The 144,179-nt window shown below is 38.6% G+C and overlaps 3 protein-coding genes across 3 annotated transcripts; 2 read left to right on the forward strand and 1 right to left on the reverse strand.

Moving 5' to 3' along the window:
• Window positions 1–1,172: 1,172 nt before the first annotated feature.
• On the forward strand, window positions 1,173–14,483 carry LOC127659885 (nuclear pore glycoprotein p62-like). Its single transcript, XM_052149843.1, has 13 exons — window positions 1,173–1,265; window positions 5,400–5,715; window positions 5,877–6,109; window positions 7,471–7,545; window positions 7,923–8,033; window positions 8,483–8,584; window positions 10,944–11,046; window positions 11,129–11,273; window positions 11,605–11,654; window positions 12,626–12,760; window positions 12,854–12,965; window positions 13,201–13,267; window positions 14,298–14,483. The coding sequence occupies exons 2-13, from the start codon at window positions 5,417–5,419 to the stop codon at window positions 14,387–14,389; spliced, it is 1,524 nt and encodes a 507-aa protein (XP_052005803.1). The 5' UTR covers window positions 1,173–1,265; window positions 5,400–5,416; the 3' UTR covers window positions 14,390–14,483.
• A 1,665-nt stretch (window positions 14,484–16,148) lies between these two features.
• atrx (ATRX chromatin remodeler) lies at window positions 16,149–80,066 on the forward strand. The gene is given in 36 exon segments (XM_052149922.1): window positions 16,149–16,189; window positions 19,776–19,876; window positions 21,705–21,754; window positions 21,892–21,941; window positions 22,185–22,312; window positions 24,608–24,727; window positions 25,040–25,149; window positions 25,228–25,295; window positions 27,577–29,098; window positions 29,101–29,449; window positions 32,556–32,625; window positions 38,034–38,173; window positions 38,255–38,428; window positions 41,747–41,873; window positions 41,974–42,073; window positions 42,163–42,357; window positions 42,497–42,638; window positions 44,612–44,721; window positions 44,837–44,983; window positions 45,469–45,646; window positions 45,790–45,927; window positions 49,137–49,312; window positions 49,413–49,530; window positions 52,200–52,330; window positions 52,867–52,961; window positions 53,048–53,187; window positions 53,509–53,662; window positions 54,129–54,229; window positions 55,892–56,000; window positions 56,257–56,434; window positions 57,281–57,472; window positions 70,201–70,350; window positions 72,815–72,934; window positions 74,372–74,467; window positions 76,248–76,376; window positions 76,506–80,066. Coding segments are annotated over 36 exon segments (6,153 nt in total). The 5' UTR covers window positions 16,149–16,169; the 3' UTR covers window positions 76,731–80,066.
• A 5,551-nt stretch (window positions 80,067–85,617) lies between these two features.
• Window positions 85,618–99,198, reverse strand: LOC127660079 (fibroblast growth factor 16-like). Its single transcript, XM_052150143.1, has 3 exons — window positions 98,895–99,198; window positions 94,226–94,329; window positions 85,618–87,038 (listed from the first exon to the last, which is right to left on the reverse strand). The coding sequence occupies exons 1-3, from the start codon at window positions 99,154–99,156 to the stop codon at window positions 86,793–86,795; spliced, it is 612 nt and encodes a 203-aa protein (XP_052006103.1). The 5' UTR covers window positions 99,157–99,198; the 3' UTR covers window positions 85,618–86,792.
• Between the last annotated feature and the right edge of the window lie 44,981 nt (window positions 99,199–144,179).

Here is a 144,179-nt window from a genome sequence, read left to right on the forward strand (position 1 = left end):
CCAGCCCTGTTTATCAGCGTTTACAAGAGAAATGATGGCAGTAAAGTGGCTACGTGAAGTTAGAGCTCAACGTGTAAACATATGCTCAGACTCTTTCTTAAATCTGAATGTTTAGCAATCAGATACTAGGATATGGAAACAGAGATTCTTCAGGATTTATATATAGGAAATTAAGAGGCGGATACATTGGCTAAGAAGGCATTAGAGACGGAAACAGTGGATATCCAAGTGCCTTTTATTAGATCAGCGATAAATATCAATAATCAAAAAGAATATTAATAACACAAGGCAACAGCAATGGGATAATGAAATAAAAGGCAGACATTTGTATGCAATTCAAACAGCAGTGGGAAAGGGTAGGTGATCAGGAGGGAGAAGGAGATAAGAGAATATAATAACAAGACTACTGTTGGGTCATACAGGGCTGAAAGTACATTATACTTAATAGGCAAATATCCAACAGGATTTTTTGAAGTGTGTGGAGTCAGTGAGTCGGTGGAGCATGTAATTATTCAGTGTAGGCAAAATAGAGTGGAAAGAAAGAGCGTAATAGAAGAGTTAAGCAGAAAGGGAGTACAGCTTACATGAAAGAATTAGATAAATCCACAAATAGTAATAAATGATCTATAGTGATGAATTATCTGGAATGTTCTAGCCTAGTTAATCGAATATGAGTTATTCATATTTTATTTTATTATTATTTATATATATATATATATATATATATATATATATATATATATATATATATATATATATATATATATATATATGCCCTGCGATGGACTGGCGACCTGTCCAGGGTGTCCCCCGCCTTTCGCCCAATGTTAGCTGGGATAGGCTCCAGCCCCCGCGACCCTGTACACAGGATAAGCGGTTGACGATGGATGGATGGATGGATATATATATATATATATATATATATATATATATATATATATATATATATATATATATATATATATATATATATCCATCCATCCATCCATCCATGGATATATATATATATTTTTTTTTTTTTTTTTTCTGGAGGAGCTGAAGCTATAGCCCCGACGGAGTTAGGAAATTAAGTGTGAAGGTAGATAGGGTGGTGTGGGTATTTTATTTGTAAATGGAGTGTCGATGACCCAAATGGCAGATAGGTGGCGGTAATGCACCAATGGGTTTGCGAACCGCCGTAAAACAGCAAGAAGAAGAAGAAGGTCTTCACCAGGATACTGGACAGCACATGTGACGCACTGTGTTTGAGCGGGATCTGCTAGTCTGTAAGTTATTTTTTCAGTGTTTCTTTTGTTGCCAGATGTTTTGTTACTATATTTATAGTAATGTATAGTAATTATCTCTGCGAATATGATGTGATTGTGCGGAAATGGGGATTTGGTATACGTACATGTGAAGAGCTGTCAGTTAGCTTTATAAATATTGACATTAAAACATTACATTTGCTGTGTAATAACAGTCATTCACTTTAAATAGTTTGGAATAATACTCGGTGTTCATATCTTTTATTTCTCTTCAACGTATAATGTATAAATTGCTCTTTGTCGTTATCAAATGATTTTGTGATTGTGTTTAAATCGCTGAGAATTAACGAATTACCGGTAGTTTGATACCAAAACATTGGATGTGTCTCAAACTATAGTGAGCTCCCTGTCTAGACAGGATATTTCGACATTATAATCTCAAAACATAGTAAGCTTTATATCTAAACGGCATTTGTTTAGGCATCATAATCCGTAAATCCAGTAAAGATGTATATTTAGACAGCATTTGTGAGCATCATAATCACAAAACCTAGTGAGCTGCCTACCTAGACAGCATTTTTAGCCATCATAGTCTAAAGACTATGACTATTTCTGTCCAAGTTGATGGAGAATCATTTGACACCGTGGATCATGCCATTCTTATCTCCCGTCTTCAACATGTTGTCGGTCTACAGGGCGCGGTGCTCAATTGGTTCTCTTCTTATCTCACTAACAGAACCTTTAAAGTAATGCTTAATGACTTTTCCTCCTCAGCTGGTAAAAGTACATATTTTTATGTACACTTATGTTTTTTATATACTGTTGTCTATTGATGTTTTTACTGGAAAGCGCCTTGTGCACCTTTTGGCTGTTGTAAGGCGCTCTACAAATAAAATTTGATTGATTGAAGACAAATTAAGATATCTTTGTATCCAGGTATTTTGGGCATCATAATCACGTAACCTAGTGAGCTGCCTATCTAGACAGCATTTTTTATTTAAGTTATGTTTATATTCTCCCCAAATTGGAATTCCCAATGTGCTCTTTAAGTCCTTGTGGTGGCATAGTAACTCGCATCACTATGGGTGGTGGAAGACGAATCTTAGTTGCCTCCGTGTCTGAGACCAGCAATCCACGCATCTTATCACGTGGCTCGTTGTGCTTGATACCGCGGAGACTTACAGCACGGGAGGCTCATGCTACTCTCCGCGATCCACGCACAACTTACCACGTGCCCCATTGAGAGCGAGAACCACTAATCGTGAGCACGAGGAGGTTACCCCATGTGACTCTACCCTCCCTAGCAACTGAGCCAATATGGTTGCTTGGGAGACTTGGAGTCACTCAGCATGCCCCTTGGATTCAAACTTGCAAACTCCAGGGATGGTAGTCAGCATCTTCGCTCACTGAGCTACCTAGACCCCCTAGACAGCATTTTTAAGGATCATGGTCTAAAAACTGAAGTGAAATTTCTATTTTGACAGCATTTTTTTTGGCATCGAGGTCTTAAAACAAAACATAAGATGCCGATCTGAACAGCTTTTTTAGGAATCAGAGTCATGTTGAAGCACCTTAGCTGCTTACCTATCAAGTCGACTAGTGAGAACACACTCCGCTGAACATCGACGGCTCCTCTGTGGAGATCGTCAAGAGCACCAAATTTCTTGGTGTTCACCTGGCGGAGAACCTCACCTGGTCCCTCAACACCAGCTCTATCACCAAGAAAGCCCAGCAGCGTCTCTACTTTCTTCGAAGGCTGAGGAAAGCACATCTCCCACCCCCCATCCTCACTACATTCTATAGAGGGACTATTGAGAGCATCCTGAGCAGCTGCATCACTGCCTGGTTTGGGACTTGCACCGTTTCGGACCGCAAAGCCCTGCAGAGGATAGTGAGGACAGCTGAGAAGATCATTGGGGTCTCTCTTCCCTCCATCAAAGACATTTACAAAAAACACTGTATCCACTAAAGCAACCAGCATTGTGGACTGACCCCACACACCCCTCACACAAACTCTTTACCCTCCTCCCGTCTGGCAAGAGGTACCGAAGCATTCGGGCCCTCACGGCCAGACTGTGTAACAGCTTCTTCCCCAAGCCATCAGACTCCTCAATACTCAGAGACTGGTTTGACACACACGTGTCCTGAGTTGCACTTTAATAACTGTCACTTTATAACTGTCTGCTACCTCAATAACTGCTATGTGCATAGAACACTATCTCATAGTATGTTATGTTTACATTTTAGAAACTGTCATCTTTTTGCACTACTGAGTACTGGTCGGCGCTGCACTGTCTATTGTCCTGTTCATTGTCAGTAATTTGTTGTACTGTCCCGTACTTTTTGCACATGTTTGCACGTGCACTTTATATAGGTAGTTTATATAGGTATTTTATTTCGTTGTGTAGTCTCATGTGGTCCTATGTTGGTCCTTTGTTGTTTTTATGTAGCACCATGGTCCTGGAGGAACGTTGTCTCGTTTTGCTGTGTACTGTACTAACTGTATATGGTTGAAACGACAATAAAAACCACTTGACTTGACTGATGTCAACTAAATTGGGCACAAAAAGGCTAACCATTACAGATTTACATAAAAGTAACAAATTAAAATATATTGTCAAGAAAAAGATAATCACGCTGGTATTTCCTTTGCATTTGACAGACAATTTATCCATATAACAACTTCAAGGTGTACAGCCGTGGCCAAAAGTATTGGCAGTGACTTAAATTTTGTGTTTGCAAAGTTTGCTGCTTCAGTATTTGTAGATGATTTTTTCACATGTTTTTGCCAGTATACCATAGAAACATTCAATATATGCAAAGAGTCAATATTTACATTGTTGACCCTTGTTCTTCATAACCTCTGCAATTCACTCTTGCATGCTGGATATCAGTTTCTGGGCCAAATCCTGACTGATGGCGATCCATTCTTGCCTTATTAGTGCTCGGAGTTGATCACAATTTGTGGGCTTCTGCTTGTCCACTCGCCTTTTGAGGATTGACCACAGGTTCTCTATTGGATTAAGATCCGGGGAGTTGCCTGGCCACGTATCCAAAATTTCAATGTAATAATCTCCGAGCCACTTCATTATGACTCTTGCCTTATGACATGGTGCTCCATCATGCTGGAAAATGCACGGATCATCACCAAATTGCTCCTGGATCGTTGGGAGAAGTTGCTTTTGCTGGAAGTTTTGATACCATGCTTTATTCATGGCAGTGCTTTTGTGCAGAATTGTGAGAGAGCCCAATCCCTTGGATGAAAAGCAACCCCACACATGGATGGTCTCGGGATGCTTCACTGTTGTCACGACACAGGACTCATGGCTCAGGGGCTTCATCAGAGAAAACAACTTTGCACCAGTTTTCTGCTGTCCAATCCTTGTACTTCCTGCAGAATTTCAGTCTGTCCTTGATGTTTTTCTTGAAGAGAAGTGGCTTCTTTGCTGCCCTTCTTGACACCAGGCCATTGTCAAAAGTCTTAGCCTCACTGTGCGTGCAGATGCACCCGATCTGCAGCCAATATTGAGCTCTGCAGTGGTGGTGACACGATTCTGGAGCTGACTCCTCAGGAGGAGACGGTCCTGGCGCTAGCTGGACACTCTGGGACATCCTGAAGCCTTCTTCACTGCAGTTGAACCTCTCTCCGTGAAGTTCTTGATGATCCAGTAAATGCTTCTTTCAGGTGCAATATTCTTTGCAGCAATTTCCTTGCATGTGAGGCCATTTTGATGCAAATCGGTAATGGCTGCACGTCTTTCTTTAGAGGTAACCATTGCTAACAAGAACACAATGATTGGAAGCACTTCTTCCCTCCTTTTATAGCAATCAGTCTGCTCTTATCCAATCAGAATGATAGTGATTTCACCTGACTAGAACTCGTTCACACTTTCCCAGGTGCTGCTGATATGATTAGTGAAATGATGCCAAAAAACTGTGAAATTTGGGTTTTTGTGATAGTTAATTTTTTTGGCCAATGAAGCTTTCTGCAATTATTTAAAATGCATCTGATCACTCTGCACAATAATCTAGAAACAATGTGAATCAACACCACAACAACTGAAGCAGAAAACTTTGCAAAACACAATTTATGTCACTGTATACATAATAACATAATAGTTATTTCACTCTGTCTTCTCTTGGCATCATTCGCAGTGTCTTGTAGCAGCACTATGGCATTTAACTTTGGACAAACGGGCACAGGAAGCTTCTCCTTTGGTACCCCCAAAACTACAGCTGCAGCCACCACAGGCTTCGGCATGCAGACCAGCACTCCTGCAGTAGGGGGCTTCTCCTTTGGATCGAGCCAGACTCAGCCTCAGCCTCCGACCCAGACTTTTGGAAACCACACATCCCAGATCGCTGGACTTCTCGCACAGCCAACACAGAACAATGGCAGCATGCAAGGTGGCTTCAGCTTTGGTGCTCAGACCCAGAACAACGCATCTGGAGGAGGAGGCTTCTCTTTTGGGTGAGAGGGCTCATTTTATGTGTGGATGTAGTACAAAGGCTTTGCATGTGGCACATCCAATCAGATTTCAGTTTAAGCTATATATTTTATAAATAAAATTAATATTAGAACAGCAGGATGTGAAACGATTGCAATGATGGTGTTTTTCTCTTTGCATGCAGTGCCTCCATACCAAAGCTTAGCACACCTGTTGCATCTCAACCTGCGGCCACAGGCGTGATGCTGGGGGCTCCATCTGCTGGGATGGGCTTCGCTCTCGGAGGTCTCGCCACTCAGACTACAGCAGCTCAGCAGCCTATGGGCGGATTCAGCTTTGGGACGCCCAAAATTCAGGCAACCTCAGCTGCCCCTGCACAGCCCACCCCTGCCCTCTCACTGGGGGCTCAATCCATGGGTAATAAAGTTCTGCAAGCCTCTTTACACTCCAAATTGAGTTTTTTTGCTTTTGGTCCATGTCTGTTAGCTTTGATGTAAACTACTGCATATACTAGCATATTCCTAAAGGTTTACAAAATGAATGGAAGCTCTTTACAATAAGGTTCCATTAGTTAACATAAGTTAAGTCATTAGTTATCATGAACAATTAATGCGCAATACATACTTTTACAGCATATATTAATCTTTGTAAATGAAAGGGACTAAGTCCTGTCCCTGTGCAATATATTGATATATTGATCATGTTTATTACACACTACAGCTACTATTTATTTTACTACCTTTTGCACTCGTTCACTTCATGGGTCAGCACATATTCCAGTGTTTACAGTTAGGATCTGCACTTAGATACCAACTAGGCATACATATCATATATACTAATATATTCTGCATATTGTTTTTTTGTAAATGTTTTTATTGCACCGCTGTAGTGTACCTGAGCCTCACTAAAAAGCATTTCAATGTACAATTGACATTTTGTGCACATGACAAATAAACTTCAAACTGAAATTAATGTTAGTTAATAAAAATACAAGTGTTCATTGTTAGTTCATGGTGTATTAACTGATATTACCTAAAAATATTGATGGACATCTTGTTCGCAGGGGCATAGACAAATTTGTCGTAATAAAAAGAGTAAGAATTTTCCTCCCAATATACCGGTTTAATTCTACAAAATTAGAAATTAGCTCACCATTACAAAAACATATGCAAACAATTTAACACCCTATCATTCGAGAACACAAATTTTTTTGTGGTGCAAACTACAGGTTATTGACTAATGTAAAGAAGAAGGAAAAAAGGCAAGCCTTCAATATTTCCCACCTCAACTTCCTGTTTAAATAGGGAATGTGTTAACAAGGGATGTGCAAAACTACCAGTTTTCATAATCGACTAGTCGCTTGTTTGAACGACTAGTCGTGTTAAGGATAATGTAGGGCTGGGAAATAATATTATCTCCATTTATCGTGATTTAAAAATCCATGATATCGATGATAACCTTTTGAATATTTTTCGATATTTTGCATGTGTTCTACAGCTAGACGATCAGTTGCCTGTCGCTAAAAACGTAAGCAGTTTGGTTTTCTCAGTCTGTGTGATGTTGCTAATGTTAACTGCCTTGCTAACGATTAGGCTACGGCAGTCACCACGGGCTGGATTGATTCCATCCGGACCCCAAGACATCATAATGATGGTTGCACCCTCTCATCGTCACTAATGAGCAGCCCAAACGGCTTTATTTGTGCAGATGTTTGTTACAATGCAACACCGGTCTAAATAAAGGAAATAAATTGTGTTTGTTTTCATTCTGGTTCAAAGGTTTGACTCTAGGAGCCTCTGCTCCTGCCTCCACGGCCCCAACAACTGTTATTAACTTTGGAATTAAAGCCTCAGGTATGTAAACTTTAATATCAGATTAGACACAATACTGGCAAAAAAATATTATGGAAATGGATGAATCATGAAAATTGTCAAGAAATGTCAGAGTCATATTTCTACCCAAAATCAAATGGGGGGAAAATTATATATTTTGAATAAAGTCGATTTAAAAAACAAAATTTATTTATTTTTTACATTGAGTATTTTTATTACAATTAAGCATATTTTCCCCCAATTACCATTACTGCAACACGCAATACTTTTAAATTACTTTTTCATTAAGCAAAATAGAAGTTCTAATTTTCTTTTGATTTGAGGTCGAACATGACCTGGACATTTCTTTGTGAGATACAGCTACAAATAAGTTCTGTTGTATTTGTTTTGTCGTTTAGCTACTCCAGCACCTGCCAGCTCTGCACCCTCCAGTCAGGCCATGTCATCAGCTCCAGTTTCATCGCTGTTTGCTCTTCCGATAGCATCAACAACAGCCACCGGATTCACATGTGTGTTCATCTGACACATCATCTTGTCATGAATCCAAGGATATATATATATATATATATATATATATACTGTCTGTCGGGGAGGGGGGACAGTTATCAGCTTACCTGGTAGACAAAAAAGTCACTAAGGTCATACAGCAAAGCATTAAAACAAAGACAAAAAAAAGCTAAATCTCTTGCAACACGCTAATAACCACCTAGAACATCCTAGCATCCCCCAAGAACACGTTAGGAACCGCATAGCAATGTAACACTTTAGTTCTTTTGTTTATGTGCCAAAAAATGTGGACTTGATGTGAATAGGTCTTTAGTCCTCCATATCATGTCTTTTCGTACATTGAATATGTACAGCTTGAAGTTTAATTTAGCAAATGCTTGCCATAAATTAGGGTTGTTCTGGATTAAAAACAACAATCAAGATCACATGGGATTTTTATTTTCTCTGACAGTGGGCTCCTCAATAGCCTCAGTGACCCCTGCAATGACCTCAGCCTCCATCGCTCCCACAAGTCTGACGCTCAAACCTCTAGGAACTGCTCCTGCAACCACAGGTTACATCAATGTTTATTCACTTTTATTCTACATTTATTCATTAATGCATTTTGAAGAAATTCTTTAGGCCAATGGAATAGTGAACATGAACATTTCCATCATTTACTCACCCTCGTGTCATTCCAAACCCAGAACACTTTTTTTTTTTTAATGTTGAACACTAAAGTAAAATGTTAAAGGACAATATTAGTTTGAAGCCATACAATACAAGGTTTTTTCAGGTTCAAAAATGGTCTTCGGTGGTGACTGACGTATACGGTCATCCACATGCTCGAAGTTGGATTATTTCATAATTGCATTTAATATCTAACATAATTTATTGCATTTCATGTTTGTATTGGATTTTAGCTATTTTTCACTAATACTATTGAAGTATATGGAACTTTTTTCTTCTCCTATTTGTAATGGCCAATTCCCAATGCGCTCCAAGTCCTCGAGGTGGTATAGTGACTCGCCTCAATCCGGGTGGCGGGGGGAGAAATCTCAGTTTTCTCCGCGTCTGAGACCATCAATTAGCGCATCTTATCACGTGACTTGTTGAGCGTGTTACCGTGGAGACCTAGTGCGTGTGGAGGCTTCACGCTATTCACTGCGGCATCCGCGCACCACTCACCACGTGCCACACCGAGAGCGAGAACCCCATTATAGTGACCACAAGGAGGTTACCCCAGGTGACTCTACCCTCCCTAGCAACCGGGCCAATTTGGCCTGGGGCCTGGCTGGAGTCACTCAGCACGCCCTGGAGTCTAACTTGCGACTACGTGGGTGATAGTCAGTGTCAATACTCGTTGAGCTACCCAGGCCCCTAGTATATGGCACCTTGATTACTTAAAGGTGCAATGTGAAATCTAACTAAACTTATTTTTTAGAAAGACTAGCTACATTGACCTAACCACAGAAATGAAGAGTGAGCCATCCGTGGTCTTACCTATGGGTTTGGCATTGAAATGTAAATATAAAAGCAAGTACATAAAATGGTTTAATGTCTGACCCTCCAAGACTTTTTGACAAATTATGGACAAAGTTTTCCTCCTGTCTTATATATGTTCTGTATTATTGATGTTTGATATTAGGAAATAAACTGGCCTTGTTTGCCTTCAGATATTCATAAAGATTACTTAAATGATCAGGAGCCTGAATCTGATGAAAGTAAAACGAACATTTTCACTACCACAGTCCTAAATGAGTAAAGTGTTCTACTCATGGGAAGATGCGTATGATCGAAGATGATCGTATAGCTGTATTTATTTATTAAAGATATTTATGAAAATGGTAGCCTAAACACATTTAGAAACTTTAACTAAAACACTGAAAGAGCTTGATTAGAGGGATAATTGGGCACAAATGTTGCTGTGGTGCAGTTTTTTTTTCCCAAGTGAATTGGGGTGCGAGAGGCCGTCAATAGCAGTCTAACTATACAGCTGCGATGCTACATTTCTGACAGTGCCAGGACTACATCGGAGGCTAGCGATCATCGCAAAGGCTATTGATCGGCCGTATGTGAACATGTCACACTTTGAGACATTTGAATGTTGTAAGATTGGCAATTTTGCCAAAATCATTTATTCCCGAAATTTGTCTCAGACTGCAGAATCGTGGCCAAAATCCTACAGTGTGCCTAACTGCTGTAAAATCATGATCAATTTAGTAAGGTTGATGATGTGTATTTGAAAAAAAAAAATATATATATATATATATATATATATATATATATATATATATATATATATATATATATATATATATTTATATATATATATTTTGGAGCATATCCAATTAATCCAGCAGAACGGATCCCATGCTCGTTTGGTTCTGTGGTGGCTCGCGCGACTCGCACCAAATCCGGGCTTCAGTCATGCTGCACAAATGCCCGTCTCAGATGTGAAGCGGATATTTAAGATGTGTAACGCCAAACACGAGAGAGAGATCGTTTGAAAAACACTGCATTAGCTTTGTGTGGACAACAGACTGAAATTTCAACTGTAAATCACCGATAATCTTCCCATCTGCTCCAGCTTTCAAATCTAATATGGCTTTGACATGTTGCGTCAAGGTTGATGTTAGCAACATTTGGTTATGAGACTCACTGGATTGGCGTTTGTTGTCATTGATGTCCAACCTGCGGTGTATTTGATTTGATAATATAGCTAACGAGTCAAATGCACTACTTTACATTTATGGTGTGTTTTGTTCCTTTTTGGAGCCTGAAAAACTACTTTTTTTAAATATACGTTTACTTCTCCGTGTACATGGACTGACTTTTTATTTTTTGGTGAACTATTCCTATCAATGCGGCCTTGATACAGCTGTTTACCAGTCAGTTATTTGTCTTATTTGAGTGTGTGTGTGTCTCTTTAGCTGCTGCTAGTACAGGAGCCACCACAGGCTTTTCTCTGGGACTGAAGACCGCTGCATCTATTGCACCATCCACAAATATTGGCACTACTACTGTCACAACGAGGTATACAACTTTTTACATGCAAATTGTTTGGGTTTTGTATTCTCTTTAGTGCCGTACAAAGATTCTTGTTGTCTTTTGTCAGCACTGCTCCAGTGATGTCATATGCCCAACTTGAGGCTTTGATCAACAAGTGGAGCTCTGAATTGGAAGACCATGAACGACACTTTCTGCAGCAGGCCACTCAGGTCAACGCCTGGGACCGTATGTTGGTGGATAATGGAGAGAAGGTAGAGAAATACACTCATTTGAGCACACTGTTCTCTCCCTACTATTACGTACACCACTAAGTCTTGCAATGGCACAATTACAACACTGTTAAGAGACCAAAACATTGCAGGTGCCACATCTGAACATGTGTAATGTCTCATTGTTAAAAGAACCACTGATGTGATTTTTATAAGGATTCTCTTAGTTAGATTATCTTAATGTAAACTTGGGGCTAATGTTGCTAAGATTGTGGTTCAGCATCTGGTTGGCCGTATGTTTAATTGCATTAATGTTAATTGTATTGTGCACTTGAGGAGCTTTGGTTAAATTCTAAAATGCTTTCTTTGTTAGATTACGACTTTACATAAAGATATGGAAAAGGTCAAACTGGATCAACGAAGGTAATTGTTTTTTTTTTTGTGTATATGCAAAAATGCATTTTAACCCTTTTTTTCCCAGCTGAGTGGGCACATGTGTTTTACTCTTGGATAGCCCAGTGGAAGAAACTGCCTTAAAAAAATACATTAAAGTTAGTGAACGTATGAGATTTATGCTTGGTAAAAATTGTAACATGTGGGAAAATACAGGGCAAGTGTGATAGTCACTTTGCTCAGTTGCTCAATAGGACCCAATTGAAAATTGCCAAAAATAAAGTATCATAATTTAATATTTTTACTATCAAGTAATTATGGTGGAAAAGGGAATGACAAACCAATCATTCGCCTATTTGCTTCCTTTTATATGTAGTTTGGACACGTAACCTTTAGATGATCACAGTGGAATTAAATGGCTCTGGTGACTATTTGCACCACTCATGTAAATATTTTCACTTGAAATCAAGTCTGGACTTTCATTTACAATTGGCAACTCTTAGACACCTCCCATTTCAAACTATATTTCGGTCACAATTGTAACTAGTGGGATTAAATGGGTTGAGTTATTCACAAAATGTTTAATTTGTTGTTTGTATTGCATTAATAACCCCCGTACAAGTTATGGGAATAGTTGACCCAAAAATGAAAGTTTTGTCATTTATTCAACCTCATTTTGTTCCAAACCTGCATGACTTTCTTTTGTGGAATATCATCCTCAGTCACCATTCACTTTCTCTGCATTTGTTTTCTCTCCAAACAATGAAAGCTGTTCACATACAATGGAAAATACCTTAAAAACCAGTCCATATGCGCTTTTCTTCTGAAGTCTTCTGAATCCAAATGATAGATTAGTTTAGACAGGCACATGGGTTTTGAACAACATGAGTGAGTATAGGATGATGAAAGAATACATTTATTGATTAACTATTTTTAAGCTTAAAGCGGTCACCTTTTATTGTCAAATAGTAACATTTACTATTTGGGTGTTTGTACCTCAGGCTGGATCAAGAGCTGGACTTCATCCTCTCTCAACAGAAAGAGCTGGAAGATCTGCTCGGTCCATTAGAGGAGTCTGTCAAAGAGCAGAGCGGAACCATTTACATGCAGAACGCAGATGAAGAACGAGAGAGAACGTAGGAACAAAAACCATCTATGTGGTCCATATTTTCCACATGCACTGTGCTTCCAGGTCTTCATTTAGTTTTTGCTTTATCTCTTTTATCCAGGTACAAACTGGCAGAAAATGTAGATGCCCAACTCAAGAGAATGTCCCAAGATCTGAAAGAGATTATTGAACACCTGAACACATCCAGTGGACCTGCTGACACAGCTGACCCGGTGTGTTAAATGCAGTCAATCAATAATTGTGACAAAGAAATAATGCATGTACAGTTTTAGAGTCAGTTTTGTGAATGACTTTATAAAGAATTTGTCAGAATGGGTCATAAACAATCGATTAGCCAAACCGTCCCAATTTAAAATAGTTTTAAAATTACATTAACGACTGGAAAAGTTAGGCCCTGATTGAAAATTAGTTTGTCAAAAATCACTTCTGTTTTTTTCCCCATTAAAGCTTCAGCAAATCTGCAAAATCCTCAATGCACACATGGACTCCCTCCAGTGGGTGGAACAAAACTCAGGTATATTTTTGGCTTTAAATGCTCTGAAATCAAATGAAATTTTAACTTGTGGCTTTTACTAAATGTCTGTTAGCTTTAAGGCTGTCTATATACTAGTATTCTCCTAGGGTGCATCTCAATCAGCTCCCTAGTTCAGTAGTCGGGGCACTGGTCAGTGAGTCAGCCATTTCTAGGGCTGTCCCAATCGCAAAATCGTTCCAGTGCACTGAAACGTTCCCTCCTAAGAATTCCCAGAATGCCCTGTTAATACCAGGGAGCACCATTGCTCATTATGTTCCCTTACCAGGCATGTCTTCTCAAGTTGTTAGAGGACGAATGCTAGCATAAATTATGTCAAAGACTTATTTTCTTATTCAAATGTTCTTTCTCTTTCAACCATCATGTTCATGAAAGGGAAACTGTCTTTTAAATATTAGATTTGTTAGAAGATCTTAAAAATACACTCCTTTTGTATATTGATTTCGTAATTTTATTTTTCATAATAACACATTACAGTTCAATATCTCCTCCGAAATTGCAGGATAGTGTCATTTATACAGCGACATTGGTGATTAGATAATCGCATGAATAATTAGCTGTACAGGTGTACCTAATAAAGTGGCTGGTGAGTGTATGTTAATTTAACCTAAAATGTTTTTGCTGATATTATGTTCATTGACATGAATGTACTGTGTTCGTAGGTATGCATGTGTAACATGACATTAATTTGTACATTTTTATGATTAAGACATAAGCAATATTGTCGGATTTCTGGTCGGGCACTGAATGTATTTCCCTGAACAACTTCTGTCATTGTGTTGTGGTCCTAGTGGAACAAAAAACAGTGATGACTCATGTTGCTCTTGGGAGCGTATCCAATTAAATGCTTTCTAGAATGACAGATCTCTCCCTATAACTTCCTCTGACTAGCAATGCTGAAAATGATTGTTCATGACTATGATGATGTAACCAAAGATGCATTAAATTATCAGCCAAGGAGCTTTATGAAATATTATGTGGGGTTGCTTAAAAATGTACTTTTATATTGCAGTTTTACTCCAGAGGCGAGTGGAAGAGGTTTCAAAATTGTGTGAAAACCGCAGCAAGGAACAAGAGAAGAGCTTCCGTTTAAATTTCCAATGATAATGCATAATAAATGCTTCATCAGTTGTAAAATTAATGTCATTTATTTCTGCTATTTGCTTCAAATAAAATACATGCTTTTACCTGTTTCCACTCAGAATTGTTTTCCATGCATGTTTATTGCAATTTGCAAAAAAATAACCCAGTCTCACAGCTTTGTGAATAATTAAATGTAAAAAGTCTTTCTTATAAATACAGTTCAAGTCAGAAGTTTACATACACTTAGTTTGTTAAGTCATTAAAACTAATTTTGTAACCACTCCATAGATTTAATATTAGCAAACAATTGGTTTGGCAAGTGGTTTAGGACATCTACTTTGTGCATGACATGAGTGATTTTTCCAACAATTGTTTAAAGACTGATTATTTCACTTTTAATTGATTATTTCACAATTCCAGTTTACATACACTAAGTTAACTGTGCTTTTAAGCAGCTTGGAAAATGACATCAAATGATGTCAAGCCTTTAGACAATTGGCTTCTGATTGGAGATGTACCTGTGGATGTATTTTAAGGCCTACTTTCAAACTCCGTTCTCTGCTTGACATCCTGGGAAAATCAAAGAAATCAGCCAAGACCTCAAAGTCTACTCAAGTCTTGTTCATCCTTGGGAGCGACTTCAGGCATTTGGAAAGTATCACGTTCATTTGTACAAAACGATAGTACACAAATATAAACATCTTGGGACCACGCAGCCATCATACCGTTTAGGAAGGTAATACATTCTGTCTCCTAGAGATGAACGTTGTTTGGTGCGAAAAGTGCAAATCAATCTCAGAACAACAACAAAGGATCTTGTGAAGATGCTGGTGGAAACAGTTAGACAAGTATCTATATCCACAGCAAAACAAGTCCTATATTGACATAACATGAAAGGCTGCTCCAAAACCACCATAAAAAAGAAGGTCGCTGGTTCGATCCCCACAGCCACCACCATTGTGTCCTTGAGCAAGGCACTTAACTCCAGGTTGTTCCAGGGGAATTGTCCCTGTAATAAGTGCACTGTAAGTCGCTTTGGATAAAAGCGTCTGCCAAATGCATAAATGTAAATAAAAAAGCCAGACCTGACTTCAGTTTGCAAGTGCACATGGGGACAACGATCTTAATTTTTCGAGAAATGTCCTTTGGCCTGATGAATAAATATTGAACTGTTTGGCCATTATGACCATTATTATGTTTGGAGGAAAAAGGGTGAGGCTTGCTAGAAGAAGAATATCCCAACCGTGAAGCATGGGGCCGGCAGCATCATTTTGTGGGGTTGCTTTGCTGCAGGAGGGATTGATGCACTTCACAAAATTTTGATATATTGAAGCAACATCTCATGACTTCATCCTGGTAGTTAAAGCTAGGTCGCAAAAGGGCCTTCTAAATGGACAATGACCCCAAGCATACCTCCAAAAATGGCTTAAGGACAACAAAGTCAAGGTTTTACAAAGGCTATTTCACATTCTTAAAATAAAGTGACTAAGACAGGGATTTTTTTTCTACGATGCAATATCTGAAATTGTGAAAAAAATTAGTTTAAATAAATTTGGCTAAGGCGTATGTAAATTCTGACTTCAGCTGTATAAAGTGTGCAATGAATATCTGCAAGTCAGTCGAGTTTCTCTTCTGGTTTACGCCTTTGGGAAAGAATGAGCCAATCCGCTGCAAGGAGCGTTACAGCAACATGGATCCTGGCATGTTTAATGTCATCAGGCTCGTTTAGTCTGCATCTGGAAAACAATCTATTGAAACCTTTATATTTGAAAAGAGATTGCAGGTATCTATTGGATAAGCAATGACTGCCGAAATCTGCAGGTATGTGTACTGTTGAGAATGCAAGTGTTTCTGCACAGTGTTATGCATGTTCTTCAGAACAGAATAATCTCATCCACATGCATGTAGTCTGACATGCGTGAAATATGAATATGTCTAAAGTGCAGAATCTGCAGAGATATTGATAGTGCGCAAAATGCAATGTCATGTTTGCCGGTTAAAGTGAGATTTCAGTCATAAGATTCTTTGTACACCGAAGCGAAGTAAAGGCGTGATTTTATGCACATTTATTATAGCATGCGCCGGTATGGCTCTCATGTCATAATTTCACCTCCTTTGCTTTAAATGCATGCATTCTCTTGTGCATTTTATAGGATCTTCATATGTCATCTAAAATATGCATTTTGGAAAATGCGGGAAATCGTGTGTTTGTATATACGCGTGCAGTGCATTCAGAGCGCGCGCGCGCACGAGATGAGAATCGCGTGCGCCATTTTAGCGCGTCTCGAGCCATCCGGCAAGATGGCGCTTTCGCTTTGTCTGTCCTGATCGTCTTAAAAACAGTACTTTGCTTTATTACACATAAAACGAACCGGTTCGGATGAGTAAAACATCTTTACACGCGGCGTCAAGCTGGCACAAAATTTCACGCATCTGCGCGTGAAATGAGAAGAGATCTTAAGGTAGGTGTGTGGTTAGGGATGTAGCCGGGTTATGCATACATTTGTGCACTTCACATCTGTGGCTTGTTAGAAAACTTGCTAGTTTAGAGCGTCTGCTCTTTTGATTGCTGTTGTTATACTGGTGAGGTGTTTACGTTTCTTTTACAAGCAGTTTCATTATTTACTCAAAGCATACATGAACCATTGGTCATATGCTTCAACTAGGCCTTTTCTTCAAATCTTCAGTACTTCATAAAAATGGGCGAACAAGTATGCATGGAGATTTATGAATATTCATTTGGTGTTTTCCTCTGAAAATGGAGGCATGCACTGAAAAGGAAACAAGCTGTGTCAAAGTTTGACAAAACATTTGTCTAACACAGCCTTGAACAGTAATCAATCAATGGGCTGCTATGTTTGTTTATTTATGTACGTACTTGGTATTATAATAATAATAGTTGCCCTATTTTCAGTTTGTTTGCTCCGAAACAGGCATGAACTGATTAGTTTGTTTATAAAGCATCTCTTGTCAGTGTGCACCTTCCTGATACCGATATTTCAGTCGCGCGAACTGCGCGCTAATAGTAGCCTGATGACGCCACCTGCCAATCAACGGCCGCGCAACAGTCTAGTTCCGGAAGTAATTTTCCATATTTTATTTTTTCTGCAGACGAATTAATTTTCAAAGTTAACTCCTAAACCTTTAAAGACCGACCTACCGTGAGCTCCGATATTGTTCATCAATGGTATGTCTTTGTTGAAGCCATACGTCTGCGTTATTTCTAATTAATTGTTTAATAACGGAATTCCTGGTTAAGGACTACACTACACATGGTTCAGCAGAGATAGATCCACTAATCACAGAACCGCAAACAACAAAGCCCACCAAACAAGTCTTGCAGCAACCCACTTCTATGAGAACACTGGCTGTGTCTCAAGGCTGCATGCTAGGTAGGACATGTCCTTTGTAGTCTGCAGTATACCGAGTGTCCTCCTTTAAACAAGCCTTGTTTAAACGAGACGGCCTTCATAGGACACATTTAAACAGAATGTAACACGGTTGCTATGACAGCACGTGACTCTTTCTAGTGCTTTGAGTGAGAAGGGAACAAAGTCCCTTTAGAAGAGAATGTATGGGGTACGTTTTAGGTGAGTTATGGTGTAGAGAAAATAAAATAGATTTTACAGGTCTAATAATTTATTGTAATTATATATTAGTATTATATATTCTGCACCCATCTGCTGAGGTACTTCAACTTGGGAATTAACATTCCTTGTGTTTAAACATCATATTTAGGGGCAAGTTGTTGTTATTTTTTTTGACATTCCCATTGAAGCAAACAATTGTGGGTTGTGAGTGCCCACAAAAGATACACTAAATGCATCCTCCAAATTCCCATTAAAGAAGGTCCCATTCGAAGACTGCATTCGAAGCATTTATGAAACAAGACAGCCTCTGATGTATGCGGCCAACAAATGCGACTGCCAGAGGACGCATCCTTCCAATCGAGAGACAGCCACTGTGAATGACAATCAGAATTACAGAGTTGGTCTACCTAAACCCTCAAACTACATATTTGTAAATCAGAATATTTTCAGTAAACCTAAAATATATTGTCGTTATACTTAATAACAACTTTAAATCAATAGTTTTATATAATACTATTGTTTTTTTTCAATTGCGTGATTTGCAATGCTTCATGGGATTGAAGTTCATTCCCTTGTAGAAGACGTTAACTACACAGTCTTGGGCGTTTGTCTTTTTGTCTAATTTTTAAATATGTTTTTGCTTCAAATCAGAGTTTGTAATATTGTGATTCACCTCTGGTCAGGCTTTTAAGGGTTCTAGGGTAAGCCAATGGATAAAATGAATGGCAAAAGTAACTCCATCGGACACTGTTGTACACTTGCTTAAAATGTTTTATATATATTTAATCTTTTTTTTAATGTATTTATTTTAGGCTTGTTTATGTGCTTTATATGTACATGTTTGATTGTGATTTTCAGGACTTTCATTTAAATGACTTAAAAAACGATTCTCTAATCGTTTTTATGTTGCTGTTATCAGGTTTCCCTCTGTGATTTTAAAATTGTGATGTCCAATCCTGGTAAAATCTTAAATTCTGTTGCAAATATAAATTTTTCTAGTTATGCTAGTTTAAACTTTGTAATATTTTATTGGCTAAAATTGCTTTTGCTGAGTGCAATATTTATCAAAAGATTAAAAAAAAAGAAAATCATCGTCTGGTAATCACAAATGACTGGAAAGGTCAAAATGTTCAGCCATCTTGGTTCTGGAAGCATTTTTCACCATATGTATTTCATAAAATCCTTAATAATAGTTGTAAGCCATGAGCCAAACTAGCCAGCTCTATGATTTTAAGCTAAAAAGTATTTGAAAATTGGACAATGTTTACTTAATGAGGGAATGAACTACAATCCCATGAAGCTTTTCAAATGATGTAATCAAGCTAGAAACGATGGGAAAATATAAATCAATTTATTTAATGTATATTGCAAAATATTCATAAATAAATATATACATATAGTTTGAGAGTGTGGTTAGAACGACTGAATTGCATCATTCACAGTGCATTATGGGAGTGGCCGCTCGCTGCAGAGCTCTTTTGGCGTGTTTTGTTGGCCACGATTCTTTGATTGGTGAATTTTTGGGTCATGTATTTCTTCACCAGGAATTCTGCTATTAAACATGATGCGTTGAAATAAAAAATTAATGATGGCTTCAACAGAAGCATATACCATCTTTTAACAACCTCTGAGGACAGGTTAGGTCTGCCTTTAAAGGTTTATAAGTTATTGTTAAAAATAAATTTCCCCAAAGAGAAACAGAATGTGATTTTTACTTTCAGAACCCAACTTTTGTGTCCTATATTATTCTTATGACCCATCATTAGTCTAAGCAATTAAGAGTCAGTCTGTTGCCTTATTTAAACCGTTTCTTTCAGGTCCAGTAAGCTGAACACACTGGTGACTAAACTTCATGAGTTCTTGGGACATTCTCCAGAAGACGAAAGCTTTGAATCACACGTTGATGAGACTTCCAATGGTAAAAAATAATACTTGCCTATAAGGTTTGATCATTTGAATTTTTTTTTTTGTTCATTTATCATCTACAGCGGAAACTGTGTTTAGAAGATCCACTTTAGATTAAATTAAGTCAATTTATTCTCTGTTAATGTTTGCATTAGGGCTGCATTGCGATTATTTTGATAATCGATTAATCTAACAATTGTTCGAACGATTATTCGACTATTCAGCGATTATAGCATTGATTAATCATTAGCTCTTAACCGACTAATCATCTTTTAGAAATACCTCTAAATGACATTCACTGAATCAAAGGAAAAATACTTTTAAGTTTAATTCAGTACTAAAAATCGCTTAATGTGTTTTTGTCTTGTTTTCCATTTAAAATTGTCTAAAAATCCTTAAAACAAGATGTATATTTACTTGAGAAGCAACATATAAAATATTTAGACTTGCTTTAAGAGGATGTATCTTGAATATACAGTAAGTATATTTTGTATATAAATGTATATTTCTCACTTGGTTATACATCTGCGAGTGCAGTAAAGACAAAATATACTTGTATTCAAGATCTTTTCTCTAAAAGCAAGTCTAAATATCTTATATGCTGCTTCTCAGGTGAAAGCATCTTTTTTTTTTTAAAGGATTTTTTAATACATTCTTTTCACAATAAGAAATGCACAGTGACACATATATTATGATTCAATAAGTTGTGAGCCATCATGTTATAATCCAGCTGCAGCAAGTGTGTGCTTGAGGGATGAGCGTCCCCACAACAGTGTGCGCATCAGCCGGGTGCTTGGATCCGGACGCTTCACGGGACGCTTCATCGGGACGCTTTATTCTGCTTTTTGGGACTTTACATTTCCTTTAGTGTGTTATGTAGCTGTTTGTGCATATAAAAGGTCTGCAATGTTACAAAGCACATAGCCATGCCAAAGGGAGTTATTCTCTCCCACAGAAAACACTGCTGCTGAACTGCCTGAAAAGCCTGGTTTGTAGTCCAGCCATTACTTCTGTGACGTAGTCATGTCACTAACACATTTGCATAATGCCCACCTCAGGAATGCACTGCTGAGGAAGCCTCGGGAGCTGAAACTCAATTATGGTAAGGGCCGTTACAAGTGGTTGGCCAATCACATCAGACTGGGCCAGCTGACCAATCAGAGCAGACTGGGCTTTTCGGAAAGGGGGTTTAAAGAGACAGGAGCTACAACAGAGCTTTTCAGACAGAGGGTGAAAAGAGGTGCTGCAGCAATGTACAGCATGGGAAAAATGGTTTTTGAACATTTTAAAGCATGTAAACCTATTCTAGTAGACCCCCAAAATAAAATAATGAACATAATATGGCCTCTTTTATGAAGCTATAATGCATTAAAAATAAATGCATTAAAGATGTGACGTTGGGGTGTTTACTTTAAAGACGCTCAACACGCAAGTTTTGCTTCAGCATAGTGGCAGCTCCAGCTCTACATATTACGCATCGAGAGTGCTTCTGTATTTACTTATTTTGTATTTTAATTGCCTCATACTTTGCGATCTACATCACCTGAAGCTGTTTGGAAAGTTTAAAGCGCATCTGGACTGTGAGCTGGGTAATTCGTCCTCTCTTCAGTCAGGAGCGAGCTGCAGTGCTGCTGTCACGCATCATCATTAGTTTCATATGATCTCATGTTACGTTAAATGAGATCAAATGACTATTCGACAACGGAAATTTTTGTCAATGTTTTAGTGTTGACATTGTCGATAACGCCAACTAATCGTTTCAGCCCTAGTTTGCATGGTATTTTTTATTTTTTTGGGTTAATTTCCTTAGTGTAATTATATATTGTTTTTCCATTTTGCAGGTAAAATGGCCACTAATGACTTAAACATCCCAGATGACAAAATGAATGAGGTAGGCTACTCAAATTAAAAGCCAATTTTTGCTTGCAGATTACCATAACGGTTGCCTTTTTATTTCTAATGTGGATGTTGCCTGCATTACACTCAGTGAATTGCAGCATTGCTGAAACATATTTATATTTTCTTCAGCCTGGTTGCTCCTCAGAAATGACCAAGCCCTCATCCTCAAGGTCAAAAAGGTGAGTTGGGATTCAGTCATTGTAACAGGGTTATGCAGCAGACATAGAAACTAGAGCTGGTTGTGGGTGTTTGGGACAGTAACCCAGTTTTACATGGACTTTTACCATGCTTTGTCAGGATAGAGTGCATACTTTTTAGGATGATTATGATGCAATGTTGACTTGATAAGTGTTGGGGAGGAAATTGAATAATTTGGGGGAAAAGAATATACATTTTTATTTTTATTTTTTTCAAAATTTCAGAAAACCTTCTATTGTGATCAAGCACACAGCCATCGATGAATCTGAGTGTGCTAATGAAACAGGAGGTGAAAACTGTATGGGAGATGACGGCATGCAGAGCAGTTTGGATATTAGCAAGTTGCCACAAGGTAATTCCTCTGTTTAGACTTCTTTTTAAAGCTGTTACATTTTTTAATCCCAACATGATGGGCAGAATCAACTATAAGTAGGGTTGGGCAATATGGCAAACAATATTATCACTATATTCTTTTTCACATAATTTGATTTAGATATTTATCACAATATACATTGTGCAAATTGTTTGGAATTTCCAAGTTGGCAGAAAAAAATCCTAAACGGTCAAAATAGTCTTTTCCAAATTGCATTGGGGGTCCAGACACAGCCAAAGCAGTGGTATTTGATGGAACCTGTACTAAAATATTACAATTACCTCTATAACAATTTTATTATAGTTTATGAATGGAGTGTAGTTGGATATGAATGTTAAAAGATTATCTGTTCATTTTGAATCAATGACAGTATATATGTGTGTTTTGTTTTTTTGTTTTTTTTTTCTTCATATTTTGTAACCTTCAGGTACTAAAGTATGGGGGCATAAAATCCCTTTTGACTGAGTAATGATACTCTATGGGGGTTCAGGGGAATCCCCTGAGAGCAAATTTAGAAAATGTAAAGAAATTGACCATTTTTATATTTTCATTAAAGTGAGAAGGACTAGACTACAGACTAGTAATTGTATTGTCTTTAATCCTTATAACAAAAAAAAAATCGGAAGTGATCAAAATGTACAAGATTAACAGCATTTTCTTTCATATTCACATCACAAAGTTTTATTTAAAAACACTATGAAAACTGAATGAAGTTGCACTTCACTGAAAAAGAATCTGAATGAACATTTGTCACAATGCCAACATTGTTCTGTTATTTTGTTTATACTTTCTGTATTACATAAATACTTCAAACATTGGAATTATGCCTAATACATTTTCAAACCTTACAAAAACGGAACGAAAAATAAATAAAAAGTGATACAGATGAATGGAGGATTTGGATTGCAATGTCTTGATGCCCAGGGGTTGCTCCTTCAGCAGTATCATGTTTTTCTCTCAATGGAGACATTTACACTGGATAGTTTTTTTTTTTTTGTAAACGACTGATTGCCCCATCCTGGCGAAAGTAATATGTTCTACGTGTCAGTGACGAGACTGAGGGATGAAATGATGGTGATAGGCTGTTCAAGTTCCAAAAGCACTATACAGTACAAGTCATACTTAACACAGATAACTCATCGTTTCCCTCATTTGAAACTTTACATAATCACTGCTGAGAGCGCACCTGACACTATTGCATGCTTTGGGCAGTTTGCGCTGAGGTGCCTGCCAAAAGTTTAAACAAAGCATGAGTGAAGCAGAAGTGTAGAAATTACACGCGTTGGTTCTTGCGTGTATTGTCACTATTTTTGCTGGATGTGTGAAAGTGATTTGAGAATGGGTCAGTCTTCCGTGGCCCCCTTAAAATACCTTGAGATCCACTGCAATAGTATGAGTTTGAGGAGGGACTATGTGTTTGTATAACCAATGGAAGATATGGGGATTTGTTTGTAAAGTTTGAAAACAGTGATTATTTTTGCAATACTTTTTGGTGATGCTACTGCCACAGAAATGACACACTTTAGCATTAAGCCATTTGAAGCATACACTCAAAAACAGAGTTTTGTTGCTTGTTCAATTTACTTAATTAAAATGAACTTATGCAACCATTCTAGAACATTATATCACAACTTGATTTAATTGAATTATATCCATTTACATTTGTAAAATTGACTTTTACTTAATCCATTTAGTTGGCACCACATTAATACTTTTTGTGGTGTTAATGTAGCATTGATGAAACTGGGCAGGGGATTTACATTTCCCAGCATGCTTTGCTGTGACTCGATAGGGAGGGTAAATGTTAAAATAAATGAATGTAAAGGGAGATATTTAATGTTTTTAAATGTTGAGATTTAAAAGAGTATCTGTTATATTGGAGTTTTGGGGGTTACAATTATGTTGAAGAGTGGAGCTTAAGCTAACAATGAGGATGGATATGTTGCACATGAAATTGATTGCTTGATTTGTTGTGCAAATGCTGTGCTACCCATAGCATAGTTACTAAGCTACACTTTGTAGTGCTTTTAAACACTGTATTTAACATAATAACATTGAATTTTGCTAGTTATTACCTAAAGAAGTTAAATATATTTATTTGTTACTTTGACCTGGCTAATTTTGTTGGGTTTACCCAATTCTGCTAGTTTTTCTACGCAAAGTGTTTGTGTTGAGATTACCCAGAACTCTTTTAAAACATGTGGAACCTCTGTCCATGATTGAATGTAGGTCAGCCAAAGAGTTTTCTGAACATCCTGGCTTCACTTTTTGCAGGCACAGTGGTGGTTAAGCCAGAACCGGTTTCTAATGAAACTAAAGATGAATTCAAAGGTCCAGAATTCCGTAACAGAGGATCAAGTAAAAACAAAGAGGAAGGTACACGGAAACGTCCTGGTGAGTATACTCCCGTGTTCGCAGAACGAACCAGCAACCTTCTGATTAATAGTTATGTGCTTTAGCTCCTTTAGCCCACTGATTAATAGTTATGTGCTTTAGCCCACTACGCCACCACCACTCATCCATAGATGAGTTTTCAATGTCCAAAATAGTGACTTGATTACGATTTTCAATACCTTTCAAATAAAATTCAGAAATTAATTTGTATACGTGTCCTAAGTAAAGTGTACTAAACATCTACTGTACATGTAATCTTGGTTTTTATAATATTAGATTTAGCTTCATTTATTTTTATTCAATTCCTCACAGATGAAAAACTCCAGGAGATTTTTAATTGCACGGCATGTGGACAGCAAGTCAATCATTTTCAGAAGGATTCCATCTTCCAGCATCCTGCACTGCATGTTCTGATCTGCAAGGTACAAATCTGACCAAAAGCTTAAAACTATATTTCAGTGTATGTGTGTCTTTTATTAACATGTGCCTTTTTCTTCCAGTCATGTTTCAGATATTATATGAGTGATGATATCGGCAAGGATGAAGATGGCATGGATGAACAGTGCAGGTTTGTGCAGTTAATTGTTATTTCCTCAATCTTTGCAAGTATGTCACAATGCGTTTTTTTTGTATATTTTTTATTTTTTTAAAATCAATTGATGGATCACTATTTGAACATTTTCTATATAAAGTTTAACAATTTATTATGCGCTTATTCTCTATATTGATGACCGCCCAATCGCACATAAAACCCTGAACCTTCAACCAAAATTCTTAGATCTTTACACACGACCAAAAGACATGACTTGTGTCTCCATTTGACAAATGCATGCCATGGGAACGTAAATCTACATTGCAGAATTTTTGTCATTTAGAAATGAGATTGCGTGGGTGTCTGAATCGAGATCGTGATCTTTTAATGATTAATCGTGCTGCTCTAATATATACATTTATCACAATACCAAAATTTTACTAGTCTTTAGTGAAATGTGATGATTTTGATACCAATATCACAACAAATAATAGCCGAACACAAACTTATTTGTTAATTATAAAAGAATACGTTTAAGTTATTATTCAAGAGTAGTGAACAGTCAGTAATAAATGAAAAAATAATGAATTGAAAAACAAACCACTTATAGTACAAAAAAAAAATACAAATTAAGAAAACAGAGCTTTATGACAGCTTTTAAAGAACTTAACAGTCAAGTATTCAATTAAACATTCAGAATGAATTTGACATAACTACTACTAGTCTTCCCTGTATGAATAATACTTTTATACTAGAGTTATACAAGAAATGTTATCCAACCAAGAGCAGTGAGTGGTTTTGTTTTCTTTAAGGATAAACTAGACAGCGGCAGGTCTATTTAGGTTACATTTTAAACACTCGTACACTTCGATACAAATCAGTTCTTCGTGCAATTTTTACATTCACTTTAAACATAACTCTGTTTTCACATGAACACCTCACCAAGACGGCCATTTTGGTCAATTTTTAGATGTATTTGACCGTTCAAGCCCGAGCATTCTCGGAGCACACGCATATTTAAAGTGCACACACGCAAGCCGCCTGTCAGTCAAACAGTGCGCATCTGTTTTGCTGCTCATCTGATCTTTTAAATCCAAACCATCAAAAAATGTAACCATAGTTTTTCTTTTTGGTAACCAGATCTTTTTCGGCAGTGTGAACCAGTGCTGTGTCTACCATGTTGCAGGAGAGCTTGTGAGCGTGTGGGTCCGCCTTTACATGTTGAGGGATTGTGGGGGCGGGGTTGCGTGCAGAGTGTTCGAGAGGAGCGATGCAGGCACAGCTTTACGGAAGAAATGGATTTTGTAACGCAACATCAAACTATATTCATATAAACGGTCTTGTCTCATCCAATATCTCGTTTGAAAATATATCTATATACCTTAAGTAGATATACCGCCCAGCCCTAGCATCAATGCATCTGAAACTCCGTCTTATTAAAGCCATCATTATTACTATAATTCAATTCTGTAATAGTTAATACATTTCGGCACCTGTTCTAAGTCAGCTTAGGCTGCAGTGGGCACAGGCTCACCAAAACTGGACAGTAGACGATTGGAAAAACCGCCTGGTCTGAGAAATCTGGATTTCTGCTGAGGTACACACATGGTTGGCCCACTGCAGCCTCAGTTTTTTGTTCTTGGCTGAAAAAAGTGGAACCCAACGTGTTATTCTGCTGTTGTAGCTCATTCATCAAGGTTTGACATGTGCGTTCTGAGATGCTGTTCTTCTCACTACAATTGTACAGAGGGGTTATTCATCTGAGCTACCGTAGCCTTTCTGTCATCTCGAACGAGTTTGGTCGTTCTCCATTGACCTCTCTCATCAACAAGGTGTTTTCATCCACAGAACTGCCACTCACTGGATGTTTTTTGTTTATTGCACCATTCGGAGTAAATTCTAGAGACTGTTGTGCATGAAAATCCCAGGAGATCAGCAGTTACATAAATTCTCATACCAGCCCATCTGGCTCCAACAATCATGCCACAGTCTAAATTCCCCATTCTGATGGTTGATGTGAACATTAACTGAAGCTCCTGATCCAATCGGCATGATTTTATACATTACACTGCTGCCACACAATTGGCTGATTAGATAATCACACGAATAAGTAAATGTACAGGTGTACCTAATAAAGTGGCTGGTGAGTGTATGTAAATTTAACCTAAAATGTTAAGTTAATTAACGTGATATTTAATCTATCCTTATACCTATGTGTTGCAATGCACTGCAACCTTAAAATTGAATTCCTAAATAGAACAAATACACATATAATTGTGCAATATTTGATGTGGCAATGTATGTTTTTCTTTTCCAGGTGGTGTGCGGAGGGAGGCAATCTGATTTGCTGTGACTACTGCAGCAATGCCTTCTGCAAAACATGCATTCTACGCAACCTTGGACGAAAACAACTGTCTGAAATTATGAATGAGGATAGAAAATGGCATTGCTACATGTGCAGCCCAGAGCCCCTGCAGGACTTGGTGAAATCCTGTGAAAACGTTTTGCTTAGTCTGGAATCGTCTTCTAGAAAGCCCAGGGGAGACAATGACAAATCAAAACGTGAAGATCGCAAACATAAGCATGGCAAACGAGAACGAACTGCTGTAAATGGACAGGATCATTCCTCTGATGGAGCAGGCATGTTAGCCTTTTCCTATAAGACGATGACCGTTCCAAAGGAACTAGTCAAAAAGACCAAAAAACTTATCGAGACCACTAACGGATTGAATCGTACATTTGTACAGTTCCTCCAGCAGACATCACCAGGCCGTGAAGTTAGTGCGGTAAGTTATAGACATTTAAAGGCCTTCAAATCAGTTTTGGCTGATCTGAAGATGGCCCACGCAGCTTTGGAGGAGTCACTGGAAATGGAATTTGAATCGAAAGGACTAAAGTTTCAGAATGGAGAGGAGCAAAGACAACCTGACAGTCATACTGTGGATAATACAGCTGTCAACTCTCACAACACTGATGATCACAGTGGCAGGGAAGATGGTTTGGACTGCACTACTAATGACTTAAATCCTCTGGTAGAAGAGGATACCCATGAAGACTGTAATTCAGCTGATATTGAAATGGAGAGCCCTCCTCCCTCGCCAGAAAAAGCTCAGGACCAGTCTGAAGAAAGTAAAGCCAAAGAGCAGGATATAGCCGATAGTCCTGCCAATGAGGATATCTCCATTCCAGTTGGTGAAGCTTCTCTTGATAAAGATATTGTGTCTGTACCACCTTCTGTCCCAGAGGAACTCTTTGAGATGGTCGAGAGTCTTGCTTTTAAGAAAGAAGATGAAAGCAACTCTACTGAGCCCAGCGACGAAAAGTTGACGTCCGATTCTAAGGTTGTTGATTCCAGTAGGAGTCTTGCAAAACTGGGTAAAAAGCTTATAGTCAAGCTGACACCGGTTCCTCTTAAAATTACCATAAAACGAGATAAAAGCAAAGAACAGTCACCTTCAGAAGACATGGATGGGGATGTATCTCCAAAGGAGGGTCCAGACAGTAGACGCTCACCCAGGATGAAGACCACTCCCTTACGCAAATCGCCTGAGGCAAAGAAAAAACGTAAATCGAGATTGTCAGCAGCAAAAGAGGAACGCAGCAGCACAGTAGAAGAGCAGTGTGATTCTGACTCGGATGAAGTCCCTGCGGTCCTTCAAGCAACTGTTTTGAAGGCCAGCTCGGCTGAAAGTGAGCCAGAAAACAGTGGGAACGCTTCAGGCAAAGGTAGCAAGAAGAAGAATTTAACTTCCCGCTCTACTGAGAAAACGGCAAAGCGTAAACTCATCAAGGGGTCCTCTGATTCAGAGCAGAGTGACAAGTCCTCAAAAGCCAAGAAAAGGAACTGCAAAAAAAAGAAGGGAAGGAGTCGGACTCCTCAAACCATGACTCCGATCTTGAGAAGCAGATAAAGAACCTGAGCAAGCTTAGAAGTGAGAAAAAAATGACCAAAGGCGTCAAAAAGGAAACAAATGAATGCAGTAAAACGGCCAAGAAAGGCCCTAAAAAGTCATTTGAACGGGTACGCAAGTCACAAAAAGAAAAGGCAAAAATCAAGGATGAGTCTTCCTCCAGTGATGAAGAGGAGGTGGAACAGGCTGCCAACTCTGGAGAAGACAGTGATCAGCAGAAGATAAAACCTATACTTGAGTCAGTTATGGCTAGTATTGATGGTTTCCATCAGTCATCAGGTCAGTCTATAAAATAATTAAAATACATTGTATCACCTGTTATCTTCAGGTATAATTAAATGAATGGTTCATCCAAAAAGGAAAATGATCTAATTTACTCATTTCTTCAGCTGAACACAAATGAAGATTTTTAGAAGAATATCACAGCACTGTAGGTCCACACAATGCAAGTGAATGGTGTCCAGAAATTTGAAACTCAATAATAGGCAGCATGAAAATAATCCATATGACTCCATTAGGTAAATCCATGTCTCCAGAAGTGATATGATGGGTGTGGATGAGAAACGGATATAAATTTTCCTCCCTGCCCAGTAGGTGGCGATATGAAAAAAGCTCTTAGGAGGGCAAAAAAAAAAAAAAGACTACTATGTCTCACCCAGACCAGTCATAATGCTTCAGAATACATGAATTTAACCACTGGATTGGCGTGGAGTGGTGGTGGCGTAGGGGCTAAAGCACAGGGCTGTTAATCAGAAGGTCACAGGTTTGAACCCCACGGCCACCACGATTGTGCCCTTGAGCAAGGCACTTAACTCCAGGTTGCTCCGGGGGGATTGTCCCTGTAATAATTGCACTAAGTCGCTTTGGATAAAAGCGTCTGCCAAATGCATAAATGTAAATGTTCTATGCTGCCTTTATTTGCTTTTTGAGCTTCCAAGTTTTAGACCCTGTTGACTTGCATTGAATGGACACACAGAGCTGAAATATTCTTATAAAATCTTTATTTGTGTTCAGAAGAAGAAATAGCATGAGGGTGAGTATATGATGAGAGAATTTTCATTCTTGGGTGAACTATCCCTTTAATGCTATGTGCATTTATAGGCCATTTCACAGCAAATAATTTGAAACCGAGGACATGGATAATGAGACATGCATACATTGTTAGAAGGCTGAAAAATATTTTAAATTACATGGCAAAGCCCTATTACCATCAGAGTATTTTAAATAGGATGTTTGTCTTGTAAGGTTGTAGAAAGTTAAATGTATATAGATATTAGGGTTGCACAATTAATCGAAATAAAATCGAAACCGCGATATGACCTATTAAATTGGAAGGGCTGCGATTTAATTCAATAAATATTCTGCTCTCTTCAAAGTTTATTTACGCTGCAGTCTATATTAAGTTAGAGCATTATTACAGTGTTTTCAGAGCAGTTATGTGCTCCACAACTCCCTCTCAAGCTTACTGTACGTTCACACCAGAAGCGGCGAGAGCGTAAAAATTAGCTCTGGCTGCCCTGCCTTCGACGCTCAGGGACGCTCGTGGACGCTCTGACGTAGTTGAAATAGGTGGCAACGTTTGTTCAGAATGCTTTGTTTTGTGAACTATATTTAAAGGGGCCACAATTTAAACATCCAGACATGTCGACCATTTACTTTTTGCCGACCTATCACAAGTAGCGTATATCCTCATGAACTCTTTAAAATGTGAAAATAAGAAATTGATCGATGGCAGAAAGTAATTAAAATTATAGTTGTTTATCAAAATAAAATACATTTGTAATAATAACTGTGGTCTTGGTTGACCCGCCACGGCAATAATTAGTTTCTCCATTTTATCTTCGGAACGAATGTTTGGTGGGAACCAAAGTTTACACTGTTATGTTCTCTAGACTTCGCTAGAGCGGAGCACTTCTATATTCCAATAGGTTGCCGCCGAACCACGTCACAGCTCATTACCATAATGTTGACTGCACTTGAACTTCCATCTGACACCCACACTGCCCAAGCCTCGCCGTGCCGCTTCTCGACGCCGAGAGACGCTGGCTGTCATTGAAAATGAATGACTTCCGGTCGATTTGATGCTCTCGCCGCCTCTGGTGTGAACGTACGGTTAGAGTAACAGAAGTGCTCAGAGTTCGGTTCTGTTTCTTTATTTACACTAGACTGGCACATCCTTATTATCTGCGGTAGCAGCATCTCAGTCTCCGCAAGGCACAGGTATCATAATAATAACACAGAATACAAGATGGGGTATAATTCAAACATCTTTATTAAATGATTGTTGAGCAAACAGCATTAACAGCAACACCTGCAGAGTCCAGAAACATCTCTTCCTCCATTCTCCTGTCATTTGTTTCCCTCACGAGAGAGTGTGTCACCCATATAACACTCCCCACAGAAACAAGTGAACGCGGAACTAATATTACCAACATCCAACAAAATTAAAAAAGGAAGGAACGTACATATAATAAATCTATATTAAATATTTAGTTACTATAATATAATGCATTACTAAAATAAAATAATTAATACAAATTATTAAATGAAATGGTGACAAACTAACCAATATTTTCACTTTAAATTTAATTACAAAATTAAATAGAATAAAATAATGAATACAAATTATTTAATTAAATCGTGACAAAATAACCAATATGTTCACTTTAAATGTTATTACACCAATTGGTTTTCAGTTCAACTTCAGGTTGACATTAAGCCTCATTCTTTAAGAGTTTTGACAGAGCTGCTGATAAAAAGTTAAATGATAAGCATCGATTGATGAGATGAAAATTGGAGATCCTATCAGATGTTAAAATCCTGATTTGAGCATCCCTAATATTCAAGTTGACTGTTTCAAAAACTAATGATGATTAGTGAGCTGAGATCCTGTCACAAAATGGGCAAAAACAGGTACATGGTGGACGGGTAACATTTGATTATGAAGAAGACATTGTTTCACTGTTTATATATTTATTTGTTTGTGTTTGAACTGAAAAAAAGTTCTCAGTTAGGTTTTTTTAAGAGGACTGAAGTGTGAAAACCCCAGTTGAGCATGTGGAAAACATTACCATCATAATCGCAGTTCAAATCGCAATATATTTCAAAATAATCGCAATATGACTTTTTGTCCAATTCGTGCAGCCCTAATAGATATACTGAATATTCACTTTGAGTATCTTTTATTATATACTATACAGTCCAACAACCTGTACAATTCTTAAGAGACTTCAAATGATGATTTTTACAAAGCTAACAAATTTAGATGGTGGGATTCTTAAATCTCCACTTGTGTGTTCCATGTGGGAATTGACATTCTTTTTGGGCCTCTGTTTATTAAATTAAGGCTGATCTAAGCATCTTTTCTTTATCTGTACTTGTCAAGGTGATGAGGATGAATTAAAGGCTGTGTCCTCACAGATGGTGGTGGATGATGATGATGACCCTGAGAATAGGTAGGATCTTTCAGCAACTATGCAGGAAAACTATGTTTAGTCAACCTTTTTCAAATTTGTTTACAGTTCAAGCAAATCTGGAATTAAAGTGTGTCAGTAATGTTTATGATGTTGTGTTTGTCAAGTAGTTTTTTTTTTTTGCCAATCCAGTCATTGCAGATCAAGTGCATGAGAAAGTACAAGATGCTAAGCGTTTTGCTTTTTGAACCCTTGTAATTACGATGGTTGCTACCTATAAAGATGCCACCGTAAACTAGGGTTGTCATGACCCCACAAAATGAATGCCTACGTTGATGTTTTAATGAGCTTGTTTAAATGTTTGGGTCTTGAATGCTTTCAGTTAGCCTATTTTTGTATATGTAAGTTGTTGTTTAATTATGATTGTATTTTATATATTGTTTGCAAAAAATGTTGAAAAATAAATGTTACTATATTCATTGCATAACCTGTCCACAGTTTGGATGCAACAAGATCATTGATATCGCTGAATTATTAATGATAATGGAAACAAAAGAAAAACATAAGCTTAAACTGATTGCTAAGGAGGTAAGTGTGAATGACCTCAGAAGTCCTATTTACAAGTGGGGAAACATTGAATTCCTAGATGATACCAGAGTTGCCGATTTGTGACGTTGGAAGGGGCGTGTCCGCATTAAAGATAATTGAAAGCAATGATTTTGCAAAGTTATTTCAATTTCAGTGCTTAATTTAATAATAATAATGTTATATATTCCAGTCAACTAATGACTCGCCATTAGTTCTTAATTTAAGGAAATTAATTAATTTGTTAGATAACATTAATACATCATAAAGGTCATGTAAAAGTGAGGCAGGTGTGTTCAGTTATACTATAAATTTGTTTGAGTCTGGCATCATTCAGTGTTTTGTTTCTCATTTAAATGTGTGACATGTAGGGCTGAGCATTGATACAGATTTGCAAATTCGATTTGTTTCTGATTCACAAGCTCACGATTCAGTATCTATTAATATGGGTGTATTCATTCATTCATGTCAATTTTGCTTGCATTTAAAAAAGAAATTATCTCCCAGCTAATGCGGTTATTTATATAGGGGACCTTCTAACTAGGTACATTACAAAAATATTAGGGCTGTCAATCGATAAAAATTTGTAATCAAATTAATTACATGGTGTCCCGATTAATTAATCGCATATACAAATATTCAGATAATTAAAGTGCATTACATTCTTGTGGCAGGAGAGTTAATATTGATAAGACAATACAAAAAGCGGCTTTAGAATACAATGTATTGTTTACTACCATATTATTGGTCATAAGTCAATCATTGGCATACAGTTCACGGTAATCCATTACACAAGTGAATTTGTCAATCAGTTGGAGATTTATTATGAGGGCTTGTTTAAGGACCCGTCAATTTACACCTTCGTCAGACATGCTTGTGTAGCGTCTCGGGTGCCTTGCATCATAAACATAAAATGTTTAGGTCACTGTGTCATTAAATATATTTTAATACTCAATCTTTAAACACATCTTGAGATCCTTTAGTTCGGATTTGCACTCCAAGTGTTTTGAACGCAAGAACGTAGCGCATGTTTGTGTTGTTCTGCCTACTGAAGTGTTTTCTTCACTGTATAAACTGCACGTTGCTTATACAGCTGAAATTTCACTTATTGCCCTCTGGAGTAAACAGGCGGTACTACAAGCTTATTACGGTCCGGGGGCATTGCGATTAATTGTGTTAATTTTTTTTGGGTCAAATTAATCGCACTGAATTAACGCGTTAAATCGACAGCCCTAAAAAATATTAATTATATTATTATTTTTTTTTTTATATATATTTTTGGTTTTTCATCATTTGTCACATCTTAGCTTTTTAAAAATGTATTCCATCAATAAATATATTATATTCAATATATATTTTGTTACATGTTTGTTTAATGCATAATTTCTACTGTTTACAAGTATTTACCTTTTATGTGTAGAACATGCTAGAAATCTGTATCGTCTCTTTAAGAAAACCTGCAGTTCTGTAGAGAGCCTCTGTAAATAAGCGCACAAATGGCTTTATCTCATCTGTGCTATTCATGATTAGAATTACATGCATATTTTGTTCTTCTTGATCAACAATTGACTAAAGAACTGAAGATATTAAGAGAGGTGTCATTCAGTTTTTGGGCACATTACACAGAACAAGTCAAATTAAACTTAAACTCTTAACACGCAGTGAAAGGATGCTGAAATTCTTCGCCAATATACTGCTCAATCATTGATGACTGAAGTCTGAACATTTACCAGCCAGTGGCTATTTACAGACATTTTTAGTTGCATGGCACGAAATCTGGTCTCATTTGCAAGAGTTTTACTCTCATTATAGAGATATAGTTAAAGATCGATCTTGTGAATCAATGCGAGATCATCCAAGCCAAGATCATGATGCATCGAAAAATCAATGTTTTTACCCATAGTTACAAATGCCCAACTCTGAGGTAGAAGCTTCCCATGTCCGCTTGAGGGCTGCAATAGTAACGGCTTACTTTTCTTTATTTTATAAATATAAGGGACTCTTTGTTGTTATAACGGTTGTAAATATATCATCATCTAAATATATAGTAATTAATCAATATAATTGTATTCACTCACCTCAACTTTCGGTGTAACTTGTATGAAACAAGTGACCAATTTTTGTTTAAAAAAACAAGTCGTATGGTTACTGCGCATAGTCATAGATTTAGGTAGGATGACCTTACAAACTCTTTAGAAAAGAGAGTTGTCCCGACCAACGTTTGGGCAATTTTTCCACACAGAATATACATTGTAGTGGTAAAAACTATTTTGTTTTCCTTGGTGGTTCTTATGGTTTTCACCACCTCTGAGGATACCGGTGCAGTATATCTGATGTGTAAACATTGTCTGAGAACTGATGTAAAGTGATATATGGAGTGGTGGTGGTGGTGTAGTGGGCTAAAGTGCTGAGCTGGTAATCAGAAGGTTGCTGGTTCGATCCCCACAGCCACCACCATTGTGTCCTTGAGCAAGGCACTTAACTCCAGGTTGCTCCGGGGGGATTGTCCCCGTAATAAGTGCACTGTAAGTCGCTTTGGATAAAAGCATCTGCCAAATGCATAAATGTAACTTTATACAAAGAAATGAAATCAACCCTCCTCAGGCCTTGGTTTCGCACACTTTTATAGCTTTGCCCCCGTGAGGGCACACACTCACAAAACAATAAAACGTTTCAAGTCTAAATTATAGCGAACCGAAATTAAATGACAAATAATTATATTTTAAATATAAACTGAAATGCTTATATGGCTCCTACACACCGGCCCCATGGCAACAATTATCATGTGAAAATATCATAAAGGAGCTATACTATGTTTTTAATTGAATTTGAATGACTATTAAAGTTTCTCAGTATCATTATTCATGTGTTAAATGGAGGTTCACCCAAAAATGAAAATGTTCTCATTTACTCACCCTCATGCCATCCCAGATGTGTATGACTTTCTTTCTTCTACAGAACATAAATTAAGATTTTTTGAATAATAGCTTAGCTCTGTAGGTCCATGCAATGAAAATGAATGTGACCAGAACTCCAAAAAGCACAAAGGCAGCATAAATTAAATCTGCATGACTCCAGTGGCTTAATCAATGTCTTCTGAAGCGATCCAGTTGATTGTGGTTGAGAACAGACCGAAATGTAACCGCTTTTTCACTTTACATTTAGTCAATGCAGTCTCCAAGCGCAATCATTATTTCAAGCTCGATTATACTTCCTGGTGCTTGACACATGCGTGGATCGCTAGATGGCGCTATAGGAAGTGTAAATGAGATTTATACCTTAATTGCCAAGGAGACAGCTGTCAAGATGAACAGTGAAAAAGGAGTTTTATTTTGGTTGGTTCTCACCCAAAACTGGATCGCTTCAGAAGCCATTGATTAAACCACTGGAGTCATGCAGATTACATTTATGCTGCCTTTTATGTGCGTTTTGGAGCTTCAAAGTTCTGATAATAATTATCTTGCAGAGCTGAGATATTGTTCTAAAAATCTTCACTTGTGTTCAGTAGCGGAAAGTCATACACATCTGGCAAGAGGGTGAACATATGATGGGATTTTCATTTTCATTTTTGAGTGAACTATCCCTTTAATTGTTGTGCGACCTCTACTGAAGCAGCGCATAAACGACGTGTCTCGTTTCGAAGGTTGCATGCTAGGTAGGTCCTTTGAAGACTGCAGTATACCAAGTGTCCTCGTTTAAACGAGACGGCCTTCGTAGGACAAACGGAATGTTACATGGTTGCTATGACAGCACGCCACTATAACAAGCGCTTTGAGTGAGAAGTGAACAAAGTCCCTTTAGAAGGGAATGTATGTGGGAATGTACATTTTAGGGGAGTTATAATGATGAAAAGAGAAAATAATTTAGTATAATACTTTTATTTTAATTATATATTAATATAATTATACATATTATATACTCTGCACCCATCTACTGAGGTACTTCAACTTGGGAATTAACATTCTTTACGTTTGAACAAAATATTTACGGGCAAATTGGCGTCATATTTTTAGACATTTCCGTTGAAGCAAAAAATTGTTGGTTGCGAGTGACCCGTGAAAGAAGGTCTCATTCAAAGACTGGCTTCGAAGCCACTTTTCTGAAACGAGACAGCCTCGAATACTTGTGCGGCCGACAAACGCGAGTACGCATCCTTCGAAACGCGAGACAGCCGTGGTTGTCAATTGGCACCTGTTACTTTTCTCAGCGCTGTTCATGATGCACCATTCACAGTTATTTGTGATGACTGCAAAAATGCTTTTTTGTATTTATTTTTTTTACACAGGTAGATTTCCATTTGTATCATAGGTCCAATCTTTGTTTTAAACGAGCATTCTTTTCGTTTAGAAAAGTTTCTTGTCAAATAATTTCAAAGTAACAAAAAATAAATAAATATGTGATTGGTTCAGCCAACCGCGCGCAAACTGATTCTACGTCAGAGACTTGGCGCGCTTTTTTTTCTCTTGCTGAAGGACTCTAGATAACGTGGTGATGCATCGTCACTTAATGACAAACATTAGTGATCTTTGAAACTATGATTAATAGCATAGTATTTTAAACTAATCTATTATAATATAATGTACTTCACCTAAAGTTTAATTTATACGCTGGGGGCAACAAGTTTGCTGACGGAGGTGTTCCGTGCCACAGCGCACATCCAAATAATCGATCATGAAATTCGATGTTTATTACTTTATTATTAATAACCTAGTGATTTACAGGAATTTTTGGAGGGATGGTGCTTTTCCTGTGTTCCCATAAAAGTGGCCTATTTTTCAAATGTAGCATATTCAAACTAGAGTGCTTGGTTTTTAAAGGTAAAACGTTTAAGGCTGGCCTAATCATGTTTCTGTCTCTTCTAAAAGAATTGCCAAAAGGATGCTGCTTGCTCAGATTAAAGCCAACTATTCATCTGGAGCTGAGAGTTCATCAGAAGATGAAAATGCTGACAAAGAGGAAAAGACAAAGAAAGGAAAGGACGATTCTAAGAAGCATGATGAAAGTGGTGAGTTAACATTTATAGACTTGCATTTAACTTAATACGCGTTGTGTTTTTAACATTTATAATGTGCTGATGTCCCCGCAGAGGAAGACGAGGAAACGTCAGACTCCGCCTCAGATGCCTCAGATGATGTGAAGAAGGGTAGACATAGTCACCGTTTGTTGCGTAAGAAGCTGACACTAAGTGAGGGTGACTCTGACGATGAGACACCGGTCAAGAAGAGCAAGAAAGAAACCAAGAAGAAAGGGAGACGGAAAGGTCTGTCATATCATATCTCATTTCAGACCTATACTTGGCCTGCTGTTATTGTCTCTGGCCCTACCACAAAATAGTTGTCATAGAAATCTAATTTGTTAAATTATGTTTTCACAAAAAAGCAATAAGAGGGTTTCCATTAGATTTAATTTTATTACTCTATTTAAAAAAAATAAAATAAAAAATCATAGATTTACTTAACTGCCGAATCAACATATCAAAAATAAGGCGGAAGTGACCTTAAGGTCCTATGTCAAACACAAAGATGAGGTGTCAGTTGCAAGAGCAAGTCCCCTTTTTCTCCCCAATTGGGAATTCCCAATGCGCTCTAAGTTCTCGAGGTGGTGTTGTGACTTGACTGAATACTGGTGATGGAGGACGAATCTCAGTTGCCTCCATGTCTGAGACCATCAATCTGCGCATCTTATCACGTGGCTTGTTGAAAGAGTTACTGCGGAGATATAGTGCATGTGGAGGATTCACGCTATTCTCTGCTGCATCCACGCACAACTCACCACACACCCCACCAGAGCAAACCATATTATAGCGACCATGAGGAGGTTACCCCATGTGACTCTACCCTCCCTAGCATCCAGGCCAATTTAGTTGCTTAGGAGATCTGGCTGGAGTCACTTAGCACGCTCTGGATTCGAACTCATGATTCCAGGGTTGGTAGTCAGCATCTTTACTTGCTGAGCTACCCAGGACCCCAAAACTTCCCTTTTAGATTTTAAAAACAATGCAGGATCTTACAAATCCTAACTCCACTGCAGCAATGCAACAGAACTTGCAAGTATGACATCCAGTTTGCACAGACCTTCTGGACACACACAGTATGTTCACTGCATGTGATTTGCGTTGCTGCGCTTCCAGATGTGGACACTCTGAACTCGGCAAAAAAAAAAACAACAAAAACCCCAGAATGCACTTTAAACCTATTTATCTATGCTATCATCACAAACAATATAGGCTTTTATGAAGCAACATAAAATCATGTATTTAAAAAAAATCCACCTGACTTGAAAGTTATACACACAGTGACTGATGTACAAGGTTATTTTCTGCAGATTGTGATTGTATTGTAGACAGTATTGTATTTCATGTTGCTTGTTAGTAGTGTTCGACTGATATGTTTTTTTTTTTTAATGGCTGAAGCAGATATCCAGAGAGCAGGGTGGGCCGATACAATGCCAATATATCACACAATTTAATATAGCAAATAACATAAAATTGCGAGGAGGAGGGGATTAAAAAAAACTCCTTATTTAGCAATATAGTTACTCAATTGCACACACAACTTAAATATAGCATTGCATTTTAAATGGTAGATAGCAGTTTCGTCATCAAATGTTAGTCATTTATTTGCACATGAAAGAATTGTTAATCTATTAGGAAGGAAATATCAGTACATGCAGTAGTCCAGCAACCATGGATGGCATGTCCACATTACCAATCGCATTTACTCAAAAATGATTTTTTTTATCAAACCAATTGTACATGAAGTGCATAGTGAATAATACATTTACTTATAGCACATGTGATGCGCTTTTACCTTGTGCTGCATCCGAAAACATAGGCAGCTGACTTGCTACCTTGTTGCCTAATCAGTTAATGGCTTAATAGCTTGTGGCAGGGTGGAGGGCGGGGCCGGGTCGTGATCCTGCGCACCGGTCCCATATAAGGCTAATTATGCCTCCGTGAGGTTTAAAGGCTGACTGCAGAGGGCCGTGCGGGAGAGAGAGATCGTTAGCGGACATGTCCGTCATGTGTGTTTATGTCTTCTTTTAAGTTTCTCATTAAAATGATTTATATCGTCAAGCCGGTTCTCGCCTCCTCCTTGCCCATCCTTTAACTGTTTTACACAGCTGTTTTGAATGAATGGAAGTATTAAGGAAACTGGTCAGCGAGCATTTTAAAAAGCAATATATTTTCATCCTACCTCTGTATACAGCCTCCAGAGGCACCATTTTACAGTTTTTGGATGCAGCCTTGAATTTGCACTCATGCGCTTGTGCGGATCCAGCGTGAGCAGCAATCTTCTGACCATTTAAATGGCCTTGATCACCTGCTTGGGTTGTCACAGTTTTAATCCTGAAGTTTTTGATTCTGGCTGATATAATACGCGCTTCAGAGGAAGATATTAGATGAGCACTCGACGGGATGTAAATGCTGGACTTTCGTGAGTTTCATCTGTTTAAATGAGAGATCTGTATATTTGTAAACGGTGTATAATAGAAGTTATATTTATATTTGCCTTTTTATCATTAGACAAGACAGTTAAAAGTTACAGGGAACTGTTGAGGGGAGAGAAGGAGAATTAAACAGGTGAGCACTTTGGCGTTATGCGCTTAAATGCGTCTACTGCGACTCTGATATGTGACTGCGGACCGTTTAAATGACACTGTCTTGCACTATTATTGTAGTAATATGATTGCTCATACAAAACACAAGCAAACCATGACTGGTTGTTTACATATCTCAGTTGCTTCACATGCAGACTGGTGATTTTCGGTGCCCTCAAGAAACTAATTGGCCAAACAGGAAAATATATTGTCTGGTACCTATAATTTGAACAAGATTGGTGGGTAGTCATTGTTTCTGTTTTTCCATATTCGAGTTCTAAACTGAAGTGGGTATATTGTGTTGAACTAGGATTAAAGATCTTGCATTAAAAGAACCAATCTCTATCAGCTTGAATTATCCAAGTTATTTATCATCATAGATTTAGATTAATTCAATTAATTACTCGATTACTAAAATAATTGATAATGACAATCCTAGTTTCCATATAAATATTTTAAAGCGCATTTCTAAAAATTAGTCTAAAGAAAATAAGAATCGTTACGTGTATGCAAAACTCTAGAAAATCCACCTCTGGCTAGCGCATTAAATTATGTTAATTTTAAGAGTTTAATCACATATTGCACATTTCCATTCAGACTTTCTTATGCGCAATTTTAAAATGTGCATAAAAGTAGTTGGATGGAAACCATAAGCGTATTTTTGTTGGAAAACAATTGATTTATCCTTTAAAACCCATTTTAACTGATGTTTCCATGACCAATCATTTTTGCAATTTCAATAAAACCAATTGAAAACCAATAATTTAAATCATCAGAATTTGCATCAGCAATGTTCAATACCTCACATGAATTATATGATCAACTAACACAAGATGGGCAAGTGATGGTTACATCAGCAGGCCTAAAACTCTCACTCTGGCTTCAGGCCATTTTTAATGATAATCCTTGTAAACAAAACACTCAATTAAATTGACATGTGTTGCCACAGCTGAAGTGTTTTTTTTAATGGTTTGTGTAGTGGACAGTGACGACTCTGCAGACTCTGACTTCAAGCAGTCTGACTCGGCCTCGAGTGATGCTTCAGCGCTCAGTGAGTCTGTAAGTGAAGACGAGGATGATGAAAAGAGTAATAAACGCAAAACACGGTAAGGAAAGATGGAGGTTGTGGCTAACTTCTTGATTCTCTTATTTAATAAAAAAAGGCAGAAATCATGTAACTGGTGATACTTCTGGTAATACTTATAGATCGTCCAAAAAAGCCAGCAAGGATAAAGATAGGAGTTACCGGAAAGAAAAGAAAAAACGACGGCGTATTAAGATTCAGGACTCCACGTCCAGTGGCAAGGTACGGTATATTGTAGATCTTACCAGCACAATGATAGCCGAGGCTGTTTGTGTTATCTTTATGTGAACGTTTGCTTTACTTTTTTAAAGAGTGGAGAGGAAGGGGATGGGGATGGAGATGGGGAAGACGATGATGAAAAAGGAACCCCCAAAAACCGCAAGAAGATACGCAAGATCATTAAAGATGACAATTTGCGGACAGAGACCAGAGATGCCCTGAAGGAAGAGGAGGATAGGAGGAAACGTATCGCTGAGAGGGAGCGGTTGAGAGAGAAACTACGAGAGGTTTGTATACGTGTGATATCTAATGTTGCAATCTGTTGCAGATGTGAAACTGTAATAGTCAGTCATTGCTACTTGCTCATAATTATTTGCAAGGTGGCATCTTAATGATAGAAAGTTCTGGTTCTATTCTTGGCTTTAGACCATTGTGGTGGAGGAGTCCTCACAGGTTACCTGTCCCATCACTACAAAGCTGGTGCTCGATGAAGATGAGGAGACCAAAGAGCCAATAGTGCAGGTTCACAGGAACCTGGTAACCAAACTCAAACCCCACCAGGTGGATGGTGAGCCAGCAGTCTTTATATGGATTAGATTTGTTTACAGCACTGGGGAAAAATATGCTTCATGTATAGCAGTGTAACAGTATGATAACCATCACAAAAATACAGCGATATTCAGGGGCATTGCTTATATTAAAATTATATAATACAAATTTTGATAAATTAATTAGTTATTTTCTTTTAATATAATTTTTAGGACTGTGAATCGAATAATTTTTTTTAACCAAGCAATTGCACAGTTTTCTGTAATTAATCTCGACCAATCATGATACATCCAAACAAACGTTTAAAAATAATCCTAATTATATTTACTTAATACTTTTTTCAAAGAACTTGATATAAATTGGTTAGTCATTATATTTTTCAATTATTTAAATAGAAGCAGATACTTGCAGATAGTTAAATTAGACATTTTTAAACATAGAAATCTTTGATACCAGCATATGTATATATACATGCCATAAAATCAGTAGATATGCTGTGATTTAAAGTTGGGCAAAATCTTCTGCTGTTTTACAGTGGACTTTTAAGAAGAGGATCAAATGGGCAGATTAGATTTATATTAAGTTTAATTGGCAAGATAAATGGAAGTATGAGACATTATACCAAAAAATATAAAACAAATTGAATGCTTAAGTTTTAAATCTCAAAACTAGTATTTTCTCTGGCTGCCGTTCAGTCTCTATTGTGCACACAGTGTGTCTCTCTTGTGCTGTTTTGTTTTTTTAACCGGTTCAGATGATAGTAAGTGCTTTGCAAAGAGATACACCGATCAGCCACAACATTAAATTGTGTAATTTCCCCTCGTGCTGCCAAAACAGCACCAACACGCATCTCAGAATATCATTTTGATATGATATTCTTCTCACCACAATTGTACAGAGCTGTTATCAGAGTTACTGTTGACTTTGTCAGTTCAAACCAGTCTGGCAATTATATGTTGTCCTCTCACTGCCACTCTCTGGATGGTTTTGGCACCATTCTAAATAATTTCTATAGACTGTTGTGTGTGAAAATCCCAGGAGATCTGCAGTTACAGTTATACTAAAACCCGCCCTTCTGGCAGGCCCTTTTTGGCGGCATGCTGGAGACCCACACAATTTTAGACAGGTGGTTTTATTGTTTTGGCTGATCAGTGTATGGCAGCTTGCCCGTATCTCTCCCACACCTGGCTCACCATTGCTGGTGAAGTTTCCATTATCTGTACAATAAATACAGCTCCCGTGGTTATGACCGGAACTTCTGTTGCGTTTGCACTTCGTCACACAATCAGTTTTTATGCTAGGATGTGCAGTGCAGTCGAGTCTCGCATGTACCTCCTGGAAATTGATATGGCAAAACTGAAGAGGGGGAGAAAGGTTAGTGTAGTTTCAGAAAATAAAAACCGGATACTGCATTAATTACTTTAATTTTCCTAACACGATAAACAGTAAATTATTAATCTCAGAAACTAACTTGATACATTTCCCAGCCCTAATAATATTTAACCTGTTGATATGCAGTTCCCCACATGCGGTGGTGACGTCACTCTGCTTAAGTTTAATTATATATCATATATAGTTCAAGTTGTTTAAAGACAAGGACTGATGATCAATTTGACCTTATTTCTAATAAGCTTCATAATAAATATCTGTGGTATTATTGTGCATATTTCATCAGTGCATCGTTATTTGAAAGAGGAAAAAATAGATTTTTATTTTTGTTTTTTATTTTGAGTCAAAAAGTTTGGAGTTGCCCTGCCTCAAACATATTTTCTGCTTCGCAGGTAGGAAATAATTATACTTAACCAATAATACCACCCTCATTCTTTCAAGGTCTAATCAATTAAGATGTGAATGAATTTCTGCTTAATATTCACTTGGGAAATGCCACATTACAGAAATTAATAGCATTGTGAATTTTATAAAGCTGTATAATAGTATTAAGTTGACAAAATGACACCAAATTATGCTTTAACAACTGCTTATTGTCTGCAGGTGTGCAGTTCATGTGGGACTGCTGCTGTGAGTCAGTGGGGAAGGTAGGGAAGTCAACTGGCTCTGGCTGCATTCTGGCCCATTGCATGGGTCTGGGCAAAACCCTCCAGGTAACTCTGCTTCAGATTTGTCCTTAAATTGTCATCATATTTCCACTTATGAGGAGTTTGAATTGGTTTTGGTCTGTTTATTTGATTCGGTTGCTGTTCTTTTGTCATCCTGTAGGTGGTGACGTTTCTCCACACTTTGCTGCTGTGTGAGAAGCTGAACTTCTGCACGGCTTTAGTGGTTTGTCCGCTGAACACTGTACTTAACTGGCTTAATGAGTTTGAAAAGTGGCAGGAGGGCCTGAAGGACGAGGAGAGTTTAGAGGTAGAGATTTGGTATTGTATCATGCTGAGATATTCTCATTATTCTGTTTTGTGGGTTTGATACACTTGACAAAGTGCAATGTCACAGCATTACTTTTACATTATGGGTTATTCATTTTAAAGGATCCATATTCTATTAATTTTCCACCTTGAAGTCTACCTATGTTTCTTGCACCAAAACGATTGAGCCTTGCAATAAAACGGGCTCTTTTAGCTACTGCAGGAACTGTGTATGTAAATGAACACTGTTATGATTGGCCAACCTCCACATAACACACTTTACACTGTTGATCATTAGGGCAGGTGAAGTTGCTGAAAATGTAATAGGAGTTGATATGTAAATGTTTGGGTTCATACTTTTTGACAGATTTTCTGTGCTTATTTTAAGTGAAAATGTTCCAGAATTTCTGTAGAATAGAGATTTAAATCTGTGTTAAATTGAGCGGTGTGTACTATAGTCTTGTTGATATCAAATTTGTGTTTCAGGTGACAGAGCTGGCCACAGTAAAGAGACCTCAAGAGAGAGCATACGCTTTGCAGCGCTGGCATGAAGATGGTGGCGTCATGATCATAGGCTATGAGATGTACCGAAACCTCACGCAAGGCCGAAACATCAAGAGCAAGAAGCTGAAAGAGACCTTTCAGAAAACTTTAGTTGATCCAGGTGAAGTTTACCATGAGCCTTTTCTGCTACCTGTGCTTACATGCATGTATTAGCAAAGTGCTACCACTCACTTCACATGCCATGTGAGCACTAGACGCATTCAGATAATGGACATGAACTGATGGTAATGCTTTAATGCACAGGTCCAGATTTTGTGATTTGTGATGAGGGTCACATATTGAAGAACGAAGCGTCTGCTGTTTCCAAAGCCATGAACTCAATCCGGACGCGACGGCGAGTGGTGCTGACAGGAACTCCACTGCAGAACAACCTCATAGAGTGTGAGTATCATTAGTGACATTCTTGCTATAGAAAAAAAAAAAGTCTAAAGCAGTTGCAAGGTTTCAAGTTTAGAAGATACAGTGGCTATAAAAAGTATGTGAACCCTTTGGAATTGGCTGGTTTTCTGCATTAATTGGTCATAAAATGTGGTCTAATTTTCATCAAAGTCACAAGTATAGACAAACGCAATGTGCTTAAGCTAACAACACACAAACAAATGTAATCTTTGATGTCTTTATTGAACACATCCTGTTAAACATTCACAGTGATGTGGAAAAAGTAAGTGATCCCTTTGATTTGCCTGCTTTTTGGCAGCAATAACCTCAACCTAGCATTTCTGGTAGCTGCGGATTAGATCTGCACAACATTCAGAAGGAATTTTGGACCATTCTTCCTTGCAGATCTGCTTCAGCTCAGCCATATCTTAGAATGTCTTGTCTCTCTTGAGGTCATTCCACAGCATCTCTATTGGGTTAAGGTCTGTTCTCTGACTGGGACACTCCAAAAGGTGGATTTATATATATATATATATTTTTAAGCAATTCTGGATTTACTTCAATGTTTGGGGTCATTTCCTGCTGCATCACCCAACTTCTACTGAGCATCAGCTGGTGCATTGCCACGTTGACATTATCGTATAGGATATCTTGATAAACTTGGGAATTCATTTTTCCCTCTAATGGTAAGTGGTCCAGGCCCGAAGGAGCAAAGCAGCCCCAAATCATGATGCTCACTCCCATAATTTACCATTGGGATTGTAACGGTGGCAGCTCCCAGGAAACACAATTTTAATCAATAATTAAATAATTTTATCCAAATAAATTTTTTCGGGTGCCAGACAGGAGTAAGCCTGTCAAAATACAAAATGATGCCACAGATAAGCTCTAAAAGCTACCAGTTACATACATACAAAATAACTTATTTTTTTCCTTTAACCTTTTGGCTCTCTACACCAACATAAAATAATAAGACAAGAGAAAGAGGTTTCTAGTTAATTTTCGAGTTATATTTTTCAAAACAAAAATCAACATATTACATGTACCTTGACTCAACACTTGAGGAAAAAAAAAAAAAAGAAGGGAAAAATACATATGAATATAAATAGTGATATGGCTGTGGATCCCGCATTTAGAGTCAAGAGTCCAGTTCTCATCAAAGAACCATGTTTTAAATAAAATGAAAAGGGAAAATACAAACAATATTAATGTCAAATAATGTTCCCTCTTGTAGAATAAAAAAGAAGGGAAATTCATATACTCACACATCTATTGATGAGGTGCATGAATGAATGCGTTGGCGGATGTGGCGCTGGTGTGTGTGTGTGTGGGGGTGTATGTGAAGCAAGCCATACAGCCGGACCGCTACTCTTGATAACTTGGGGAAACAGCTTTGATCGGGGGATTGTATGTAAAGATTACCAGGGAAATGAAGATATCTGGACTGAAACTCGTTCAGCTCTTGAGATCACCCACGCTCTGCACTGGAATTCGAAGCTCGAGCACACTTCCTCGGAACACTCCTGAAATCGCTTCAGCCCTAAACACAGCGTGCGCTCAGCTGATGAGACTGCGTCTTTCCTCACTCAGGTACTCGCTTTGCACTCGTTCTCCTCCTTACTTCCCAACACCTTTCCTTTGAGGACTTCACCTTATATACACACACACACAATTACCTCACATCCGTTAATTATGTTCCGATTTTATCCAAGGGGCGGCAACAACAAAAGCTTGTTTGTTTTGTTTTTTCCAGCTCCGCCACAGGATGATGTTTCCTTGTTGGTATGCTGTGTCCTTTTTACACCATGTGTAGTGCTTTGTGTTCTTCCCAAACAATTCAACCTTAGTTTCATCAGTCCAAAACATTTTCCCACTAGTGCTGTGGAGTGTCAAGGTGGTCTTTGGCAAATTTCAGACACGCAGCATAGTTTTTGTTGTAAAGCAGTGGCTTCCTTCGTGGTGTCCTGCCATGGACACAATGCCTGTTTAATGTTTTCAATATAGCAGATTAATGAACCATTTTTAACCAGTTCCAATGATTCCTTCAAGTCTTAAGCTGTCACTCTAGGGTACTTTTTTTTTTTCCTCATTGAGCATTCTGTGGTGTGCCTTTTTTGAGTCATCTTGGCTGGACAGACACTTCTAGAGAGAGTAGCCACAGTACTAAATTGTCTCCATTTATAGACAATTTGTCTTAACAGTGTACAGATGAATATCTAAGCTCTTCAAGATAACTTTGAAACAATTTCCAGCTTTATGCACAGCAACAATACTTGATTGTAGGTCTTTTTTTTGCAAGGCATGGTCCATGTCAGCATATTCTTCCTGTGAATAGCAAACTCAAAATGTTTGAGTGCTTTTTTTAAGTTGGAGTAGCTCTAACCCACAAGTCCAATCTAATTTCATTACTTCTGATTAATTAGCTTTTGTTTCCCTCATTAGCCTAGGGGTTCACATACTTTTTCCAACCTACAGTGTGAATGTTTGAATTATGTTTTCAGAATGTACAAAGCAGTACTATAATTTGTTTGTTATTAATTAAAACAGATTGTGATTGTTCATTATTGTAACTTTGATGAAACCAGATTAAGACAAATTTAAACATAAATGCAGGTACTTTCAAAGGGTTCACACACACTTTTTCTTGCCACTGTAAGGGGTTACAGCTTTTAAACAAATATAGATAGCTATACATTGAGGTGTATGCATAAGTTTCGATACAAGTTTTCACAGTATTCTTGGTCTCGACTAGCCAGACTTTTCACTTTGCAAATAATTCTGTACAAGAACAGCCCACTTAGATGGTAGTGACCATGATCATACATTATGTACATGACTAACATATGACAAGTGATCGACCTGACAAGTGACCAGCCACAGTTTGTACTTGGCGTTTAGAGGTGTAAAAATCTGAAATTAGACGTAACTCTTAGAACATAATTTTATTATTGAAAACTACATTTATTTTTAACTTGCTGCTGACTACATCAAACAAAAACATTTATATTGTGACCGTTTTGATGCCATGAAACTCATGAACATGGTCAAATATTGGTTGGGTACTAGTTTTTCCTCTGAGCAGCCTGGATCATTGCTAATATGACTTCATGGTAAACACAGATGGATAAAAAAAAAAAGGTGTTCACTTTGACTCCTTGAAATTACGTATCAGCCAGTAAATCGAAATGATAGGTGAAATATTCTCTATTCAGATCACTGTATGGTGAACTTCATCAAGGAGAATCTTCTGGGTTCAGTGAAGGAGTTCAGAAACCGCTTCATCAACCCCATTCAGAACGGCCAGTGTGCTGACTCGACGTTCACTGATGTCCGTGTCATGAAGAAACGTGCACACATCCTCTACGAGATGCTGGCAGGATGTGTCCAAGTAAGCTAAAGGCCACAGCCATTTCACTTGATACCAAATTCACTCTTTCTATAAGTTGTAGTAAATAATGTTGACACATTGCTTTCTTTTTCTTTAACAGAGAAGAGATTACACTGCACTCACAAAATTCCTGCCTCCCAAACATGAGTATGTGTTAGCAGTACGGTTAACACCCATTCAGTGCAAGCTTTATCGATACTATCTAGAGCACTTTACAGGTATGTCTCTACATCAGCTTTTATTTCATTAGCGTTCATCAAAGTCTCTGAAACAAATGTTTAATGACTAACTTAAATTAATACAAAAAAATAATGTAATTGGCATTGCCTACTTTTCACTTTACAATAAAATCTGAGGGATACATTACAGAAGTTCAATGTGTTGCAAATGCGATTTGTGTTGCATGTAGTGTAGTCTGTCAGCTTTGTACAAGAACTTGCACTGGGCTTACATCCTGAAATGGGAGTTTGCCGTTTAAGTCTTCAGTCCCCAGCTTTCCTTTTTTCAATTAAGTGGTTTAGTGGTGTAACAGCTCAGACCATGCTTGTTCTAAAGCAGCCCTACAGCTGGGAGAGAGAGAGAGAGAGAGAGACAGACAGGCAGGCAGCTGGCACCAGGCCACATGGCGATTTGAACAAATTCCCATGCCCTTATCTAATGAAGAGCTTTGGGAGAATTCTCCAGTCCAGAGGCTCATTAGGGCAGATTTTCTATGAGCTGTTACTATGCTACTGCACTGCTGTTGTGACTGTGGGTTCATATCCCCATTGACAAACCAACTACATTCAACATTTAAGAGAATACTACGATTTAAAAAATGAAAATTCTGACTTTTAATCACCCTCATGTTATCCCAAATCCATCTGAGATGCTTTCTTCTGTGGAACACAAAAGGAGACATTAGGCAGAATATTCATGCTGCTCTTTGGCATTCAACATTCATAGTGACCATGAACGTCAGGTAGTGCTGGGTATTGATACAGATTTCCAGTTTCGATTCAATTCTGATTCAAAAGCTCTCGATCCGACTAAGGTTCCAAATATATTTGTACAGTTACATTTCTATTACAGTGTCCATATAATATCATCATATTGGTCACATTTTAGCTTTTGAAAAATGTTCAAACTTACTGTATTCCATCAATAAATGTCTTGAAATTGCATATACACTCACCAGCCACTTTATTAGGTACACCTGTACATCTACTTATTCGTGCGATTATCTAATCAGCCAGTCGTGTGGCAGCAGTGTAAATAAAATCTTGCAGATATGGGTTAGGAGCTTCCATTAATGTTCACATCAACCATCATAATGGGGGGAAAAAATGGATATTAGTAATTTAAACAAGCATGATTTTTGGTGACAGACTGGCTGGTTTGAGTATTTCTGTAACTGCTTGGAGTTTCTCACACAACATTCTCTAGAGTGTATAGAGAATTATGTGAAAAACCAAAAGCATCCAGTGAGTGGCAGTTCTGTGGGCAAAAAACTGCCAAATCAAGCATATTGCACATTGTGCAATTATGATTTTGACATCCAGGAAGCTTCCGGTAATAATGTGCATAAACCTCAAGTTACAAAGTCCTACATTCCTAGATTTTTTTTTTAATTGAATAGGCTACATAATTTTCCATTAGGCCTATTCCAACATATGTGTGGCTATATAAGCTGATTCAATTATTTAATTATTAAATAAAATGGAAGTCCTGAACAGATACTTGGGTTTTATTCATAATTGACAGTTTACATTTTTATTTTATTTAACATTACAACACAAGATTTTGTAATTACTTTAAAATGAAAACATATATTACAGTATAAAAACATTTATTATTTCCATTTTTATTAAATAATTGAATGCCATTATGGTTATCAGTTTGTATAAGCACACATCATACAATGAAATATTAATCATAAAAAAAAAACATTTAAGCAGGTGTACTGAAACTTTTGACTTTCACTATATATTATAATATAGTGCAGTGCAAGTTTGTAAAATATTAAGAGTTCTTAAGAATATATGATTATATTGTTTTCTTCATAGCCGATTTATATGTTCAATAACTTGATATCTTGGTGAGTAGGGAAATGTGTGCAAAGTGTAGTTGTGCAAAAGCAGGTGAACTTGGTGTTACACTTTTGTGGTGCTCAAAATATTTTGCCATGGTTGGCAGGTCTGCTTCTGTGGTGATTAAAATGCCCCTTAAATAGGCTGAAAAATGCTTAATTTCTGGGCTTGTTTTGTAAAAAAAAAAATGAAGAGGTCCTTTTCCCGTCACTCAATCACTGACACTGATTTACTTCTGTGTGTTTGTAGTGTGTCTGTCAGTGTAATTGTGTTAATATATTAACGTTCTTAATGTGCAAAAAAATTACTAAAATGTGATGACCAAACAGAAATCTAAAGAAACTTCTATCTACCATTTAAATTCAAATTTATTTATTTTTTTAGTTTTGTGTGAATTGAGCAACTCTAATAATCAGCTCTAATAATATTTTTTTAGAATTCATATTTATTTCATTTTTGAAATTAACTCTCACGGAAGAGTCAGATGGGCTTGGAATGACAGGAAGGTGGTGAGTAAATGATTGAGTTTTCATGTTTGGGTAAACCATTCCTTCAAACAGACCCTTTGTTAAAAATGCGCTTTTTTTTTTAATTTTTTTTTTTTTTTATGCATTTGAGGATTTTGATGCATTGCTAAGTCTCAGTGTGAAAACAGGCAATAAGAGCCTCTCACAGTCCTAAGAACTTGTTTATCTGCTCAGTTAATCCTCGCAACTAATCTGAATTCAGGATTTAGGGTGCTGTGGTGCCCCATGCACTGGCTTGCTGGGTAAGAAACTGGGCCAGCAGCAGGCACTAAAATATTTTCCTCTGAACAGGTGTGGGTTCTGCCTTGGAAGGTGGAAGAGGCCGTGCAGGGACAAAACTCTTCCAGGATTTCCAGATGCTTAGCAGAATCTGGACCCATCCGTGGTGCCTCCAGCTGGACTATATCAGTAAAGAAAACAAGGTGAAGGAATAAAGACTGCGCTGCAGACTGCTTAGAAAACACAAACCAGGGGAATTTACAACTTTCACTAAAGTCATCGCTTGCAGTGCACATGTGAAACATTTTTAAAGATCCACTTAGGTTATCTAAGCCATGTTTATTATGTTAAGTCCTAGATAACCATACAGTCTGTCGGTGTTACAGTATTTATATGTCGTAGGCGCTGGCCTCTGTAGGGTTGAGTGGTATGACTGTGTATATCAAATATGTCAGCCAGTACAGATTCTTCTATACCATTTAAACCACAGTCTGCAGAGGTATTTAAAGGAAGATTTTCTGGAGGCTAAGCCAAAAAGGATATTTCATTAACTGGATTATCAAAAATAGCAATTATTGCGATTGCTATTATATCATAAAATTGTGGGGTTGATTTTCCTGCAAAAATATCTGTTATGTAAATTGATATTGTGAGCTACAAGCACTCGTACCCTCTAGGACTTTGTGGTGCGTCCAGTGTTTTTCATTGACATCTGTTACTGTTTCCTGCATACTAACAGGGATACTTTGATGAGGACAGTATGGAGGAGTTCATTGCCTCAGAAACAGATGAGTCCTCTATGAGTTTGACCTCTGAAGATGAAAAGCCCAAAAGGTGATGCATTTCTTGCTCTTCTTGGCTCTGTAATTGGCCTGTTTTCCAACTATTTGACTGATCTAAATCCCTAAACACATGCACAGGAAGAAGAAAAGAGGCAAAGGAAAAGACCAGAGTTCAGACAAGTCTGACAGTGAAGACCTGGAGGTGATCAAAGAGTGGAACACCAGCTCTCGAGGAGGAAACCCTGAGGGAAGGAACCGAGCAGAACCTGTGGAGGAGGGTAAGACTGCGCATACTGACCAAATGATCTCCTCAGATGAGCCTATGTAATTACTGTAGGACACTGGCCATGTTTTAACATAAATATGTCATTAGGATTGTGCTGGATCAGTCATATGTTGTGATCAAGTTTTTACTCGCAGTATTCAATTGATACTTTTTAGATTCTTGATTTCCCCATTTCTCTGTGCCTTTACAGCTGCTTCTTTGAAGTGCCACTATGGACAGAATTGAAACTGAATGCTATTTATTTTACTTGTCTGCAATATTTGCATATATTTGTAGTGAGTTGTTTCTGTATGTATGATTTTGTTTCCCTCAGTTCGAGCCACGTCAAGCTCTGGTCCTGGCAGTCCGTCACCAGACTGGTATAAAGAGTTTGTGACTGAGGCGGATTCTGAGGTGCTGGAGCATTCTGGAAAAATTTTGCTTTTGTTTGAAATTCTTCGCATGGCTGAGGACGTGGAAGAAAAAGTGTGAGTCCAGATTTTCTTTATTGTAGCAGCAGTTGGGTAGTTGAAGCATTTAGTGTTCATAAACTTTTTTTGTTTTTTCTTTTTTTTAAATCTTCATTTTAGGTTAAAACTCAAATGAATGTTTAAAGAAAAATCTTATATCTTGGGACCCATAACTTGTCACCATTCCAAGTCTGCCCAGTTGTAATCACCTTTTTGCCATCACTAGCTCATATTAAATCATCCTGCGGTTTGACAAATGTAGTCAAGTTATACTGCGCCATAAATGCTGCATGCGTAATAATTATAAAAGAATTGCCAAAATGCTGTTTAAAATGGTTCTGGGTGGAGTATAAGATTTCACTGCTCTCCGAAAGTATTTTATGTCTACTACGCATTTCTCATTGATGGCTCTGTGAAGCAGAATTCGTTGGCATTCATGTGCTCTAGACATATATGTGACGGATCATGCAATTTGTGTCTTCAGGTTAGTGTTCAGTCAGTCTCTCATTTCTCTGGACCTCATTGAAGATTTTCTGGAGTTGGCAGGCCGAGCCAAAGAGGAAGGAAAACCTTCGCCGTACAAAGGTGAGCCAGTGAGGCATGCTGGTATTCAGTTAATTATTGCAGTTTTAGGAATGTTTTACCTTACCCTAGATCACCCTGCAAAACTCTCGCTGCTCTATGAACTCTTGTGTTTTCTTTTTTTTTTTTTTTTTTTTTAAATTGACTTTCAGCCTTTGCATGTGATTGAATTTCATAGAATATAAGCCACAGAATTCTACAGGGTTTTCATACTCCACATATTCTTAAAGTCAACATGAAATCAAAAATAACCATATTTACTTCATAATGTACATTCCCGGTCTAATTGTTGGTGATTAATCAGTGCATGTTATTCCAAAGAAAAAAAGATTGGTCTTCATAATCTTTCATTTAAACCTTTCAACTTCTCTGAAAATACTTTTTGTTAGCCAAAAACCAAATATCTATTTAGACATTGTTGTAGCCTAATGTTATAGCTAATGCAGACTAAATGCTAATATTTAACACAGGAATATAATGTCAGTTAATTTTAGACCGATTAAGCCAATAATAGCCAATAACAATAGATTTTTAAAAAATTGGATACATTGAGACAGTCTCATGGGTGAACTTTACCTTCATCCTCCACATTTCGTTTAAAGTTCCCGTGAAGTGCCTTGACGTGTGCTGTTTGATTTTGTGCTTTGACAAACAGTACATTCAAAGTATTCAGACCCCCTTTTTGTTTTCTCTCCACATTTTCCGTAAAAAAAAAAATTCAACACATCAATCTACACTCCATACCCCATAATGTCAAAGCAAAAAACTGATTTCTGATAACTGCAAATTTATTTTATTATTATAATTATTATTATTTTTTTAATCCAATAGGATAACATTAACTAGAATTTTTAGGCAAAAGAATATCCTCTTCGGGTCCAAATGTGACTAAGACAACATAAGGGTTAAAGCTAATAGATATGGACTAAAGGAAGCAAAACTTTGATATTGATTTTACAGGGTTTTTAAAATGCCTCCTAGAAAGTGAGTGTTGGTTGTTTTTCAGGAGAGTAGTCCTCCACAATCAACCGTAAACTCATATTCAGGAATGGAATGACCACTTTTCATGATCCAATCTATTCCTGATGGGGGAAAAAAAATTACGCTCCAATTTGTTTCTTATTGAATATCCTACTTTAAATAGCAAATGTGTCATTGAAGTAAAATCAGTTGTGACCGTTGTTTCATGTTGACTTTAAAAACAGTCTGTCTAGTGAGCGCAAACCTCAGTGGCACATGGATGCTCATCTTATATATCTTATATTCACACACATCTGACTCAAATCTAGGTTGAGAGCTTGCAAACACGTGCATGTAAACACAAAGCCTCTGGAATAAGGTCATCTTCCTAATTAAACCCTAGCAGCTGTTTTTGCTTTCATTTAAAAAATGATTAGACCTTGACTTTTTATTTCGCCAAAAATGTTGCTTAAGGCTTTGCAATTTGTAATGAAAAGATCACAGAGGAGTAATTGGAAACATACTGAAATGTTTGTTATGATCACAAGTGTGGGAGGCCACAATAGTAAAAGCTGAACACAAGTACCCTGTACTCCGCAACCTACCAAGGGTGCATACTTTCCCCTGCAATGGCTGCTATATGCCTGCTAAATTATGTTTTTTTTTTTTTTTTTTGATTGGCTGTGCTGTCTTTTCTTCTTGAAGGTGATGGCAAGTGGTTCAGAAATATTGACTACTACCGTCTGGATGGTTCCACCAATGCCATAACCAGGAAGAAATGGGCTGAAGAGTTCAATGACACCAGTAATGTTCGGTAAACACAATTCCTCTTGAAGTAGCAAGCAGCTGTCAAGTCCACTTACCCTGTTCTCTGAATGTAACTTTACAGGACTGCCATAATCAATGACACTTAATGCTGTGATCTCAAGCTGAGAGTGTTTAGTGATTTCAGTATGACTGTGACTAAGATTTCCAAACCTCAAACCAAACGTTTGGCATTTAAACCTTAGAAAACATTGGAACCACTCTGTTTCCATTAGATTTCCATGTGATTTTCTTGCTCTCCACAGGGGTCGATTGTTCCTCATTTCAACCAGAGCTGGTTCTCTCGGGATCAACTTGGTGGCTGCAAACAGAGTCATAATTTTCGATGCCTCTTGGAACCCATCTTATGACATTCAAAGTATTTTCAGGGTCTATCGCTTCGGTCAAGTAAAGACTGTGTTTGTCTACAGGTTTTTGGCTCAGGTGAGACATTTGGCTCAATTTATATTAGTTTTCATGTCAGAATATTTTGCACTCCATATAAACCCAAAATGGCAAACGTGTCTCATAATCTGTTCTAATATAAAATCAAACGAGTTGCTGTCTACAGAAGCGGCTACCTTGGCAGAATCCTAACCATCTCTTGGCAGCAACTCCACTAATAAAGCCATTCACCCGGGCATAAATATACCTTCTGAAATGCACAAGACTAATGCTCCGTTAAATCCAACACTGACAATAGCATGTTGCTAAGCTAACAAAACTCTAAGCCCCAAAAATAATTAGCACTTTCAAATACTCTGTGAAATAGTTTAGTGTATATGGAATGGTGTTAGCAACTTACTGTATTGAATAAAATATACCTACATTTATAAATTACATTTCACCCAACATTAGCAGGCTTGGAAATGCCAAGATGCAAATAAAGTAAAAAAAAATGTGTATTTAAAGAAAGTGTATACGCCTGCTTGAGGTGGATATATTTTTTGGGTAAGGAAACCAAAATGACAAACAACTATGGAAACGCTTTTACCGAATATATTCTTGTAGAATTTACACAGGAACTTAAATGCCACAGGGACTTCAACTTACGTTCTACTTTGCACCAATTTCCCCTAGTAGTGACCATTCTCTTTGGGTTGGAAACACAGTTTTATTCACATTGTTTCAGCGATTTTATAATTTCTTTTTCGCATACATTAAGTTTGTCTGAGGTCTAGAACATCTTTAATGTGACCCAGTATGTCTGTGATGTGTAAAAATGTTGTCTAGATGGACATTTCATGAAGTTGTAATGTTGATGTTCAATATATTTTTTTATTTCTACAGGGAACCATGGAGGAGAAGATCTATGACCGACAGATTGCCAAACAGTCACTGTCTTTCCGAGTCGTAGATCAGCAGCAAATTGAACGTCACTTTACAATGAACGAACTCACAGAGCTCTACACGTTTGAGCCTGACCAGCTAGATGATCCCTCTGAGAAGAAGAGCAAGAGGGCCACTCCCATGCTGCCCAAGGTGAAAACCTTTCCGCTTAGAACATCAGAGCATCTGTTACCATTTCTTTCCCCTAACAGATAACATCTTTTTTTTGTTGTTTTGATTCAATTTGCATATGTTGAAAATTCCAGACCTGTGTTCTGGGCCCTTTACCTTTGAACTTCACAGGGGGTGATAAACTGTGTTACTTAAGAGATTAGCTTTCAAAGCTTTTATTGTTCTTTGAGGGGTGAAGGTTGGTTTGAGGAATGGTTTTCGGCTCTTGTCTTTTAAAGCTCTGTCCCTTCATCGAAGCACAGGTGCGCGGTCGCAGGAGAGAGCCCCTGGAGATTTTACAAGACCATTGGCCTTCGAATGTGCGTCCAATAGTACACAACAGCAAGCAGCTGCACAGCTACCTCTGGTTACACTTATTTACTGAAGAGCTTTTATAATGCAGACCTGAAGAAGCATGAGTCTCTAATTGGAGACAAAGGCATCCAGTGCAAGTCCACCAAAATGCGTCAAACAGCACATCTGATATTTTTCTTGAGTTCTACAGGAGGTTTACATTGGGATGGAGAAGATGTTGATGCTGTAAGCTGTTATATGATCAGGATGGCAGGATGGTCACACCTGTTTGTCAATCCCAAACATTGACTGTGTGAAAGTTGCCATAGTAGTGTTCGTGTTCCTCTTTAGTTGTTTTTCTGTATAAATCTTTTAATTGGAAATGTGGCCCAATCTTAGTATTTGTCAGATGACCACATTTGGCCATATGTGCACCAGAATGGATCAAGTCAGCTGTTATGGATGGAATCTACTGCCTGTAATTGTCTGAAAATGAGTCAGTCATCCCTCAAAGCCTGTAGTCATATCTCTATTTCTCACTATGCACTCGCCAAGTTTACTGAACTCAGGAAATATTTCTAAACTTGGCAGACTTGTGCCCATTGCTCTTTTCCTTACCTTGTGTAATGTGTCTGCATGTCAATGGCTTGATCTTTTTTACAAGCTGAGAAAATATGACATTGGCACTTTCAGAATGTTTTTGTTCATTCTCTGTAGTCATCTTTGGCTTGCTCGCAGGGGGCATTGAGGCATTATGTTCTGTGAAGAGGGTTTAAAATTATGATCAGTGGCAAATGCTATACAAATTAGGGATGTGCAAAACTTTAATCAACTAGTTGGTTGGTTGGTTAGTTATTTGAAAGACTAGTCAGTGTGGAGGAGAATGTATAATTAGGCTCTGTTATGGCAACGAGACATTCGAAAGCTATGCACAGCACTTCAACATGGTAACTAAAGGATATTCAACAAATAAAAAGGAAAAATAAATAACATCTTTAATGCACAAAACTATCAAAGTAAGAAATAAGAAAGGATCCTATAAAGAATGGCACAAATAGCTTATGCGCATCCTGAATACAGAATGATGTGCTTCAATGCTTGGGATTGGGAGCCTCATGGCGATCCTCGTTGCACATTCAAAAGTGCAGAACTGCAAGATAATGATGAATGTACACTAGTTCTCAACATAGAGCAGTTTAATCTTTCTAATTGCAAATATTTGTTCAAGCCGTGTTAGGCAGAATGATCAAAAGGCTTCAATCTCTCCAAAGCACCTCAAAAATTTGGGGAAATTACTCGAAGTGGATTTAACGTCTGACAGTGATCGTTTTGTAATGTGTTTGCAATACTTTGATGGCTGTTACAACAGTGGAGCAATAAAGAGACTTAAGTTCTTGCAGAGAGATTTACTGTACTTATAAGTAGTATGTATTAGAATTCAAATAAAACCTGGTTGTTAATTTAACAGCTTAAGTTAAGATTGTCTTAAAAGCCTCTATGTATAGGGTATATGATTTTCCCTCTGTAATGGTATACTCTGAACTTAGTCTGATCTAGTGATAGCAGCTATTCCCACCATTCCCTCCTTACTGCCCTGATACTTTCCCTAGTCCTTTTGGGATGAAATCTCACCCCCCTTCTCTTGTCTAACACACACATCCTGCTCTGACCCCGAGTCCCGTAGCTGTTCACCCAAACACGCCTGCCCTCACGAAGGCCATCTGTTCTGCTGATTCACTGCTTTGTCTCTGAAGTTTCAAAGGAACACTGTAAACATCCCCAGACCTGATGAACAGTCATTATTCCAAACCCCTTTTAGGATGTGCTCTTCAGAGAAACTAATTGGAGACAAAGGAAGCCAGCGGACTTCCACTCTAATGATAAAGAAGAGTGCCGCGGCCCAGACACGAGAGCCACCCAGCTTGTGGTCTGGCCCTGCCTTTGGCTCGTCTGGAGGCCCTTTATAGAGAGCTGAGACCCAGGGCCAGCTTGACTTGACACAGTCGGGTCGGTGTGTACACTTACTGACAGTGGTCCATCAGTGGAAAAGGGGTAATTTGCTTTCGCTCTGGCTCCCCTGCTGATGGGGTTTCACTGAGCAAAGGAACAGACTTGAGTCGGGGTAATTAGGTGCTAGAACTGCTCTTAATAAGTCTCTCAGATGTTCCTTAAACGAGTGGTTGCCTTCAACCCTCAGTTTTTAGATATTTGCCCCAACTTGAATGAAACACCAGAAGGTGTAAACTAGAGTGCATAGCAGACATTCTCTGTTAATTTACTCTTTTGGTAAATTATAGCAAGGATTGAATTAAAGCCAGGTTTAAAATTTAAGGTGATGTTTGCAATCTCATGGATGTTAAAATACTTCTGTCTCCGCTTAAAATGCAGAGACCACTATAATTAAGCCATCTGTAGGTTGATATCCAGAAAAGTGTTAAAACTGTGAAGCTATTAAAACATTTTGTTTGAGTGTTCTGAGCTGCCCGGCAATGGCAACATTGGTCTAGTCAATGACGTGAGTTTTGGGGTGGAACTGTTTGTCCAAATAATGACAGAAGGGGGGGTAGTGTTCAGGAAACATTCATTGAAACATATTGCAGTCAATATTTTTGCAAATGCCGTTTGGTGGCACAGAAATTACATGCTTCACCTTTAAACCTTTCCAGATAGTTGTCTGGAATTGCGCCAATTTGAAAAAGTAAGCCTGAAGAATGGTGTATGTTAATAATTGAACGAACTGTTGACAAAATGTGAATGGGATTAGAGCCGTTATCATGACAGTCAATGCACATCTTGTTGTCCTTCGGCTGTGTTCACAAATTAGCGATCAGCCTTTGAGTACGAGGATAAATTGTTTATCATGACCGTGATTCCTTTGTAAATGCATTATGGCTATGGCAGAAACATATTGATTTGGATGGCAACGAGAGAGCAGACATGGCCAATAAGGAGGCCCTCAACCTGAAAATCTCTAAATGTCAAATGCCACCACCTGACCTTAGATAATTAATGAGCACATATATCTCTAACAAGTGGCAGAAGGAATGGGATGAATGCAACAATAATAAATTATATGAAATAAATCCCAGTATAAGAAGTTTTATTTATATAGCACCTTTCCATAGCTCAAGGTCGCTTTACATTGTACATTTCAAATACATTTAGACGCCCTCACATACATTACAGTCACATAGGATACATAGTCACAAGAAGATTCTCTTCAAACTTCAAGTTTAGGCATGATCAAATCATGTTCACCAGGTGCCATCTGGGTAATTCAAGTGTATTTCAAGAGTTACTTGAGAAGCAACATATAAGATATTTAGACTTGCTTTAAGAGAATGTATCTTAAATATGAGGGTATTTTGTATATAAATATATTTTTTCACTTGGTTATACTTATGTGAGTGCAGTAAAGACAAAATATAATTATATTCAAGATCTTTTCTCTAAAAGCAAGTATAAATATCTTATATGCTGCTTCTCAGGTGGATGCATATTTTTTTAAAAGGATTTTTAGATATTTTAAAATATATGTATTTTTAATATTCAGCATTCTCAGTCAACAATTTTTTCTTCTGCAGTATAGCTGTTAAAGAAAATGTACATTGTTTTAAAGGAGTTTTGGGTATTTATATTATAAAACAAGCCAAAACAAATAAACATTTATTTTGTTGCAGTGCATAATGGGGCGAAGACTATCCTCTCTCACCTTTCTGTTCTCTGCAATCCATCTTTAAACTGTTGATACGCATTTCCCGTCATGTGGTGGTGACGTCACTCTTCTTACATGAAATATATAATTTATGTTCTATAAATGTAATTAATGTTAACAAATTATACATCTTTTCAAAGGTCTAAGGATTCAACATTGATATCCGATTATGCAATTAAAAACAGCAATTTAGTTATTTGTGCCAGGAGTGCAAATGAAAACATGCAATATCAAAACAGGGCTTCATACCTTTATGAAAACGCGACCGCCAGATGAATCCAGTTCGCCACACTTGGGTCAATTGTCCATGACAAGTGTTCATTGAAAAACATCCAATAGCACTTTTTGTCTGTAAAAGTGATCAATCTGAGAAATATTGATATATTCTCCAATGTTTACATGATATCTTGCCTGAAAGAATTACCCTTTGTCATCGTTCTTCAACAATCTATGCAATCTGAGCAGCATTCATGTTGTAAAACTGTATATTATCTTATATACATAACCACATGAGTCTCATAACCAAATGAGCCTGTCTCCAAAGTCTATTTTTAAAAATGGGGCTTAGTTTTATTCATATTAGCCAAGCAGTGCAGTCAGATTTTGTGTCGTCTTGAAGGGCGAAGCCTTAATTTTACTCTGTACACCGGCAGTGATTTTACAGAGAAAAAAGCTTGCAGGAACTTCATTTTTTTGTTAGATCATCTTCAAATTTAAAACGTAACTTCTTTAGACTCATGGCTTTGAGAACATTGTATTTTACTGGTTTGTCTTGGCACTTTTATTATTGTTTTTTTAGATTTATAAAAACATGTTCAGCACAAAATATTTCCAATACTATAAACTTCAGCTTCTCTAACTTAAAAAAATAACAACATATATTAATTCTGAAACTTTGGAAATAAAGCCCAAAGTGTCTTTCAAAAGATATTACAACTGTGTCCATACTCCAAAGGGTCCAGTAAATACAACCATAAATTCAGGTATGTCATTTTCATGGTTTGTGCTCAAAAGGGGGGTGCGTATCAACAGGTTAACTTACAAACAAAAAAAACTCCTCCTTAATAAATCTGTGTATTGCCTGTTTTCTTCATGATAAGAATTGGACAGTAACACATATATTATGATTTAATAAGCAATAATATCATGAGCAATCACGTTATAATCTAGCTGCATCAAGCGTGCACGCACTAAGGATGAGTTTCCCCGCAACATCATCATCATGATAATGAGTATTCATCAGCCGGGTGCTGTTTCCATCTCCCAATAAGATCGGGGCGTTCGCGCAACTCATAGTAGATGTGCTGACCGCACAGAGAAATTACCGTTTCAGAGTTTGTAGTTAAATACATGATCTGCCTCTGTATTATTTGCACTTTAATTAAGCTATAACACATTCAATATAACTGCATTAAAAATGTAACGCTCTATTAAACGGTGTGTTTCTTTTAAAGACACTCATTACGCGATTTAAAAAAAAAAATAATTCTTCCCCCCAATGTTTTAGTGTTGACGTTGTCGATATCGCCAACGAATCATTTCAGCCCTAATTGACAGCCTTTTTTTTTTTTTTTTTTTTTTAAGATTTATCACAATCTTCATTTGAATAATCCTGATAGCGATTCTTCCAATCTCAAGATCTATCTTTTACTTTAAAGTTTACCTTAGTTTTGGTTGTTTTGAATATTATGTCTGTGAAATAAATGGCGATAAACTGCGTATATTGTGCCCGGTTGTTAATTATAATTTTTTTTTATCAATACTGTATAATTTACAGCATTGGCTGTGAGTGAGTTGCTTTAATTAGTAAGCAAAATAGACATTATTACAGAAATATACCCAAATGAATCGAAATTGAATCAAGAACTTAAGAATAAAATCAGGAAATCTCCATCTATATACAGCCCTACCTCTGTGCCTCAATAGTGTACACTCTGTTGTGTTTACAGTGTAAAAATGGCTTATGTTTTTCAATCAGATGATCTCTGTCAGTGTCGAGCAATGATAGCTCAGGCTGCCCCGATGGACACACAAAATGTGCCAAATATCAAGAGCTCTGCAGATGCAGACTATTTATATCAGGGTACTGAGTTTGTGTATAATTTGCGTGCAGCTGTGGAGTAAATTTTGCCTGGCTAAGGTTAGGTATTACAAATATCTCAGTCCCTCACATTCCTGCAGTCTCTTGCCCTGGACCCCTTGGTTTCTTAACGTTTGTGCACCTGCATGTCAAACCCAGTGTCTTGCACAATCTGTTGCAAACTTTGGTCTCTTCCTTTAAAATTGGTAGTCAGTTTTTCTTTTGTTCAGGGATGCACCGTTTTAGGTCAAAGAGGTCAAAATGCTCTACGTAAAAAATGTGCTTGGAGAATGTCATTTATTGAAACAGGGCCAGGTTTCATAAGATAAGGACAAATATTCTGCCCCAGTTTCCCAATGCACCTGTTGCTTTAGCTCTTGTTCATATCTCTCTTCAGCCTGTTATGCTTCCATTTTCCCACTCTTTATAACCTCCCTGCTTAAGTGTGAAAGGCAGAGGTTTATAGTTGCGGTAATGAGAGAAATATAATAAAGTTACTGAATATGGTATGCATTTAATATGCGGTGACATGATCAAAAACCTTAAGAGGCAGGACATTTTGCTAAAATAGCTGTATATGTGCTTGGAATGATTCAGTAGAATTCCAAACAGCACAGGATTGTGTTTTAACACCAGCAGAACTAATCTGGCACTTGGTCTTAAGCAAATTGTCTTTGTTAGCCAAGTCATAAACATATGTAGTTGAACCAAACACTTATAGTAATTGAATGTTCTTTTTCACCAGCGATGATGTGGGAGTCATGTTGTTGTTTTTGCTTTCTATTTTAGTCGTCATTGCAAAGAGAATACTTGTTGCTGTCAACTTTTAATTGGTCGATAATCAGGGCAATTTAAAAATGTCATGTTAGGCAGATAGTGTTCAACCGTCCAATAATGCGTCCATTGCTACGGTATGTTTACAAAAACATTAAGTTTAAATTCAGGGTGGGTTGCGCCAATAAGGATTACATTATGCAGAGTTTAGAGCTAATTCGTGGTTTGTTGATCTACATTTTATTTTAAGTTGAGTTGCGTTGCACCACTTAATTTTAAATACACGATTCATTTTGTCCGTTGAGTTAAATTTGAAATGCACGTTGTTGATGTGGCAACATAAAGTGCATGTGGCGTAATAATGTAGGTATTAAGTTAAAATGTTGAGTTAGTAATTAGTTTAAGGACCCTAACAAAAATGTACCATGGTTTTACTATAGTAATATTGTAGTAACCGTGACTGTACTAACAAGGATTGTTGTCACCATGGTTTTCTTAGCAGAAATCATGGTTTTGATTTGAATTAACCATGATTTTATGTAGTAATACTGTAGTAGCCATATTATAGTAACCATGGTTTTACTATAGTAATATTGTAGTAGCCATGACTGAAGTAACGATGACTGCTGTCACCATTGTTGGCAGAAATTTTAGTTTTGATACAATTAACCATTGTTTTACAACAGTAATACTGTAGTTTCCATATAGTAACCTTGATTTTACTATTGTATTGTAACCATGACATTAACCATGTTATTTGTTAGTTTAAACCAATGTTTAAACTATGGTTACTGTAGTAAAACCATGGTGATTTGTAGTGAGGGCAAATCTCTTGACGTGTCTGCAAGGAAGAAGCCACTGCTCCAAAACCACCATAAGAAAATCCAGACTACAGTTTGCAAGTGCACATGGGGACAAAGATCGTACTTTTTGGAAAAATGTCCTCTTCTTAAAATGTGAACTTTTTGGCCATAATGACCATCGTTATGTTTGGAGGAAAAAGGGTGAGGCTTTCAAGCTGAAGAACCCCATCCCAACCATGAAGTATGGGAGTGGCAGCATCATGTTGTGGGGGTGCTTTGCTGCAGGATGGACTGGTGCACTTCACAAAATAGATGGCATCATGAGGAAGGAAAATTATGTGCGTATATTGAAGCAACATCTCAAGATATCAGCCAGGAAGTTGAAGCTTGGTCACACATGGGTTTTCCAAATGAACTATGACTCCAAGCATTCCCCCAAAGTTGTAGCATAATGGCTTAAGCACAACAAAATCAAGGTATTGGAGTGGCCATCACAAAGCCCTGACCTCAATCTGAAAGAGAATTTGTGGGCAGAACTGAAAGTGTGTGCGAGCAAGGAGGCCTACAAACCTGACTCCGTTGCACCAGTTTTGTCTGGAGGAATGGGCCTAAACTTATAGTGAGAAGCTTGTGGAAGGATCCCCAAAACATTTGACCCAAGTTAAATAATTTAAAGGCAATGCTACCAAATAATAACAAAGCTTTTGACCCACTGGGAATGTGATGAAAGAATTAAAAGCTGAAATAAATCATTTTCTCTACTATTATTCTGACATTTCACATTCTTGAAATAAATTGGTAATAAATGAATCCTAACTGACCTAAGACGGAATGTTTTCTATGATTTAAATGTCAGGAATCGTGAAAAACTAGATTAAATGTATTAATAGCTTAGACCTCATATCATTTTAATAAAAACCCTATATAAAAAAATAAATAGTAAAGATACTTACGGGACCAAGAAGCCTGAAAATGTTGGCTTACACTGTTGTGCTTATATGGATGGGGACGAGTACTTCAGAGTACTTGGAATTTATAGCAAAAAGAAATCCTGTAAACCACCAAAGTTTTGTGACTTTCAAACATTAGATTTTTAGCAGGTGACAATGGCATATTGGGTGCTACCTTGCTGTTTGATTACCTGCTTGGTCTCAATTGTAAATGCTGTGGAGTGAGTGAGTGAATAAAATGGCAATAGTAAAATGTCTGGACTTGACTATGCATTTTCTTGACCAGTTTTTGTGAGAATCACTCATATACTTTGACAGACAAATGTAGACTATCTTTACTACGCAAAAGCAGGCTGTAGCTCAATTTTAATTGTCTAAATCATACTGCATGTGTACTTAAGGACTGTTGAGGCAAAATTAAAGACCATTTTGCTAGAAGGGTATTGGCGTTGAGATATTGTTTAAATACAAAAACATGGGTAGAATAAGCCACCAAGATTTTACGATGAATGTTCAGTCACCATTCACTAATCGTGCAAATAGATGCAATGAAAGTGAATGAGGCTAACGTTCTGCCTAAAATCTCCTGATTTCCAAGGAGGTTTGTCATACTGGTTTTAAACGATATGAGTAAATAAAAACATAACTTTCATTTTTCTGTAAACTATATCCAAGTAATATGAAGTCAGGTTGAAGTGCTGTGTTGTGACTCTTGCAATCAGGTAGACGGTTCCTCACCTGGGGCTGTATTTAGCCCTGTGGCAGTCTGGTTTGGGTACCTGCACACTTTGATCAAAAGCAAAATGCTTCCCTTATTTGAGTTCCAGTGGGATCCCCACTCCCCATTTCTTATAAAAAAAAAAAAATCTGCACTCTGCTTTTTTTTCTCTTTCTTTCAAGAGTCTGAACAAACCCCCCCTCCAATCCCAGGAGTAAAATGATAGCGTTTCCCTAAGCCATTATTATGCGTGGGGTTAGCTCACATTATGACAATGCAGGAGTTCTTGTTACCTTCATTAGTGCCTCTGGTCGAGATGCACATGTTGGTAGGTTACAGAGACCGACGAGACCACCCGCGAAGCTCCAGCCTGGAGATTAATCAGGAATCCCAACATTCCCTGCTCCCCTGGATGGCTGCGGCTTCATTTGACCCAGCGGCTCTGTGACCCATTTACCCGGTTCAATTGGACAATGTTCAGATAAGCTCAAGCCCCGGTTACCACTCTGATGGCAGTGAATGTTTGAAATGTGCTTGCCTGAGACTCAAACAACAGCTTCATCATCTAATTGCCTTCGCTCCAGAGACACTCGTCTTGCACTTTAATCCCTCCTCGTCTTCTGCACACTTTCAACAAAAAGAGATCAACTTTTCCTGTAAACATTGAGTAAATTAATCACATCTCAGCAATCTGCTGTAAGTTTTCCATTGAGTCTTCTGCACGAGTTCTATGAGACGTAGAGTGTTCTTCACATGGCAGCTTCTAGCCATGTTTTAATTTAGCGACTTAAGCCAGAAATGACCTTCGCCCAACCAGTTGGGCCTTTCAAGGGGATGGGCCAGGCCTGGCGTGATTGTGCTGTGCTTTCACCACATGTTTTTATTTTCCAGCTTTCAAAGCCATTAACTAAAAAGTCTTGATATAAGACGGATCTGTAGCAGAACTTTACATTACACTCTGCTGTAATGCAGAAAGCATGGCTCTGTTACTGCTACCTATCTAGCTTTTTTGGAGGATAATCAAGTTTTGCTCGTTTTGTTCATTTTATATTCTTTTTATCCGATCTTTGTGCACTGCGATTTTCTTTTGGCAATTTTTAAACTAATGTTTCAGGATCAATACAACTTAAGTTTACAGTAACGCACTCGAGGCCAAAGTATACTTTTGGTTTTTGGTATTCCTGTACGACTCGTGCGCATGGTGCAGTTCATCATTAGCTAATGTGCCTGGAGTTAATTGTGCTAAAAGAATATCACAAAGCAGTCGTAGTGCGATAAACATGTCCGTATAGGTTTGCACGCAAAAGAGTACACTTAAAATGCCTAGTGCTCGACTCGAGATGGAATGGCACCTCTTCAAAGGATTTGTACTCTGATAAACATTAAAATACACACATTATCGAAACTATAGCGACATGACGACACATTGTTTAACACGAGGCTAGTGTATTAAAATAATTTAATCATTTCTGTGCAAAGTTATATGTAATATGTTGACTCCTGTCATGACAATGCAATGACTTTTATGTGAACCATGCAAGGCTACCAGGAAGGGATGATCAATATAGAGAAAAATTGTGGGCATTGCGCACAATTTCAATAATTCCTGCGAGTTCAACGTTCAGAATTCTGAAAATTCCCACACACTTTTCACTTTACAGTGCAGTTGCGAATTAGTAAAGGACTAGAAACTGATGAACAAATCAGTAAACTTCAATAAACTGCATGAGTAAATCCATTCAGTCTCTCTCTTTTCTCTCTCATGCAGCAGTCAGCAGCGCGCTAGAGCACTTGTTGAATTTAGTGTAAGCTCGCACAATGAGGAGGAAGATGTTACAGATGCATAAACCTTTCTAAACTTGTTAATTTGACATTCAAATGGCTTTATTTTGCTTCGCCGTAAGTGAGTTCCATCCAGGGTCCGAAATTAACGTGTGCGCAAATTTTTTTTATCTGCAATCTTGCATAATTCCAAATATATCCATTTGCTATCTTCATTTTGAATGTTTGCTAAACAATATTTGTTTTGTGTCATCCCCTGTGCAGTTGTTGCCAAGTCAGTGGTAGATGCTCGCGCCATAAACTCTCCCAGACGCGTACTCCGCTTTCACGCTCCGCCTGAGTTCGGCGTCGTGCTCCCACTCTAAAATTACTAAATGCTACAATGTAGTTGTTAATATAAACAAAAATAATATCTGGATGTGTTAAAAAGCCTAGATGTTAAGTTATTCATGATACAATAATATTTTTACAGAATATTAACGTCTTCTGGTGTATGAATCATGTCTCTGACTAATGTTCAATGTTTATTTTTGCATTGTTTTATTAAACTGGCAAGTTTTTTTTATAAACTTATATCAAGTCTGGAGAAATGCTGTCATCTACTCCATGTCTGTGCATCAGTTTTGTAGGCTGTTAATTTAATTGCCAAAATATTTCGAAAAATGTGAATGAGGAAAAACTTTTTTTTAGTAATAATGCACATCATGCAATTTTTTTAATTGTTGAGACATTCCATTTAAAGATTTTATTAATTGTTTAATTTAGAAGTATTTGACATAAAAGGATGAGTCATTTTATAAGATTAGGGAAAAATTTGCTTTTGTAAAAGGTATTTTTACTTTTGGTTTACGCTCCTCAATAAAGTTTGATTTTTGGTCCGTTGCAGAAAAATGTTTGGGCAGCTCTGATCTAACACATTATAATCACTTGTTTTAAATCTGAAAAAAAATTCCTTTTAAATATGAGGGGTTTCTTTTTTAATGTTGCGACGTTCATGATTAATCTAGATTGAAGCATTGCCATTTTTGTCGCTGCTCATTGAGGTGGTGAAATAACTATCGCCCGTCTGTCTTCAGGTTCCAGCAGTATGCTGGAGATGGTTCCAGTTCTCGAGGACCTTTTTAATGTAAAGCGCAGGCGAGAGAAAGAAAAGAAAACATTTGCTATACAGAGTCATTTAAACCATGTTTGTACGAGGTCTGGATGTCAATTGTGCTCCGCTCAGGTATTGTTTTCAATAACAGTGTTGTCATGGAGACCAGCATTGCATGAAAGCCACTGAAATTATTTTAAATATGTCCCTTGTGAATGCAAACTTTTGAGGCTGTTTCACTTGAGTTTTTTTGCCTTGAACTACCAGCTAATTGCGTTTTTGTTTTTTTTATATCTGTTTTAGTTATTTAAATAAACCAGTGTGAGGATGAGGGTGTGTGTTTTGCTTCCTCTTCCTTGGTAGGCCACGGAAAGAATGGTTGTCTTGTTGTTGATTATGTTGAGTTGACCTGTAATTTTGTTTCTTGGCTGCGATCTTTAGGAGGTCACAGATGTGTATTGATGTGTGAATTTTGACCTGTATCTCTCTCTCCTGTCCCAGGATCCTGTCTTGGCTGAATTGCTGCATAGTTTCAAAGATCAAATCGTCGGCTACCACGAGCATGACTCCTTGCTGGACCACAAGGAGGAAGAGGCACTGAGTGAGGAAGATCGCAAAGCAGCCTGGGCTGAATACGAGGCAGAGAAGAAGGTCTGAAGCCACACAAACACATTTTATATGACAACAGATGTGCAGTTTGTTTGGAGAAGTACTTTATATCATATGAAATGCCATGACCGGCATTATTATATCTTGCTCTAATCTTGAAAACAAATCAAGTTTTCAAATCACAGATTTGCCATTCAAGCAAATATTAGGTTAAATGATAAAACTGACACACATGAACATGAGAGAGGTCTTTTAATGAGGCTAAACTACATGCATATGTGCTTGCATGAACAAAATTCCACAAAAGCTTCAAAGTATAGCTGCTCGTAAATAATAAAGCTCTGTTTAGAGCTGCGTAAAACCACTGGGAGCTACCAAGAAGCCTTGTTGCTTCTAATAGGGTGGTAATGGTTAATACCTAGACCCACTGCAGCACACCTTTTATGAAAAATTTAGTACAGTGGATCAAAATAATTTCCTTACGTAAATCTACAAGCAGTGTTGTGGGTCCAAATGATGGCTAAGATCCTGTGTCTATACCCGTACTCAGTCCTGGAACCCTTTGTAGTACTCAAACAACAAGAGTCTTTGTCTTCAGATTAGAGACTCTTCAGCCTCCAGTCGTGCAGGTCAGCAGCTCATTAATGGTGTATATTGGGAGAGAAATGCCTAGTTAGAGAGTGGGTTCCTGGCTTTGCAAGTTCACCATTATTAATTTTTCAGTTGCACTTGTCTGATTTTCTGGGAAACATCGCTGCAGTCAACTAGCAAAAGAGCGCAACTGTCGGATTCCCAAGTAAAAAATCTGATTCTTTTTTCCACTAATTTATTTTTTTAACCGTAACTTATAAACCTTTAAAGACAGACCTACTGTGAGCTTCAAGGTTATTAATTGCATCTGTTGAAGCCATCAGTTCATGTTATTTCATCTTCATTTTTAGAGAATTCCCCATGGCTTCCCTCTGGATTTTCCTGTGGGTTTTTATAAAGCGTGAGTAAAGTAAGGACAGTGGTAAACATTAATTGACGATACGTTGATATTTTGTTCTACAACATAAATGACACACTTTCATACCTCAAATGTGTATTTTGAAGGCGTATTGAATTGCATATTTAAACAAAAAAAAACACACGGCGGCTTCAGAATTCACGTTTGTGTGACTTATGTTGTAGAACAAAACGTCAACGTACCATCAAGTAATGTTTACCACAGACCTCATTTTACTTATACGTTCAAAATCCCCATTATAAAAACCCTTAGTGAAGTCTCAAGGTAACCCGTGGTGAATTAGACTTCCGGGTTTGCCTACAAATTGACATCATGGCTGAACAACTCTTTAGCGGAAATTCTGGTGAAGAACTAAACGCTACCAATGATCCTGCTGATTAAAGATCAATCAATCAGAGAATCGCGTCCAACAAAGCAGTCAAAACGAGCTCTGTAATGACCACTCGCTTGTATAACACACTGTGAATGACGTAATCGAATCGGTCTCTCTACACTCTCAAACTACTTATGTATTTGCATATATCTGAATATTTTGCAATAAAATTAAATGTACTGCTTCTATACAACAGTAAGTCAGTAGTTTTAGATTTACCATCACTTTTAATTTGATTGCGTCATTTGCAGTGCTTCATGGGACTGTAGTTCATTCTCTCATTAAAGACGTTAATGTCTTTTTAGTCTGATAATGAAATATCTTTTATATCTATAGCATTAGATATTGGCGCATAAAGAATTCGCCTGCTTTTGATCATTTTGCTACAATCATTTGTGTATTTTAAGATTTGAAGACTTTTGTCTAATTTGGTTGCTTAAAACCATTATCGTTGTCAGACCTATTAAAGTGGATTTTAAGCTGCCACTTTCAGTGATTGGAGAAACCTTACTTAGTTGAAAACACCCACTGAGATTAAATGAGTGTCCGTTTATATTGTCCTACAGTCTGTGGTGCAGCTGTGAACCATGCCACAATCTCTGCTGTGCACCTGCTCGTGCCAGGTCTGAACACCAGACACTCAGCTGTGGAGTGTGTTTACGAGATGCGTGCACCAGGGACCCAATTAGAGGGCAAGAATGACTGCATCTGCCTTGGTAGCTCATTTACACACAAACACTGCCGTCTTGCTGACCTTCAGCAGGAGAACGCTCTATTTAGATCAGTAAGACAAACACAGCTTGGGCAGGACCCTAACAGAGGTTCAAATGGGTGCACATCAGGATTTTTTGGATACGCAAGTGATTTATTGGCTGGGAATAAATCGTTCACCATAAATCGTAGACAAATCATGTCAAAGTTGCAAATCAAGTGGAAAATTAAGTTGGAAAGCAATACTTTGATTACCCTACATCAAGTGCAATGGGAGAGTGACTCATCTGTCAAAGCCTAACTGTGATTTTGAAGATTATTCATCATTTTAGTCTTTCTCGTTGACCTCATCTCGTTAAGTAAAGTTTCTTTGGGTCTGTCCAGCTGATATACCTGCTGTGCTGTCGTTTCAGGGTCTGACCATGCGTTTCAACCAGCCGTCCTATTCTCAAATGGCCATGGGAACGGCACCGAGCAACTACTTCCCCTTCAACGTGGCTGCCTTGGCCTCAATGTCCAACCAACAGCTGGAGGTCAGTAATGAGCACCACATGCAATTTTCACATTCCTCGAGCCGTCAGCTAATTGTGACATGTGTCCTAAGGCACCGACAGTTGGCTTGGCACTTTGCCAAGGCAGTTGAGCTTTGTTTTTTGTGCCCAGAATGCTGTTAGATTAAATTCAGGGATGTTGTTTTCTTTTTGGATTTGTTAAATCAAGTAAGTGAGCTGCCTTGCTGACTACTACCTATATATGCAACATCTTAACTGAAATCAAACCTCATAAGTGACTGATTTTGAACACAGAAACTCTGCGTGACTCACGATTTATTTTAATTGAGTTTGTCCATCAGTATTGAATGAAATATATGTATTGTTGGCCATGTAGTAATTGTTTTACTGAGCTTAGCAATTAATTCTGGATATATGTGACGCTACCTTAGAATTTGGCCACAACAAAGTATCTTAGAAGACATCATAATCCTACTTTTGAGTGTATGATGCTGAAAAAAATCCTTTCTCAGGGCTCCAGACAAAAAAAAAATTACTTCGGAGCCACTGGTTTCTTAACTGAAACATTAAGGAGCCAAATGGCTGTTATTAGTCAACAAATCATATAGTTGCTCGATTTAGTTTGTTGTTCAGAAACCAGATAGAAAGCAGAAGATAAGGAAGATGACTGAACCCATTAATCTGAGGTTTAATAAACAGTATATAGAGTTAAGATTTGCATTTGTGTGTGTGTACACATGTTTGTATAATAAATATATATATATATATATATATATATATGTATATATATATATATATATATATGTTTATATATTTATATATTTTAGTGGTGCGGGACTTTTATATAAAATTAAGCCTGAAATACACATGGGACTCCTATTTTGAAATATCTGCACTCTGCACAGTTATGATGATTCGCTGAGAAAGTGACAGTCAAACTGCTAACCGGAGCTCCTGAGTTCACACCCTGAAAAGTATTCACTGGTGTGCGCTCTGAAGATGTATTCTATAACTCACAAGATGATATGATAAAACAACATATGAACGCACACAACCCGACTGTCGCCAATGGCAACTAAATTTTAAATTATTGTCGTGATCAATTATTTTTGGATGCATTTGCGACCATTTTAGTCGCAGTCTGGAGCCCTGTGTTTTAAAGGTTGTTCAGACCGAACACATGCTTGCATTAAAAAAGCTAGAAGCTGCTCAGCAAATGTAATAAAATACATGTGTCTTGAGATGCATTTTCAAAAGTTGAAGTCCTTTTCAAATTGACATGGCTTCTTTAAACATTGCAATCTTGCGTGAGATGCTGACAAAAAATTTAAATTTTTTATAAAGGGTTTAAAATTAGTGCAGATGGTTGCAAAAACACATTCTGTGTGAATGGCCCCTAATAGAGCCCTAGTGTCTTTCCGCCCTAACACATTTTTTTTTTTCCCTTCTTCGTTCAAGGATTTGATTAATCAGGGCAGGCAGAAGGTGTTGGAGGCCACCAACGCTCTGAAGTCAGTGCCCAGGGAGTCTCTGGAGGACATCCTCGGGCAGGTGGTGAGTGATGGGAGAGAAGGGGGCGTGAGGGGTCACTGTGATCCCTACAGTGAGGCACTTGACCAGAATGGCTGAACATGCACTGCTCCAATGTTCATGCTAAGGACTGTACTTTTACAGATTTAGTGATGCTTGCGTGAGCCGTCACGAATAGCCGACGATCACAGAACATTTATAAAAAAAAATTATATAGTGACAAGTAGTTCTGCAACAACTAATCGATAATGAAAATAATTAACAGGATATGTTATTATCGATTAGTCAGATACGTGTGGCATGCACTGAGAAATTCTGTCTGTGACATCATTTAACAGTAGTGAAAAATGGGTTTGCGTGATTAAATTGGTTTGAGACGAGCTGAAGCAGAAAAAATGACGACCTAATTTGTCTAACGTACAGAACGAGAGTCCAATTCAAAGATCATAAGCATTCAGTTTAATGTGGGCCATCTGCTGTGTGTGGCAGAGTAGTTTAGCGCAGAGATCCCTCAATAGGCCACTGTACAAAGATAATTGAATAAATCTGTCTTTGAATATAGTTTTCTGTTATTTACAGAGATTTGTTGCACTAGAAGTAAAAAACAATTTCTAATCACTCAAAGCATGGATGGGTTGAAGAATCCGTGCAACTCCTCCAACACTTCTGAGATATGCTCTTAAAGAGACAGTACAGTTTAAGCATCTGCTATACGCATCAATGTAAACTCCAGATAAATACTTGTAAATAGTACAAATTATGCATATAAACAACTAACAAAATGCGTAATAAGTGTAAATACTGTAATATTGAAGAAGTTAACAAATAGACTTCTACAGTGTCTATGCAGAAGTTTGGTCAAATTGAATGTGGGTTTTGTACGTTTTTAAAAAGCTAAAATGTGACTCATTACTAGATATAAAAATTCACATACTATAGCCTGTATGTTTAGCACCTGAAGTCTTGCATTAAGACTTTTAATTATTTTGAAAAACTACATGCATATTGTAAAAATTATATTTAAAAATTTTTATGTACACAACGTATAGCATACATTTTTGTAATTTTTAATTAAATGTTAATCGATGTGTATAATATATGTGTGCGTATAATATGTGTGTGTGTATGTATGTTTGTGTGTGTGTGTATATATGTATGTATGTATATATATATATATGAAATGAGCTGCTTTTTTTTTTTTTGCCGATTTATCAAAGAAATATTTTAAGGTTAATCAATTATCAAAGTAATCGTTAGTTGCAGCTGTAGTGACAAGTATCGCTATTACTGTTGCTAATACTTGGAGTTTGTTGAAATCCCTAACCCCAAGTATTCAACTTTGGCCCACAGTATATTTGTTGCAGACATAAATGATACCTCAAATAATGCAATTGGTTGAGGAGTGAAGCACTATGCCTTTTTTGCCTTACAATTCCCATAGACTTGAACAGAAGATCATAAAGACTTGAGAATAGGCTGTTTTGACTTGAGCGGTAATCAGTCACTCAGAACACCCCCACAACCACCTAGAACACCCGTGCATTGTGGTGCCGATTTTGGCATTTGAAGCACCACTCACATTTTCTTCAGAAAATGTAACGTTATAGTGTAATGTATTTTACGCTCACACTTATTAGTATGCACTTATTCTGGCAATGTATAGTTGTATATGTATAGTTTGCTGTATAAGCATTACTAAGCTTGGACTGAGTTCTTGACTACGAAATATGTGTGCGTGTAATGAGTGTGTGAGCATTTGTTTGTTGAGGTCTACCTGGTGTAACAGGTGTGTTGTTTTTGGCAGTGGAAGGAGAACCCGAGTCTACAAGAGTCCCAGGCTCATTCCATGGCTCTTGGGAGGCAGGCCGGCCAAGAGATGGAAATCAGTCGCAGGGAGGCCATTTACCGGGATGTCCTCAGCAAGCAACAAACGGTATGTTTGCTCATCACTCACTTTCTCTCTGTGACTTGAAAATACTGTCATTTACTCACTTTCTTTAGGAATTCTTTGGACAAAAAGTGTGTGAGATCTAAAAACAGAAAAATTTTTGCTTTTCTCCAGCTGATGATGTATGTGCAAAAGGTGATCGCCAACCGTAAGGTCCAGGAGCAGCAGATGGCCATGGCAAGACAGGGACTACTGTTGAACCAGCTGGCCATGCAGAACAGCCTCGGAGGTCCCATGAATCAAATGGATCTGCTCGGGTTGTACCAGCAGCTTGGGGCGCTCCAAGGCCTTCCCTCTTCTCAGATGGGCAAGAACCCCGGCCCATCTAAGGGCCTTTAGATGCCTCTGCTCGACCCTACCGCCCCTCTGTGTTCCCAAGGCTGGACTGAGACGGCCAGAACACCTGCAAGAGGGGATCCTGGGACTTTGTGAAAAGGGGTTTTTAGCAGTGCAGTTTATGTATATAGCCTTAATGTTATTCAAGTTTAATTCTTCTTTTTTCTGATGTATTTTATTTAAGATTAAAGACGACAAATCCCCAAATGCTTTTAGGCATTGCAGGTTTTTTTTCCCCTTAAATAAGGGCTGTGCATATATAAATAATTATATTGCAAGGAAAACAGCGTGATTGAAGAGGGACCATAGTGTTACTCCATAGAGATTTTGCCCCAGTAAAAACACATTCTGTGTTAATAGTAGTGGATTGTCATCGGTGTTGTGATAGCCAGTGCTCCAGAGACACTGCGACAGACACCTTAAAAGCGTAAAGTCAAGTTAAATGGCCTTATATCATGCAGCTAGATCTCCTCTGACGTTTTAAAACCCCTTTTCTATTCTTCTTTTAGGTATTTAAACTCGTTGTTGCTATTCATGCTATGGAATGTCTGTGTTGTTTAAACTGCTTGCTGAATTCCTCTGGACTTTTGTAACATCAAATTTCTCGTTGTAGTGTTGCCTAGCATATTGTTGTGAGTACGGTTTTTTTTTCTTTTTTCTTTGGTTCGTTTCCCCATTCACGTTGGGTTCACGCCTGAGCCGGTGTCTGGCAACAGGAGTTTGGTACATGTTTGTGCGGTTTAACTGGGGTTCAACCTGTTCTAATCTGATAGGTTGTATTCTTTTTTTTTTCTTTTTTTGTTTTGGGCACATCTCCGCTTCGAATGCTAAACTTGATGTTTTTCATTGGCAGCCATAAACCCTTTGATATACACAGGAGGTAATTCGGAAATGTATAGGAACTTTTTTCCCTTCTGAAAATGTTCTTATGTTATTATATAAACTTCTGCCATTAATAAATTCTGCTACTTAGTATTTAATATCACATTTAAATAAAGTGACCAAAAGATCAGCTACATGCAGTACTTGTTTGGTGGTGCTTTCTCAAAGTATCAAAGTATCTTCTTGGTTACTTTGGCTTTGTTTTTTGTATTTCGGGGGGGACTACTTTTTGGCATTGTGTTAGAATATTTGGATCTTTTCTTGTTCATGTTAATATGTGCCACACCCAACCCATGATGCAGCAGTGCAGTGTACACTCTGAGGTCTCTGAATGAACCATAACTATTAATTTCTCCCACCCTGACTTGATTCAAATACTGATACTAGTAAGTTTTTAAGTCAGTTATAAATCATTATGTATACTTATTGATGTTAATTAATGTTTCAGGTCCCATGTTGCATAATTCATTACTGCATGTTATTCCTAATGTTTGTCTTGGTAACCTCTAAAATGACAGTCACCTTGGCCCTGTTAAGATGCGCTGGTGATCCGATCTCAAGTAGAAAGGCGAGAGTCATAACCTTTTAAACCTGGTCGTAATATGTTACTTTTGACCACTTGTGATATGAGGGGAGGGTGTGTGATTTATGATTTTGGAAGCTCTCGATAGAACGTTTAAGCATTTACATGTTTTTTTATTTTTTTACCACCTCCGAATGTGGTTGAAGTGGACAAATCTCAAAACATTTTAGGCCCAGTTTACAGCTGTCCAGCCTCAAGTCTCATTTCAGTCAGCTCACTGACATTTTTTTAATAGTTTAAAATGTAAAAAGGCCCCTAGGCTAAAATTTTAAACTGAAGTGTAATTTCTGTGCCCCAAAACAGAATTTAATAAATAAAATTTTGTTTACAAACGGCTTCCTTGGGGTCCTGGGTAGCTCAACGGGTATTGATGCTGACTACCACCCCTGGAGTCGTGAGTTTGAATCCAATCTAAGCAACCAAATTGGCCCGGATGCTAGGGTGGGTAGAGTCACGTTGGATTAACCTCCTCGTGGTCGCTATAATGTGGTTCTTGCTCTCAGTGGGGCACGTGGTGAGTTGTGCGTGGAAGCCGAATAGAATAGCGTGAAGCCTCCGCATGCGCCAAGTCTCCGCAGGTTATGTGCTCAACAAGCCCTATGGTAAGATGCATAGACTGACTCTCTCAGACGTGGAGGCAACTGAGATTCGTCTTCCACCACCTGGAGTCACTATGCCACCATGAGGATTTCGAGCGCATTGGGAATTGGGCATTCCAAATTGGGGAGAAAAAAAACAGCTTCCTGGGGCCGGTTGCATAAAACTGTTTTAGACTAGTCTTACTAGTTAGTCTTCGAAAGACCAAAATGTAAGACAGCACACCTCAGGCTAACTTTTGTTTACATTGCATTTTGCCATTGAAAATAACTGTCAGCTGAGCTAGTGGGGGCTGAAAGGGGTTCGAGTTGAGACTTGGTTGAAGACTTTGACTTCAAAAATGGTAACAAAATGTTGTGTTTTTAATTATTTGGGTTAAATCACTAAATGTGTTCATTAAAATAAATTTTGAAGCACTGTAGTCCTCTAAGCAAATATTCTCAGTGAATAAAACATTTATTGAGTGTCCACTGTCGGCCATTTTTTTTTTTTTTAAGCTGTTCAGTGTCTTATTTTTCCCACAATGCAATGCAAATTAGACTGTCTTACTAAAGACAACTGTGAGCTTGTTTTATGCAACAGGCTTTCTATGGCGTCTTTAGCTAGTCAAACTAATTGTTAGATTCAGTCTTAAGTTAATGGCTATGTTTATGCAACCGGCCCCTGAATACACACCCGTCTGCTGTTGATTGAACATGGTTCCGCCCCAACTCACTCCATTTGTTGAGTCAATGTTATTGTGTCCATATGGACGTGTCGCTCAAACAGAAAAGTTTTATAGTGCCACAGAGACAGTGGTAACAATTTTCAAGAAAGTTGACCTGCAAATGTCTTACAGTTGTCTATATTAAGCTGGGTAAAGAGAGCATTTTAGGACAGAAAAGGTTACACACTTCGGCTTCAACCAATAGCAAATAGCTACTTAAGCATTATTTTTAAGCATTTTCAGACATGTAGATTGTTTTATTTGTTCTGAAACGGGTTCAAATTGTAACCATGTTGCACTTTCTTGGTTTGGTTCACTTTCACAGGGCAAGATTTCAAAAGAACCAACATTTTGTTAATAAAAGTCACATGAGCAAACTGTCCACTCATTGGTCAGAATGTTTGTGTAGCTCATTCATCATGATACCTGTTAAAATGATACACCTGTAAAATGTTGTCAACCTGTACAAATGTTTAAGTATTGTTTGTCACAGTTATGCAAAACATTGGCACATAGTATAGAATGCACATTCAAGTTAGAGGTTGTGTAGCAAATAAAATCTGTCACTCGGATGGAGTTGTAAAATTTAAAATTACGTCTTGGTTATTTTTATCCATCATTAGTTTCTTTTGCATTATTTCTGCATTGATATCTGCCCTCTTTCTTGTACACGGACGCATACAGCAGAAGGTGTAAAGCCACACAAAGATGTTTTTTATCTATCAAAAAGCTGCAACATCTGACTGTTGCAGAGACCTGGGTCCATTCTGCCGCTATCCAAAAGAGAGGGGTTCATACTAAAATCGGCACAGGAATTCTCTCCCTCTCGAACTGGCGTTCCCGGCTCCCCTTTATCCCTCTCCCGGCTGATTGGGATGATTCAGTGCCGGGCGTCCATCGTTATGGCCTGGCCACTCCCGCCACCTCATCACAAATATACATCATAACTAATTATGCTGCGTTCTTCTCTTTCATAATTTAATCTGTTAACAATTTCAATACATCTTGTCAAGTTTAAAAGGCCATTTTGCACAAAAATGAAAGTTGTCATCACTTCTGTATGACTTTAGAGAGTTTGTCACCATTCACTTTCATTGAATGAAAAAAGATGCAGTGACCGTGAATGGGGACTGAGACTAAATGTTTTGCTTAACATCTTTTTGTTCCACAGCAGAGAAAAATTCATACAGACTCAAGGGTGAGCAGTGATGACAGAAATGTCATTTTGAAATGAACTGCCCTTTAAATGCATGTTAAAGTATTTGTTAAAGGTATCTGCCAAAATTAAAAATATATGTGTTATTCAGCACATGCTAGACCTAATTCACCGCAGCGCCATATTTGATTTTTGATGAGAATGACAACGAGGCTCTGAGGGACAGGCGTATAGTCTCTACAATGGGCTGTACTGTTTTTGTTTTTACACGTTTTTGGATCATTCCTCAGACAAAACATTGAAAAGATATCTTTTCAAGGACACTCCATAGACAAAAAAACTCCAGACAACACCAGTTGTGGAACATCAGATGTGATCTTGGTGCTTTTTAAAGATTTATACGGTGCGTGCCATTGAAGAGATGGTAAGCTTATCCCTCACAGCCTCGTTGTCATTCCCATTAAAAATCAAACATGGCGCTACTATGAATAAGGTCTATTGCGTCATGTCGAAAACAAGTGACTAAAGAGAAGGGTAACAATATGCATGCTGTCCTTTAGGCTCCATGCATTCATAATGAACTTTGGGTTTTAATGTTGCATTATATTACAAAAGAAAACCTAGAAATGCACAATAATAAAAAATCCTGTGTGAGTGTGTCGGATTGACTTGCGGTCTATACAGTGGTATGCGCTGAATTAAGCTCCTAAATCGCATCTTATTTGACAAAAACGGAGTTCTTTTGTCCACTAACCTTTTCAGAATGATCCAAAACACTTCAAACAACAGTGCAACCCATTGAAGAGTCTGCAAGCTTGTCCGTCACAGCCTCGTTTTCATTCCTGTCAAAAATTAAAGATGACACTACTCTGAAAAGAGTTCCATTGGGACAGTAAGATGCTCTTGAGTGGTGGTGGTGTAGTGGTCTAAGCACATAACTGGTAATCTGGTAATCAGAAGGATGCTGGTTCGAACCCCACAGTCACCACCATTGTGTCCTTGAGCAAGGCACTTAACTCCAAGTTGCTCCGGGGGGATTGTCCCTGTAATAAGTGCTCTGTAAGTTGCTTTGGATAAAAGCGTCTGCCAAATGCATGAATGTAAATGTAAATGTCTTGAGGGTTAACTTGACCAATGCCCCCATATCTGGTCAAAAAGCAACCTCAAAAATGGGGGGTAGCAGTATGGGAGCACTCTTCATGGTGCAGTCAAGCTCCACCCTACATTTGAGTTTTTTCGCTCATTAATGCATCACATTACGGAAGTAAAATTGGTTGCGGATGATGTGTCATGTTGACTTTAACAGTTCTAGAGCAGCTAGTATAATGACTCCTATTACTGGATCTTCCCCGTTCTCGCACCAAATTATTTTTAATACAATTCTTTGAATAAATGAATGAGACCAACAACGTCAGATAGGACACAAAGCAGCGACTTGTCGGGACACCTCTCAACTGTCACATCCCTGAGAGTCTCATCGCCATCTTCACACCCCACTGTACTCCTTCGATCTTTCATCCGCTGTGTTTTCTTGTCCTTGCTATTATTTTCATTTCTTTAGCTGCCAGGGTTTCTCCCCCTCTTTTCCATTCGCCCCATCCTGCGTCCCCCTCCCGAGGCATTCACAGCTTGCATAAAGCTGCCAAAAGAGAAACATTACAACTATTGCAGATGTTGAAATGTTGATCCCATCCTTCGTATGCCCAGATTACCATTCAGCTAACTTTGCAGCACATCCCTGCAGGCCACTAGACAGCTGTTCCCTCATCCACCCCCCAAAGTTAAACCTGCTTCCGTTCACATGCCCCAAGAATATGCGTTACACTTTATAATACACATTATACGTGTTAACGCTCTGAAAGAATTCAAGACCGTTGGCTGCGACTCTAACAATTGATCATCTGAGCGCAGCCGAGCCAAGGAAGTTGTCAGGCGTTGGCGATGGGTGGGGTTGTGAATAAGTTTATAAATCTGGATTGTTCTATGAAGCCAAATTGTTCGTCTGATAATGTAAGCAGACTGAAAACCTATAGGGTCCTTGGGCAATGTCAATGCTGGTCCTAATCTTCACATGGGGGTTTTGTGTTGCTATGATTTACTATACATTGGATTTCTGACTCTACATGTTATCAATACTATATAGATAATATTGTTGTGTTGCCGACTTCTCAACAGGTTTGACGCCCACCAGCGCACCACATTCCCTTTTATTGTTTCGCCTTCTGTGGGCCGTTGATTTATGCCTCTACATGCTGTTTAGGAAGAACTTTCCCACAGGTTCCCTGAGCCAAGAGCTGTCTTTTTACATCATCAGCTAACATCCACATCTCTCGGGAGCTGGATTATTCTGTGAATGTTGCTGTGATGCTGTTGGTCTTTCAGATGTTTTTGAGAAACATTTCACAGATTGACTTGAGTCCAGTTTGGGTGCCGACCACCCTCGTTTCTCTGGAAAGAGGGTCATGGATACGTTTCATTTTAGATTAATGACCAGCGTTTTGACAGACCACAGTGCGTATCTTAAAATGACAATATGTGTTTTAAGGCAAACCTAACCTCAAATAGACTTCTGCTACATTCATGTCTTGTCGGAGTTACTGTAATTATGAAATGGCAACTGGAACGACCTCGGAAGTTATTTGTTTCTGTGGCAAAACAGTTTTGCTGTTGATAACTGCAAAACCTTTGTCACTTCATTAATTCACCTCCTATATGTTCTTGCAAAATGTGTAAGAACAAAGAAAGTGCTCCAGGTAATAACGGCATAATAAAATTGCATATCAAACAAAATGGTTCACTACCTTTAACTCTTGAGGCTGCTTACATGTTGGTTATTTTTACATGACGTCACGAATCTCAAGTCAGAATTTTTCCAAGAATTTCAGAGATTACAACTTCTAATTACGAGTTCTTCGAAGACGTGAACACTTAAGTCAGAATCTTGTAATTACTGTATATTTCGACTTGGCGTGAACGCACCATTAGGCAACTTAAACTCTAATCCATTTTCTTTTGAAAACTGTTTTCAGTTTCCCAATGACACTGTTTTCCTAATTATATGTAAATCGGGCTTTTTCGAAAATGTTTGGAGGAAAACGCTGTTTTCAAACGAGAACTTAAAAGTGGACAATGCATCAACCAAGCCAAGCTCGCATAGAATCTGCCCGCAGAATTTGAGGGAATTTTTAGGTTCTACACATGCATACTTGGTAAATATTTTGGCTAATTTGAGTATGTTTAATACTACGGCTGTGGCTCAGGTGGTAGAGCGGGTTGTCCACTAATCGTAGGGTTGGTGGTTTGATATCTGGCCCACACGACTCCACATGCTGAAGTGTCCTTGGGCAAGACATTGAACCCCAAAATGCTCCCAATGGCAGGCTAGCACCTTGCATATCAGCTCTGCCATCATTGGTGTCTGAATGTGTGGGTGAATGGGTGAATGAGGTGCAGTGTAAAGGGCTTTGAATACCGCTAAGGTTGAAAAGGTGCTATATAAGTGCAGACCATTTACCATAGCCACAAATTAAATAATTTAAACTCGTTAAGAAAAAAATAGGTTACAGTGAGGTACTTACAATTTAGTTGACTAGGGCCATTTTTATGGAGGGTTTAAAGGCAGAAATGTGAAGCTTGAAATTTTATAAGAGCACTTACATTTAATTATTCTGTTAAAACTTCTGTATTATATGAGCAGAAAAGTTTAAGATTGTATTACACTTTAATCATGTTCACAAATATGGTTTATAAATTGTTGCTTTGAAAGTGTGAGTATTTCTATGTTTACAGATTGGCTCTATTCACTTCCATTGTAAGCAGGGTTGGGAGGGTTACTTTTAAATGTATTCCACTACAGATTACAGAATACATGCTGTAAAATGTAATTTGTAACGTATCCTGTTAGATTACGTTACTGACCTTGAGTAGTCTAAATACTTTGGATTACTTCTTCAGCACTGGTAGATTTTGTCACTTGTTTTGACTATAGAAATTCTGTCAGTACAGTCAGACAAAATATACATGTTACAAATACATTCTCTGAAAAACCCAAATTGATCTTGTTTTAAGGATTCTTCGATATTTTTACAGGAAAAAAATACAAATATGATTATCAAGAATAAGATTTTTACCCTAATATTAAAGGTCGTACTAGAGAAGAATACATTTTCTAATGTGGATGTCTTAATAAACAAATATGATCGTGTCGGGTAACATGTGCATGTAAAATGGCTAGAAATAGCATTTTAGCTTAGCGTAAAACTGACAATTTACACAAGTTTTATTTCTATTTCTTCTGCACCAAACATACTTCAAACGTACTTCTCTGTCTGCTCGTATGAATGTAACACATCATAAGAAAGTGTTTCACCGCTGTTCAAATGCACTTTGGATCTCATCATTTATGTGTATAAATGTTTTCTAACTGAAAGGACGGAATATTAAATGAAACAAATGACAATAAAATGCAAAGTAATCTCTTTTGAATGTAACTGTATTCTGATTATCAACCATTTAAATTGTAAATGTAGTGGAATACAGTTACTTATATTTTGAATTTTAAATATGTAATCCGGTTACATGTATTCCGTTACTCCACAACCCTGATTGCAAGTGCCTCAACAACCAAGAATTTCGCTTTTTCTTTTTTTTTATAAATGAAAAAATTGAAATAAATTTTGTGGTGATCAACATTATGCCGAATGCTGTCTTTTGAGTTTTTGTATTGAACCCGAAATATTCCTTTAAGTGTAGTTCTCTCAACAAAAACATTTTACTATGTTTAAATCAATTGGCTAGAATTCCACAGATTTTCCAGAAAATTAAGGAAATGCTAAAAAAAGAAATTCCATCTGGGCCTGCCTACATGCCAAAAAGTACTCAATTAATTACGCTAATGTCTACATTGTGATTTCAATTGTGTAATTGTGCAAATATGGTCACTGACAAATACTTGATAGCAGGACAATTTTATTGTCGATCATTCAGGTCAAATGATTCAGCCCTTCCGTACAATCTCAGTAGAATCTACAGTTCCGATAACTTCAAGTTCATTACAAAATAGAGTCTTTGAAATAAATAAATATATTTATATAGAGATTTATAATTATACTTTATATGTGGAAAATAAATATATTGTACATCTTATAAATAGGTTCATCCATATTTACATGTCTTTCACTTACATTTTTAATAATGTTCCTGACAGCCTGAACATTATAAGTCACTCTTAGGCAAATGACCGAAGCCTCTACCAAACCCTTCTGCAAGCACCATACATTTTTACATCTTAAATAAAAAGTGATATCCTTAGCTGTAGTCGCTTTTTCTACCAATTGGAATGTTTTGCCTTTTATAATTATCAGTTTGAACCTTTTAAAAGTTGTAGATGCCAAAATATCAAAGATAATCTGATTCTGTACATTTTAAGTGGGGGGCAATGTTTGCAAGTCTTTTTCCCCAACATACAAGTGCTGCTTTTTCATTCAAAATAGATGTTTTTTGTTTGTTTTTCTAATAGAAGCTGGCCATTTTTCTTCACACCAAGTGACCTTAAAGTTACACTTTTGCTTTGCATTCGTCCTACAGGAAGGTTGGAGTATATTCCCATGTCCATCTTCTTGGCAAGTGCTGTGTCCACATTTTATGACCTTTCAACGTGACCCTTTAAGGCAGTTGATGGGCAAAGGAGTCTTTTTGAACTTTAGACATTTAGGTGCTTATTTAGATTTGACCCTTGTTGTTTCCAGAGGGACCGTGCCGAAAAAGTGATCCACTTTGCAGAGAAGTGTGGATCCAACAAATGACTGTCAGAAGAAAGGGTGTTTGCATGACATGCATGTCATGTGACCCTGAAGTCAACACCTCTTTTTCAAGACATCTTTTGGCACCAGCTTTGGATGCAGGAATGTTCCCCCTCCTCTGTGGTTTGAAACCCATTAAGGAGAGGAAACAGAGCCATCCAGGACACACACGTACTGTTTATCTCAGTCACCGTTGGAGAGGGGCTCCTCATTTTGGATCAGAACCCAAATATAAACAGTTGCGAGGCGAGAGAAGGAAGGTCTTGTGATTCTTAATGTTCCTCAGTGTCTGTCTTCCCCATCTGAGCCTCCAACCCAGCAACTCTGGGTGATGTTCTGGTCACCTATGCTGGAACAAGTCTCTGTAGGCCTGGGGTATCTTCTCAATCTCAACCGGCCTGGGAAGGAAGTGAGTCAACTTCTGATGCTTTTTAGTCCTACCGCCTTCTCGAGGCGAGCCATCCTTGTTTAGGGCCACGTAGTAGTACCTCTCAGTGTCTGCGTGCTTGTAGAGCGTGGATGCGTATGTGTTGTACCAGTTCTCTTCGAATTGCTCACGGAAAACGCATTCTGCTGTCAACTTCTTCTGCAAGAGAACCAGAAAGAGAACATTGTTTAGATGTAGATTCTAACTGTCTCAAACAACACACTTGCACTATACACTGTGCATTATACACTGTGCACTATGCACTGTGCGCTTGCACTATACGCTATGCGCTTGCACTATGCACTTGCACTATACGCTATGCGCTTGCACTATGCACTATGCTCTTTACATTATGTGCTTGCACTATACACTATGCACATGCACTATACACTATACACTCAGCCATCTAGAGTACACATTTTCGAAGTGTAGTATCATCTCAAAAGAAACGTACTTTATGAAATGACTCGTACACCGATGCGAGTGCTTTGCCAACACACGGCCCGGTTGAACACATAACTTATTGCATTTCTGTACTATAGTTACCTTTTTAAAAGTTTGTGCCATTAAACTAGATTTATGATTCAGGTAATTGCTCTAAATATATAGACTTCACATAACTTGATCAGCTATATTATCCAACTGTTTGTGCCTTTACAGTACATTAAAAAAAGAAAGGTTGTCTGATTTACTTAATCATATTATTTGTGATCTACACAACAAATTACTTAATATTATTTATTTTTTGGGATTTAGAACCGATTCTGTTATGCTGAGTTACCATTGTGCTGAATAGTGGAGCTTTTGCTTGGGTTGAGGATGGGCACACAACAAAACGCTGGACGTTGCTTTACTCTAGGAGCAATTACTATTAGCATTAGCATGTTAATGTATTCCATTGCTAGCAGAAAGTTAGCAAACAAGCATAACCTTTCAGCATAAATGTGACAAAAATATTTGTGACAATAGGTAATATAAAAATAACAAATTTTCATTGTAGAAATGACTTGAACAAATGATGTTTCCTGACAAATAATGAATTAGCTAAACCAAGAGGAAAAGATATGTTGATGCATCTTAATTGATTTATGTGAAACAGATGTACATGATTAAATCGTGTAAATTCAATGCATTTTCTCAGTATAGGTGACTTGAAATGGAAAACTCACTGTAGCGGACAGTTCACACTAAGGTCTGCTATAACACCCCTTGTGGCAACGTTGAGAATGCAACGCATACTTGCGTTGTGTTATTAATTGCAGTGACATCTGCCTGAAACCATTCAAAATTGGACTCATTCACTTCCATTGTAAGTGCCTCACTGTTGTTTAAATTTACATTCTAACTGTGTCCCAATGATGTGCTATTCACTGTGCACATTTGCAAGGTGGAGTCTTCAGAAGTTTTGCTATTTGCCCCAATTTCGCCATTAATTACAATGGTTTGTCATCTGTGTACTCGTACACTTCTTTTCATGCATTTTCAGTGTGAACACACTAATAGCGCTACTAATGGTGCTTTTACATCATGTCGGAATTACCGTAATTAAGATTCATGTTCGCAGAACTCTAATTCAGAGTTTACAGCTTGTAATTATTACGAAACCTCTGACTTGACAGTTGTGACACCATGTAAATGAAACAATGTGGCTGCTGCCTCTATATAATAGCAAGTGTTACCTAGAGCACATTCTTTGTTCTTCAGCATTTAGCAAGAGCATTTAGAGATGAATTAATGTAGTAATTAAAAGTGTTGCTGTCATAAACAACAAAGGCACATAAGGATTTGTTTTGGCATTACGAATGCCACCAATGAAACAAATAATTTCTCAGTCCAAGAACGTAAACCGCTCTGAATTGTCAGCCCGTTATTCCAACAGGATGTGAATGCAGCAATACACTAGAGAACGGTGTAGAAAAGTTTTAGATGCAGCTTCTGATTTGGAGATTTAATGTGCACTGCATTATTATTTTTAATTACAATAGCAAAACTGGAAACCTCTTGTGTCCTGCCACAATAAACTCCCTCACCAAGACAAACCATTAAAGGTCTAAGATGATAAATCAAAGTGTGACTCTGTTCCTGCCCTAACCCAATCAGAATCATCCTAAGCCAAACATCCTGTGGTGTGATGTCTCTGTGTATCAAGAGCACCCAGCTTGTGTAAGCGTGTAACTGCATGTTTTAGTGCTAGCATGCACCTCCCATTTACAGAGCTCCAGATGCATTGGAAAGCATATGGGTGTGAAGACGTGTTGCTGTACCGTTCTCACAGTGCACAGTTTACCCTTGTCACCACTGCAAAATGAGTAGAGTGGAAACTATCTCGGGCCAGACAGCAGGTGCTCGCTGCACCAGAGAAGGGAAAGTCATTACAGGCAAGCGTTGCAGTTTACACCCAAAATCATTCTTTAAATCTGTCTTTAAAACCTTTTTTGTCTGCTTCCCCCATGATGCAACGAGGCCGTCTCACACAAACACAGCAGCCTGAGAGAGTCTGTGTGGGCTGCTACTACTACAGCGCTGACAGAACTCCATGAGCAATGGCTTCGGGTTAAGCAGGTGAACTTTCGTTGGCTGACTACACCGCTGAGAACAATGGAGGACACTGGGGCTACATCATGTTTCCTGCCAAAAAACAGTCGTGCTATGGGCCAGGCTCAAGTCTTGGGGTCAAGGCAGTACATTTAAAACGAGTGTTTAAAATAAAGTTAGCCTTGAAAGTTCTGTTAACAAATGTTTTAAACAGTTGGCTCTGTTAGTTTTTACCCAAAAATAAGCCAGGAAAAATACTAAAGGTGCAAATAAATTAATATGTGGCTGTTTAATTATATCTAGCAATCACAGAAAGATTTGAGCTCATCTGTTTACTCAAACTTTTGAAGTATCTACCCAGGGGCATCCCATCAGTCCATGAACTAACAGTTTCTATGGCCTTGATGTAAAGTAGTGCAGTTTGACTTGGCACAAAATACCTTTTAGGAAGGTTCTGGATTAATTACAAGTTAAGCTCGATAGACCGCATATGTAGCATAATGTTGATTACCACAAACATGATTTTCAACTCATCCCTTGTTTATTTAAAAATTACAGATATTACCGAATTTGGCATTGGTGCTGGTTTATTCTGCTTTTTAAAGACTGGCTGGAAATCATGAGAATAATTATGATTATTCCATTGACAACTATTGTTTTTAACCATAAGAAACCGTAACTGTGAAAAAATCTCTGTTTATAGGTTTGTGTCAAATTGGAGGTAATTTACAAGCAAAAACGTGGCATATAAGCAGCACCAACATAATTGTCAAAGACATATACTTAGCTATTATTACTTGCTATATTTTTGTCAGTGAGTAAAACAAATGGGCTGGTTGTATTCTACTCTTTGAGAGCTTTCCAACAACATATGACACATGGCTATTTGATGACCTTGATTTTTTACTGACTGATATGTTCAGAGCAAAATTTTATATATATATATGATCAAAACGGACCACTTCTGATTTGTCTGCAAATTTCAATGCATTGAAGTTTTGGTCATAATGTCAACATGCATTGAAAAAGTAGAGCTTCTAAGCTTTCAAACGATACCTATTTTGTGTTGGTCAAGACTGTAGTTATTAATATTTCATATATTTTATATACTTTTCTTCTCACAGGCCCACAGGCGGGTCAACCTGAGCTTAACACGATAATGCATACATTACTGTGCAAAAGTCTTAGGCACATAAGATGTTTCACAAAAACATTTGTCTTAAGATGGTTAATGTCTTAAGATTGATATCTGCTTCTTTAGTGTGTCAGTAGGAAATATACATTTTATATCCTTTTGCAAATAGAATAGAATAGAAGAACAGGGAGCCCTGCTGCAACAGATGTCATGGTCGTCACAGATCACCCCACTGAACATCGAGATTACACAAAGAAACAGAAGCAATTGAGACAGCCGAAATAGATAGAAGAACTGTGCTGAATTCTCCAAGATGCTTGGAACATCCTTATTGGCCAACAACCAAGAAAAACTGTGTCCAGGTGTAAGTAGGAGAATTGGTGCTGTTTTGAAGGCAAATGTGTTCACGCCAAATATTGATTTAGGTTTTGTCTGTATTTTGTATGACGTTAATTGATTAATGAACTAATTGTCATTATTGTTTTAAGAAATCCTCTCATTGAAAGTTTTTCACAATAGTCTAAAACTTTTGCACAGTACTGTGTATGTATGTGTGTATATATATATATGTGTGTGTGGAGTGGTGGTGGCATAGTGGGCTAAAGCACATAACTGTTAATCAGAAGGTTGCTGGTTCGATCCCCACAGCCACCACCATTGTGTCCTTGAGCAAGGCACTTAACTCCAGGTTGCTCCGGGGGGATTGTCCCTGTAATAAGTGCACTGTAAGTCGCTTTGGATAAAAGCATCCGCCAAATGCGTAAATGTGTGTGTGTGTACATATGCATGTAATTGAAAATGTTTCTCTTTAGGTTTGTATACAAACATATATAATAGTGAAAATAAGATAAGAAAAACTTAACTAAATTTAATACAAAATACTTTTGGAATGTTTTAAGCAGTTGGTGTTAGAAAGATTTCAATTTTAAAGCAAGGGCGTAGCTGCAGGTGTGCCTGGGCCCACCCACACTATTAGAGATCAGTCTTTGACTTCAAATCAACTTTATACACTCACCGGCCACTTTATTAGGTACACCTGTACATCTACTTATTCATGCGATTATCTAATCGGCTAATCGTGTAGCAGCTGAGTAATGTATAAAACCATTCAGATATGGGTCAGGAGCTTCAGTTAATGTTCACATCAACCATCAGAATGGGGAAATATTTGATCTCAGAGATTTGGAGTGTGGCATGATTGTTGGTGACAGATGGGCTGGTTTGAGTATTTCTGTAACTCCTTGGAGTTTCAAACACAACAGTCTCTAGAGTATAAAGAGAATGGTGCCCAAACAAAGAGCATCCAGTGAGTGGCATTTCTGTGGGTGAAAACGGCTTGTTAATGACAGCGGTCAGAGGAGAATGGCAAGACGGGTCCACTGACAGGAAGGTGCCAGTAAACCAAATAAACATGTTACAACAGTGCTATGCAGAAAACATTTCTGAACACACAACAACACATTGTCGAACATTGAGGCGGATGGGCTGTAACAGCGGAAGACCCCTCCGGGTACCATTACTGTCAGCTTAGAACATGAAACTGCGGCTGCAGTGGGCACAGGCTCACCAAATTTGGACAGTAGATGATTGGAAAGACATCGCCTGGTCTGACAAATCTGGATTTCTGCTGAGGTACACAAATGGTAAGACCACGTTGCGACCCAACGTGGTCTTCTGCTGTTGTAGCTCATTCATCTCAAGGTTCGACATGTTGTGCGATCTGAGATGCTGTTCTACTCACCGCAATTGTACAGAGTGGTTATCTGAGTTACTGTAGCCTTTCTGTCATCTTGAACCAGTCTGGTCGTTCTCCATTGACGTCTCTCATCAACAAAGTGTTTTCGTCGACAGAACTGCCACTCACTGGATGTTTTTAGATGTTCGCATCATTCTCTTTACACTCAACCTTAACTGAAGCTCCTGACCTGTATTTGCATGATTTTATACATTACACAGCTGCCACACGATTGGCTGATTAGATAATCGCATGAATAAGTAGATGTACAGGTGAACCTAATAAAGTGGCCTTTTAAGTGTGTGTATATATATTGTACAAAAAAACCTGAAAATTCGAATTAAATCTGTTCTCAGTCTAATCAATTTTATGAAACTGAGAATGAATAAATAAATGACAATGTGACCTACTTGGCACCCATTTTTAGTGTGGTTATTTTCTGTCTATGCCACTCTATAAAAGTCAATTATTTAATTTCGCTAACATATTATCTTTATATATAGCACTTACACTTCTCACAAAGTACTGGTGCCTCCCTAGGGGGTTGGTACCCTACGCAGGGAGCGGCGGCAGCCTTGCAAAGGGGGTCCAATGCAAGGGTCTCATCTTAAATATATTGGACTCAACTTTACACTGAAAAGGTTAGTAAGTTATTTTATTACACTAATATATATTGTTTATATCTTGTAGCTATACTTTTGAAACCGTAATTATTTCAACGTTTATGGACTGGCCCCATTTACTTCCATTGTAAGTGCCTCACCGTAACCACCATTTTCGCTCTTTATAATTAACGAGGAATGAGTCGAAAATGTTTTCTGTGCCAATTAACAATATGTTGATTCTGCTTAACTTTAATGAACCCTATAACATTCCTTTAAATTTTCACTTTCTCACCCTCATGCCATTCAAAACATGCATGACTTTGTTTTCTTCCGTTGAACACTAAAGGAGATTTTTGCACCAAGTAAATGGTGACTGAGACCGTCTAACCTTTCTCCTTTTTTGTTCTATGCAAGAAAGTAAGCCATACTTGTTTGGAACGTCATGAGTGTGAGTAAATGATGGCATCATTTTCTTTTTTTGGTCAAATGGTTACTGGTTCCTTTAATTTTACGCAACAGAAATGCATTCAAATGTGCGTGTTGAACCCAGGCCTGAACCTCCAGGTGATTTGTAGTAAGAGTGCGCGCTGACCAGCGCTTACAGTCTTGATTTTAATAGGATGCTATCGCGTTACACGTGAAGTCATCTCTCTTCTTGCTTTAAATAGGTTTGTTTTAACTCAAGATCCACAGAAACTCGCTGGGGCCCCCGCTTATTGTCTGCCGAAATCTGATAGCATGTTTTTCCCACAAGCATGGCGAAGTCTGCGGAGGGGGAGGCCAGCCGCATTTTCCTATATATGGTTCTCTGCTAGAATGCAAAAAGTAAGTTCAATCCTGTAGCACACTTTTATCTCTAGGTCTCTTGCTTACAATTTGCACACTCCAGCTCGGTCTTCACGCGACTGCACGGAGATATGCACAAAGCCAGGCGCTCTCTCAGCTCGTATATCCACGATATGTGGGTGTGTATATTGTACACGCTTCATGTGTCCCTGGAAAATATGTAAATATTTTAAGTATGGAGTGAAATGAAGAGGCCATTTTTCTTCGCTGAGATTGAACGCTCTTGAAAATGTATATAGACACAAACAAGGTGAGCCAGACTGCAATCAGACCCCACTGATCAGAGGTCAGGGCTCGCTACAGTGTAAACATGGCTTGTTTTGTCTGGTTTAATGTTGTACATCTGCATCATATGGGATGGTGGATGGGTTGCCGTCCGCTCCCCATTTCAGCACCGACTACATTCCTATTGGTACACTTCATAGAGCAGAACCGTGTATTGGTGCAATGCGTTTGGAGTGTGTGTGAGCGCAACGGAGGCTTGACTCACCGACCCATAGAGTTCACCTTTCTCGTTCATCCCCAGATAGAGGCCCGCATCCACGCCTCGTATACTCACCAGCCCGACGGCCAGACTGATAAACTCCAGAATACCTGCCACAGAATAACACGTGTCAGACATTGTACAGACACCTTTACAACTGCAGCACAGCTGTGCATCAACTGAGTATATGAGTGTCAGGGAGATTTAGCCAGCAGGCCATTTAAATATCACTGACTCTTAGGTACAATGTGTCTTGCTCGAACAGAGTGGATGGTGGCAATCACTTCGCAGCTGAAGATGGTTGGTCACTTGATGAATAAAGGGCTTGTTTGGGACACCAGAATCCATAACGCAACATATTGTGATGACCAGCTGTTCTGTTTTTGTTTTTCCAGCAGGGTTAGCAGGGGCCAGCAAGCCTTATAAAATTCATAATTTACTCACCCTCATGTGATTCCAAGCAGAGGCCTATAGTAACAAAGTACAAATATGTACTTTACTAGAGTATAATATTTCTGATGACTTTAACTTTTACTTCACTACATTTTTAAAAATGTACTTTCCTTTGTGTCAGTTCCTAAATATACCAATATATGTGTCACTTTGTGTTGTCAAGATTTTGGCTGGGTTTGAAATGGCATACTTACCCATACTACCCTTACTAATTCTGCCATATCTGTATAGTATGCCATTCCGAACTCTGACTTTTTCTTTTCAATTTTTGCAAATTTGAGTAAATATTGCATAAAATAAGTGTTTGTTTCCTCTTTAGAAATTTTGTGTACATCTGATCTGCTGTTGTTAAATTGCATTTTGTTTATCAGCATTTATATCCACAATGCTGCTCTCTGGATATCGGCATCGACCATTAGAAAACCCATATTGGTCAGCCACTACTTCTGATAAAGTTACGTGCCTTAACATTTGTTCAAGTCTCTCGCCTTTCCTGGAGAACTGTTTATATGTGTAATATTTAGCAGTTTGTAAGTGAATAATGGAGTGGTGGTGGTGTAGTGGTCTAAAGCGCATAACAGGTAATCAGAAGGTCGCTGGTTTGATCCCCACAGCCACCACCATTGTGTCCTTGAGCAAGGCACTTAACTCCAGGTTGCTCGGGGGATTGTCCCTGTAATAAGTGCACTGTAAGTACGCTTTGGATAAAAGCGTCTGCCAAATGCATAAATGTAAATGTAGTTACCATTTCTACACAAAGGTACAGTGTGAATGAATCAACAATGAACAGCTGTGCCATTATTTATGCCATTTACTTTTTGATACTTAAGTACATTTAATATGTTACTTTAGACATTTAATTGAGTATTTTTCTCATGTGCAACTTCAACTTGAGTCAGTTTCCAATTTTCCATTATATTTCAGCTCTGTAGGTCTATACAATGCAAGTCAATGGGTACCAAAACTTTGAAGCTCCAAAAGCACATAAAGGCAGCATAAAAATTATTCATAAAACTCCGGAGGTTTAATCCATGCCTTCTGAAGCGATATGATATGTGTGGGTGAGAAACAGATCAATATCGAAGTCCTTTTTTACTATAAATTCTGCTCTTTGCTCAGTAGGTGGCGATATGCACAAATAATGTGAATACCCAAAAACAAAAGAAGTGAAAGTGAAAGTGGAGATTGATAGTACAAAATCACTTGGACTACTTTTATGATACTTTTGGGTCCTTTACACTTTAGTGTATTGCATAGACAGACCAGGATATTCAATGAAACATCTCTTTTTGTGTTCCACATAAAAAAGTCGTATGAGTTTGGAATGACATGATGGTGAGTAAATGATGACAGGATTTTCAGTTTTGAGTGATCTAACCCTTTAAACTGTGTTTTTAGTTATGGTCATCACATTTCTGGTGTGTTTTGAGCAAGGCTAGGTTGTATATTGTCATAAAAGTAAGCTTTCAACAGACTACTAGTTACAAAATTGAGGCACAGTCTAAATAACCTACAAGAACAGGACATTTAAGTGAAGACTTGAAGACATTATTCAATGTGTTCATAAGATGGCACAATGTAGACGTAAACAATCTCAGAATATTTGCATAGACTTTACTCACCCTCATGTTGTTCCCAACCTGTATGACTTTCTGTCCTCCGTGGAAAACAATAGGAGATTTTAGGCAGAATGTTGGTCTTAGTCACCATTCACTTTCTTAGCATCTTTTCATCTGTACAGTCAAAGTGGATGGTGGCTAAGGCTGTTATTCATTCCATGGAGGAAAGAAAATCATACGTGTTTGAAAGACCATGATGGAGATTAAATGAAGACGGTTTTCATTTATGGGTGAATTGTCCGCATCACGATGCATTTGTGTCAATATTCCATGTGCATGAGCCCGATCTTGTCCGAAATCAGCTGTCTGCACGCTTTTGATTAAAGACTAAGGCAAAAAACTACACCTTTGTGGTCTTCAACCACCACCTGGACTGATTATGTTGTGATCTGAATGCCAAACGACGACACTGCAATCTCTCAGATGCAGTTAAGCAGAAGCATGTTTCATATGCGTTTAATCAAAGACATTGCCAACTCGCAACATTACCGACAAACGCCTCGCATTTGCCTTGAGGATGCCAGAAACATGACCGCAGACCACCCAATCCAGTAAAGCAGCTTGTCTCGGCCTAAAAACAAGCATTACCGCTGGATTCCACAGTGGTCATGCTTTAATTTAGAGCTATTCCTGTCTCCAAAGCAAGGGCTGCACCTGCACAATGATTACGGATCAGAGCCATGCAAAAAATGCTCATGTCTGGGCTCTGCTATCATTTGTTTATCATTGTAATACCAAGAACTCCTTGACTGATTTATTAGCGCTGTAATTAGTAGTGTCTGTGCCTGCATCGGTCGGGGTCCTTTGAACACATTTTTAGAGAAAAACAACCTCACGCTGTGAGCTTGCTTTCTGCTGCAGAGGAGCACCTGTGACCCTGCCGAGGGCATTTCAAGTGTGAGACTGAGAGATCTGTTACTATTGCCACAAAAAGCACACTTTGAACACTTCAGTTACACTAAAAATGTCTGAATGTCATCACATTGGACGATAAAGTATCAAAGCAAGTGGCATCTGCAAACAAAAGCTGCAAGAGCTTTTCTCAGAACTACCTTCACTTTTCTGAGCCATTTTGGCATGACCTTTCGACAACTGGTTTCAAGATGAATTTAGTGGCTGTATGAAGTCACACAGGTGTAGTTCAGCACATTAACTATGTCCCATTAACATCGGGCAACCACAAAGGGTCCAAATACTTCTAGTTTTCAAAAAATGATTAAAATCGAATAACCTATTTTTGGGGTCACCGTACGTAGTGCATGGGCCCCAATTTCAGGGAAACTTAAAATTGTCAATATTGTGAAGAAAGTTTGTTGTGCCCCACTCATTCAGATCTGCATTCTTGTGCGATAATCACCCATGAATTCTGCCCAAGTTATGCATACAAGTTATGTCTTGCACTTGCATGCAATTGCAATATGAAAGAAATGCGATGACAACCGAAACTGTCAAATGAAGCATTTGAATACATTTGTTCATAACTTACGAGTGATGTTTCTATTACACATTCCCATAAGGTGGGGACTTTCTGCATGCAACACACAAACACACACACTACCAGACAGCAGATTGATTGAGTGACGGATGGTCAATGCTCAGCGAATCATATAGACACATGGAGCATTTTTGGCCATCACAGGTGCAAATAAAACTGAGTATCTGACGCCAGATTTTACTGTGTCATTATAGGCTTTTTTCTGGACACATCTTTATTTTTAAGTGTATGTTTCTTTGTCTTTCATCATGGGGATGTTTTTTGGCTTATCCCCAACCTTGTTCAGCACCCCCAGATCGTCACCGAAGCACTGTGGCTTGAAGACCTCTCCAGGTCTCATTGGATGACCAGATGGAGAATCTGTGATGATCTGGAAGGCTGGAATCAGGCAGATTCGTCTTTCTGAATGATGCATGAATAAAGCCACATACGAGGTTATCCTGTAAGAGCTTGATTCCTTCTGCTCTGACAATGTTCCCCAACTCTGAGGATTGGTTTTACCAGCAGGCCAATGCTCCAGGTCAATCAAGTCCCTGTCATGGCCAGCCCAATCTCCAGACCTGAACCCCATTGAAAACCTCTGGCACGTGATCAAGAGAAAGATGGATGGCCACAAGCCTTCAAACAAAGCCGAGCTGCTTGAATTTTTGCGGCAGGAGAGGCATAATGTCACCCACCAGCAATATGAAGACTGGTAGAGAGCATGCCAAGACTGTGATTTGAAAATCAGCGTTATTCCACCAAATATTAATTTCTGAAGTTAAAACAATAGTATTGTGTTGTTTATAAATGAATATGAACTTGTCTTTGCATTATTCGAGGTCTGAAAACACTATCTTTTTAGTTATTTTGACCAATTGTCATTTTGTACAAATAAATGCTCTAAATGACAATATTTTTATTAGAAATTTGGGAGAAATTAGAAATTTCTTTTCCCAGAGCTGTATATAAAATATGTGGATTTCTGTGATCCCAACACACATTAATATGAATTAATTGCGACTGAGATGCCAAAGCAATTTATTAACAGTAAAAGACATTGTTTGGTATGTGTGAGATGTCATATCGTACAGTGACCCAGGTGCGCGCGCCAAAACTGCTGTCTCACCGAATCTGCTGTGGTCTTGTCTAGTCCCGTGTACCGTCCCGTTGGGAAATATCTCCAGCTGGAAGCCGGTGCGGCAGTAGAGCTGTCTCCTGCGCAGGATGCCCTTCAGGTGGCCAAAATCCGTGAGCGATCCGCGCTGCAGTCTGCCCTCAATCAGACCTAATCTCTCATTCAGACCGTCCGACAGAGGCACATTCCCCAGCGCTGGAAACGCCTGCAAATCCAGATCGATGGTCCCGAGAAATCCAGTCACCTCTGCCATAACGAGAAAAACTTGTGTGCTCAGAGACCGGACAGGAGAGAGACGCTCATTTCATCTGTGAATCAGTGTGTACCGAGTCACTTATATAGACATCCATATCCTCCCCGAGCCACGCCTGGATGACATCCCTGCACCTTCAGCATGGCAATGGTGAGTTTCCCCTCAAACTTTCATCACTGATGAAACACTGGAGCAGAAATGAGCGCGCGACTGATCTGTGTGTGCGTAAAGTAACACTCACGCCGCACAAATGTCCAAACCGCGCAAATCAATGAAAAAGTGTTCATAAAGTTTCTCAGACTGTCTGTTTCTCTGTATGTATGCGGGTTTGTTCCTCTAATCGAAGGACACCATGAGCTGCGTAACCTCAGTCTGATTGTAGATCACAGTGTCTCTCACTGTATACCCATAGTGCGTAACAAGTCACTGGAGGAGTTTCTGGCTGTGTCTCAAAACCTAATAAGCTGCCTACTTAGCACTTTTTGGGCATCTTGGGCATGTGCAGCAGTTTTGGGCATCATAGACGCATTCAGCAACCTAAAAACCAAGGGAACTGCCAACCTAGACAGCATTTTTGGGCAAAATTATCATGTGCAGCAACCTCAAAACAACTGATCTGCCTAACAAGACAGCATTTTTGGGCATCCAAGTGGTATTACAGATGCGTGCAATAACTTTGAAACCAAGTGAACTGTCTACCTGGACAGCATTTTTGGAAATCTTGGCATGCGCAGCATGTTATCGGTATACAAACATGGCTCTTTTGGTGTCTCACAGGTGGATGCAGTATTTTGGGCATTATAGGTGCATGCAACAACTTCAAAATTGAATGAGCTGCCTACTTAGACAGCATGTTTGGGCATCACTGCTGTGTGCAGCAACCTTAAAACCAAGTGAACTGCCTACCTAGACAGGAGTTTTGGGGATCTTAGCACACGCAGCTTTTTATCGGGATACACTCCTTCCTATTTTAGGGTCTAGCAGGTGGATGCAGCATTTTGGGCATTATAGGTGCATGCAACAACTTCAAAACGTAATGAAATGCCTACTTAGACAGCATTTTTGGGCATCATTGGTGCGGGAAGCATTGTATTGTCATATGGATGTGAGTTTTTTGGCATCACAAGTGTATGCAGTATTTTTGAGTATTATAGATGCATGCAACAACTTCAAAACCTAATTAGCTGCCTGCTAAGACAGCATTGTTGGGCATCAAAATGCATGCAGCAACCTCAAAACCAAGTGGACCGCCTACCTAGACAGCATTTTTGGGCATCTTGTTTTACACAACATTTTATTGGAATATGCCTGTGCTTCTTTGGGCATCACAGGTGGATGTAGTATTTTTGGGATAAGATGCATGCAACAACTTCAAAACCTAATGAGCTGCCTACGTAGACAGCATTTTTGGGCATCATTGATATGTGCAGCAACCTCAGAAGAACCAAGTGAAATTTGTACCGTAACAGCATTTTTGGGCATCATTGGTGTTTGCAGCATTCTATTGGGGTATGGATGTGCCTTTTTTGGCATTGGGTGCAGTATTCTGGGCATTATAGATGCATGCAACAACTTTAAAACCTAATGAACCGCCTACATAAAAACATTTTTGGGCATCTTAGGCACGTGCAGCAAATTTGCACATAGTAGATACATGTGTAGCGACTTCATAAACTAGTGAACTGCCTACCTAGGCAGTATTTTTGGTCATCATTGAAGGGTGTAGCATTTTATGGGGATACACGCATGCCTCATTTTTGGGCATCACAGGTTTTAGGCTTTACAGATGCATGCAACAACCTTTTGAGCTACATACCTAGACAGCACTTTGGGGCAACAAAGGCACATTGGTCTGTTTTGAGCATCTCCGGTGTATGCAGCATTTTAAACATCACAGGTGTATTCAACAATTTTGGGCCACATAGGAATGTGCAGCAACTTGTAACATAGTGAACAATTTAGGTGTGACAAATGTGTCCATCATAGGCACGTCCTATGTGTCTTTTGGCCATCATATAACCATGCAGCAATTTCAAAATCATGTGAATGGCTTCAAATCCAGTGAGCTGCCTTCAAATATGACAATATCTGGGCATCATAGGCACATTGTGAGTGAACGGGACTTTTGGTCATCAGTGGCACATTTAGAATCAGCTAACACGTCTATGATATGCAAAAATGCAGTACACGTCTGCGATTCCCAAAAATGCTGTCTTGGTAGGCAGCTCACTAGGCATTGAGATGCAGCCTCAGTCTGAAGTTTTCATGGAAGCATTTTCTCCACCTCCTCTGTGTAAGCAGGTGTTTCCTCCCTCAACTCTAGACAGCTGTTGGATATATACTGTAGGAATTAAAGGAGCAAAGAACAGGTTGATGACTTATTTGATTAAAGTTGAGCAGTAGGGAATGCATGCAGATGGAATTTCATAAAATGTGAAATGCATGCGTCATATGAAATATGAAGGAGAAATATATCAAATGACCACAAACTTCATATGGATTCTTCTGTAGATGAAATGATGCCTGCTTAGCGCAGTCAGAGGCGACCAGCAAACCACGTGTACCTCACAAATCAGGGCAGGGTTGCATCTGCAAAGCATATGTCTGATGTGTCCAACACACCCAGTTTTTGGAGGGTTTAAAGGCAGAAATGTGAAGCTTATAACTTTATAAAAGCCCCCCATTTCTTTAACAGGCACAGACCTATGTGTCATCGTGATTCCTATTGCCTATTACTAATTTTAGATTAAAGTATCTAGATTCAAATAAACCTTGCTGCAAAATGTATGAACCAGAAGTAAAAAGTATTGACATACTGTATACGCAGCATGTTATGCATGTTTCTCTTTTATATGTGTTCTGTTTAAGTGCTCTAGACATGAACATTTATAGAAACGCTTATGTAAGTGACACTTGAGAAATGAACATGTGATATCCATGTGCCTAATTTGAATGGAGCATGTACTCCTGGAGTATATCACTATGTTTATACATCTCTCTGATTTACACTCGGCTGCCGATATTTTGTAAGGTCTATATACCCAGACCTCCAAATGCGTAACCGAATGTCTTTTGAAGTGAAGGCATTAGCTCATCCAAGAACAGTCAGTTATGATGTCACAAATGGTGCCAGTCTAATGTAAAACAAACATTTCGCCTGTGATCAACATGAAAGTGAATGAACCTGTCTTGCTTAACTCCAGTGAGAGACCCCCAGTTCAACTTCATGCCAGTGGGGCCTGCTGATTGGAGGTGGTCCACAGTCTGCCGTGCAAGATTGGGCGATTTCCAAACAGCATTTTTGCACCCTTGGAAGGGGATGCCATTTGAAGGGTCTTTCCAAACAAAAGTAAGAAAATACATCTTTTTACAAAGGGCCCTTCCACAAGACTGTTAGCATAGAGTACATTCATACAAAAATGCTATGCTCCCTTCAGAGTACCCACTTCAAGGTGTCTGCCCTTTGAGTAGGGCATAGGGATGATAACTTTCGATTTAGTCCCCTACAGCATCCTATCCCCATTAGAACCCAAGAGATAGCCTCTTGTATGTCATCATTAGAGTTACATATGATCTCATGATATGTTATATGCAAATGTTTGTTGACAATTGTTTATTGTCGACGTTGTCGATAACGTCATTAATTAAACGTTTCAGCCCTGTTCAAAACATATACACTTATCTCGATCTAGACCATCAAACCAGCTTTTCCGGTTGTCCTTTGTAAACATGATACCTAAAAATAATAAATAGTATAAATAAATAAATAGTGTTAATGTAGTATCTTGCATAAGGTATATGCTAGGCTAGCAGGCTAATCAGTTAGCACTATGATGAGATTTAATCTATGAAGATCGAATCATCTAGCTGCATACTTTGCTAGTAGGCTAACCAGTTAGCTTGTAAGCTAACTGAAAAGAAAAACAGAATGAGAAATGGTTATTTTGACCTTTTTATAGCTTCGGTTTTATAAAGTATTAAGTAACTTCTCAATTTTACATTCGCATAGTTAATATGACATGCATGGCATGATTTTGCACCCAATAGATTGCTTATTAAAAGATCAGGCAGCACAGTAAACAGTCATGAGGTCTAAACCCACTTGTTTTTTTTTTTTTTATATGATTTATTTCTTGAATTTTTCACAACAACAGACACAAACACTCAAATAAATAAATAAATAAATAAATAAAATAAAACTACATAAATAAAAAAAAATAAAAATACAAAAAATACAAAAAAAAATCAATACAAAAACACCAACACAAAGTCCTACACCCCACTAACAGGTTTAGTACAGTATATAATATATTATAACAGAACTGTATGTAATAATACAGACATAGGCCAAAGTGAGCCTTAACTAAGTCCAGTAGGTAAAGTTGAGTAACCCAAAGACTAATAAAGTGTGCTACCGAAATGACCAACACTGATAGGGCAGGGTGGGTGGTCAGTCAGTCAGTTGGGACTGCCTCCAGCTGCAGAGATTTAACATGCTCTAAAAAGGGTAACCAAATTCTTGAAAATTTAACCATGGAACCACGAAGGCAGTGTTTAATTTTTTCCAATTTAACAAAAAATAAGGCATCTTTTATCCACCGAGTACGAGAAGGGGCGTGAGGACCCTTCCAGTCCATCAAAATACAACGTCTCGCTAGCAGCGTAAGAAAAGCTACCAACTCAGCGAAATGAGATGGCAACGAATAATCAGGAAATAGTACTCCAAACAAGCCGATTAGTGAAGAGGGATGGATATTAACAGAAGTGATAGCTGAAAGCGAATCAAAAACAGACTCCCAGAAAAAAGATAAAGCAGGACAAGTCCAGAACATGTGAGTTAAATTAGCTGGTTCTAGATGACACTTGTCGCAGCTTGGATCAATGTAAACCCACTTGTTAAGTGAAACATTTTCTTTAAAAAAGTTACTCACTTTTTTGTTTTTTAAATCTATAGGTACATTTGTTGCTGGTCAGCTGTATTTGCAAGTTGACATGGTTGATTTATGACTACGAGTAAGCGTTGAAAATGTTCCCATATGCTCAGAAGACAGTGCAGATAGTGACCTCAAGATCACAGCTCATGCTACAGCACCTCACTTGCTCTCCAATATGTCAAAACATCTCAGAGAATACAATTTCACCAGTTAACCATGCTTGAGCCTTGAACTGGGGTCAGTGTTCATCTTACCTGTTTATTGTTGCAACAGTTGTTTGCTCTCTTCAGGTTGCATAAAAATAAACCAGGTTATTTAACTTTTTTGATCTGTATGACACATTTTATAGAAAGCAATTGCATGTATTTTCAAGTATATTAGAACTATTTCAACAAGTTTTAGCCATATTTAAGCTGGAATACTTGAAATATAATTATTTTCACCAAACATATGGTCAAAACATCATACAGATCGGAACGTTGCCGAGTAGAAATTTGACAAATATTATTTCACTCATATACCTGATATATAGGGAGTATTTATTATTCGATGTAAACAGAAAAAAAAACGAAACGGGTCCAAACACAATGTGACATGATCACTGATAAGTGGCTATAGATGCATACAATTATTTTAGATGCATAAAATAATCTTGGAGAAAATGTGACGCTAACACAGATAATTTCTTGTCATGCTATGGGCGGTCTCTGGTAACACAGCGGACCAATCACAGCTGTTGTCTTCCGCATCGCTGTGCAGTTACATTTTTGAAGAAGTGCGTGTCGTAGCCTAGCCGTAGGTTTGATGCAGAAGTATAAATCTGCCTTTAGAATGGGCTTGACTGCTATTTCCTGTCGCTGGGTTGCCTGCTGGTGCAGAGTCTTGATCTTGTGGTATTGGTCTTAAGATTGCTTAAGACCACATAAACATGGCCTTGGTCTTGGGTTTTGAAAACTGAAAGTCTTGGTCTGGATCTGGTTCTCAGCTTATGGTCTCAGCAAAGACCACAGTCTATTTCCAACATACAAAATGTGATAATTACCTCAACCATAAGCAGGCATGGTATCTTCACCATTACAAATTCTCAAGAAAAGCTATTTACCACTGTACAAAGTGGCTTAGTGTTTGAATGAATGAATGTTACATTTATATAGCACTTTTCTGATCTACACTCAAAGTGCTTTACACAGTGAACAGGAGACTCTCTTCAACCACCGCCAGTGTGCAGCATCCACCTGGATGAATTGACAGCAGACATAGTGCACCAGTACACTCACCACACACCAGCTATTGGTGGAGAGGAGAGAGTGAGCAAATTAATGGATGGGGATTATTAGGAAGCCATGATTGATAAGGGCAAATGGGGGGAGTCAGGACCTCAGTTTAACATCTCACCCAAATGACAGTGCCTTTTTACAGTATAGTGGGCCCATCACTATACTGGGGCATTAGGACCTACACAGTCCACAGGGTGAGCACCCCCTGCTGGACTCCCTAATACCTCTTTCAGCAGCAACCTAAGTTTTCCCAGTAGGTCTCCCATCCAGGTACTGACCAGGCTCAACCCTGCTAAGCTTCAGTAGGCAACCAGTCTTGAGCTACAGGGTGATATGTCTGCTGGCATGTTTGAATAATTTTAACAATTTCTCTATTTCACGTCATTAAATTGGACAACTTATTTCTATGATCAACAAGTCTTGGTCTAGGTCTTGGGGTTAGGTATTGTTCTGGACCTGGGCCACATGGGGTCTACTCTTTCTGGGTTTAAAAGTATCTGGATTTGGTTTGGGTCTTAGGGGGTCTAGTCTTGGTCTGGGTCCTAAAATGTTTAGAACTGGTCTTCGATTTGGTCTTGGTCTGGATCTTGAGGGTCTATTCTTGATCCTGGTTTGGCATTGGACTGGGATTTAGGGTTTGGTCTTGGTCTGGATCTGACCCTCAAGGGGTCTATCTTGGTCTTGGTCTTGGAGTTAGGACATAGTTTTGGATCTTAGAGGCTCTGTTACTTGTCTAGGTCTTGGTTTTGGTCTTCAAGGGTTTGGTATTGTCTAGGTCTTGGTTTGGGTATTGTTATGGGTTCTTTAGGGTCTAGTCTTGGTCTGGGTTTGAGGGTCTAGGCTTGGTTTGGTATTGGTCTGGGTTTTTTTTAGGGTTTGATCTTAGTCTGGATCTGGGCATCAATGGTGTCTATCATGGTCTGGGTCTTGGAGTTAAGCATTGGTTTTGGGTCTTAGATGGTCTGATAATGGTGTAGGTCTTAGTTTGTGTCTTTGATAGAGGGTCTGATATTAGTGTAGGTCTTGGTATATCTCTTTGAGGGCCTAGTCTTGGTCTGAGTCATTGGCCCCATTTCCACCTGGTATTTAGTTGTGTCTCTGGTGATCTGATCACATGTGGTCAGGTGAGACACATCGCTGTTTACACCTGGTCACTTCAATGCGTTTCCTGTGACCACTAGTTTGCGTATTTGGGGGGGAGAGTCTCTGTTTCATGACATCACACATCAATCGCTGTGTCAGTGTTTTACTGCGTAATAATAAAGTGCAACAAATTAAGTTAAGACAAAAAAAAAAAACGAGCTCGATGTTTCTCCCAGATGCAGCTGAAATTTAATCTAAGCACAAACTGAACATTTCAAGCAGAATTATCAGTTATTTTTGTGGATTACCTGTATTAAAGGAGCTTCAGGTGTTCATGCTTGTCATCTGTGTTGATATCAGACACACTAAAGAAGATCCGTGAAACTCCTCATGATTGTGTATGTATCCACTTTTTAAAAATGTTTCTGATTGGATGGTTATTTCCTTTTAACGTCGCTCATAAACGGCAAAGTTTAAACTTGTATAAGTGCAGCAGTTTATTTAAAGGTGAGGGGTGGAGTTTCACTGCTGCCAGGACAAATACAGGACGCATTCGCATTTACACCTCAAATGCGATGTGGCCACATGCGTTTTTGACCGCATTTGTATGTGGTTTTTGTGATTTGATCACAAAACAGTTTAGACCCCATTTAGACCTGTATTTAGGGCTGACCACATGTGATCTGATCACCTGAAACGTATCTTAATACCAGGTGGAACCAGGGCCTTCAATAATGTGGTATTTGTCTAAGTATTGGAGTTGGGTCTTGGTCTAGATCAGGGTCTCAAAGGGTCTAGTCTTGGTCTTGGTTTGGTATGGGTCTAGGTCTTAATATGGGTAGTGGTATGGGTCTTTGAGGGCCTAGTCTTAATCTGGCTCTTTGAAGATGTGGTATTTGTCTGTATTTTGGAGTTTGGTCTTGGTCTGGATCTGTGCTTTAAGGGGTCTGGTATAAGTCTTGGGGTTGGATCTTAAACTACTGTAGATCTTGATGGTCTAGTCTTGGTCTAGATCTCAAGGGTCTAGTCTTGGTCTGGGTCTTGGAAGGTGTGGACTTGATCTGGATCTGGGCCTCAAGGGGTCTAGTCTTGCTCTGGGTTTCAGGGAGTGCAATATTGGTCTGGATCTGTGCTTTAAGGGGTCTGGTATTAGTCAGCGTCTTGGGGTAGGTCTTAAACTACACTAGACCTTGATGGTCTAGTCTTGGTCTAGGTTTTGAGGGTCTAGTCTGGGTCTTGGAAGGTGTGGACTTGGTCTGGATCTGGATCTGGGCCTCAAGGGGTCTAGTCTTGCTCTGGGTTTCAGGGAGTGCAATATTGGTCTGGATCTGTGCTTTAAGGGTTCTGGTATTAGTCAGCGTCTTGGGGTTAGGTCTTAAACTACACTAGACCTTGATGGACTAGTCTTGGTCTAGGTCTCGAGGGTCTAGTCTGGGTCTGGGTCTTGGAAGGTGTGGACTTGGTCTGGATCTGGATCTAGGCCTCAAGGGATCTAGTCTTGCTCTGGGTTTGAGGGAGTGCAATATTGGTCTGGATCTGTGCTTTAAGGGGTCTGGTATTAGTCAGCGTCTTGGGGTTAGGTCTTAAACTACACTAGACCTTGATGGACTAGTCTTGGTCTAGGTCTCGAGGGTCTAGTCTGGGTCTGGGTCTTGGAAGGTGTGGACTTGATCTGGATCTGGGCCTCAAGGGGTCTAGTCTTGCTCTGGGTTTGAGGGAGTGCAATATTGGTCTGGATCTGTGCTTTAAGGGGTCTGGTATTAGTCAGCGTCTTGGGGTTAGGTCTTAAACTACACTAGACCTTGATGGACTAGTCTTGGTCTAGGTCTCGAGGGTCTAGTCTGGGTCTGGGTCTTGGAAGGTGTGGACTTGGTCTGGATCTGGATCTGGGCCTCAAGGGGTCTAGTCTTGCTCTGGGTTTGAGGGAGTGCAATATTGGTCTGGATCTGTGCTTTAAGGGGTCTGGTATTAGTCAGCGTCTTGGGGTTAGGTCTTAAACTACACTAAACCTTGATGGACTAGTCTTGGTCTAGGTCTCGAGGGTCTAGTCTGGGTCTGGGTCTTGGAAGGTGTGGACTTGATCTGGATCTGGGCCTCAAGGGGTCTAGTCTTGCTCTGGGTTTCAGGGAGTGCAATATTGGTCTGGATCTGTGCTTTAAGGGGTCTGGTATTAGTCAGCGTCTTGGGGTTAGGTCTTAAACTACACTAGACCTTGATGGACTAGTCTTGGTCTAGGTCTCGAGGGTCTAGTCTGGGTCTTGGAAGGTGTGTACTTGGTCTGGATCTGGATCTGGGCCTCAAGGGTCTAGTCTTGCTCTGGGATTCAGGGAGTGCAATATTGGCCTGGGTCTGGGAAGGTCTAGTCTTGACTCTAACTCTGGGCTGGTGACATGCACTACATTGGGCTCCTTTCATATTGTGTTTAAAACAGATAAAGCGAAAGCGCTGAAATTCTGCAAAAAATTATTTCATCCCTGTGCATGATATCATCTGTTCTTATTTTACTTCTGTGTCCTGAGCAGAGCAGAAAAATGATCCGTGCAGCGAGCTGTTTGCAGAGCTGGATTCTGTGTTATTTTTTTCCATCAGTGAGACATAACAGGCTGGGTCTCTTCTTTCATGCAGGTGGTCTTCGAACTTCAGTCAAGGGCGAGAGGCAAGAAGTCCCAGAGCTGACTGAAGACATGGACAGATGCATACGAATTTAGGTAATGGTGTTGTGTTACAGCATTTGCTTGGCTTGGCCATACCTGGTAAAGATAGTATTAATTAATTTGTTTGCTTTGCCTTAAGCTCTAACGAATGGGGCTCTCCAGGCCTTGAGGAACCATCAGAGGTTGAGGAATGCTGTGTAAAACCAACATTTGTTATACAAATTAGTTTCATATGCTCCAGGTACAGGCTGGGGGGAGAAAAAAATCACCACCCCCATATTTCTGCCCCTAAAGCACTGTTACCACTTGTGCTATTTTATCCTCTTGAGTCTTTTTAAATGTTATGACCGTGGCCGCTTGAGAATTTGGGTTTGTAAGTAAAATTTTCTGTTCTTAGCTTGTGGTTTGACCCATTTCCTTTAATGTCAAAACAATTTTAGGCAAATTAACTCCAACCAGACATTGACGTTGATGTTCTTTTGATTGGCAGATTTTGGTAACCACCAAAGAACTCTCGAGATTGATTGTTTCATGATGATGTCAATGATTTGAGGCATGATTGTGATGTTTTGCAAGGTTATTATGGGATAGACATACTGCAAGGTCTGCATTTTCCATGGCAAATAAACACCTCAGTTCACAGAATGTTCGATATTCATGGAATGACTGGGAAAACAGATACATTTTGCATTGTGTGTCTTCTCCAACATTTTTTTCCAGACTATGCTAAAATGGTGCTTTAAAATAACCAGACCAGTGTGTGATTATGATACACCATTTTTGAAGCGACAGTCTATGCATGATCATGTGAAAGTGACTCGTTCCAAGCTAGACTGTTTTTCTTTCTCAAACACAGAGCAGAAATGTGCCGTCAAACAGATGTTAGGAGCCCTTTGTAGAGTCATGGCACATGTCCAGACTCTACCTATCTTCACAACTATTTACATGGTAATCCAGCTGGTCACTCCCTCTGTTTCTGTCTCTCTCTCTCTCTCTCTCTCTCTCTCTCTCTCTCTCTCTCTCTCTCTCTCTCTCTCTTTCGTATTGTCTCTCTAACTCTCTTGCATCAATTGTAATGCATTTCTGTTCTGAAGCTGTAAAATCCATTTTTACTACATCAAACTAATTAGTTATCCACTTATTAGTAGGCAATTTTGTTCTTCTTCTGTGAAATGTTTAAAGTCTAACCAAAAATTAAAGGAATATTCTGGGAATTCACGTTCAGCTCAACATAAAGCATTTGTGGCATAATTTTGATTACCAGAAACTTTTATTTGAACTCATCCCTCCTTTGCTTTTTTTAAAAAAAAGCAAAATTTGAGGTTACAGTGAGTCACTTGCAATGGAAGCGAAAGGGGCCAATTTTTGGAGGGTTTAATGATAGATATGTGAAGCTTAAAAGTTGTTTAATTCACAATTTTTGCAGCGAACTATTCTTTTTTTCTTATATGGATTAACTTATTAAATAGTGATTTGCCACTAACATTGTCGTCATGGCAATGAAGTTGTAAAATTCTCTATATATTTACACAAAAGGTTAGTGGTCGATTTTATCACACTAAAATCATGTGAGAACGCATATTGTTTACGTCTTGTGGCTTTACTTTTGACATTTTTGACAATACCCCTTTGAGTATTTTAATGTTTACGGATTGGCCCCATTCTCTTCCATTGTAAGTGCCTCACTGGGACCCAGATTTTTGCTTTTTATTTTCTAAGAAAATGACAGACAAGTCAAAATTAAATCTTGTGGTAATGAACATTACATCACAAATGTTGTCTATTTAGCTTAACTTGTATTGAAACTGTATTGTTCAAAACATTTTTTCCTGTGTGAAGATTCCTCAGAATGTCTCCTTTTATGCTCCACAGAAAAGTAACAGCTTAAGAGTTTGGAACAGCATGAGGTAAGACAGAATTTTGGGGTGAACTGTTTCTTTAAACATGGTAGATTGTGTTAAATGGAGCTGTGAGTACAACACTGAGAATACAACAGCATGATCAGATTAGCTGTATCAGAGTATTTAATAAACCAAAAAGGGGTGTTGGATGTGGAGAATATTGCAAACAATCTGAGGCGTTCTCCTGCTAATTTGTGATCATAACCATTATAACTTTGTGTATAACCATATCCACCCTCATAAACGGGAACATTTTGTACCTCCTTAGGTGTTCACACCTTCCAAAAAGTGAGACAAACTGTGTTGTGCACATTGACTTTCCTGGAAATATTTGTAATAGTTTGCTCATGAAACTTTCCTTTTTATAGACATTTGACAATATAACCCGACTAGTGCGACATGGACCTTATATTTTGGAGCCTTCCTGGCTCAATGGTGGGAGTGTTGCCCTAGATGAGATTACGACTTTTATTTATTTTCTAAATAACCCAAGGAAAATTTCAGTTGAAATTGACAGCCAGAGATTAGTATCCTTTTTCATTATATGCGATATAATGTGCAACCTACAATAATCGTGCAACTTAATTATTATCAAAGATATTTAAATGTTTTGTAGCCTGTTATAACAAATTGTCTGTTTGCTTGTTATTTGGAGTCTAGACTTTTCTTATGGGCAGCATACATATATATATATATATATATATATATATATATATATATATATATATATATATATATATATATATGTACATAGATGCCTTATTCGTCTGGTTTGGATACATCAACCATGTCGCCATCTTGGAACGATCAACAAGGAGAGCTGTTTGAATGCAAGTGAATGGAGGAGATGCCTCAGACCACTGCATAAACTGCTTTTGTGTGGAAACAGTCCATCAAGTAATGAATTGACTGACTGGGTGCTAATTGTCAGTATGTTTGCCATAATATATTCATTTGTAGAGGACTTTGTAGTTTGCCTACGGGGGGAAAAACCTCTTTTAGAAGTGAAGTCAGGAAATTGCATCAAGTAAGATTTATTTACAGTAACATACTTTCATAGAACTCTATGAAAAGTTGTATATATACAAATTACAATGTGTGGTAATATGATCTTACTATTGATTTTATATTACATTTTGGATGTTAGTTAAAAACGAATTCATGATTTGAATAAACAAACATATTATGGATGTTTTTGGAGTTGGATTCCTTTATGATTATGACCCATCTATCCCATTGCGTTTATGATCACTAGTAACACCTCTTATATATTTTAAGCTTCCAGGATCAGACAGTGCTCTGATTTTCAACATTATTTATTAGAGCATTTTACCAACATTCAGTTTAATTTGGAATTTTTATCATCTAAGATGTTGCCCAATGTTTATGGAAAATCAGTGTGAAAGTTGGCTGGAAAAGACTCCAGACTGCTGCAGATCGTATACTTTCATGTGTTAACAAATGGCTTCTGAGTGTTCCAATATGGCGGACGCGCCAACATATTGCAGTCCATTGGAACAGCTGCTAATAAGGTATCTACAAATGCATGTCTATGATGGGAAGTGGTAGGCTGTATGCAGCAAAGCCATGTACATCATATGAATATTCTAGTGTAGTTATTTCTCTTTCAATATTGACTTCTTGACTCAAGGCACTGCTAAACGCATGTGAAATGCATTTTAAAAACTCTTTTACGTAGTTTCTTTGCTATAGGTGACAACATTTGTTCTGTGCACTCGCTCTACCTTATAAGGTCTCACCCTGTATGACACTTGACTCTCAAACACTAGAGGGTGCAAATTATTTCTGGACATGCACAAAATAAAAGTGAACTGTCTATATTTGACAAATAGAGACACTTTGGCTAATTGCATTTAAATGTTCAGATAAAGGTGATGTACTGTAAGTTTGCTGTCATGTTGTCTTTTATTTTTAGAGAATACAATGTTCCACAACATTGAAATAGTGCCAGGGCCAGTCTGTGGCATTCAGGCTCCGTTTCGATGATTCCTCTTTCAGCATCTTTAATCATTGCCTACAACCTGACTTGAGCAGCTTTTTCTTCACTTGTTGAGCTAAATACAGTAGATGCCTCACATGGATGCTGGTCCTTTATCTGATCTAAATTCTATTGTTTTGTGACAAATACATAATGTACCAGTTTATTAGTGGTGATTGTTATAGCAAGCATCCCCATTTCTATTGCGCATAAATAAGTTTAGGTATTTGAGCAAACCCCTAAGCCTTAGGATTAAATTTAGGAGTCACACATCGTTTGTGTTATGGACATGATTGATATCTCAAATTATGCGGCTTGTTGAAGAGAGAGAGAGAGAGGTGTGCTATTCCTTTCTAAATGATCAGACTTTGAAGGAATTGTTGATTACCAGAATGATTGCTATATTCATATTTGTTATTTACGTTGTACTCAAGTGGACTTTGGTTCTACCATGGTACATGATGTTAGTGCATTTTTTCCAAAGTGTTGTTATGCTGATAATAAGGTGTTATGAGTGTATAAGCAGGTTGCTAAATGGTTACTAGGATGGTTGCTAAGGTGTTCTTAGTGGGGTTTTTTAGCAGATTTTTAAGCATTTTCTAGGAGGTTGGTTATGCGTTTTTAGATAAGGTGTTGGTAGGGTGGTTGCTAAGGTGCTGCTAGGATGTTTGCTAAGACATTCTTAGCTAAGGTGTTGCTTGGCTGGTTGCTAAGGCATTCTAAGCTAAATTGTTGCTAGGATGTTGCTACGGTGTTTTTATTGTTTTTAGATTGCTAAGTGGTTGCTAGGATGGTTGCTAAGGCATTCTTAGCTAAGGTGTTGCATGGATGTTTGCTAAGACATTCTTAGCTAAGGTGTTGCTTGGCTGGTTGCTAAGGCATTCTTAGGTAAATTGTTGCTAGGATGTTGCTAAGGTGTTTTTATTGTTTTAGATTGCTAAGTGGTTGCTATGATGGTTGCTAAGGCATTCTTAGCTAAGGTGTTGCTTGGCTGGTTGCTAAGGCATTCTTAGGTAAATTGTTGCTAGGATGTTGCTAAAGTGTTTTTATTGTTTTAGATTGCTAAGTGGTTGCTAGGATGGTTGCTAAGGCATTCTTAGCTAAGGTGTTGCTTGGCTGGTTGCTAAGGCATTCTTAGGTAAATTGTTGCTAGGATGTTGCTAAAGTGTTTTTATTGTTTTAGATTGCTAAGTGGTTGTTAGAATGGTTGCTAAGGCATTCTTGGCTAAGGTGTTGCATGGATGGTTGCTAAGACATTCTTAGCTTAGGTGTTGCAAGGCTTGTTGCTAAGGCATTCCTTGCTAAGTTATTGCTAGGATGATTGCTAAGCTGTTTTGATTGATTTTAGCAGATTGTGAAGCGTTTTCTAGGAGGTTGGTTATGCCTTTTTATCTAAGGTGTTGCTAGGGTGGTTGCTAAGGTGTTCTTAGCTGAGGTGCTGCTAGGATGGTTGCTCAGGCAATCTTAGCTAAGGTGTTACTAGGCTGGTAGCTAAGGCATTCTTAGCTAAATTGTTGCTAAGGTGTTTTTTTAAACTCATTTTATAGCCTATTATCTATTATCTAAAGATAATGAAAACAGAGACTTTTGAGAAGATTCATGAAAGGTTGCTGGATTACTGTTGTCAGGACCCAACCTTGTTCCTCTGAATTTTGTCAAACAAGGGCTCAAAGTTATGATGTAATCATGGATTTTAGTCTTTTCTGGCAGATCTTGTACCTTCCTCTCTCTTTTCAGTTAAATAAAATGACTCCAAAAACTTTTTAAAAGCCATGGAAACCTGTCAGCCAGATGTTTTTTCGCTGTAAGGAACCAAGTATACAGTGAGGTAAGCGATTCGACCCAAAAAATTATCCGAAATTTTGTAATCACATAACTTTCCATCAGCAATTGTTTTCCACACCAATGATGAATGTCACTGTTTATTCACTTGTGTCCATAGTGTTGGAACTAATCAATGTCTTGTATTCACTTCATTTGGGGTTTAAATTAAGCGCCTCATAGATATTTTAAGTCATTTTGCATCATGTCTCGTCTCCTCAAAAGCATATGGGGCATATTTAGATTGTGACGGATGGAAAACGAATAGATGTACATTTAGAAAATGAATATTTCCAGTACATGTAAGAAAGGGGTTTGCTGATAGCACACAATATCTTCCAGTTATTTTCTTTAAGATAAGCAGCAGCCCTAAAATTAAAGTATCTGAGTGAAAAATTATACTTCCTAAAATACTGATTAAGTCAGCCAGTGCAACAAATGTATCTGTACTACAGATTGTTTTTGTACTATCATTTGCATTTTGTTCAGACAGTCCAAAGACATTGTACAATTTCCTAATATCCAAGACATACAGTACTGCATATGGAAAAATGGGAACTAAATGGGAGCTTTCTAACATGCAATATCTTTGGTGGAGCTACATAATGGACTTCTACCCTTTGTACGGTTCACTGTAAATGGTGTTAAGGTTCCCCTAGGAGCCTCTAGGGCCAGAGTTGAAAATGCCACAGTCATTCGTCAATGGAAGTTCAGTTTACAAGCCAGTGGAATGAGAGGATATTGACTGACTACAGATTCAGCCGGGACAATAGACTCACACCCTTCAGTTCAACACAGTCCCAGATGACATTAGTGAACGGTCACCAACAGAGGCATTTTAGATGGCACCATTGGCAGTTCTGGCTCATTTAGTGCCCTATAAACGAGATAAGACATGACCAAAGAAAAAACACTTTAGAAAAACTTAGCAGTTCTACATAGTGTATAAGTGTAAGATGTTGTAGTGTAGAAGTTTTCATTTAGCATGCAAAAGGACTCGTTCAAATCTCAACCTCATATGTTTTGTTTTTAAATAAGTCAAAGTAAATTAGAACTGAACTTTTACAGCCACTAATCATCACCATCAATTTTTCTTGTATGGCAGAGAAGAGCTTTGATGTTTTGACAGTAACTCCTTTGCGCGCCATAGCAAATAATTTGCACAGGTGATGACCAAATTTTCAGTTTAATGCAAATGATCTTTGACTCAATTTTAGATGTGTATGACTGATTTCTGCCATAGTGGGCGGCTGTGGCTCAGGTGGTAGGGCGGGTTGGCCACTAATCGCAGGGTTGGCGACATGACTCCACATGCCGAAGTGCCCATGGGCAAGACACATGAACCCCAAGTTTTTTTTATCATCTACTAAACCAAATTTTCGATGTAATTATGTAGGGATTAGCCCGAAGCCGAATAACTTATTCAGAAATGCACCAAAAATGACTTTAAAAATGTAAACTAAACTAAATTATCTAAATTAACATACAATAAAACCAAGCTACAGAAGGTCCGATTTTTTCATCAAATTGTTTAATATGTTTCCAGTATTGTTGGTTATTCATGTTTTTGAGACGTTACAGACATTGCATCAGAAATTAACATAATTTATTCTGATTCAAAGTAATGGCCAGCATCATCCAATCACTCCCACACATACATTATATGAATACATGTATACATACATTACATTATAACAAATTATACATTATAAATTCTGAATCTATGTACTGATTTTCATTGTCCCATGTCTGCCAAACATGTTGAGGGGTCCAAACATCATCTGCAGCCTCAAACTGAACTTTTGGTAACAAGTTTGGATTGAATGCACTTGCACTGCATAGAGAGCTATAGGATGCTCACTTGCTCCCTAATTAGTGAATGACTTAACCTCTAGCGTGCTGTCTGTCTGCACTAGTCTCAGAAAAGTTCGAAATGCACATTATTTTCATCCTAACTTCATATAAAGCCTCTGAAAGCAATATTTTTCAGCTTTAGGATGAAGCCATTGATTCTTAATGTAATCATGCACAGTGAATATAGGAATGCATTTACTTACATTTACATTTACATTTATGCATTTGGCAGATGCTTTTATCCAAAGCGACTTACAGAGCCCTTATTACAGGGACAATCCCCCCAGAACAACCTGGAGTTAAGTGCTTTGCTCAAGGACACAATGGTGGTGGCCATGGGGCTCAAACCAGCGTCCTTCTGATTACCAGATTACCAGTTATGTGCTTAAGTTATGTGGGAACTATCTGTTTGTACAACCAATGGAAGATGAGGGGAGTGATCATTTTTGCAATTCTGATTGGTGTCACGAGTGGTCCAGCAATTATACACTTTAGCTTCAATCATTTGCAATCACTTGTTCTGCGTTGGATTTGTGTGATTTATTTTTTATTTTTTTAGCTCAAGAGGGGAGTTGGTCATGTGCAAATGAATGACTTCCTCCGAGTGGGTCATGATATGAGGGAGTGAGTATTGTGAAAGACCATCGACTCCCGCTGTAAATGCTCAGAATTGGGTGGTCTGTCCATCAGCACTGCATTCAGAGGGGGAGACGAACGGGCCGGATCACTTTCAAAGAGTGAAACTCGAAGCCCCGCTGCCTTCTCTAGCCTTTAAATTTCCACAAAGGCACCTGTTGTTTGACTCTAATGAACTGACTGGCCTGTTTCAAGGCTGCTAACAAAAAGTGCAGGATATTTTTTCATAAACGTTTGTGATAACAAGAATGGTATAGTGCATAGTTGTCAATAGTGTCTTAACAAGGAACTGGTGTATTTCAGAGTAACAACGGTGTGGGAGGCAACCCCGTTTACCATCAACAGTGAAATGATACATCTTCAAAGAGAAAGGAAAAACAGGCCAGCAAGCTTTCCAAACTCGGGGGCTTTGGACAACAATATGTCAAATAAGAAATTATGCCAATATTAGTATCCCAGTGACTTTTACTATTACCATGTAGTGCTAAAAATTTTGACAAAACTTTAAAGGTAGATTTTTTTCCTGAATATCAGCCAATTTGCATCACTCATATTATTTTTTATGGATTATATATATGTATATAATCCATATATATACCATTTGTTACATGGTAGAGGTCTTCACGGGTCCACCCCAACTCGAGGACCCAGGACCATTTTAAACGGTCTGCTGGGTCTGGGTCGGGTCCCATTGTTGTACTTCGGGTCCCGGGACTTCTTAACATCTGCAGTGACATGATGACTTACCAATTAACAATTGGCTCTTTTATTTAGAAGGCGGGACTTATTCCACCATATCGGTGATTGACGTATAAAGTAAACCGAAGTGCATTATTGGTGTCGGCGTGATTTTTGACATATTGTGGTTGGAGTTCGTTCGCATTTTTAAATCTAAAATCTATGGTCAGACACGTCTCAGAGAGCACAGATGACAGCAAATTAGTAATGCTAACATCAGCAGCCGTGGCACTGAACAAACAATCGTTGTTATAGTTCAAAAGGGCAAACAGTGGAAGTTACCAAGTAACTTGGTTCGGGTCAGTCCCGGGAAGTATATTTACGGCATTTCTTGGTCCGGGTCCAAACTTTCAAATAATAGATGGGTCTGGGTCGGTTCCAGATAGCAAATTTCCGGGTCTCTTTGGGTTCGGGCACACATTTTTGGACCTGTGAAGACCTCTATTACATGGCTCACCAAAACAGAGTTGTACTTACAGAATTCATTATATCAATTCCAAACTTACTGACAATGAAGTAGCAACAATAATTTAATAATGCTGAACTTTGGGGTTAGTAATGAAAAATAACTATTGGACCTGTGCAAAGATACAAGTTGTAACCATTTATTCAATATAATAGTCCACCCAAAAATATACACCCTTTCATGTTGTTTTAAACCCACATGGCTTCTTTCTTGGCACACAGAAGGAGATGTTAGATAGAATTTTAGTCTCAGTCACCATTCGCTTGCACTGTATGGGACAATTATGCAATGAAAGTGAATGGTTGCTGTCATTCTGCCAAACATCTCCTTTATGTCTTGGGAATTTCAACAAAGTCAGTTGACCAACTTTTTAGTCCGCTAGGAAAAAGTCATCTCAGTGGATTTGATAAAAGTTTATGAGATTTAAGAAACTTTATTTGAGGCAGTTAGTAGCAAGATCAGCACTTTAGCTTTAATCATCAGACTACAAGGGCACTGGTGTGAGTTATGATATCGGTTTGCCTCTAAAACAAGGTACAATTAAGAGTGACCAGCCCAGCTGAGGATAGACGGGATTGTCTTCTGACTCGACCCATCCAGTAGGGGACAGACACAGAGGAATAACTGTGGGTAACATGATCAGCCGTTGTCTCCCCTAGCTACAGATGGGTTGGAAATAACAGGGCATGGCCTGAGAAATTTCAACCCCATGTTTGAGGGGATGTATTAAAGATTCATGTAAAGATGTGTGTAAGGAGATTGCATTCTTCTAGTGAAGCAGGGAACTGCTTGGAATGTTGCCTAAATATTATTGGACAAGTTTGATACAGTATATTCTCTCAGAAAAATTAGACGTTAATCTCTCTTTGGCTTGGTCCACACTCTGCTTGCTAACCAGGAAGCTATCTGGATAGTGCTTTCCAAGAAGTGTCCTAATTGAGGGGGCTGGGGGGGTGGGTCCTGGACCCCCTTATAAGACTTAAGCTACCTTCACAAGACCATAAAAATGTAACTTAGGGGCAGCCATTGTTATATTTTATTAAAAAAAAAAAAAAAAGGCAAATTATTGTAATGCAAAGATCTTAAAAACTTTCGTATACATCAGCGCCACATACATTTCAATTTAGTCAGATTGCAGATGTACAGTAGATCTCCTTATCAAATATTTGCTTTTAGCCATGTTGATTGCTGAAACATCAAATGACGTCTGTTGACCTACATTTGCCTTTTTTTCTAAACACAGAAAAATTCAGTGATTAATTTGCTGCGATGAGAGGTTAATTTTCCATAATTTGCCAAGCAATGATGTGTTCTATAATTCATATTCCATTTGCCTTTTGTCTGGTTATTGCACGGATACAGAATATTCCAGTCTGCTGTCTATTAATATCTCTTTCCATGTGTGTATGGAGCGCTCATCAGTGTTTATATGCCGGCAGTGATCTTTCATGTGGCTCTGCCGTAGTTTTTAGATGCTGTCAGTCTATTTAATGAGTCATGTTTAGTTGAGCCGAGCTCCCCCACCCTCGCCTTTTCAGAGACGTTGTCAATTTTCCACCTGTTCTCAGTTTTTTCATCTGTTTCTTCCATTTAATTTAGTCTGAGAAACCCAGACCTGTTTAAAAGGATGTAGGAATGAGAACCAAGGTTATCGTACCCATTTAATGGTTTATACAGTCGCTAATAGATAAACGTTAGTTGCTGAATTTTGTGAATAAGGCACATTGTTTAATAAACCTCATTTACGTATATAGAAGGTGTGTTTGCGCTTAAATAATGCAATGGCTTAATATACTGAATGTAACCGGCCCTGGTCGCCCCACTCCGAACGGGACTCGAACCGGCGTGGGAGGTGGGTGCGCTAACAAGGAGGCTAAAGGCTACAGCCTCTTGCGTCAGTCGCTAGTGCATCTCTTGAGGTCAGGAGAGTGAGGTTTATACACGTTGCACAGATATCTATCAGCTGGCCACTGTTACACTCACCCCCCTAAACCGCACTCCCATCCGGGTCATGGCACCATTGTAACTGGCCCTGGTCACCCTGCTCCGAAAGGGACTCAAACAGGCATCTCTGGCATGGGAGGCAAGTGCGCTAACAAGGAGGCTAAAGGCTACAGCCCCTAGCATCAGTCGCTAGTGCACCTCTTGTGGTCAGGAGAGTGAGGTTTATACACGTTGCACAGATATCTATCAGCTGGCCACTGTTACACTCACCCCCCTAAACCGCACTCCCATCCGGGTCATGGCACCATTGTAACTGGACCTGGTCGCCCTGCTCCGAAAGGGACTCAAACAGGCATCTCCGGCATGGGAGGCAAGTGCGCTAACAAGGAGGCTAAAGGCTACAGTCCCTAGTGTCAGTCGCTAATGCACCTCTTGAGGTCAGGAGAGTGAGGTTTATACACGTTGCACAGATATCTATCAGCTGGCCACCATTACACTCACCCCCCTAAGTCTCACTCCCATCCGGGTCATGGCACCATTGTAACTGGCCCTGGTCGCCCTGCTCCGAAAGGGACTCAAACAGGCATCTCCGCTGTGGGAGGCGGGTGAGCTAACAAGGAGGCTAAAGGTTACAGCCTCTAGCGTCAGTCGCTAGTGCACCTCTTGTGGTCAGGAGTGTGAGGTTTACAAACTGCACAGCTATCTATAAGCTGGCCAACATTACATAAATACTAGCGGCACAGTGCTAAACCAGCATATATCATCTAGTCATGTTGGACTGTGTAGCTAATATTCAAAATTCTGTACGCTTAAGTAGCACAACTATTTATTAAATTCACTCAGTCTCTAGATTTGTTGGCTGGAATGGAGAGCAAAAATTCAACAGTACAAAAAATTGTCTTGATTTCCAGGATAAATACAGTATCTAAATATCCTAAAAACAAGATACATGTACTTGAGGCCATATCCACACTAATGCTTTTTCAGTTAAAACTCAGTTTTCTGTTTTCCAATGTCATCATTAAAGTATGCGGTACTAGAGAGTGTTTTCAAAAGTCTTCATTGTTTCAGTGTGAATGAGAGGCATAAACGTAAAAAGTTAATGTGTTTTCAACTAAACTTTTGTGTGGACGTGGCGTGCCTTGGCATAATGACCTAAAAAAGTCTTTACATTTTCATTACAATCTTTCAGAATAATCTGGTAACACTAAAAAATGGTTGTATTTGTTAACATTAGTTAACTGCATTTCAATAATGGCAACTCTCTGAAAGATTTAGCATGTTAATGTGGGTATAAAACATTGATAGGATATTGGTCTTGGCAGACTGAATGTGGTATGCTGCAAATGCTGCAGAGCACATACAGAGACTTGCTACTATCAGAACATACAGAGATACTGAGATAAGCATATAGATATGCTGCTGCTGCATAATTAAACAAAAAAACAAGGCATGCTGCATCAAGCATGTATGACATGTTGCCGCACAATTAGACATAAATACAATCCCCCAACAAACCAGGGAGGCTGCACAAATGCATAACACAAAACACAACCCCCCAACAGGCAGATCTACCACAAAGACTTGTGTACTACTGCTGCTCCGAAAAGATATGTGCACCGAGTGTATGCTAGCTAGGTGTGCCTTGGCCTGCTAGCCGAATGGCATAACGCTAATTAATTAAATCTCTATGTGTGTCTGAGCCTGCTTTGCTGAAAGGCATAAATGGTTACTGACCTGACTCATAATGAGCATCTGAACCAGGAAAGCCCAGAACTTATTTAACTAGTGACTTATGCTAAATGGTCTGCATTATATAGCACTTTTTTTACCCATTCACACTCATACATGCAAGGCACTAGCCTGCCATTGGGAGCAACTTGGGGTTCAGTGTCTTGCCCAAGGACACTTCAGCATGTGGAGTTGTGTGGGCTAGGAATCAAACTGCCAACCCTGCAATTGGCAGCCAACCCGCTCTACCACCTGAGCCACAACCGCCCCTTGACTTAGCCAAGCTATGTGTGGATTTATTTAAACTAATTAACTAAGATAGCAATGCGTGCCAGAGCCTGATTTGGGTGTGGCGTACCTTGAAAAAGACACACTTCTATGCATCATGGCCAAAAGCAGACCTTACCGTGCAAGCTGTAGAAGAACAAGACCCAGCAACCACTTGAGCAAATAGCATTTTCAGAGAAAACTCTTAAAGTGGCCTGCAGCGAAACCGGCTTACTTTAACTGAGCAAATGTAGATGTTAGGCAAAGAGAGAATATGCAAGTTGATTGGCTGCCAGAGTATACGCCAAAGGACATGCCAGCTTGTTCCATGTGAGCCGATTGGCTTGACATATTACATGTGAGCATGTGTATTGGCTAGCAGTTAACAAGTCAAAGAACCTATCAGCTTGCGCTATTCAGAATTTCATGCCTGAACTCAGTCATTAGTTAACATGAGCTAACGATGAACAATACTTTTTCAGCACTAATTATTCTTGGTTAATGTTCAGCATATACTAATACATGCTTTAAATTAAAAGTTGCATACGTTAAAATTAGTCAATTCACTATCACCTAACATGAACTAATATGGTCAATTTTATTTTCATAAATTACTATTAACCGAGATTAAAAAATGCAGTACAAAAATATTTTTCATTGTTAGTTCATGACAACTAATGTAATTATGTAAATACTAAGAAAATTACTTTTTGCAATGAAGACGTAATAAACTGCCACACAAATAAGAAAACGTAATGCATGATGCTCCAATCCTCTCCTTTGTTCACCAGCTCCATCAACATCCGCTAAAACCTTCCACTCCTATTGCTCATAGCTGTGGCTTCACAGCTGTTTCAAAAAGGTGCTATAAATTAATAGGCCTGCGTTACAAAGTACACAAACTGCACTGCCAGCCGCCCCTGAGAGACTGTCGACAGCCAGCTCTAACTCTCACTTGTCAGAGCTCTCTAACCTGATGGATGAAATAGAGGAATGTTTATCATGGCCACACATGTATTTTTAGTAGGAGTGTGCTCTTGTCAGCTCGCAAGTTTCACACCAGAGTTATTAATGATGTCCCTGTCTTCCACTGAAAAGAGCGGTAGATTTAGTGCACTGCAGACAGTCACCAGGAAGCATTAGCCAAGAATGGCATTGGCTCTACTCAGCTAACCACTGCTCTTGAAGAGCGCTGTGGAGTAAGTGACTCTGACAGTGTGCGGCATACAGTCACTTAAATCGATGCTGTGCATGTTTATTTTCTTTAAAGGGGTCATGAAATGCCCTTTATTATAGTTTCATTACCTTCCCTGGGGTCCAATGTTAATGTTAGGAAAGTTTCTTTTCCCACCAAAACATTCATAATTTTGTAATATATTAAAATTTTCCACCCTGTTTCTGACCATCTTTCTGTAAAGCTTGATTTTTGTCTTTTTTAGCTCCTCCTTTTTACTTCAATGTAAACGCCCTCTGTTGTGATTGGCTAACAGCATGCAGCCCCTCAAATTAAGCCATTTTTGAAACAAGCACCAAAACATTAGAAATGTACATTTCATAGTTTACAAATATATTACCCTATTCATCTCAAGCACAACTGTTAACACTCTGTAAAGAAGTCAATGGAAAAGAGGAGGCAAGAACCGGCTTGGCAATGTAAATAATAGTTTAATTGGTAAACTTAAAACAAGGACACAAAGACACACATGACGGACATGTTCGTAAACTATCTCTCCCGCACAATCCTCCGCAGTCGACCTTTATCCCTCTCGGAGGCTTGATTAGCCTGATAAGGGACTGGGTGTGTATGATCACGACCCGGCCCCGCCCTCCACCCTGCTACACACTCACACCCCGTCTACAATCAAAGGTGCTATAATCAAAGATGCTGTCTACCATGGAAGCGTCCATTGCGGTGCATCACTCCAACAGTAAACAAACCGATATCCTGTTCCATTTGCACTGGCGCTACTAATGCCAACAACACATTGAAACGTTTCAGAAAGTTAATATCGACGTTCCCAGTGTAGACAGCCTCAAGCCATCACATCAATGGACACGCCTGGTGTAGACAGATTGTCAGCATCATAAACAATCGTGACATTTGAAATATTAATAAATGGAACTGTTTACTTACATTTATGATCGGGTCCAATACAGTTCTTAACTGCCCCATATCCATCAGTGACAATTATATTCATGATGTTTACCATTCCAAATGAAGGACTTCGTTAGCTATGAAATTGCTTGAAAAAAGCAAGGGGGACATCTATAGGAAGAGACTGTAGCAGGTAGTTGAATTTTGGAATACAATTCATTTTAATAATTCTTCTCAATAATAGATATATGTAATGAAGCCCACTTGTCCATATCGCTCAAAAACCTTTTTATTAAAGGGTCAAAATTAACTCAGAAATTAACTAAATCACACAAATTTGCTGGGAATAAAAAACCCAAATACTTAATGCCCTGTTTGGGCCACTGGAAGGCACCCAGCTGAAAAGTCGTTACTGGGCAGTATGCTGTCAGAGCCAAAGCTTTGGATTTAGACCAATTAACTCTGTATCCCAGGAACTTAGAAAATAATTAATAATTATTTGAAGGCAAATCGTAGATCTAGTTGGGTTGTAGACAAATAATAAAATATCCTCTGTGTAAAGCAAAAGCTTATGCGCCATGCCTCCTGCCACCATATTTGGTTAAGATCTAGCGATTAATTGTTGCAGTTCTCTCCCGAATAGTCATATAATCATTCTAATAATAGTTAGATTAGTTGATTATCAAAATAATCCTTAGTTGCAGCCCTAGCCCCATGTCTGGTGGTCCAAACATCATCTGCAGTCTGAAACTTTTGATTGGATTTTTGGAGTTAATGCACTTAGCTGCATAGAAAAGCTATAGGATGATCCCTTGCTCCCTTGCCTTAAACTCCAGTGTGCTGTCTGTCTGCACTAGTCTCAGAACAGTTCGAAATGCACTTTATTTTCTCCATATAAAGCCTCTGAAATTAATTTTTTTAATTTTTTTTAATAAAAATCTTCAATTAGCTAAAGTACACAGTGTACATTGGGTTTAGCAGTGTGTTTAGCAGTGTGGCGTTTCGCGACAAGTCGCTCAAATTTACAAAATGGCATATCGGATGAAAATAGAGACTGTAATATTTTGACTTAAACAGGTTTCAATGTAAAAACGTAATTACGTTTCTTACCAAATGTAGCTTTGTTGGCGTTTCTCCCAAAGACAAACTCTGCTGTGGTTGGCGCCATGTTGTTTTGACCCTTTACTGACACCTGTAAAGATCTGTCTTTACTGAGATCGGTCAGTTTCAATTAATTTAAATTATGCATTGCATGTAGCGAAGCCAAAATACAATGTCCATGCATGTGTATGTGGGGTCACACGAGGTTAATGCATTAACGTTAATGGCATTGAACTAATGTTACTATCTGATGATTATTCTACATCACTTTTGTACCCTACATTGTTGAATCAACATTCAATCCAATGTTCATCCAATGTTCATGTATGTCAAGGGCAGACTCATAACGAAGATGTAACTATATTTACCTTTTGCCTGCATCATCAAAACATCATTGTGATACCGTTCTCACCTCAGTTTGGACGATTCCGTCACAGGCTTGACAATCTTTGGCATTATTGTGCATTCAACTGAAAACTATCATATTAATGTTTTAGAACGGTTGAATTGTGTTGCTACAAATACTGCAAACTAGCTGCTGCAGCATTGTAGGAAAACATTTCCTTGAGTACACATAGCAGGTGTCTGTCTGAACTTTCCACCTGGAGCTAACATCACACATATTGACTAACTCCAGAATGTTCCACTGTTTTTCTAATTAAATGTGAGCAATATTTCTTGACGTGCAGTGCTAACCATTGTACTCCCCAGAAAATAGGATTACCCATGTGGTCTTGTCTGGTTTATGCTGGTTTATGCTAATTTGGTGCTGGTGGACCAACATAGCCATGTTGTTTACTAGCAAATCTTGGTGAAGCTGGTCGGCTAGTTAGGAAACCTTGGAAAAGTTTGAACATCAGCACACCAGCGTCCTGTGTTGTAGGCCAGCATTTAAAACCCAACATATTCTGGTGACCAGAAACAGGGATAGGGAATACTTTTTGTGCTATTCCACTAAATCACCTCAGTCTAATCAACAACATCTAACATGGGATATTGTCCAGGTCTTGTGTACGAATGAGTGACGGCAGTAGTTTGTGGTTTGTGGTCTGTTAGAAGTCTAGAGCTACAAAGGCCAAAATATTTCTTGCAATGTTCCTGGGCCCACACATGTGCAAGACACTCTATGTTGTATTTGTGCATACCCTGTCTACACATCTGTCAGTCATCTGGACTAATATGCAACTGGCAGCCAATCTTCTACTTTTTCATCAGTTCGCATCAGCTGACACTGCGGTGTGCGTACAGTGTCTTAGTACAAGTTGATGAGTGAGTGACTCTGTAATGCTGACAGTGTTCCAATGACCACTTGTTCAATAGTTCATAGACCAGCTGGCCTGTAGTTAAGTTGAGTCCTTTTCTAAGATAATGTGTAATGTTTTCATTAGCCGCATTTCTACTATCCAGTGCAATCCAGGGCTATCAACTGATCAGCTGGGGCCAATAGCCTCGGATCTCTAGTTGCGAGACCGAAATCAATCAGCATTCCCACCTCCGTTGCCAGTAGCCCTGCAGTGTTGCCCTAAAACCCCCCCTTAACACACTCTCTCTTGCCCAATTCACAAGCAAGAGAGAAGCTCAAACTGAGGTATCAGACTCTGGAGACTAGCTAGCCCTCAAAATTAGCATGTTTGAGACTGAAGCTGCTGTTTTGGTTGCTTCTTTTGGTCTTTGCTTGGTGAAAAGCGAAACCTGACTCAGCGAAACTCTGCCTTTGTCAATGACCCCACCTCAATCCCTAGTTGGCCTTTGTGACGAGGAGGAGTGCGTGGCCGGGCCGTGAGGATGCACGTCCGGCTCTGAATTGTCCTAATCAGCCGGAGGGGGGTGCTTCATTTTCATGCAGTGTGTTTACAGTATAAATGGCTGTTATCACTTAAATTAACTCTTCAGGTGCAGCTTGGAGATTTCAGCTTAAGAGTTGTGACAGGATTATCCTGGAATTTATGGGAAGCTTGATATAACTAACCCATAAAAACAGGAAGAACTAAAGGGCTGTCAAAATAAAAGTCCCGTTAACATGAACACTCTATTCAAATGGATGTGTGAAATTGAAGACAGAAAAATATATACTGTATATTCAAAAAGTAGCAATAATACTCATAATAACAATTATGTAATATTAAATGGTAATATTATTATCTGTAAGCAATATCAAAAATGCAAGCAGCCTTATTGATGTTTTCATTAATAATGTGAAGATCTGTTGTGCAGCATTTTATTTTGCCCAAAAAAAATAGCATTTTTGTTAAATAATTATGATATTTTTATTTGATTAAAACTGTATGTATGAATTTAATTCATAGACTGTAAAAAAAGATGGACGAACTGTATGTATGAATTTAATTCATAGACTGTAAAAAAAGATGGACGACGCCCCTTCGCTCTTTTCCATTGGTGAGAACTGAAGCCGCCAGTGTCCTGATATGGCGCTGACATCTTGGGACTTGAGTCTGCGTAGTTGCGATTTCGGACCAGACCTGCGCAGTAGTGAGCAGGAAGTAAAGCCGAGAAATCAAGGCCCCGCCCTCACTCTCGCTGAATCAATCGCAAGCACACGCCCCTGCACTTTTGACTTTTGACTTATGATGGTGTGAAATAATTAATTATAGAAATTTAGATATTAAATTAAAAGCTCCAATCTCCTCAGTCCTCCGAAGAGCCCAAAAAAAAGTCAGTTGGTGCTTCAGTGACTACTTCGCTCAGAGAACCTGTCAATCACAGCTGTCAATCATGATGTCACAGCACCGTTTTTATAGCATCAAATAACTAACTAAAAACAAACTTACTTTGAAAACAAACACTTGAAATTACATCAACGTGATAGAAACGACAGTAAATGACAGAAACTATCTTTGGAAAAAAGATATGTGAAGTGTAATTTAATTGTTTAGTTGGTCTCACGTCCCGTTGAATAACATGGGGAGGCAGGGTTTATGACCTATACTAGGACCAGTCACCGGGGGGCGATCGAGACATTTTGACTTCACATTTGAGGGCTTGTGCGGCACACTTGATTTAATTAAACACCATTTGATCATAACATTTAATTAAAACATTTAACATGGAATCCAGAAAAATTTAAACGGAAAACGCATCATTTGAATCTGTAAGACTTGATGCAGTTCTTTTAATCAAGTCATTTTCTGCGTAATTACATTGAATAAAATCTGAGGCTTTTTAATTTTTGAATATATTATTGATTTATTATCGACAACATGTCTTTGGACCACTGTAGCTCAATTATAACTGTGCATGTAAACAGTCTGAGTTTGAAAATAATCTCTCCTTTCCCCATTTACAACCCTACAACAATAAAAGTTGACATTGCTCTGTTTCTTTGAGCAGTCCAACATCACCTGCTGAATCAATTACCATTACAACTCATCTGGATGTTAATAATGATCTTTAACTAACCTAAAGTAGCATTCAAGAGGATGCCTTCCATGTTAATGACCTCTCCACCCAATAGCAGATGCTGAAAACAGTAAGTAATATGGTTAATTTGCTGCTGTCTTCACAGAAGAAGATTTGTTAGAAGCTACTGGCCAGACCTGTTGCTTGTGAATTTGCTTATGTTCTTCATTTGTGAGTTGCTTTGAATAAAAGTTTCTGATAAATTACGAAATGTAAATCCATAGAGGTCAAACTCCATTATCTTTGAGAGAATCTCATGTTGTTGGAGAATTAACTTGTCATGTCTTACAGTCTGTAATTTTAAGGTTATTTGTAGGTCAATCAATGTTGAAATTCTGGAGTGGCCTGCCAAACTTATTAAAATGACCTGAACAAAAACAACAGCCATGTGAGCTAAATAGCCATCATTTGTAACCTTTCCATGCCTTAAGCTCATGTCTGCTTTTTCACTCCCAGTTTTAGTTATTAATTTACTTCCTCTCGTCTCAGACATTGGGTTTGTTGTGTTAGGAGATATGTTTAGTTTTGATTTGGGGCTACTTTAGACAGTAAAACACTGCAAATTTTATTATGTCTGTCCTTTAAAATAATGTACATGGTGCTATGTTAGTGGGACACCTTAAGTTAAAGAACAGATGTTTCTTAGCAGAAAAAAAAAGTATTATTAGCTAAACTGTTTATTGCTATGTTGGGTGGCTTTATGGTCACATGAACACTGTTTACTCACGAGATATTACAATAAATACTAAGGTCATTTAAATCATGTTCCGATTTATCCTCATGTCATTAGGAAATAAAATTTTTGTCTAAGTAAATTTAACTGTGTCAATTATGTATGTATTGTATAATGTACATTGGGGTATGATACACGATGACTTTCATTCATCCTTAGCGGCTGACATTGGTACTACAGGAAACAGTTTTAGTATCTACTTTGAACTTTCAATGGAAACACATTCATGTATATATACATATATATGATATATATATACACAAATCTATATTGTATTGTGTTGTGTTATGTTATGTTGTGCTATAATATATTATGCTATGCAATGCTATGCTGTGTTATGTTATTCTGTACTATGTTATGTTTTGCAATGTTGTGTCATGTTATGCTGTGCTATGTTATGTTATGCTGTGCAATGTTGTGTCATGTTATTCTGTACTATGTTATGTTGTGCAATGTTGTGTCATGTTATGCTGTGCTATGCTATGTTGTTATATGTGTCATGTTATGCTGTGCTGTGCTATGTTGTTATATTTTGTGTCATGTTGTGCTGTGGTATGTTGTGTCATGCTATTCTGTGCTATGTTATGCTGTGCTATGTTATGTTGTGCTATGTTGTGTCATGTTATGCTGTGCTATGTTGTGTCATGTTATGCTGTGCCATGTTATGTTATGTTGTGCTATGCTGCGTCATATTGTTCTGTGCTATGTTATGTTGTGCTATGTTGTGTCATGTTATTCTGTGCTATGTTATGTTGTGCTATGTTGTGTCATGTTATGTTGTGTTATGTTATGTTGTGCTATGTTGTGTCATGTTATGTTGTGTTATGTTATGTTGTGCTATGTTGTGTCATGTTATTCTGTGCTATGTTATGTTGTGTTATGTTGTGTCATGTTATTCTGTGCTATGTTATGTTGTGCTATGTTGTGTCATGTTATGTTGTGTCATGTTATTCTGTGCTATGTTATGTTGTGTTATGTTGTGTCATGTTATTCTGTGCTATGTTATGCTGTGCTATGTTGTGTCATGTTATTCTGTGCTATGTTATGCTGTGCTATGTTGTGTCATGTTATTCTGTGCTATGTTATGCTGTGTTATGTTGTGTCATGTTATTCTGTGCTATGTTATGTTGTGTTATGTTATGCTGTGCTATGTTGTGTCATGTTATTCTGTGCTATGTTATGTTGTGTCATGTTATTCTGTGCTATGTTATGCTGTGCTATGTTGTGTCATGTTATTCTGTGCTATGTTATGCTGTGTTATGTTGTGTCATGTTATTCTGTGCTATGTTATGTTGTGTTATGTTATGCTGTGCTATGTTGTGTCATGTTATTCTGTGCTATGTTATGTTGTGCTATGTTGTGTCATGTTATGTTGTGTTATGTTATGTTGTGCTATGTTGTGTCATGTTATGTTGTGTTATGTTATGTTGTGCTATGTTGTGTCATGTTATTCTGTGCTATGTTATGTTGTGTTATGTTGTGTCATGTTATTCTGTGCTATGTTATGTTGTGCTATGTTGTGTCATGTTATGTTGTGTCATGTTATTCTGTGCTATGTTATGCTGTGCTATGTTGTGTCATGTTATTCTGTGCTATGTTATGCTGTGTTATGTTGTGTCATGTTATTCTGTGCTATGTTATGTTGTGTTATGTTGTGTCATGTTATTCTGTGCTATGTTATGTTGTGTTATGTTGTGTCATGTTATTCTGTGCTATGTTATGTTGTGTTATGTTGTGTCATGTTATGTTGTGTCATGTTATTCTGTGCTATGTTATGTTGTGTTATGTTGTGTCATGTTATTCTGTGCTATGTTATGTTGTGTTATGTTGTGTCATGTTATGTTGTGTCATGTTATTCTGTGCTATGTTATGCTGTGCTATGTTGTGTCATGTTATTCTGTGCTATGTTATGCTGTGTTATGTTGTGTCATGTTATTCTGTGCTATGTTATGTTGTGTTATGTTGTGTCATGTTATTCTGTGCTATGTTATGTTGTGTTATGTTGTGTCATGTTATTCTGTGCTATGTTATGTTGTGTTATGTTGTGTCATGTTATTCTGTGCTATGTTATGCTGTGCTATGTTGTGTCATGTTATTCTGTGCTATGTTATGCTGTGTTATGTTGTGTCATGTTATTCTGTGCTATGTTATGTTGTGTTATGTTATGCTGTGCTATGTTGTGTTATGTTATGTTGTGCTATGTTGTGTCATGTTATTCTGTGCTATGTTATGCTGTGTTATGTTGTGTCATGTTATTCTGTGCTATGTTATGTTGTGTCATGTTATTCTGTGCTATGTTATGCTGTGCTATGTTGTGTCATGTTATTCTGTGCTATGTTATGCTGTGTTATGTTGTGTCATGTTATTCTGTGCTATGTTATGTTGTGTTATGTTATGCTGTGCTATGTTGTGTCATGTTATTCTGTGCTATGTTATGTTGTGTCATGTTATTCTGTGCTATGTTATGCTGTGCTATGTTGTGTCATGTTATTCTGTGCTATGTTATGCTGTGTTATGTTGTGTCATGTTATTCTGTGCTATGTTATGTTGTGTCATGTTATTCTGTGCTATGTTATGCTGTGTCATGTTATTCTGTGCTATGTTATGCTGTGTTATGTTGTGTCATGTTATTCTGTGCTATGTTATGTTGTGTTATGTTATGCTGTGCTATGTTGTGTCATGTTATGTTATGTTGTGTTATGTTATGTTGTGCTATGTTGTGTCATGTTATGTTGTGTTATGTTATGTTGTGCTATGTTGTGTCATGTTATTCTGTGCTATGTTATGTTGTGTTATGTTGTGCTATGTTGTGTCATGTTATTCTGTGCTATGTTATGCTGTGTTATGTTGTGTCATGTTATTCTGTGCTATGTTATGCTGTGCTATGTTGTGTCATGTTATTCTGTGCTATGTTATGCTGTGTTATGTTGTGTCATGTTATTCTGTGCTATGTTATGTTGTGTTATGTTATGCTGTGCTATGTTGTGTCATGTTATTCTGTGCTATGTTATGTTGTGTTATGTTGTGTCATGTTATTCTGTGCTATGTTATGTTGTGTTATGTTGTGTCATGTTATTCTGTGCTATGTTATGTTGTGTTATGTTATGTTGTGCTATGTTGTGTCATGTTATTCTGTGCTATGTTATGTTGTGTTATGTTGTGTCATGGTATTCTGTGCTATGTTATGTTGTGTTATGTTATGTTGTGCTATGTTGTGTCATGTTATTCTGTGCTATGTTATGTTGTGCTATGTTGTGTCATGTTATTTTGTGTCATGTTATTCTGTGCTATGTTATGTTGTGTCATGTTATTCTGTGCTATGTTATGCTGTGCTATGTTGTGTCATGTTATGCTGTGCTATGTTATGTTGTTATATGTTGTGTCATGTTGTGCTGTGGTATGTTATGTAATGCTATTCTGTGTTATGTTATGCTGTGCTATGTTGTGTCATGCTGTGCTATGTTATGTTGTTATATGTTGTGTCATGTTATGCTGTGCTATGTTGTGTCATGTTATGCTGTGCTATGTTATGTAATGCTGTGCTATGTTATGTTGTTATATGTTGTGTCATGTTGTGGTGTGGTATGTTATGTAATGCTATTCTGTGTCATGTTATGCTGTGCTATGTCATGTTATGCTGTGCTATGTCATGTTGTTATATGTTGTGCTCATGTTATGCTGTGCTATGTTATGTAATGCTATTCTGTGCTATGTTATACTGTGCTATGTTATGTAATGCTATTCTGTGTCATGTTATGCTGTGCTATGTCATGTTATGCTGTGCTATGTTATGTTGTTATATGTTGTGTCATGTTATGCTGTGCTATGTTATGTAATGCTATTCTGTGCTATGTTATGCTGTGCTATGTCATGTTATGCTGTGCTATGTTATGTTGTTATATGTTGTGTCATGTTATGCTGTGCTATGTTATGTAATGCTATTCTGTGCTATGTTATACTGTGCTATGTTATGTTGTGATCCCTGAATTGTCAATGAAAAAAAGATTGGATGGCCAGAAATTTCCTTCTACTCAATTCCGACTAAACAGAGGTACTAAAAAACTCTAAAAATAAGCTACTAAAATATAATTTGAGTCTCGATGGATGTACTGTTACATCATCTTCGACAGCGAAGAACTTAGGTGTTATATTTGATACCAATCTGTCCTTTGAAAATCAAATTACCAATGTTTGTAGAACAGCATTCTTCCACCTAAAGAATATTACTAATTTACGGCACATGCTGTCTGTTGCTGATGCCGAAAAACGAATTAATGCGTTCATGACCTCAAGACTAGATTATTGTAATGCATTACTGGGAGGATGTCCAGCAAGATCAATAAATACACTTCAATTGGTTCAAAATGCAGCAGCCAGAGTGCTGACGAGAACCAAGAAATATGATCATATTAGCCCCATTTTATCATCGTTACATTGGCTACCTGTTAAATTCCGTATTAACTTTATATTTCTGTTAACTACGTACAAAGCTTTGAATGGTCTAGCTCCGCAGTACTTTAGTGACCTTCTAACAACTATATTACAAATTCTGGCCTGTTAATAGTTCCTAGAATATCAAAATCCACAAAAGGAGGTAGATCATTTTCATATTTGGCTCCTATGGAATAGTCCCCTAACACAGTTCGAGATGCAGAAACACTCCCTCAGTTTAAGTCTAGCCTTAAGACTCATCTATTTAGCCAGGCATACACCTAATTTATCCTTCAACCCACAATTAGGCTGCTTTAGTTGGGTCTGCCGGAACCAGAAACATTGATCATGATCTATAACTCTGCAATAAATTGAATGGCATCTATGCTAATATATTATTTTATTTGTTTCCCTGTCTCAACCTCGGGATTACTATCCTTAGGTCACCAGAACCAGCTGGATTCAGCTCCATTCCTGCTTTGTGTTGGACTCCATTGCTACGTGTCTCTGAGTGATGATGACTACATGCAGCCGATGCCAGCCATACATCACTTCAGTCGATTATGATGGACTTCAGAGGATGAACTAATGCCAACTCCAACCATAAGATGTGGGATACTTCATATGCCATTGTCTGAACCTTGGACGGACCACACTGAACCTCACCGAAATTACTGGCCATGGTTGAACAGCGATGCACCTCACTGATCTCTGCCTACATCACCTCGGCCTATTGATGGACAACACTCTTGAAATGGAATATATAAACTATCAATTGTCAACAAAACCCTTCATCAGTCAATTAACAACGACAATTGTATCTATGTGAACTTCTGCAGTTAATATAGGATGGACTTCAAAGACATTGATCATTAATCTTACAGTTCATACAAAATCTATGTTTAAACACTGACCCATAACACCTACTTAGTTTAATAATTTTAAACCATAACTTGCACTATACATAAGTAATATTGACATTATATTCATGATGTTAGTCAGAGGGGAACTGGCCCCCACAGTGAGTCTGGTTTCTCCCAAGGTTATTTTTCTCCTTAATCAACATTATGCATTATCGAAATGCTTCGGCACATTTTATCTAATTACACAATGATGACTCATCGACATTATAGACATTACAGTTTTATCTTCTGTTAATGCCTGATTTTCTGTAAAGCTGCTTTGAAACGATGTGTGTTGTGAAAGGTGCTATACAAACTTGACTTGACTAGCCAACGAAACCGGCTTCATGGTACAGGCCTATAATCTACTAGAATCATGTTATTATACCTATATTTTTGCAATATGACTTTGCAATATGAACTATGTAATGTGATTTTGCAAAAATGTTGCCATAGTGATGTCATTTTCATGAGATGAGGCTGGTTGAAATTAAGTTCCATTCAGATAGAACCATTGGAGCATTTCTAATGCTTAATATCAATTAAGATTTAAATATTTATTAAAAAACCCACAGTTTGTATTGTTTAAGTTTTAATTAGAGTTGTCTTTTGGCACCAATTTCTAGAGACTGTTATGGGTGAAAATCCCAGGAGATCAGCAATTACAGAAATACTCAAACCAGCTCATCTGGCACCAACAATAATGTCACGGTCTAAATCACATTTTTCCCCATTCTGATGGTTAATGTGAACATTAACTGAAGCTCCTGATTCGGATCTGCCTGATTTTATGAACTGCCTGAGAATTGCATGAATAAGTAGGTGTACAAGTGTTATTAATAAAGTGCTCAGTGAGTGTACAGTACATTCAACATGTATTACATATTACATGCTGTCTGAACTACAGATAACTAAATAATCAAATGTAAATATGTCTTTTCAATGTGGTTATTGTTTGGAATGTTTCCTTAGTGTCTAATAACATCACAATAAGTCTACACGTTTACTCAGGATGATTAATATCAATACTTGAAGCAGTGTTTAGAAGCAGTGCAGAGTGAACCGTGAGGTACATGTCTGCAGTGAAAACGTCAGATAAGGCAAGAAAGACAGAGCAGATGTTTCCCTTCGAACGTTCAACGGATTGAGCAGGTCTGGCCTTCATTCCATGTCCAAAAGTGTGTGGAGACGCTGGTGAAGTGTGGCCCACAACAGAGGATGTTCTGGGATCACAGGGCTGTCAGATTTCATTACAAAGTTTTCATTGGGTTTGGGTGTGAATTTAAAATGTATCTGCGAGTCAACTTCTGACTTTTTGACTTTTGTCTGGACACAGATGTCCCATAGATTCTTGCATGGTTTCTGTTTTATATTGGTGATCAGTTGATGATAGAGTTGATGACATTCTGTTTACTGTGAACCTATGCTGTACTGGATCTATGATCTGTCCTTTTCCAAAACACCCGCTACATCACAGTAAAAGCACAAATCCCATAGGAAAGACAAAACAAATAAAGTCTCTTTAAGATCAATTGTTACTCCTACAGCACAAAGATTAGGTGAAAAGTGAAAAGAGACATCTCCTACTTCTCAGATTTTTCTCCTTCGAAAAAGACCCCAGTATCTCACTTGTCTCCTTTAGAGTTTCAGAAGAGATCGCAAAAATGTCTCAGATTTGCCAAGATACCAAAGTCTCCAAAAAGTTAAAAGTCAGAGATCTCACTATGAACTTAAACATTTCTCATCCAATTCGTCTAAAAACGAATGATCTGATGCAATGTTCACTACGGCAGTGCTTCAGAGAGAGAGGGATAAGGGTGACCGGAGACGGCAGTGCGACAGAGAGAGAGGGATAAAGGTGACCTGAGGCGGCAGTGCGACAGAGAGAGAGGGATAAAGGTGACCTGAGGCAGCAGTGCGACAGAGAGAGAGGGATAAAGGTGACCTGAGGAGGCAGTGCGACAGAGAGAGAGGGATAAGGGCGACCGGAGACGGCAGTGCGACAGAGAGAGAGGGATAAAGGTGACCTGAGGAGGCAGTGCGACAGAGAGAGAGGGATAAGGGCGACCGGAGACGGCAGTGCGACAGAGAGAGAGGGATAAAGGTGACCTGAGGAGGCAGTGCGACAGAGAGAGAGGGATAAGGGTGACCTGAGGCGGCAGTGCGACAGAGAGAGAGGGATAAAGGTGACCTGAGGAGGCAGTGCGACAGAGAGAGAGGGATAAGGGCTGACCGGAGACGGCAGTGCGACAGAGAGAGAGGGATAAAGGTGACCTGAGGCGGCAGTGCGACAGAGAGAGAGGGATAAGGGTGACCTGAGGCGGCAGTGCGACAGAGAGAGAGGGATAAAGGTGACCTGAGGCGGCAGTGCGACAGAGAGAGAGGGATCAAGGTGACCTGAGGAGGCAGTGCGACAGAGAGAGAGGGATAAGGGCGATAGAGAGAGAGGGATAAGGGTGACCGGAGATGGCAGTACGACAGAGAGAGAGGGATAAAGGCAACCGGAGATGGCAGTGCGACAGAGAGAGAGGGATAAAGGCAACCGGAGATGGCAGTGCGACAGAGAGAGAGGGATAAAGGCAACCGGAGATGGCAGTGCGACAGAGAGAGAGGGATAAGGGTGACCGGAGGCGGCAGTGCGACAGAGAGAGAGGGATAAGGGTGACCGGAGATGGCAGTGCGACAGAGAGAGAGGGATAAGGGTGACCGGAGGCGGCAGTGCGACAGAGAGAGAGGGATAAAGGCGATAGAGAGAGAGGGATAAGGGCGATAGAGAGAGAGGGATAAGGGCGACCAGAGGCGGCAGTGCGACAGAGAGAGAGAGAGAGGGATAAGTGCGATAGAGAGAGAGGGATAAGGGTGACCGGAGACGGCAGTGCGACCGAGAGAGAGGGATAAGGGTGACCGGAGACGGCAGTGCGACAGAGAGAGAGGGATAAGGGTAACCGGAGGCGGCAGTGCGACAGAGAGAGAGGGATAAAGGCGACCGGAGATGGCAGTGCGACAGAGAGAGAGAGGGATAAGGGCGACCGAAGACGGCATTGTGACAGAGAGAGTGTTACGGGCCAGGTGTGCAGAATCACGGCCCGGCCCAGCCCCGCCCTCTGCCCTGCCACAATTTTAAGCAAAATGTGATTAGATGCTAATATTATTTAGAATATCTGTGACTGAGCAAAGGTGTTTTAACCTGCACTTTTCATGTTGCTCTTACATGAACTTTATCTTCTTTAATTCTTGTCCAACTTATGTCTGTTATTGTGCACCTGTGTTGACCTTCTCGTCTCCACCAAAACCCACACAATGATGTGGTGACCACAACCATTTGCTATTAACACCATGTCTACCAGCTTGTTTTATTGCATCTTCACTTTCCCAGAAAACAATGTAATCCCTTGATAACATTGCTATCAGGATGTTGTGCATACATCAACTGATGCAAGAAAGATGCAATGTTCTCTATGAGTAATAATTCGTAAGTATATGAATCATAACATCAAATGACGTCTAAAAATAACAACCATTCAGACAAAAATAAATGACATCATCAGAATTTCCCCTACCATACGCTTGTGTAATAATATGGCCTTTCCCTCTTATCTAGGTTCATGCAAACTAGCGAAACGAAGAGCTTTATGATCACTGAACTCAATCTTTTCCCAGGTTCCACACCCTCGCCGTGTTACGATCTTCTGCATATGTTGCTATTTTAACAACACAAACAAATCAGATCCTGAATAATGATCAGTCTGGGTTTCTTGACAATGGGTTTATGTGTTGGGAACACCTGTCAATGCTAATGGTTTTCCAAAATATGATCCAGTAATGCCATCAGGAACAGATTTTAATGCCATTTGATGGCAAAGAGGATAAATATCGGCCGGTGGACTTGATCTGGAAAGAATGTTAGAGAGTGTTTATGTAATATTGTGCCTCCTTAGACCCAAGATTACTTTTAAAATTGTGATATATTGTAAGAGGGACAGAGCTGTCCTTTTCTGCATATCACGGCGACGTTTTGTGGTCCATTATGCATAACGCAGTGGCCCATTTTAGCTTATTGCAGACCATTCGGTCCATTTCACGGCCGACCCAACGGCCCGCTCGGTTCTTCCGATGGCCGGTCCGCCCCTGATCGGCTCAAAGTGCGTCGGCCCACCGGGAAAATGCCCGGTATGCCAGATGACCAACCCCCCCAGGTCTATGTATGCGTGCAAAAGTCTGATGTGTTTGCCCGTTGCGTCGTGTCTAACTTGTTTTTTCTGCATCTTGCACCATAAGTGTTGCATATCAAGTTTAAAGAAGTTCATCTTGAATGTTATACTGAAACTGATAAGATACTGATAAGAATTTGTGTAGCTAAAACAAAAAGGCAAGAGAGGTTTATTTTAATCGCAGGGGATGTTTTGAGAGAAGTAGAAATGAATGTGTGTCCCCGCTTCCACTAGGATACAGCTTGTTATGGTCTAGAATTTCTGCACACTAAATGTTTATACTGTCTCCTTAGCTTTCCAAGACAGGCCTAAAATCATCTGTCAGTGAGCCTCTTGGTGCTATTCTCTCACCGTTTTATCTCTTTTGTTCTCCTGTGACAGCTATTGAAGTTGAAACTATTCCTTCTAGTCATTGTGAGAGAGTGTTGACAGTGCCTTGGGCAAAACAAGTAGACAAGGGCTCTCGGTTCAACTACATGTTATGAGGAATGCTCTTAGTGGGTGCTGAAGTGAATTACTTTATCACATATTATTGTACAGTATTACATGGCAGTTCTGAACTGAAGCCCAGTTGATGCCAGCTCCCTTAAACCCTCCATGAAGTGCAGTTTTCTTTCCTGTGTTGACATATTTCCTATTGAAACAGGAATTTGGGACATACATACATCACTTATAGGAGTATACTAGCATTTAGAAGCCTTCAAAGCTAACAGACACAAAATGTAATGGGGTCTTTAAAGGGGTTGCATCATAAAAGACATGATTTTTCCTGCTCTCTTAGTAATAAAACAATCAATTAAGGAAAAATGTATTCAATGTACTATGCAGGAATTCTCCAAGTGCTTTATTTGGGATGATTTTGTCTTATTTGGTTGGTATAAAACCTGTTTTCCAAACCAGGATGGTTTATAATTGGTGTGAAAGCAATCCGGACTTACTTTCAAAATTAATAATATGTTTTCCAGTATTGATGACGTATAATTTGCAATTTATAGCAGCATGTAATGCATTTCACAAGCAACGCGTGCATTCTAGCAATGCAGTATGAATTGTGATCTGGCACATTTCAAAATGCAATAAATCTAGCTCACATACATTAGCTTGAAGTGTTCATGTTTGCATACTTGCATAGATTATGTTTTGAACAGAAGGCAGAAAATAATCATGCAAAATGAAATTATGACTCAAGAAACAGGCTAACATCATAATTAGGCTTCATGGGAAAAACTTTAATGCTTCAAAAGTCAATTACGAGCTCTGTGAGAGAAGCTCGTTCAAAGTGTTCCCATGAAAACAGATTGTTTAGCGTAAAAAAATAAGAGAAGAAAATTCTCGTGTGAACATGAAGCACAATGGATGTCAAGATTTTCATTGAACAATTACTTGGGGTACATGGTCCAAAATTTTGAAAATCAAAAAGCAAATTAAGGCAGTGTAAAAGTATTGCATACGACTCAAGTGGTTTAATCCATGTCTTTAGAAGTGATATGATAGTTGTGGGTGAGAAATGGATAAACATTTAATTCCTTTTTTGAATCACCAAAAACAAAAGAAGAAGGACTCTTTGGAGAGAAGTTGCGTTTAGGAGGGCTGTCTGAAAGTAGATATTCTTCTAAAAATCATTATTTATGTTCACGAGAAAAAAGAAAGCCATTCACATCTGGGATGAAATGAGGGTGAGTAAATGATGAGAGAATTAGAATTTTTGGGTGAACTATCCCTTTAATCACATGCAAATCTGTCAATATACAATCTTTCTGTTACTCTGGGCTGAAGCCTTCTCATCCCACACACCTGCAGTATGCATTACTGAGTGAATACACAGCGACCAGATCTAGCGTGTGAAAGTAGCGGATATTTCCAGATGCAATGAGCACATGTTAGTGTAGTTTGGTGCATTATTAGCTGCAGGCCGCACTTGTGCATGGCTGCTGGAGTTCAAACTGTATGTGCATCTGGCTGTGCAGGATGTTTATGTAGTGGCGAACCCCCCTCCAACTCCCTGTGGCAGAAGAGCCGACTGCTGCTGATGCTTACACTAGCACACTGGTTTTCCCACCCCTGAGGTACAGGTGAAGAAATACCCAGCTGAATCCAGTACTGTAGTGGGTTAAGTAAGCACTCTGACTCCATGTAGTCACTGAAGGACTGAATTAAAAAGTTTTCAGGTTGAAAATAAACCCTAGTTTAAACCAGTCTAAGGTGGTTAGGTCGGCGAGTTAGTTAGGCTAGGTTTTAGAAGTGTTTAGGGCACTTATATGCTGGGAGCCTTGTTGGCTGGCAAGCAAAAATCCCGCTGAGCACCAACTTGGCCAGTCTGGGTGACCAGGTAAACCAGCTAAAACCAAATGAAGGTTGGTTTAAGCTTCTTCTTCTTTTTTACCACCCAAATGAATTTGAAATGACTTGAACATATATGAGCTATGAGAGTGCTGGCTTTAATAAATTATTTTTCACTATTAATTAAATTAGAAAAATATAAAAATGTATCTGTGGCAGGGCGGAGGGCGGGGCCGGGTCGTGATCCTACACACCCGGTCCCGTATTAGGCTAATCAAGCCTCCCGAGAGGGATAAAGGCCGACTGCGGAGGATTGTGCGGGAGAGAGAGATAGTTTAAGGACATGTCCGTCATGTGTGTTTGTGTCCTTGTTTTATGTTTTTCATTAAAATATTATTTATATCGTCAAGTCGGTTCTCGCCTCCTCCTTTCCATTGATCCCTTTACGGTATAATTTTAAAATTACATAAATTAAATTAAATACATTTATCTTATAACTATAAAGATATACCATAGTTTAAGTGCTTTGCTCATGAGCACAATGGACATCTTTTGAAACTTGAACATTCAACATTCCTGTTATCTGGCCAGGTTATGGAATTTAAATGTATTTATTGTGCTCACAAAACATCCTAGTTTCACAATCCATACTAAAATGAAGCAAGCAAGTAGAGCAGGACCACATAAATTAGTGCTACATTAGACGCCCCCTTGTCTCGTGCAGACAAGACAATGTGGTCTTGCGATGTAGGTTGTTGTCCAATCTTTTTCTCATTTGTCACCGAATGACCAAAAGTCTCCTATCATCAGACTTCATGTCCCATCTGTGAAGGCCATCATGTGAACCCATCCCTTTTATTCCAGGAGTTTCTATTTATGAAAAACCCATCAGTGTTCACGCTTCGTATTCCCTAGGCTTTCATTATTCCTGGGAAGCTTGCAGTCACCATAGAAATACAGAGCACGGCACAGTAAAACAAAACAAGAAAGGGGCAATTGTAATAGATTGGGGGGAAAGTGGATGGGAAAAAAGAAATGCAAAGAAGGGAACAATTGAGAAAAGGTCAAAAGCGCTGCTTAGAAAAAAGGCAGCAATGAAAGTGTCAATATGGAGTGTGTGACGCATTGTTGAAGCCGAGTTCGCCTGCTGTAGCAAATGGGTCTCGTGGGCTCTTTATTTCTGAAACCTGACTGCAATTTGGAGAACAAATACAGTGGTCCTGCGCAACGATGTGCCAAAGTTGACAGCACGCTGGAGGAGCGATACAGGGGTGGACCTGTGCGCCCCATCCTATGCCGCTTGATGTCACCGCAGTCCATGCTGGAGGCCCGTTAGAGCCGCAATTAATTGTTGCGACACAGTTTCCATCGGATCAGCCTTGACAGCTGATTTATTCCCAAGCAAGGCCCAGTCCCCATTGATAGACCAGTAAACGCTTTGACAAGAAAAGTGTTTGTAATGAATTGTGGCCATAGAAACCAACAAATTAAAGCAAGGACTGAAAACAGGGTTTGGGGCACATCAGTGAGAATCCAGAGAGCTGAGACAATTCCCCTCGATTGTTCCGGCTGTTCGTGAACATTAAGAAACGATTTAACAGATCGGTACCATAAAATCCTAATCTGCCTAATCTTCGAAGTGTTAGCGGGTGAGACGGAGGCAAAAAAAGTGGCATGTTTGCTAACCTGCAAGTTGTCTTTGTTCCTTTGTAGAGTCATAAGTCTTGTACACCCACTGGGTGAGTGCGTGAAAAGAGCCACAATGACTCGTCTCTCAAATTGCAGGTTGTGAAAATGCCAAGCTTGTCTCTAATGAGACCAATATGTTTTTTTCCATAAGTTCATTCTTCCCTGGTGACAAAGTGTATTTGGCAAAACCAAGTTATTGCTATCATCCCTCATATTCATTTGGTTCAAGACAAATTATCTTGAGTTTCCAGTGTGTTTAACAATCAACATGCGTCCATATCAGCCCAAGCCATATGTTGTAAGATAAATATTGGCATGTTTCATAGACTGCATGCTGACATTCTGCACACACTTGTACTTTGGTGACGATATTATCTTTTTGCACATGAATTCAGGGGGTTTTGTTCGATATACCTGGAACTCTAAATCGAACAGGATAGGTTAGCGAAAGAAAACAAAGATGAGCTCTGTTCCTAAACCAAATGAGCTACTAACCTAAACATTAAACGGTAAAATAAAATGTATGACCTATTAAACAGTAGTAAATCTAGTTTGAATCTGATCTCATGACAATTATACGACTGTGGCGTCATTTTTGCAAAAGGATATTACATGGCTTCTTACATGCAATGCGGCTGTTCCGAGGTAAAATGTCCTCTGAGTTGCGTTAAAAGTCAGTTACTTTTTCTCCCAAAAAGATTCAGTTTTTAAGGTTCAATCGAGTTTTAAATCAACAAAATTGACCCCCTAAACCTAATAGATAGTGTCAGAAAAAGCAAACGTGAAATAAAAAACAATTTCTGAATGCAACCACTTCATTTTGTGTTGCTTCTATGACACTTTTGGCTCACTCGTATCC

The sequence above is a fragment of the Xyrauchen texanus genome, chromosome 19 (genome assembly GCF_025860055.1).
Source record: "Xyrauchen texanus isolate HMW12.3.18 chromosome 19, RBS_HiC_50CHRs, whole genome shotgun sequence".
NCBI classification, from domain to species: domain Eukaryota; kingdom Metazoa; phylum Chordata; class Actinopteri; order Cypriniformes; family Catostomidae; genus Xyrauchen; species Xyrauchen texanus.

Coding starts and splice junctions, on each gene's coding strand:
- LOC127659885 (XM_052149843.1), top strand. CDS start 5,417: ATGGCATTTAACTTTGGACAAACGGGCACAGGAAGCTTCTCCTTTGGT. Junction 7,546..7,922: donor CTTTGGAATTAAAGCCTCAG/GTATGTAAACTT, acceptor TTTGTCGTTTAG/CTACTCCAGCACCTGCCAGC. Junction 12,966..13,200: donor CTGCTGACACAGCTGACCCG/GTGTGTTAAATG, acceptor TCCCCATTAAAG/CTTCAGCAAATCTGCAAAAT.
- LOC127660079 (XM_052150143.1), bottom strand. CDS start 99,156: ATGGCAGAGGTGACTGGATTTCTCGGGACCATCGATCTGGATTTGCAG. Junction 94,330..98,894: donor ACAAGACCACAGCAGATTCG/GTGAGACAGCAG, acceptor ATTCTGTGGCAG/GTATTCTGGAGTTTATCAGT. Junction 87,039..94,225: donor AAGGTGAACTCTATGGGTCG/GTGAGTCAAGCC, acceptor GTTCTCTTGCAG/AAGAAGTTGACAGCAGAATG.